General features: G+C 42.4%; 6 protein-coding genes across 7 annotated transcripts; 4 read left to right on the forward strand and 2 right to left on the reverse strand.

Annotated features, from left to right (window-relative positions):
* The first annotated feature begins 2,832 nt into the window (after positions 1 to 2,832).
* Positions 2,833 to 21,706, forward strand: LOC100558427 (hydroperoxide isomerase ALOXE3). Of its 2 annotated transcripts, none has more exons than XM_062984513.1 (14): positions 2,833 to 3,204; positions 6,413 to 6,617; positions 8,060 to 8,141; positions 8,497 to 8,619; positions 8,819 to 8,922; positions 10,438 to 10,610; positions 11,854 to 11,997; positions 13,681 to 13,884; positions 15,668 to 15,754; positions 17,269 to 17,438; positions 18,260 to 18,381; positions 18,842 to 18,942; positions 20,321 to 20,491; positions 21,379 to 21,706. In XM_062984513.1, the coding sequence occupies exons 1-14, from the start codon at positions 3,199 to 3,201 to the stop codon at positions 21,577 to 21,579; spliced, it is 1,893 nt and encodes a 630-aa protein (XP_062840583.1). In that variant the 5' UTR covers positions 2,833 to 3,198; the 3' UTR covers positions 21,580 to 21,706. The 2 variants fall into 2 exon arrangements, with proteins under 2 accessions (XP_062840583.1, XP_062840582.1); XM_062984512.1 differs by lacking the exon at positions 2,833 to 3,204 and adding an exon at positions 3,215 to 4,547.
* Positions 21,707 to 26,141: 4,435 nt separating this feature from the next.
* LOC134300000 (arachidonate 12-lipoxygenase, 12R-type-like) lies at positions 26,142 to 33,008 on the forward strand. The gene is made up of 2 exons (XM_062984515.1): positions 26,142 to 27,826; positions 32,728 to 33,008. Exons 1-2 carry the CDS (start codon positions 27,677 to 27,679, stop codon positions 32,998 to 33,000), a joined length of 423 nt encoding a protein of 140 aa, XP_062840585.1. The 5' UTR covers positions 26,142 to 27,676; the 3' UTR covers positions 33,001 to 33,008.
* Positions 33,009 to 35,290: 2,282 nt separating this feature from the next.
* Positions 35,291 to 50,959, forward strand: LOC100558230 (hydroperoxide isomerase ALOXE3). The gene is made up of 11 exons (XM_016996991.2): positions 35,291 to 35,797; positions 36,661 to 36,764; positions 37,431 to 37,603; positions 39,609 to 39,752; positions 42,181 to 42,384; positions 42,877 to 42,963; positions 44,547 to 44,716; positions 45,178 to 45,299; positions 47,040 to 47,140; positions 47,594 to 47,764; positions 49,904 to 50,959. Exons 1-11 carry the CDS (start codon positions 35,724 to 35,726, stop codon positions 50,102 to 50,104), a joined length of 1,551 nt encoding a protein of 516 aa, XP_016852480.2. The 5' UTR covers positions 35,291 to 35,723; the 3' UTR covers positions 50,105 to 50,959.
* Positions 50,960 to 53,469: 2,510 nt separating this feature from the next.
* Positions 53,470 to 72,708, forward strand: LOC100558037 (hydroperoxide isomerase ALOXE3). Its single transcript, XM_008119581.3, has 14 exons — positions 53,470 to 54,192; positions 57,798 to 58,002; positions 59,625 to 59,706; positions 60,302 to 60,424; positions 61,944 to 62,047; positions 63,671 to 63,843; positions 64,372 to 64,515; positions 64,735 to 64,938; positions 66,086 to 66,172; positions 66,965 to 67,134; positions 67,810 to 67,931; positions 69,297 to 69,397; positions 70,012 to 70,182; positions 71,131 to 72,708. Exons 1-14 carry the CDS (start codon positions 54,043 to 54,045, stop codon positions 71,323 to 71,325), a joined length of 2,031 nt encoding a protein of 676 aa, XP_008117788.2. The 5' UTR covers positions 53,470 to 54,042; the 3' UTR covers positions 71,326 to 72,708.
* Positions 72,709 to 75,012: 2,304 nt separating this feature from the next.
* On the reverse strand, positions 75,013 to 94,187 carry LOC100557840 (hydroperoxide isomerase ALOXE3). The gene is made up of 14 exons (XM_062984572.1): positions 93,201 to 94,187; positions 87,901 to 88,105; positions 86,140 to 86,221; positions 85,762 to 85,884; positions 85,326 to 85,429; positions 84,688 to 84,860; positions 83,282 to 83,425; positions 81,804 to 82,007; positions 81,396 to 81,482; positions 80,516 to 80,685; positions 79,735 to 79,856; positions 78,628 to 78,728; positions 77,191 to 77,361; positions 75,013 to 76,163 (listed from the first exon to the last, which is right to left on the reverse strand). The coding sequence occupies exons 1-14, from the start codon at positions 93,348 to 93,350 to the stop codon at positions 75,969 to 75,971; spliced, it is 2,031 nt and encodes a 676-aa protein (XP_062840642.1). The 5' UTR covers positions 93,351 to 94,187; the 3' UTR covers positions 75,013 to 75,968.
* A 6,910-nt stretch (positions 94,188 to 101,097) lies between these two features.
* LOC107983412 (hydroperoxide isomerase ALOXE3-like) lies at positions 101,098 to 117,264 on the reverse strand. The gene is made up of 14 exons (XM_062957435.1): positions 117,044 to 117,264; positions 114,548 to 114,752; positions 112,379 to 112,463; positions 111,685 to 111,807; positions 110,836 to 110,939; positions 109,626 to 109,798; positions 109,145 to 109,288; positions 107,776 to 107,979; positions 105,314 to 105,400; positions 104,881 to 105,050; positions 103,983 to 104,104; positions 103,438 to 103,538; positions 102,394 to 102,564; positions 101,098 to 101,925 (listed from the first exon to the last, which is right to left on the reverse strand). Exons 1-14 carry the CDS (start codon positions 117,191 to 117,193, stop codon positions 101,746 to 101,748), a joined length of 2,019 nt encoding a protein of 672 aa, XP_062813505.1. The 5' UTR covers positions 117,194 to 117,264; the 3' UTR covers positions 101,098 to 101,745.
* Positions 117,265 to 123,234: the final 5,970 nt, after the last annotated feature.

A 123,234-nucleotide genomic window follows, 5' to 3' on the forward strand; every position in this document is an offset into this window, starting at 1 on the left:
TGGCTGTACTTCCGCATTCCTTTCCTCGTGTTTTGCTGGCAGTTTTATGGTGTTGTAAATTAGCCTCCCGCATAAAGCGTCCCTAAATTTCCCTAATTGACAGGTGCAACTGTCTTTGGGGGCTGCATAGGTCAACAGCAAGCCAGGGCTATTAATGGTCAGAGGCTTAACCCGACCCGGGCTTTGAACTCATGACCTCTCGGTCAGTAGTGATTTATAGCAGCTGGTTACTAGCCAGCTGCGCCACAGCCCGGCGCAGTGTCCAGAAAGGAGCACAAAATTGGCCGAAGGCATGAATCCCTCTGAGGGGTGGCTGCAGGAACCGGGGATGTTTAGCTTGGAAAAGATATGGTCAAAGCAGTGCTTCCAAGCCACAAGAAGGCTACAGTTATTACATCTTTGGCATTCCTTATCCATCATTCTCAAACCCTCCAAAATTGCCTATGTGGATGGCTGAAAGAATGAGTCTTTTGCTTCCCGTTGGCTCAATGTACACACACTTTATTACGTATTCAAAGATATTTAAAAAGCATTTACTCTCTGGCTATATTTATAATATGTATAAGAGGTGGAAAAATGAGAAAACAAACTTGATCGTTGTCAGAAACAGGAACAAGCTACTATAGCATAGTTATTGTCAGAACTGGCAGGCATCATAAACATCAAATACTTATAGGTTGTACAATTCAAATACTTCACCTACTATTTCCCCATTTGTCAAAACACAGTACACGCTATACTTACTGTATTTTTCCTTCATTGGCCAGATAACTAAAGTCTTGCCCTCTTCCCGCTTTCTCAACTTTCACATGAAAAAACCTTGAGCTAGTATCTTCTTCTCAAAACAAAAGCTGTCACTCAACCAAACAAGAGATGCTTCCATTCCTAGCTGATGAGACTTTGCTGTGCCATCCCCCAACCAAGCATTTCATTTTCTAACAAGCAGTTTTCCCATATTATTCTAATTCCATATTATATATATGAACATTAAACCACATACAAAGAGTGTCTATGATAATACAGTAAAATACCAAAGCATGTTTGACATAGCCACAGTGACCAATGTGGTTAGACATAGCACAAGCATATGGCAGAACAATAGAGAGCACGGCAGGCCCTAAGGATAGGATTATGGCAACCATTACATGACTTATGTGCACACAGGTGCATGCTCAGCAGGTAATATAATAATTCCTTACACCTCTTGACACTGTTATTGGCACAACTATTGAAAATATCCCCCAAAATTGCAAAAAGCAATCCTTAGACTTTGCCACTTTAATATACTTTATTTATATTTATATTATTTATTTATTTACAGTATTTATATTCCACCCTTCTCACCCCGAAGGGGACTCAGGGCAGATCACATTACACATATAAGGCAAACATTCAATGCCTTAACATAGAACAAAGACAGAGACAAACGCAGCTCCGAGCTGGCCTCGAACTCATGACCTCTTGGTCAGAGTGATTTGTTGCAGCTGGCTGCAGCTGACTGCTCACCAGCCTGCACCACAGCCCGGAGCTCTATCTTCCCGAGGGGACTCAGAGCAGATTACAGGGTACATATATGGCAAACGTTCAATGTCGTTATATAATTGACAACAAAGACAGACAATACTTAAACAGAGGCAAGGCTTCCCTCTTTTCTCATCTTCGGCATCTGGAAGCTGTGCTCGACTCAGCCATGGGGAGGTGCTGTTGCTTCATTTTTCCATGTCGGGGATCCTGTTGTCCATGGACGCCTTCCTGATCTAATTGCCGCCATGTTTTCAGGCTGCCTTTTACCTCCCCACCAAAGTGGTACTTATTTATCTACTCACATGGCTGTTTTCGAACTGCTAGGTAAGCAGAAGCTTACTACTTATATAAGTGTTGGAACCAAGTCAAAGAAGTAAAAATGCAATCAGAAAACATTCATGTTAAACTGGAGGAATACCATATTTCTTCGATTCTAAGACAGAATCAATTGCAATACGCATACTAATTTCAGTATCACCTCCACATGCACACACACACACACACACACACACACACACACACACACTCACTCAAACTATATATATATATAGCACCTGCAATACTAAGATGTACCCCACATTTAGAGATGTTTACACGGGGGAAGTGCATCTTAGAATAAAAAAAAATAGGGTAATACACTTTTGTCTAAGATCTGAAGGAACTCAAAGATGTTGGGGTCGATTTGCCTTCAGGTAAAAAAGATTAGATAGAATGACTAAACTGGAGAAAGAAGGGGAAATAGTGGGTGAGCCAAAAGGGGCAGGTATAATTTTTGTATAATTAATCTGCATCTTTCAATGAGGCATATGCATTTCAAGCCATTGCAGAACATATACGTTATATTGTTGAAAAACCTATAAAAGAGTATCGCTCAGAGCTATTTGGGGCCTGAGATTTGCCTGAAATGCCTTGGCCGTAATTGTGCAGTAAACAATAAATATAATCATAAAAGTATAGCATGCATGACTCTCTTAGAGAATCAGATGCAAGAGCACTGGATATCGTAGTCCAATCGCACACATACACATCTTTTGGAAGGTGATATTTTCGCCCCAAAATTCCTCCCCTTTGCCTTGGGACCTAGAGAAGAAGGTCCAGGCGCTGAGACTGAGGACTAGACCCTGATATCAGGGTCAGGAAACCCATCTTGGTCTATATGACAAAACTGAAAGGCAAACTTGGCTGACTTGGAGAACCTAAATCCCATATTGTGAACATTTTGACCAAACAGTTGCCTAGAGATGGTTTCCAAGACCTCCGCATCAAGATGGGACATTGTTTAAATGCATGACAGATTGAGGAGGGCTGTTGGGTTTTCTAGCAATCATGCATGCATTTCAATGTGGGATGGTTTCTGTTAGTCTGTTTGTTCCTTAGTAATCTGAAACCCAAGGCTGCATTCCAAGTTTTATGGCACCTCTCTGGGATTTGCAAGTGGGCAAGGGGAACTTCCTTTGGGACATGCCTTAAGTCACGGAGACATTAGGGTTTGGGGTATAAAAGGGAAGAATTTATTTGTTCTCCCTCACATGCGGGACAACACGTTTTCACCACTCTTCTACCTTCACGATGCTGGAGATAGGCCATGCATGATCCCAGGATACTATATTTCTCTGTATCTTGAACTATATTCTTTGGAACTAAGATGTTTTACCTGTATGACCAACCTCATACATGCTTGTGAGTAAACATACTTTTACTATTTTACTTTTGATGCTTATTTTATGCACATGACTCTTTAAAGGGAAAGGGAGGCTGCTTATTTGTCTTTTCTTTTAAATCTGCTCAAATAAACCCCTAGTCTTCTCTCTTTTTGGCTATTCTGCTCCAATATCTAACCATATTGGCATATAACTCTAACAGTTCCATCCAACACTAGAACGGGTGGCCTTTCTCAGTGAGCTGAAGGGACACAAGGGGCCTGATTTAATTTGATTCAATCTGATTCATAAATAGCAATGGTATTCAGAATAGTTTGATTAAATAAATAGTCTTCTTAATAGTTAGAAGATGTCAGTAAGAAATGTTTGCCACAAACACCACCAAAATGGCCAGCAATAAAACAAGCCCATCGCCTTCCTGGGGATGCAAAGGACATCAATTGACATGCAGGCAGGGCAATAAAACCTTAGGAACAGTCCTAGATGTGAGGGTCAGAGATGGTGTTTTGTTTCTGTTTGATTTTGACAGATGGACATTTGTTGTTTGTTGTTTTGATAAATGTCAGGCGTGAGAATAAGGATATTTGTGAATTGTACTTGGAAGAATATTATAAATACCCCATGTGAAATCTCGGTCGGTGTGCCACTTCTTTTCACGATGGTCACCCGCAGCTCTGTTTGCAAATAAATCTGCGTATTTCTATCTCCTCTGCTTCCAAGTTCCTTCACTGGAAAACCGGCACAAGGGGGTTCTGCAAGGTTTGCCTTCTTTAAAAAGGGGTTTTGCATCCGAGCCTCAACAGAGCCAGATTTTGCTTCTGCTTTTCTTCTGTGCATGTTTACAACAATAACTTAATCACAGAAAGGTGCTTCTTGTTAAATTTAGACTGATGACATTTCTATCTTGCAGAACCAGAATATTCTAATCTGTTGGGTGGGGTGAAATAATCCATGGCAAAACAGAGGACAAAGATCTTTCTCCAAACCTTTGTGCTTCTAGTACCCAGCAAACAACCTGGTTCTTGGCCCGTCTCTCTTTCCAGGGGAGGTGCCACGGTGGTAGAAAGGGTGGGATCCCAGGCTGATGGAAGTGGTATGCTATAAATCTCATTGTCCAGACAAAGGGGTTCCAGTGGAGCTGCAGGACAGACTGAGATTTCAGCTCTCTGTTGAAGGCTCAATCTCAAGGCATAGTAACTGAGCCCCAGTGACATGGATGTCAAGTACAACGTCCGGGTGACAACGGGGAATTTCGTCCAATCAGGGACACGCGACTTCATTCTCATCACTTTGGTGGGCACCGAGGGAGAGAGCCCCAAAACTGCCCTGGACAACTGGGGAGTGGACTTCTATACTGGTGCGGTAAGTGGTGGAAAGATGGTCAGGGAGGAGAGCAGGCCATTGGGTCACAGGGCATGATGTCCTTTTCTTTGTCTCTGGGCCTCATCAGGCTGCCCTTTGCAAAGCAGGGAAAGGTGGGGAAGCATAAGGAACCTTCTGGCTGTGTCCCCATCCTTGGGGTCCGTGCCATCCACTCTCGTGACGCTTCTCCGCTTTCCTCCTCTGCCTTTTTTAAAATGAGCAATATAATAATAACAACTACTTTATTTTTATATCCTGCCTCCATCTCCCCGAAGGGACTCAAGGCGGCTTACATGGGGATGAACCCAACATCAACATAGGTTAAAACACAATCCATGAATTAAAACAATGTGACAAAATAAAAATAAAACAACATAAAACACATGAAATGCTTTAAAAACCTAGACATAAAATATATGTGCAGAGCAACTTGTGCAGAACTCTGGATAGGGCTCATGAATAGTATAAAGGCGATCAGGAAAGGGCGAAGGGACGGTCTTATTAAAACACTATGAATAATAATAATAATAATAATAATAATAATAATAATAATAATAATCTTTATTTTTATATCCCACCCCATCTCCCCGAAGGGACTCGGGGCGGCTCACAACGCCCAAAACAACAACACAGCATACTTGACAAAAAGGAAGCAGAATTGAACTTTTTACGGATTTAACTTCCAACAATGTTGTTACTGCAAGTTCATTTTATGAAATTCTATTTTTATTTGTAGTCAATGTTTTAGTAGTCAATGTTTTGTAGTCAATGTTTTCAATACATTGCAACATTTTGGTGCTAAATTCGTAAAATAAGTAATTACTACGTAATATTACCCTGTATTGAACTGCTTTTTCTGTTGATTTGTTGTAAAGCATGATGTTTTGGTGCTTAATTTGTAAAATCATAATGTAATTTGATGTTTAATAGGCTTTTCCTTAATCCCTCCTTATTATTCAACATTTTCACTTATCCAATCTTCTGCCAGCCCGTTTATGTTGGATAAGTGAGGCTCTACTATACTTGTAAGATTCATGACCCAGTGAAAAACCTCTCAACCACCTTCCCATCCATGGAGCTTCTAATTCAGGTTTTCCAAAGTGAAGACTGGAGGGGTTTCTGTCCCTTTAGTGGTTATGTAAAAGTGGAAATCAGCTGCTCAAATTATTTCTTCTAGATGATCACTAGCTGTGCCCGGCCACGCGTTGCTGTGGCAAAGTGGTGGTGGTATTGGTTAAAATTTGTTGTGGAATTTTTATTTGATGTTATTTGTTTTTTTAATTAATTTTATTGTAACTTATCTTTTTATTTATTATATTTTATTATTTTGTTGTATTATTTTTAGCTATTTTGTTATTATAGTATTTTATTGTATTAATTTTTTAGTGTTTTTAATTTTTTTAGTGTTTTTTATTATTTTTATTGTATTATTTGTATTTATTTTATTTTTTTATTCTTTATTAACACAGGGCTGAGTGGGTTGCTAGGAGATCAAGTGGGCGGAGCTTAGCCTTCTAACTGGCAGCAATTAGATAAAAACAATTATTTCTCTCCCTCTAATTAGGACTTTATTTTTCTTTTCTTTTTGTTGTCGGAACCTAGGGGCAAAGATGGTGGGTTGTGTTGCCAAATTTCTAGGTTCTGGGGCTTGTACTTTTGTTGTTTAGTGGGAGGAATGGACACCATTACTCCTTTATATATATAGATTATAGTTGGAGAAGCCACCTTCTATTTCCATTCCAACAACCTCATTTGCATGCCATGTAAACGGTTTTAGGTGGGGTTCTTCAACCAGAGCTGAAACGTGGCTTTCTATCCTCTACTCTCTCGAAGCCTCTGATAATCCTCTGACCTTTCTGTTGCAGGTGAGTGATTATGAGGTCTCTTGCAAGCACGACCTGGGAGATATTGTGCTCCTCCGTCTCCACAAAGAATGCGTCCTCAAGCTCTTTGCCACAAACTGGTATTGCACCTTTATCACCGTGACGTCCCCAAAAGGGCTGGAATACCGCTTTCCTTGTTACCAGTGGATGGAAGGGTGCCAGACTTTGGAGCTGAGGGAAGGGACAGGTAAGTCATTGTCCTAGGAGAAAAAGAGGAAAGATCTTCAAAGGTTTTCTCCCAATCAGCAGGATAACAAAGGGTTGTGTGCATTTTTTTCATAAACACATTTTTTGCAAAAAAAGATCCCAAAGTGTGAAAAATCCTTCACAAATGAGCAGAAACTATTGTCATCTTGCCCAGCAGGGAGCAAACCTTTGCATTCTTCTTACATTGCTAGAATGAAATAAATGAGATTTACATCACTATTAGGTGTTACCTTACCTCTCAATAATAATGTGTTGAGAAGGATGATGGCTTAGATGCTAGGAAACTCAGGTCTTTTGTATGGAAAACTCTGGTCACTGCAGTAAATCGAACATTGTACGCAAAGTGGTCTTCAGTTCTGATCCAGCTTCTGGATTCTTCTCATGACCTTCACCAAAATTCACCCATCTAACCCTATGACTTTATAGAGATTCAGAATGATATTGGTAGTCATGAGAATCCCTTCCACCAAGCAGGTGGTTTTTGCATCCTTCTCAGCTTTGTAGCTAAATGTTAACAGCTGTCCAATGGCATTAAAAGTGTGGCTTTGTGTTGGGTGTGCCATGCTAGATACTAGCTGATGGTGGTTCAAGAATGCCAAGGTGGCTGGAGCGGACTGGGAGGAGAAACCTTTTGGTTAGAGACCTTCCTAGACAGGTCTCATAGCCATTAGCAAGGGAGACGGGCTAAGGGCTCTCTACCGTTGACTCTTTGGGATGTGGGTTGCATCTCAGCCCAAGGGGCCTATGATCTAGCCATGAAGATCTGGTATAGTTTGGGTAGAATTGGTTGTTTGGAATACAGTTTTATCACTTGTCCCCGGTGGCGCAGTGGGATAAACCACTGAGCTGCTGAACTTGCTGACCAAAAGGTTGGCGGTTCAAATCTTGGGAGCAGGGTGAGCTTCCACTGTTAGCTCCAGCTTTTGCCAACCTAGCAGTTCGAAAACATGCAAATGTGAGTAGATCAATAGGTACCTTCTGGCGGGAAGGTAACAGTAGTCCATGCAGTCATGCCAGCCACATGACCTAGGAGGTGTCTATGGACAACGCTGGCTCTTCGGCTTAGAAATGGAGATGAGCACCAACCCTCAGAGTCGGACACAACTGGACTTGATGTCAGGGGAAAACCTTTACGTTTACCTATGAGATGCCAGAACTCAGCCTATAAAAAAGTGATGGTAGACCTCCTTTTGTATCATTTTCACCCATAAGAGGTTATTTTCCAGTAGTGATATGTCAGGTTGCTGTACTATATGAAGTTGTTTGGTTTTGGGGTTTTGGAGTTTTTTGTGTGGGATTTGGAGTCCCAAGCAATTCTATTAATTGTGTAGCATATCTTGAGTGAATGAAACAAGCAGGCTTCTATGGATATTAACAATCTTTTCACCTACTGATCAACCTTTTCCATATTTGTTCCTCCAGCTAAAACCCCTGCCATGGATACACTACCCTTACTCAAAGACTTCCGGATTAAGGAGGTTCAAAAGAGGCAGGCTGATTATGGGTAAGTGGATTCAGTCTTTGGGATGGTGAATCATGCTCCAGCTGAAAATCAGACCCAGCCATTGCTTCAGCTAAAGAATCTCATGTTTCGGGTGATTCTTGGGCTTTGTTCCAACCCAGCAGCCTACCTGATTTGGGCAGAGAAGGAGAAATGGCCACGTTATGAACTTCTTCAACCTCTGGTGTGAGCCACCCTTTGACGGGGAAAGTAAAACCTCCCAAAGCTGGCAGCAAAAAGTCTTGTCAATGTCTGAGCTTGTAAGAGTGTCTTTTGGGAATTACATCTCCCAGCATCCTCCAGCTTAGGACGGGATAGTTTAGGTCCAAACCATTTTGATTCCTCTCCCTCCATACAGGTGGAAGATATTTGCCGAAGGTGTCCCGCACTGCCTGGATGTCTCTTCTATGGCGGAGCTAGAAAGTGAGGTCAAATTTTCCTTCACCAAAGGGGCCCTTTTTGCTGAGCGTGGAGCAAGCAAGTGAGTTGTGTTGGAAAGAGGTGAGGGAGGATTTGAGGAGGGTTGTATTGCTTATTTTGATGGCAAGCTGAATATTCTAGTAAATATTTCAAGTAGTAATCATTGCTGTGGCTGGGAAATTGCTGCATGATTGGAGTAAATGTTAAGCTATACCACTCACAGCCACCCCAAAGATGTTCTCCCGTCCTACTACCTTTAGGGCGATAGAGCTCAAGCTGAGAGGTTACTCTGACAGCCAAGAATCCTGGAAGCACCTGGACGACATCAAGGATGTTTTCTGGTTCAACAAGTCGGATCTATCAGGTAAGATGGAAGCCGCGTGAAAATCCACATCTTAGAGACTCTCCTTATTTATTTATTTTGCATAATAAATATATTTAAAACTAATAAAATACAGGCCTCTGGTGGCACAGTGTGTTAAAGCGCTGAGCTGCTGAACTTGCAGACTGAAAGGTCCCAGGTTCAAACCCCGGGAGCGGAATGGGCGCCTGCTGTTAGCCCCAGCTCCTGCCAACCTAGCAGTTTGAAAACATGCCAATGTGAGTAGATCAATAGGTACCGCTCCGGCGGAAAGGTAACGGTGCTCCATGCAGTCATGCCAGCCACATGACCTTGGAGGTGTCTATGGACAACGCCAGCTCTTTGGCTTAGAAATGGAGATGAGCACCGACCCCCAGAGTCGGTCACGACTGGACTTAACATCAGGGGAAACCTTTACCCTTTACTAAAATACAGGGATCACAAGCAGCTAAATAGTTTTCGACCAAAAACAGGCAACAGCTATTGCATTGTCTGTAGCTTTAAACAGTTCTTCCTCTGTGCATGAGGCAGGGCATGGTGGGCTAGCATACAGATGCTCAGTTGTTTGTTCTGCTCCACAGTCGCAGAAGGTGGAGGATTTTTCTAGGCCGTGCCATTTTGCCAGGTTGTCTTTTGATCTGCTCACTCCACTTCTGAGTCTGTTCAGGGACTTCCAAGTTGACCATTCTTGGTTTGCCCCTGGATGAAGACCCCCATGGGGGGGGGGCATCCATTTGCTGCCCATAAGGACACTCTTGCTGTTGCTGGAGGAACATTGAGAGGAGTGGTGGTTCTCATGAATCTTTTCCTTGATTTAAGTCTACTGGGAGGAGGCTGATAGCTATACAGTGGGTGGCTTTAGTGTCCAGCCTTATTTTTCACACAATTGGCAGCAACTTCCTGTCACACATTTGGGATGAGGGGGCAATGCCAGCTAGCTTATAGAGCCTACCAACAGGTGTAGGTTTAAGACATTCTGTGATTATTCTACATGTCTCATTCAGCGTTATATCCATCTGCTTCGCGTGGGGAGATTTATTTCAGATGGGGCAGGCATACTCAGCAGTTGAATAAGACAAGGCCAGGGCTTATGTTCTTATTAATTTTGGGTCTGCACCCCAAGTGCAACAACAACAACAATCAGGATGTTATTTTGTGCAGCTACTTTGTGCTTGATGTTTGCACAGTGTTCCCTAAATATTAGTGTTTGATCTAAGGCGACACCGAGATATATAGGGTGGGCACAGTGTTCAAGCTCTTGGCCTTCCCAGGTAACTTTCAGTTTCCTGTTGGCTTCATGATTGCATAGATGGAAAGCACACATTTGTGTCTTAGCAGGATTAGAGATTGTCCTGATATGGGGCCTCTGTTGACCCATCTTTTCAGCTGCTTCATCCCACTTTCTTTGCTTCAAACTGAGTTCAATGTGAAAAGGTAATTTGTAATCCAATTTTTGTAAATTCTTGTAAGTTCCAGTACATGGATCTTGCCCGATTGAATTTTTGTTCTCCATTCTAGAATACATCACAGAGCACTGGAAAGAAGATGCTTTGTTTGCGTACCAGTTCCTGAATGGATTGAATCCAAGAATGATCCAGAGATGCACCAAGATCCCTCCGAAATTTCCTGTGACCAATGAGATGGTGGCCAAGTTCCTTGGAGATGATACTACGCTGGAGAAAGAGTTGGAGGTATGAAAAGAAGCAGGCATTAGGTGAACTGAGGGTGTGAAAACAAATCATATTACAAGGGAAGTCACTTTTTAGGCTATACTAGCTGTACTTCACCCAGGAAGGCTTGGAAGGTTGCTATTTCCACTATACAAAATCCCAGAATACTTGTATCTACACAAACACAAGATGGTCTATGCACAAAGAAAATATGTCCAAATAACATATAGTATTATTAAAGTACAAAGCACAATTTGGCAGTACCAGACAAAATGAACAGGAGCAACAGCTCTAACACAAAAGTTATCCAAGTCTGATATTGGTTCCAATGTATGTAGGCTTCAGGGATACAAAGTCAATGAAAATATCTTCCAAACAAAGTAAACAGACGGTTGGTCATGTTGCTGTATACTGGAATGAAGAAAATAAAGATGGATCACTGCTCTCAAGAAAGTCTTTGTAAGCAAAGACCAAATAAAGTCCCAAGTCTACAGGGGTTCCCGGGTATTTTTGTACCCTGTTTCGAGGAGAAAATCCCCTTCTTCAGGAGTTGGTATACTCAGCAACAATGAACTATTATATAGTGCCTAATTGATTGCAAGGAGTGACTCTGCTTGTGGTGATTTCAACTGCGAGTCAAGTACCTGAAACCAGGGTAAAAAAATACCCGGGAACCCCTGTAGATTTGGGACTTTATTTGGACTTTACTTATGAAGACTTTCTTGAGAGCTGTGCTCCATCTTTATTTTCTTCATTCCAGTATACAGGAACATGACCAACTGTACTTTGTTTGGAAGATATTTTCATTGACTTTGTATCCCTGAAGCCTATATACATTGGAACCAATATCAGACTTGGATAACTTTTGTGTTAGAGCTGTTGCTCCTTTTCATTTTGTCTGGTACTGCCATATTGAGCTTTGTACGGGGAACTTTAATTATACCATATGCTATTTGGACATATTTTCTTTGTGCATAGGTTGCTATTTCCAACATAGGAAACATTGGGAGGTATGCCATTCTGGTTGGGGGATTCGAGGGGTGTTAGTCCAAGCAAGTAAAACTCAAAATCCTGGAAATCCCTTAATAGGCTTTTCCATCATTCCTCATAACCTCTGACTGAATCATCCTCTAGTCTTCGGCCTCTGGTGAAACCACAACACCCAGCAGGTAATTGAACCAAAAACCCAATAATGTGGACCCCAGCTATCAACCCCTTGGCTTCCCTGTTTCTTCAGAGTTTGTGTCTTTCTTCTTCACCGCAGAAGGGCAACATCTTCATTGTGGACTACAAGCTCCTGGAGGATGTCCCGGCTGGATTGAATAATGAACGCCAGCAGTACATTGCTGTCCCCTTGTGCTTGCTGCACCTCTCCAAACAGAAGCATCTCATGCCCTTGGCCATTCAGGTAACACATTTTCAGAGTGGGAAGTCCTGAGAACCAGGGCGTGTTGGGAATTAGTGTTTCCAGGATGTTACAACACTTTTTCGGGAAAAGTGTGAAAACTGAAACTGCTAAGACTTTGACACTGTTTAGCAAAGTAGCAAACAAAGTGTGCCTAACCACTTCATCACATTGGTTAAATTCCACTGTGTAAAACACTTCAAATGTGGTAACCCACCAACTCCAAAACTCAAGGTCTATGTTCCAGTATTTTCTGTTGGTCATGGGAGTTCTGTGTGCCATGTTTGATTCAATTCCATCGTTGGTGGAGTTCAAAATGCTCTAGGATTGTAGGTGAACTATAAATCTCAGCAACTACAACTCCCAAATGACAAAATCAACCCCCCCCCCCACCCCTCCAGTATTCAAATTTGGGCATATTAGGTATTTGTGCCAGATTTGGTCCAGTGAACAATTATTATTATTATTATTATTATTATTATTATTATTATTATTATTATTAATTTATTTACAGCATTTATATTCCGCCCTTCTCACCCCGAAGGGGACTCAGGGCGGATCAAATTACACATATAGGCAAACATTCAATGCCTTTTAACATAGAACAAAGACAAGACAAACATGGCTCCGAGCGGGCCTCGAACTCATGACCTCCTGGTCAGAGTGATTCATTGCAGTGATTCATTGCAGCTGCTCTCCACCCTGCGCCGCAGCCCGAGCCAAAACAAAAATACAAATACATCCAAACAAAAATACAAATACATCCTGCATACAAGATATTATATTCATAACTATAGAAAAATTACAGTTATGAAGCAGCAATGAAAATAATTTTATGGCTTGGGGTCACCACAGTGTATTAAGGAGTCGCAGCATTAGGAAGGTTGAGGACCACTGTCCTAGAGACTAGAAGAAGGATTAATGGATTCGAATTTTAAGAAAAGAGATTCCACCTAAACATTAGAAATATTTTTTGGATGATAAGAGGAGTTTAGCAGTGGAATATGTGGCCTGACAGTCCACTGAAGTCTGGGTTGTTGTGTGTTTTCCAGGCTGTATGGCCATGTTCCAGACGTATTCTCTTCCAGATGTATTCACCCACATCTATGGCAGGCATCTTCAGAGATTGTGAGGTATACCTCTGAAGATGCCTGCCATAGATGTGGGCGAAGCGTCAGGAGAGAATATGTTTGGAACATGGCCATACAGCCCGGAAAACACACAACAACCCAGTGATCCAGGCCATGAAAGCCTTTGATAACCCCTGATGGCGTAATGGACTAAAGCCTCGTGACTTGAAGGTTGGGTTGCTGACCTGAAACCTGCCAGGTTCGAATCCCACCCGGGGAGAGCGTGGATGAGCTCCCTCTATCAGCTCCAGCTCAATGCGGGAACATGAGAGAAGCCTCCCACAAGGATGGTAAAAACATCAAAACATCCGGGCGTCCCCTGGGCAACGTCCTTGCAGACGGCCAATTCTCTCACTCCAGAAGCGACTCAAGTTGCTCCTGACACGGAAAAAAAACCCACTGAAGTCTTCTTCTGTGAAGATTTTGAAGCGGAGGTTGTACTCTGGTTTAATCTTTGCTTATTCCAGACTTCACCTTTTCTCTCCTTCTGTCCTATTTCATCCTTCCAAAAATCCTTGCTCCCATGTCATACTGTCTTCTCCTTATACTTATCTAGCTCAGCCAGACCCCAGGCCCGGAGTCTCCCATTTTCCTGCCGAGTGACGCTGAATGGGATTGGATCCTGGCCAAAACCTGGGTGCGCAATGCTGACTTCCACGTCCATCAGGCTGTCTCGCATCTGCTCCGGACTCACCTGTTGGCCGAGGTGTTTGCTCTGGCCACCATCCGCCAGCTGCCCATGTGCCACCCGCTCTACAAGGTGAAAGCCTTTCATCTTTTAACACTAGACTCACAGTGACACTGCCCTCCCATAATCTCAAAGAGGGGCAGGCATGGGGAGGGAGCAGGGTGGCTCTCCAAAGATTTAAACACAGACAAGTTGTTTACATTTTTAGTGACAGCAGCTAGGATGGTGTTTGCCAAACTCTGGAAACAAGATTTAATCCCTACCAAGATGCAATGGATTGATAAAATCATGGAAATAAAGGACATGGATAAATTGACATATCTGATGAAGCAGAGCAATGGAAAGGGAATTAAAAAAACAGACTGGACTATAGTTATCTAAAGATGGATGAAATATAAATTAATAATACAGTAGAGTCTCACTTATCCAAGCCTCGCTTATCCAAGCCTCTGGATAATCCAAGCCATTTTTGTAGTCAATGTTTTCAATATATCGTGATATTTTGGTGCTAAATTCGTAAATACAGGGGCCGGGCTGTAGCGCAGCTGGCTAGTAACCAGCTGCTATAAATCACTATTGACCGAGAGGTCATGAATTCAAAGCCCGGGTTGGGTTAAGCCTCCGACCATTAATAGCCCCGGCTTGCTGTTGACCTATGCAGCCCCGAAAGACAGTTGCACCTGTCAATTAGGGAAATTTAGGGACGCTTTATGCGGGAGGCTAATTTACAACACCATAAAACTGCCAGCAAAACACGAGGAAAGGAATGAGGAAGTACAGCCACGAGTGGACGGTGAAGCAACAGCTCCCCCTGTGGCCGAAATCGTGAAGCTGGAAAAATGTTAAAAATGCCTCTGAGTCTGTCTATGTTGTTTGTCTGTTGGCATTGAATGTTTGCCATATATGTGTTCATTGTAATCCGCCCTGAGTCCCCTTCAGGGAGAGAAGGGCGGAATATAAATACTGTAAATAAATAAATAAATAATAAATTACAACATAACATTACTGCATATTGAACTACTTTTTCTGTCAAATTTGTTGTATAACATGAAGTGTTGGTGCTTAATTTGTAAAATCATAACCTAATTTGATGTTTAATAGGCTTTTCCTTAATCTCTCCTTATTATCCAAGATATTCGCTTATCCAAGCTTCTGCAGGCCCGTTTAGCTTGGATAAGTGAGACTCTACTGTACTATGAAGGACGGATCCTATATAGATAGAGGAAAATGTAATTCATTTGCAGAAGTTTATGATACACGAAGATTAGATAGTTATGGGGTAAAGGAAGAGGAACAGAAGTCAACAATTATTTTTCTTTTTTTCTATTATTATTATTATGATTTCCTTTTTCTCTTTTTGGTGGGTGGTAGGTGGGGGGGGGAATTTTGGCTATTGTACTCTACTTTCTTTTTCTTCACTTTCCTTTAAAAATTTGTTCTCACTCTTTCTCTGTAAAGTCTTGAAAATCATAATAAAAATTAATAAAAACAAAACAAAACACTAGACTCACAGTGGAAACTGCCCTCCCATAATCTCAAAGAGGGGCAGGCATGGGGAGGGAGCAGGGTGGTTCTCCAAAGATTTCCAATCAGGCTGCCAATCTAGCCGCCTTTTGCTCTCTTATGTCCATGAAAGTGTGTGATTGGCAACTCCAGATGCATCACTCAGCATTTCAGAAAACTTGAATCAAAAATATAAGGTTCTAGTTCATAATGTTATGATATAAGTCTCAGGCTTTATGGTTCTGTGAGTTTTTCTTCTGCAGATTTTGGCTTAACTTCATAAAAGACTAAGGATTAAAACAGGACCAAGGGATTTAAAGGTGACTTTAATTCTCCCCATTTGTTTCTGCAGCTCCTGATTCCTCACACACGCTACACCTTCCATATCAATACTGTGGGACGGGAGAACCTCATTTCAAAAGGGGGGATCTTCGATGAGGTAAGTAGATTTTCACCTCCTCCGAGTCCATCCATACTTCCAAATGTAAGCACCGCACACCAACCATCTCAGATTGAACATTATATCTGTCAAGTCCAAACTCCATCTCTGTCAAATCCAAATCTTATCTCTGTTTTGTAATTTTGTGAAGGACTAAACAGAGAACTCTAGCCTGCTTCCCTGAAATTCAGAATTCCCAAGAAGTAAGAGATGGTCAGATTCATCTGCTTATTTATTTATTTACAGCATTTATATTCCGACCTTCTCACCCCGGGGGGGACTCAGGGCAGATGACAGAATGCATATACAGCAAACATTCAATGCCGTTATACAGACAGGACAGACAACAAATATATAGGCATTTTCCCATCTTCGGCATCCTGGAGGTTATGCTCGATTGTGGCCACAGGGGGTGCTGTTGCTCCATCCTCCATGCCAAAGAGCTCTGATCACAGACTTCCTCCTTTCTTTTGATCTCCAGCATTTTCTGGTATTTCCTTTTTATGGTGCCATAAAATATCTCCTTGCTTGACTGTGTTGGGAATCACCCTGGACTACTCAAGTCTAGATGTAGTCAGATAGATGATAGAGTTAGATTGAGGGAATCCTTTCCCTGTTTCCAAAACATGCCTAGATAGGCTTTACTATGTTTCACTCTATCCTGTTTACGTTACATCCCTTACTTTGAAGTTAGTAGAAATGTGAATCTCTAGGGACACTAACTTCTCATTGGTCAGAATGTCTTTTATGGCCCCAATAAACTGGACCATGAGGTTGGAACCATTTTGGTTCATTCTTCTCCTTTGTTCTTCTACCTAACAAGCAGCATCTTGCTGTCTTTCCTGGCAAGATGTAACTATTTAGATGTTTGTTATTTTTCTTTTCTCATTTTTCCTTAGAAATCAGTCTAGAGTAGACTAGACAGCTCCCAAGCCTTTCTATCTATAATGGAATTCTTTTTACCGAAATAAATTATTTTTGAACTTTTACTGAGACTCTGCAATCCATTGCCATCCTAAGCTGAAAGGCTTCTCTTTGCTCACCGCGTGTAAGTAACTGCTGCATTTGAAAGTTTTCCTTTTTTTGCTACTCTGCTACATTTTGGTGGAATCTCCCCCAGAGAGGGTTAAATTGAGTCTAACCGCTCAGAGATTACCACAACAGACTGGTACCTAATTTATTTACTCACAGCTGTTTTCAAGCTGCTAGGTGAGCAGTGAGCTGGGCTGAAAGTCGGGCGCTCACCCCAACCCAAGCTTCGAACTGCCAACTTTTCAATTAATAAGATTTATTGTCGCTGGTGATTAACCAGCTGTATTTAGTTCTAAGAACTCAGATCACCAAGAAGTTGCTATTGGTAGTGCTGGCTATGGGATTTCAATTTGATATTTTAAATAACAAAAATATCCAGGAGATTTTGCCAGCCAGCAGTGAAAGAGTAACGAATGCTGTCTCTGAAAAAAAGCAAAAGGTTGACTACAGGTCTGAATGTTCCTATTCCTTTCCCATTATAGCAAACTGCTCTTGGTTTCGAGGGCTTGGTGAAAGTGTTACAAAAAGGAACTAAGGCCTTGACTTTGACTTCGCTGTGTCTTCCGGAAGACCTGGAGGCTCGTGGGGTGTCCTCTTTGCCCCATTACTACTACAAGGAGGATGGCATGAAGCTCTGGGCAGTTGTGGAGAGGTCAGGCGGGGGCAACTGCGACGCCGGTTATACTATTTAATTGTATCAATTTGTGTTGGACTTGATGGGTCTTGGAGGGACTTGTGGTCATCTGACTGATGCCAGACAAGTTTGGGAATGTTCAACTACAACTCACAGTATCTCACAGACAGCCACACTGGGTAGCTTAGCTTGCTTAGGCTTGGTCATGTTGTAATTACAAAATGAATTATCCCAACCTATTTTTGAACCACATATTAGCCCAGGGAATAAATATTAGATTGTTTGCCTTGTGGGTGATGGCTGGGCTATATTGGGACTTTCAATCAAAAGTCTGAGCCCCAGTGGCACAATGGGTTAAACTCTTGCGCTGGCAGGACTGCTGACCGAAAGGTCGATGGTTCAAATCTGGAGAACGTGGTGAGCTCCTGTCTGTCAGCTCCAGCTTCCCATGCGGGGACATGAGAGAAGCCTCCCAAAAGATGATAAAACATCTGGCTGTCCCATGAGCAAATGGTCAATTCTCTCACACCAGAAGTGACTTGTGGTTTCTCAAGTTGCTCCTGACATGAAAAAAGTTGAACTTCTCCAAGCTATTCACATGTACCCAGGAATTGCAGGATAGGTTGTTTGCTTTAGCCACAATGGCTGGAGGATACTGGGAGCTGTAATCCAAAAAAGAAAACTCTCTCCAGCTCTGGTTCTGACCCACATGTTGGTCCCAGGAGCATAGATATGGTCTGGATCAAATGCAATTTCTTGGCATCCTAGATGGGTGAGAGACCAATGGGTGCTGGTGGATTCCATCCTGACTGTCCTCTTCTTTGGTTTTCTTCTCTTAGATTCGTCTTTGGCATCATCGACTTGTATTATCCAAATGATCACTCTGTGCAGGAAGATTGTGAGCTGCAGAAGTGGATGGAGGAGGTCTTTGAGAAAGGCTTTATGGGCCAAGCGTCTCCTGGTAAGGCTGCCTCTCCTTATCTGGTTGCCAGCTTCCTATAGCAATGAACATGGGCTAAGCATCTGCAGTTGGTTATATATAGAAACCCATTGTTTTTTGTTGTTATATCCCACACTGATGTCATTCATTGAAATCTAAACCCTGTAGGATAGATAGGATAGGTTCACTGGGGAAGACATACAAATAGGGATCAGGGCCATGGAGGAAAGGATGCACAATTGCCGATGACTCTTGGAAGCCCGGAAAGTGGAGAGACATTAAGAGAACCTTCACTGTGCAAAACTGATCTTTATGAGTTGAAGACTAGCTTGATAAATGCAATGGCTACTTAATGTCTAGAGATTTATGACAAACCAAAGTGTGTGCTCAAGTCCTGCATTTGCAATCTTGTAATCCTTTACAGAGGACTCATAGCTTGATTTTTTTTCTTTGAATTTGTACCTTCCCTTCCTTTTTCCAGGCATCTCTTCCTCGTTCTCATCTGTGCAAGAGCTGAAAAAGTTCCTGACGATGGTGGTTTATACCTGCTCAGCCCAGCATTCAGCAGTTAACAGTGGGCAGGTAGGAGGAAGGACACATAATGACCATCATATGTTTAACCTGTATTGGATTAACCACCATGGTGTTCCCCCAAAATAAAATGGGAGTAGAAAGAGGATGCCAACAATTTTCTGAACACCATCATTAGGCAACTTTGCCAAACTCTGAGTCTATCTGATACAGACCCATCAATTCCGTGATTGGGTTGCTGTGAGTTTTCCAGGCTGTATGGCTATGTTCCAGAGGCATTCTCTCCTGACATTTTTCCCACATCTATGGCAGGCATCCTCAGAGGTTGTGAGGTCTGTTGGAAACTAGGCAAGTGGGGTTTATATATCTGTCGAAAGTCCAGGTTGGGAGAAAGAACTCTTGTCTGTTTGAGGCAAATGTGAATGTTGCAATCGATCACCTTGATTGGCATTGACCGGCTTTTGCAGCTTCAAAGCCTGGCTGCTTCCTGTCTTCTGGCTAGCAGTATTTTTTTAAACCCTCTAAAATCAGGAAAGTAAATAAAGAACAACACTCAGAAAACAGGAATTCCAGACAAGAAGCAATCAGAACCATCTAACCCCTCCCAACAAAGGATTCCCCCAGGCAGGAAGCAGCCAGGCTTTGAAGCTGCAAGGCTATTCAATGGTAATCAAGGCGACCAATTGCAATATTCACACTTGCCTCAAACAGACAAGAGTTCTTTTACTGTTATTGTATTAATTGTATATGCTGTTGTTGTATTGTTTTATCTGTTGATTGAGCTTGGTCTCCATCTGAACCGCTCTGAGTCCCCTCGGGGAGATGGAAGCGGGTTATAAATAAAGTTTTTTTAATTATTATTATTCTCCCACCCTGGACATTCCACAGAAATAAACCCCACTTTTCTAGTTTGCAACAGACCTCACACCTCTTAAAATGCCTCTCATAGGTGTGGGCGAAGCATCAGGAGAGAATGCTTCTGGAACATGGCCATACAGCCTGGAAAACTCACAACCACCCAGTGATTCTGGCCATAAAAGCCTTCAACAACATATTCCCTCATTATTTCTACTCTTCTTTTTTTCCTCAAGGCTGAAGTGGCTTACAAATTAGTACTGATGAAAATATAATTTTGAAAATTTAGCATTAAAATAGAACTGTATTGTTTAAAATATTAAAACAATGTGAAACGTAGCTTTGAAACAGAGAAAAGACAGTAAACATCAGTTCCATTATAACCAGTTCCATTATAACTTCACAACAAAAAGGGGGTCAGAAGAAGAAAGACTAAAAAAATCTTCCTCTGCTGGGGAAGGACCACATGGAAGGGGTGGTATTCTAGCCTCCCTGGGGGAGGAGTTCTAGTTCCTTGGGACAACCACCACCCAGTAACTGTAGGTCATGTTCTTATTATTTGGATTTTGGATAGTTTGATTTTGGTGCCTGGATGCCCAACTTTCCATCATCAATGAGAAAACCCCCGCCATCCACCAAGGGCACAGCAAGCCTGGAGGACTTCAAAGACACCATCCCTGAGATCAACACCACAAGCACCATTCTCAGCACCCTATGGCTGCTCAGCGCCCCAACAGGAGACATGGTAAGTGACTGGAGATGGGTGTCCAAGGCTCCTTGAGGAGAGACTAAAAGATGCAAAAGCCAACTTTCCAATGACACATACTGCTGTGCCATTGCAGATACAGTCTCCAGATCTCCAGGCTTGTCCCGGACAATGCATCTACATCAGGCTTGGGCCAACTTTGGCCCTCCAGGTGTTTTGGACTTCAACTCCCACAATTCCTAACAGCCTACCGGCTGTTAGGAATTGTGGGAGTTGAAGTCCAAAACACCTGGAGGGCCAAAGTTGGCCCATGCCTGATCTACACTGTTGAGTTAATGCTGCTCGACTACCATGGTTCAATATTATGGAATCATAAGAGCTGAAGTTTGGTGAGACACCAGCATTCTTTGGTAGAGATGGCTAAAAACTTTGTAAATCAACAGACCTAAGGATTCCATTGCATTGATCCATGGCAATTAAAGTAATGTCAAGCTGCATCAAGTTGGCAGTGTAGATGCACCCTGAGTCCAGGGACCTTCTTATCTGGTCCTCAGAGCAAGGTAGGGAAGAAATTCAGGGTGAGAACACAGTCTTGCGTGTATGTAGTCTTCATTTGTCAGACTTCATTTGTCAGACTTGGTGTTTTTATTGGAATGGTATAGTCTCCACAAATGTAATTCATGATTGGTGTGACATGCTTCACGACTAGTGAAAGGCTACCACAGTTGGGTCTGTGGAATCACATTGAATCTCACATTTGCCTCTGAAATCTTGTGAGCCTGGGGTTGTCCTGCCTTAGTGACCCTAGTTGTAGCCATTGGTGACCACCATCAAAAGTTGACCATACACTCATGTTGGAGGGCCTAGAAATTCCAATGTGTCTTTCTCCTCATTTTCCTTCTATTCTCTATTCTTTTGTATGCCAGATCCCCCTGGGCAATTATCCAGAGCAGCATTTCACAGAAGAGTCGCCCAGAAGACTCATTGCTGCCTTCCAAAAGGAACTGAAGGAGCTTTCTGAGGAAATTGAGCAGAGGAACAAGTCCATGGTCAACATGGAGGGACCATTCCCTTTCGGCTACAAGTATCTCTACCCCCCAGAGATTGAGAACAGTGTCTCCATCTAAGCCATAGGAGAGAAAGAGTCTCTAAAAACTGTTTCTACAGTCTAGCTGTTTCTGTATTTTCTTTGCATGGTTTTCTGCATATGTTTAATAGGCATGATGTGCCTCAATAAAGTAAATATCACAATCAGGTGATGGGCTTAGGGGCTTCTGAAACCCTTCAAAATCCTCTATGTGGTTGGCTGAGAGAAGGACGCTTTTTCTTTCTGATGGTTCAATATAGGCAAAGTTGTTAAATATATTGTGTATTAAGTTACTTTCTAGCTATATAGGATGTATACAAAGCAGTGCAATAGGAGGAGGAATGAGAAAACAGTCCGATGGTTGTCAAAAACCAGCTGGAGCCTCCGGTGGCCTAGGGGATAAAAGCCTTGTGACTTGAAGGTTGGGTTGCTGACCTGAAGGCTGGCAGGTTCGAATCCCACCCGGGGAGAGAGCAGATGAGTTCCCTCTATCAGCTCCAGCTCCATGCGGGGACATGAGAGAAGCTTCCCACAAGGATGGTAAAACATCAAAAAACATCTGGGCGTCCCCTGGGCAACGTCCTTGCAGATGGCCAATTCTCTCACTCCAGAAGCAACTCCGGTTGCTCCTGACACGAAAAAAATAAATAAAAAAATAACCAGCTCTCTCCATTTCAGAAAATAAGCAAAGCTTTATTTCAAAAGACAGGAACCAGCCACCAAATTCATTATTGTAAGAACTGGCAGCCACCATAAGCATCATATATGTATTTATATGCTTGTACAATAGGCTCTTTCCCCATTTGTCGAAACACAATATGCGGTTCATTTTCACAGACTTTTCTTTCTATGACCAGATAACCAAAACACTCTTTTTCCACTCTCACACCTTTGGCATTTCTAGTTCATGAGAATTGGCTGTGCCATCTTCCACCAAGTAATTGTTTTCTCTAAAAAGCAGTTTCCCCATATTATTCCAATTCCATATATAATAATAATAATAATAATAATAATAATAATAATAATAATAATAATAATAATAATAATATTTTTATACCCCACCCCATCTCCCCAAGGGGACTCGGGGCGGCTTACATGGGGCCAAGCCCAGACATCAAGCAATATAAAATAATAATATAATAATAAAACTTTATTTATACCCCGCCACCATCTCCCCAACGGGTACTCGGGGCGGCTTACATGGGGCCATGCCCAAAACAATACAATGTAAACAGCATATAAAAGAACAGCACATCACAATACAATAAGCAATACAATAAATAATATCCATTACAAAATAAAACAAGGAGACAATGAAAACAAGGGCAGACCACATGAACATTAAGTTAAAACTCGGGGTGAGAAAGACATACAAATAAAAACCACAGCGAACAGGGTCATAAGGAAGTGGGGTATTCTGGAGGATAGATATTAGATACCATTAGATATTAAAACTCAACAATAAAAACAAATCATAAACAAATAAAATCACATCTACTAATAAACAAAGTATCAAAGTATATAAAGTGTATATAGACGGCATGGACAAACTTCGGCTGATGGGAATTGTGAGAGCTGAAGCTCAAAACACCCGGAGGACCAAAGTTTGCCCAGGCCTGATATATAGCTATTGCTGACTATATACGGCAATGCAGTAAAACATGTTTGACACAGCCAGAATGGTTAAACCTAGCAAAAGCACATAGCAGAAAAATAAAGAGCATGGCAAGACCTAAGGACAGTATCCTGACAATTTTTCTGCACCTCATGTATGCACATATGCACACCCAGCAAGCAAAGTAAAAGCTCCTTGCACCACTTGAAACTACTACTGACACACAAGCAGCAGTGTAGACACGTCAGATTGGTTTTAAGTGACCAAAAAGCCTCAAGGAAGCAGGTTTCAAGAGAAGGAACTCCTTCGCACCATGAACAGAGGTTGCAGTGATCAGAAGCAAGACTTTTGTCACATTTCCATGTTGCAGCGTCATTGGCTTTTGAGGAGGAAGTGTAATGGAAACGTCAGCCACCCACACACCCCAATCCTGATCCTTCTTTTTCCAGCACAGTAGGTTTTGGTTCTCCATGTTCACACATTCTGCACCCATGGAATCTACCTTCCACAGTTTGAACATTTTCCCCTGAATTCCCAAAAGCAAACCTAGATTTGTATGCGTATATAAATGTTGAACAGAGAGAAGTAAAAACTTAATAAGAAAGGGTTCATGATGAATTTGAGAAATGGGTTTTTGGCTACAACCTGAGAACTTGGGATCAAAGGCAAGGAAGGATTAGGCAGAGTGCGTAATAGGAGGGAGGAGGCCAGGAAAATAATGGGCAAGCTAAATGGGGAAGGCACATTTTAAAATACCGTACTTAAAAAAAAAAAACCATACGTATTTCACCTGTAAACCAACTACCATGCCTCACAGCCTCTGAGGATGCCTGCCATAGATGTGGGCGAAATGTCAGGAGAGAATGCTTCTGGAACATGGCCACACAGCCCTGAAGACATACAACAACCCTGCAGAGACCTTGATTGCACATAAATATTGTATTGTTTAAACATTTATAAAGGCTTGTAGCCTGGAGGGATTAGCAACCTGAAATTTCCCTTAAATGCCTTGGGTCTTTGTTGTTGAAAAATCCACCCCACTCCCAAAATATAAACTCAACACAAGTGCCAAAGTCAAATATGAATATATACACACACACACACACACACACACACACACACACACACATATACATACATACACACATATATATACACACACATGGAGCCCCCAGTGGCACAGCGTGTTAAAGCGCTGAGCTGGTGAACTTGCGGACCGAAAGGTTGAAGGTTCGAATCCGGGGAGTGGAGTGAGCACCCGCTGTTAGCCCCAGCAAATGTGAGTAGATCAATAGGTACCGCTCCAGCAGGAAGGTAACAGTGCTCCATGCAGTCACGCCGGCCACATGGCCTTGGAGGTGTCTATGGACAACGCTAGCTCCTTAGCTTAGAAATGGAGATGAACACCAACCCCCAGAGTCAGAAACAACTGGGCTTAATGTCAGGGGATAACCTTTACATATCTATCTATCTATCTATCTATCTATCTATCTATCTATCTATCTATCTACAGATATACCTATATATATGAGGTTTCGCAATATTGAAGCAGCTCTTTTTCACTGGTTCACACTTTGCAGTAGACTTCATTTCCAGCAGTCTGGCCGGAAACTAGACATTCCAGAAGGGATTAGTCAACCTTTTACCAGCAGAAGTGAAGAGGAAATGCATGCCCAAAAAATCCAGAACAAATCCTTTCCCCAAATCTCCTAACAAAAGGTGTTTCAGAATTATGAATCACTGTTTTTTCTCAAAACATCATTTATAATATTCACATGGCTATAACTCAGGTATGGGCAACCTGGAGGGCCCAAGTTGGCTCATGCTTGCTTTGCCTTTTGGGATCCATACATACCGTGTTTCCCCCAAAATAAGACCTATCACAATTTTTCAGCCTTTCTGAGGATGCTGGAAATATAAGCCCTATTTCAAAAATAAGCCCTAGATATAGTTCATTTAAAAAGTCAATTTGGAAAAATAAGACTGTCTCTGAAAACAAATCCTAGCACATCTTTTGGAGCAAAAATTAATATAAGACTCTGTCTCATTTTGGAGAAAACAGGATATATGTTGTGTGTTAAAAATAACTAAGTTGCATTGGAGCAGAGAAGTGCATCTATCTAGATCAGTGGTTCCCTACCTGTGGTCAGTGGTCCCAAAGAATTAAAATATGGTCTGCAGCCTCACAGTTACTACACTGTTGTAACGAGAGCAACTGGTCTCATGAAACCCTCTTATAGTGACGAGGCAACGGGGATGTTGGGAGGGGAGAGGAGAGATTGACTACCCACGGAAGGCATGACAACAAGCCTCCTGACTGCTGATTCTCCTCCTCTTCCCTCCCCTGAGCGGAGCCATTCCATGTGGCGCCTGGAAGCAGGGATGCCTTGGTGTCTTCATTTTGGGGCTGTTATTGTGGTTATTTGGGGTGCTGATTCAGAAAATTGCATTGTAACCACATCAGCTCTAAATTTTTAAATATGATTTTCTGTGGGCAAGCAGACAACGACAACTGGATGGCATAAGTACTGTATCAGAAACTAGAGCTGATGTGGTCTATCCAATTCAATTTTCTGAATCAGCACCCCAAGTAATCAAACCGAATCTAAAGTTGACCAAAAACTGCTTCATAATCCTTTTGGTACTAATGTTGGAGAGTGGTCCCTGGTCAAAGGGATCCCTGGTCAAAGTCGGGTGTGAGCGCCCGACCTTCAGCCCAGCTCACTGCCCACCTAGTAGATCAAAAACATCTCTGAGTAGATAAATAGGTACCACTTAGGTGGGGTGGTTATTTTAATGACACCGTTAGGAAAATACCAGAAAAATGCTGGCAATCAAAAAAAAGGAGGAAGTTTATGAACAGAGCTCTTCAACATGGAGGATGGAGCGACAGCGCCCTCCAGTGGCCTGAATCAAGCACAACCTCCAGGACACCAAAGATAAGAAATGCCTATATGCCTCTATCTGTACTGTTGTCTGTATATAACGGCATTGAATGTTTGCCATATATGTGTTCTGTGATCCGCCCTGAGTCCCCTTCGGGGTGAGAAGGGTGGAATATACTGTAAATAAATAAATAAATTAGCAAGAAGCACACGCACAAACTTTGGAAGACAATGTTTCACACTGAGATTCCTTTTCTTAGGGTTTTCCTTGTGGAGACAAAAAGCAGAGTATAAATATAATAATATTTTTGTCTCAGTGACTAGAGAAGAGGATCAAATAGTTGAGGACCAGGCTTTGGTGACAGCAAGCTCCAGCTTGGTCTGTGTAACAAAACTGCAAGGCACATTGGGGCAACGCGGAGAAACTAAATCTCAATCATGGCACCGCTCCACCTCGTTTAAACTATTTGCCTTTCCCATTGAGCCGGATTTTGTTTCTGCTTCTATTCTGACGGTATGTCACGCTAACAGGATTCCTTGAACATCATTGTGGCGGAAAACACACAATGGAGACCTGACCCACTCCTTTCCAAGAAATTGAATGAGGCGTATTGCCAGGGCCAGAGGCATGATGCGGAGTTCCCCATGTTGAACTTTTCCACCCACCAAACAGGAACACTTAAGTCAGCTCTATGTCCTGGATTACGGCCCAAACTCTGGCATTTCAGGTATGAAAACCAGGTCTTGTGTGGACAAGCAACACCAGAGTGTGGTTCACATGGCAAAAACAGCTCACAAAAAAAGAGAGACAATTTATGAAAGTGGGTTGTTGTGAGTTTTCCGGGCTGTCTGGCCTTGTTCCAGAAGCATTCTCTCCTGATGTTTCACCCACATAGGTGGCAGGCATCCTCAGAGGTTGTGAGGTGTGTTGTGGAGGCAAGTGGAGTTTATATATCTGTGGAATATCCAGGGTGGGAGAAAGAACTCTTGTTTGTTTGAGGCAAGTGAGAATGTTGCAATTGGCCACCTTGATTAGCACTGAATAGCTTTGCAACTTCAAAACCTGCCTGGGGGCATCCTTTGTTGGGAGGTGTTAGCTGGCCCTGATTGTTTCTTGTCTGGAATTCCCCTGTCTTCTGAGTATTGTTCTTTATTTACTATCTAAAATCAGGGCAGTAACTGGCTGTTAGGAATTGTGGGAGCTGGAGTCCAAAACACCTTGCGGGCCAAAGTTTGAGCATGCGTGTTTTAGCCTGTTCCCTGCACTGGCCCCAGGATAAACTAATAAGGCTCCGGCCCAGTTTATATTAATGTTATTCCTTTTCTGCAGATTTTTCTAATCTGGGGCGTAGAGTGCAGTCATCCATGGCAAAACCCATCTCTGTTCTTCTGGTATCTGCCACCTGGTCCTTGGCCAGTATTCATCTTGATTTCCAGCGGAAACTCAGACTTCATTTGTCAAAAGACCCGTTTATTTGTCTTTTTTATGGGAGCGGCCACCGCAGGAGAAAGGGTAGGGCAGCAAGGCTGGTGGAAGCTGGCACGCTGTAAATATCACCCTCCGCGGCCAGTACTGCTACAGGATAAACTGAGTTTCCCAGCTCAATGTCAAGGCATAGGAACTGAGCTCCAGCAATATGTCTCTTAAGTACAACGTCCGGGTGGCAACAGGCAACTTTGTCTGCTCGGCCACCCTCGACTCCATTTCCATCACTTTGGTGGGCACCGAGGGAGAGAGCCCCAAAACTGTCTTGGACAACTGGGGTGTGGACTTCTATGTCGGAGCGGTGAGTGTGAATAAGATGACTGTCAATACAGCTTGTTTTTAATGCTAATGTGTATTAATGCTCAGTATTGATTGGAAGAATTCATTTATTGAATTTTGCCAGGTGTTGTAAGCCGCCTCGAGTCCCCTCGGGTGAGAAAGGCGGGGTAAAAATGTTGTAAATAAATAAATAAATAAATAAATAAATTCAGATTGAAGAGAACTCACAGCGCACTGGGATGGCACTGGGTTAAGACCAGGAATGGATAAACTTTTGCCCTACAAGACTTCAACTCCCACAATTCCTAACAGCCAGAACTTCTGTGACTTACTTTGTTCAAAACCATGTCTTTTTCATATATTTTAGCTTTAAAAACACGTAATGTTTTATGGTTTGAACTCTCTGCAAACCTACTTTACATGGATCATTATGAAAGCTCATTTTGCATTTCTTGATTTTGCATTTCTGTTTGATAAAAAAAAGAGAGCGAGACTGGACAATCCATGGGTTCCTCTTCTCAGACACTTATAAAAAGTACAGAGGGGAGAATGCTGTTTTCTCAGTCTGTCAGAGCACTTAGGAAATCACAGAGACTGATGAGCAACGGAACTTAAAGAACTTAAGATAGGACATTCTTTTGTGAAGCTTAGTACAAAAAGTTAGAAAAAAAGTAAACAGAAAAGGTCTTTATTCCATACTATAATATAATAATAATTTTATTTATATTCCGCTCTATCTCCCCGAGGGGGCTCAGAGTGGATTACAGGTACATATATGGCAAACATTCAGTGCCGTTATACAATTGATAGAGACAGACAGTACACAAACAGAGGCAAGGCTTCCCTCTTTTCATCTCCTGAATCCGGTTGTGTTCAACTCAGCCATGGGGAGGTGCTGTTGTTTCATTTTCCACACCGAGGAGCCTGTTGTTCATGGGCACCTTTCCTGGATGGATTTTTGCTGGCATGTTTTTTAGGATGTCTTTTACCTCCCCGCCAAAACAGTACCTATTTATCTACTTACATTGTTGTTTTTGAACTGCTTGGTGAGCAGAAGCTGGGCTGACGGCTGGAGCTCACCCCGACCCGGGCTTGAACTGCCAACTTTCCAGTCGGCAGTGTCTTCTATAGCTGGCGGTTTAACCCACTGTGCTTAATTTTATGTTAATTCTTTGTTATCTGGATCAATAATGATGAATATATATATACATAATAATGGTGTAATGCTGTTTTTCATAGCCAATCAAGAGAGCTTTTATGTAAATAAACAAGGTTATGCATTCCTGTTCATGTCGCTATATTTCGGGAGGGATGGGGGGTTGCACCTTAGGAAACTTTTTTCAGGATTTCCCTCCCCCCCCCCCCCTTCTGCAGGATGCTAAAATTAAAGGATAATTGATTTCCTATATTTGGAGTACGTAGATCAGATTGGGGTGCAGTGTATGGGAGACTAGGATAGTTGAAGCATAGATCTATGGCTAAGCTACATTGGCACCAAGCTGGCAAATACCTGTATATCTGTATTTTAAGTGAACTATCTTATATGTTGTGTTTGTACTGTCTGTTCTTGATAAGGCCAACCAGATAATCAATAAATTGTTGTTGTTGTTGTTGTTGTTGTTGTTGTTGTTGTTGTTGTTGTTGTTGTTATTGTTGTTGTTATATTTGGAGGGGGTTTTTAAATTCAAAAATTTGCTGCAACAATCCCCTGAGAAATAGAGTTTCAGAGCCATCCAAGGTCCTGGTGTAATTCTTTGCTAAGTTGGTTCTTGAAGGAAGCAGTGAGTGATTATAACAATTTTCTTCCTTGCTGGAGAAAGCATTTGAAAACTGTGCAGTTTTCCAAAACAGCACTGTATTTTCACTTTGCATGTATTTTTGTAAGTCCTTGAGAGCAAAGAGGACTGATAGGAAGGGAATCAACTCATTTGAAATCTGGTGGTGAAGGAAAGTTCTGCTGATGCTGTAGAGCAGGGGTCCTCAAACTTTTTAAGTGGAGGGCCGGTTCATGGTCCCTCAAGCTGTTGAGGGGCCGAATTATCATTTGAAAAAAAATAGGAACAAATTCCTATGCACACTGCACGTATCTTATTTGTAGTGCAAAAAAAACAACAAAAAAAACAACAACAACCATTTATTTATTTATTTACTATGTTTATATCCCACCCTTTCTCACCCTGAAGGGGACTCAGAGCAGCTTACAAGTTGTATGTACATACAATATATTATATTATTGGCATAGCACAATATTAACATTATATATTACTATATTGTCCTATACCACTACTGTAATATTATTAGTAATATTACATTTAATATATAATGTATAATTAATATTATTATATTGTATAATTATTAGTATTATATTATATTACATTATAATATTAGTATCAATATTATATGTATACACAATATATTCAATTATTACCATAGCACAATATTATTAAATGAAAGAACAATACAATAAAAACAATTTTAACCAACATAAACCTAAAACATAAAATAAAAACAATTTTAACCAACATAAACCTATCAGGATTTCAATAGGAAGTGTGGTCCTGCTTCTGGCCAATGAAATAGTCAAGTAGGATTGTTGGTATTGTGTGCCTTCAAGTCATTTCAGACTTTGGGCGAGGTGAAGTCTAAAACTGAGGGTGGGGGCCAGGTAAATGACCTTGGAGGGCCGCATCCGGCCCCCGGGCCTTAGTTTGGGGACCCCTGCTGTAGAGTCTACAGTGCTAAACACACAAATAAATGGGTCTTAGAGAAAATGGAACTTGAATTCTTGCTGGAAACCAAGATGAATACTATCGTACTTTTGCTATATCATGAGAAGACACAGTTAACTAGAAAAGGCAATAAGGCATGGAAAGGTGGAGGGTAGCAGTAAAAGAGGAATACCATCTTACAGGTGGATTTACTCAGTCAAAGAAGCCATAGCCTTGGGTTTGCAAGATCTGAGAAGGATTGTGATCTGAAGGTCTCTCATTCATGAATGCTAGCTAGCTGGTCTCAAGTGAGATTGGGAGCTTACCTGTCTATGAATCTCTGTGATTTCCAACCCCACTCTACACTATGTTGGGTCTGGAATTGATTCACTGGTGTTGGTTCGTATCCATGGTTTCATGCAAGTTCAGTTTGGCCAAGAACATGTGCCACACAGATAGAGGAGTACTATTGCACTAAATTCTTGAAGCCTGGTGATGTCTGTCTGTCTGTCTGTCTGTCTGTCTGTCTGTCTGTCTGGCTGGCTGGCTGCCTGCCTGCCTGCCTGCCTGCCTGCCTATCTATCTATCTATCTATCTATCTATCTATCTATCTATCTATCTATCTATCTATCTATCTGTCATCTATCTATCTATCTATCTATCTATCAACCTACCTACCTATCTATCTATCATCTATCTATCTATCATCTATCTATCATCTACCTACCTACTTATCTATCTATCTATCTATCTATCTATCTATCTATCTATCATCTATCTATCTATCTATCATCTGTCTATCTATCATCTATCTATCTATCTATCTATCATCTATCATCTATCTATCTATCATTTGTCTATCTATCATCTATCTATCTATCTATCTATCTATCTATCTATCTATCTATCTATCATCTATCTATCTATCCATCTATCTATCTATCATCTATCAATCTATCATCTATCTATCTATCATCTATATATCATCTATCTATCTATCTATCTATCTATCTATCTATCTATCTATCTATCATCTATCTATCTATCTATCATCTATCTATCCATCTATCTATCTATCATCTATCTATCTATCAATCTATCATCTATCTATCTATCATCTATCTATCCATCTATCTATCATCTATCTATCTATCATCTATCTATCTATCTATCTATCATCTATCTATCATCTATCTATCATCTATCTATCTATCTATCTATCTATCTATCTATCTATCATCTATCTATCTATCTATCTATCTATCTATCTATCATCTATCTATCTATCATCTATCTATCATCTATCTATCTATCATCTATCTATCTATCTATCTATCTATCTATCTATCATCTATCTATCTATCTATCTATCTATCATCTATCTATCTATCTATCTATCTATCTATCTATCTATCTATCTTTACTTATGGAGAGAAGCAATGTAGCTTTTCTAGAAGGGCATATCCAGGAACTTGGAGCATCCATTATGAAGGTCCCATTATTGTCCCTGTAAGGTTGGTGGAGAATAGAGAAGAACCTCTCAGCCTGTTCTCCATCTATGGAGCTCCCAATTTAGGTTGCCAGAGTGAAACTTGGAGAGGGCTTCTATCCCTTTAGTAGTTGTGTAGAAGTCGAAATTTCAGCAGGCATTGCTTGGCAGCTATCCGCTAATATACAACCCCTGCTGCAATTTCTTCTTCTACAGTTGGGGCCTCTCGTGGCACAGTGTGTTAAAGTGCTGAGCTGCTGAACTTGCGGACCAAAAGGGCCCAGTTTCAAATCCCGAGAGCAGAATGAGCACCCGCTGTTAGCCCCAGCTCCTGCTAACCTAGCAGTTCGAAAACATGCAAATGTGAGTAGATGAATAGATACCGCTCCGGCGGGAAGGTAACGGCGCTCCATGCAGTCATGCTGGCCACATGACCTTGGAGGTGTCTATGGACAATGCTGGCTCTTCGGCTTAGAAATGGGAATGAGCACCAAACCCCTAGAGTCGGTCACGACTGGACTTAACGTCAGTGGAAATCTTTACCTTTACCTACAGTTGGAGAAGCCTTCAACTATTTCCATTCCAGCTGCCCCACTCCCTATCTTCATGCAACGTGTACTTTTGTAGGCAATGTTTTTTGAGCCAGAGCTGGAACGTGGCTCAACATCTTGTGTTGTCTTGTTACCTGGGGTCACCTTGGGTGATTTGCTTACTTTTCTGTTGCAGGTGAGTGATTACAAAGTCTGCTGCCAGCGCGACCTGGGAGAAATCGTGCTCCTGCGTCTCCACAAGCAGATCAAGCTCTCCCTCATCCCCACTAGCTGGTACTGCAGTTTCATCACGGTGACGTCCCCCAAAGGGGTGGCCTACCATTTCCCCTGCTACCAGTGGATGGAAGGGCGAGGGTCTTTGGAGCTGCGGGAGGGGACGGGTGAGTCGTTCTCTGGGGAGAGAAAGAGGAACATCTTCCAAAGGTGTCCTCCCTACTCAGCAGGATGACTATTGTTCATGCACTCTTAAACACGTTTCTGGCAAAAAAAATTAAAGATCCCAAAGTGCAAAAAATCATTTGCAAATCAGCATAAGGTCTGTCATCCTGTCCAGCGGGAGGAAAACCTTTGACATTTGAAATAATAAGTAAGATTTAGATTGTTACTGGATATTATCTTTCCCCTTTGTCAGGAAGGATGTTGGGATAAAAGATGTTAGGATATTTAGCCCTTGCTTGTGGTGTTTGCCAAAAACATCAGTGTAAAACATTGGACATTGGACCTAGGAACGTCTTCAGGACCATTTCAACTTCATGACAAGAAAGCAGAAGCTGGATCGGTCCTGAAGCCTATTCATCTCTGACCTCAAGGAGATTCATAGAGTCATATAGTTGGAAGAGACCTCATGGGCCATCCAGTCCAAACCCCTGCCAAGAAGCAGGAAATTGCATTCAAAACACCCCCGACAGATGACCATCTAACCTCTGCTTGAAAGCCTCCAAAGAAAGAGTCTTTTCAGGGGAATATTGGTATTCATCTGCCCTGGGACAACCGTCAAATAGGCAAGTGGCTTTTAGCATCCTTCCCAGCTTCATAGCCAAATGTCAATGGATATCAGTGGCATTAGAAGGGTGGTGCTGAGAATGCCATGCTAGATACTTCATGGTGGTCCAAGAATGCCAAAGTGATCAGGAACTTGAACTACTCAGTAAATTGACCAAATACCAAAACTGCTTAGAGTTGTTTCCTGGGAAGAGAAGCTTTCTGATAGTAACCTGAGTGTGCTATTCGGATGCTTGCAGGATGGGTCTCACCTGGGCAGTTCAGTGTCCTCTGTACAGCTCCATCCTTTATAATCTTAGGGCTCTACCTTCCAGTTTATGGGGATTGGGCTGAGCCTCAGCCAAGGAGGACCCATTATTCAGCCAAGAAGATCTGGATCATCGGTCCTGGTATAATCAGAGTAGAATTTGTTGTTGCGGGTTCAGTCCTACCACTTGCTGCAAAGAGATGCCACAGCCCATCCCGTCAATGCTTTTTGTGCTGTAGACCATCCTCTGCATTGATTTATCTCCCATAAAGGTTATCTTCCAGTTGTGGCATGTGTCAGGTTTTGGTCCAATATGAAATTGTTTATAGAAAAGCTGAACTTCCAAGTGACTCAACCATGAAGTTTTAGTTGAATGAAACAAAGTGGCTCCAACATCATTTTCTGTGTTTCTTCTTCCAGCGAAAACCCCTGCCATGGATACTCTACCTTTACTCAGAGAGTTCCGGATTAAGGAGGTTGAGAAAAGGCAGTGTGATTATAGGTAAGTCAATCTAAACCAATGAGATGGAACATCGTGAACCAGCTAAAAATCAGATTCAGATTTTTTTAAAAAAAAAAACCCACCTTGTTTCTGTGTTGTCGGAGGCTTTCATGGCTGGGATCACAGGTTTGTTGTATGTTTTCCGGGCTGCATGGCCATGTTCCAGAAGTATTCTCTCCTGACGTTTCACCCACATCTATGGCAGGCATCCTCAGAGGGTGTGAGGTATATTCGAGTCAATAAATTTTCCCAGTTTTTGTGGTAAAATTAGGTGCCTCGGCTTATATTCGGGTCGGCTTATACTCGTGTATATACGGTATTTATCGTGTCAGAAGCCAACCGAGGGTACAAGTTGTAATGTATTTGCAAACACAAAGAGAGTTTTAAAAACTTGGCATTATATTAAATGTCCTTTGACCAATACAGTGTTCCCTCACTACTTCACAGTTCACTTTTTGCGGATTTGCTGTTTTGCGGTTTTTCAATAAACTCTAAAAGACTATTATAAATCATTAAAAATTACAATTTACAGTCTAAGGAAGGGAGGAAGGAGAAGCCAAAGGGGGAGAGAAAAAGCTCAAGTGGCAACGGGAGGAGAAAGAGGCAATTTATCGACACACAATTGGTTGATAAAGACTTAAAATAGTGTATAACTACTAAAATAATGTATAAATATTAAAATAAATATAGTATCCCTACTTCGCAGATTTTCACTTATTGCGGGTGGTCCTGGAACCTAACCCCAGCGATAAGTGAGGGAACATTATAGTTGGCCACTTGGAGTGCCTCTGGTATTGCTATAAGAAGGTCCTCTTTTGTGCATGTGGCAGGGCTCAGACTGCATTGTAATAGGTGGTCTGTGGTTTGCTCTTCTCCACACTTGCATGGCGTGGACTCCACTTTGTAGCCCCATTCCTTAAGGTTGGCTCTGGATCTCATGGTGCCAGAGCACAGTCTGCTCAGTGCCTTCTAAGTCGCCCAGCCTTCTGTGAGCCCAGGAGGGAGTCTTTCATCCGGTGTCAGCCACTTATTGAAATTCCGGGTTTTAGCCTGCCACTTTTGGATTCTCGCTTGCTGAGGTGTTCCTGCGAGAATCTCTGTAGATGAATGAGGATGAATTAATGAGTATGTGTAATGTGAATGCTGAGTAAAAATGCAATTCCCCTTTCTTTGTTTATTAGCTAATGTAACTGTACATTGTGAATTCTATGTAGTTACATAGAATCTGTCTGTATGTCCAATGTTGTTCTTTCTGTAAAAGTGTAAAAGTTTTGATACCTTTTCTCTTTCTGGAAAATTGCAATAAAAATAACCTATGTTTTAAAGTTATTGAAAAGTTATAACAACTGTGGTTCCTCTCCCTCCATACAGGTGGAAGATATGGAACACGGGCATCCCCGAGTGCCTGAACGTCTCATCCATGAAGGAGCTAGAAAGTGAAAGTACATTCTCCTTCGTCAAAGGTGCCCTATTTGTGAAACGCGCTGTAGGCAAGTGAGTTGTGTGCAAAGAAGGTGAAAGATTGTTCTTGTTGTGACTCAGCTGGAACCTCAGATTGACTCTGATGGGGATTATGGGATTCAGGTTCAAAATCAGGTTCAGAATGTCCCTGTTGTAGAAGATGAGGAACAGAGAGTTTTTCCCACAGCAGGGAATGATGTTGATGATACTGAAACTAGCCAGGTGCAAATTGACTCAGAAAAGGAGGATAGTTCTCAGTCTGACAGCAAGCAGGCTGATGCTAACGAGCTGACTGACCTTGATGAAACAGAATCTTTAGATCGAGCTGGCCGTTTGGAATTCAGGGTTCGAAGGAGTGTGAGAATAGCAAATAAGAAGGAGGTCAGAGGCCAAAGAAATGCTTTCATGCTTTGCAAAGGGTATTAAAGCAGTGTGTCTGGAGACAAATCTTTGTCAAAGCAACTTTCGTTTAACCAAGAAGCAAGCTCTCATTTCCTGGATTATCTTGCAGCCTTTGTGTTCATGTTATTGGGACTTTGTTTTATTCCTTGTGATTTCTTGGATTATAGTTTAAGGCTTTGTTTTGTAATGATCTTTTGGAACTTCACTTTTGCTTTTAAAGAACTTTTTATCTTCTATTTTCTAATAAACTACAAAAGACTTCAGCCTGTGTGCAATCCGGTGTATTTAGCAAGGTGAAGCTAACCTGAGGTGCGACAGTTCTGAGGAGACTTGTATTGGATACTTTTACTTGACAAGCAGAATGTTCTATTAAATACATCAAGTACTAATCATTCCATCGGCCAGGAAATTGTTGTATGAAGGGAGTAAATGTTGAAATAAGTCCTGTCACTCACAGCCTCTCCAAAAATGCTCTCCTTTCTTCCCACCTTTAGGACGATAGAGCTCAAGCTGAGAGGTTACTCTGACAGCAAACGATCCTGGGGGAACCTGGAGGACATCAAGAAGGTTTTCTGGTTCAACAAGTCGGATACATCCAGTAAGCCCTGCTCAAATCCACTTCTTGGAGACTGTCCTGATATGCGTCCTATCTTTCCAGCTGCTTTAAAAAGTCCCAGTTCCTCTCTTTTCCTCCCATTTCCCCCCTTTGTCCTCAGCTTACTTCATTTGTTTCAAAGCAAGTTCTATGTGCCAAGGTAATGTCGGCGGGGATGATGGGTAGCAGAGTGAAATCCAAAAAATTCACCATCCCGGTCTTCCTCCTTTTCTCCAGACTGTTTCCCCGTGTGGAAAAACAGCACTGGACAAACTCACTCCAGCAGATGAGGGTTCAGTTGGTAGTCCAACGGCAAACAACTTTATTTACAAGATCTATTTACAGATAGAGCAAATTCAGTCCTTTCCCCTCCATGAGTCCTTTCCGAAAGACTCATGCACACACACGCTGCTCATTACTCATCGCTGTTCTACGCTCTACACAGGAAACTCCTCTGCATTCCACAGGAACTAGATAGTAAGTCCCGGTCAAAACACACTTGGCCCCATTGGTCCTGTGATACATCAATCATAGCAGACTCTCATTAACTCCATAATTGCTGAATCCAGATTGATTTTAACATTTCACAATACACCTGACAGGTAATTTGTACTCTTGATATTTTTGTAAACGGATTTTCCACAGTTGAATTCTTGTTTGCTATTCTAGAATACGTCACAGAACACTGGAAAGAAGATGCCTTCTTTGGGTACCAATTCCTGAATGGATTGAATCCAAAAATGATCCGGAAATGCACCAGAATCCCTCCGAATTTCCCTGTGACCCAGGAGATGGTGGCTAAGTCCCTTGGAGACAACACCACGCTGGAGAAAGAGCTGAAGGTAGGAAAGTGAATCAGGCAAAAAAAGTAATTCATACTCCATTAATTCATAGAATCATAGAATAGTAGAGTTGGGAGGGACCTCCTGGGCCATCCAGTCCAGCCCCCTGTCAAGAAGCAGGAAATCACATTCTTAGCACCCCCAACAGATGGCCATCCAGCCTCTGTTTCAAAGCCTTCAAAGAAGGAGCCTCCACCACACGCCGGGGCAGAGAGTTCCACTGCTGAACAGTTCTTCTTTCACAGTGAGGAGTTCTTCCCAACATTCAGGTGGAATCTCCTTTCTTTCCTGTAGTTTGAAGCCATTGTTCTGTGTCCTAGTCTCCAAGGCAGCAGAAACCAAGCTTGCTCACTCCTCACTATGACTTCCCCTCATACATGGCCTTCATCATGTCTCCTCTCAAGCTAAACATGCCCAGCTCTTTAAGCCGCTCCTCATAGGGCTTGTTCTCCAGATCCTTGATCATTTTAGTCTCCCTCCTCTGAACACATTCCTACTTGTCAACATAGGAGCCCCCAGATGGCGTAGTGGACTAAGTGACTTGAAGGTTGGGTTGCTGACCTGAAAGCTGCCAGGTTCGAATCCCACCTGGGGAGAGTGCGGTTGAGCTCCCTCTATCAGCTCCAGCTCCATGCGGGGACATGAGAGAAGCCTCCCACAAGGATGGTAAAAACATCAAAAACATCCGGGCGTCCCCTGGGCAACGTCCTTGCAGACGGCCAATTCTCTCACTCCAGAAGCAACTCAAGTTGCTCCTGACACGAAAAAACAAAACAAAAAACTTGTCAACATCTCCCTTCAATTGCGGTGCCCAGAATGGGACACAGTGTGATTCCAGGTGTGGTCTGACCAAGGCAGAATATGGGGGAGCATGACTTCCCTGGATCTAGACGCTATTCCCCTATTGACGCAGGCCAAAATCCCATTGGCTCTTTTAGCTGTCGCATCACATTGTTGGCACATGTTTAACTTGTTGTCCACAAGGACTCCAAGATCTTTTTCACATGTACTGCTGTCGAGCCAGGCATCCCCATTCTGTATCATTACATTTCTTTTTTTCTGCCGAAGAAAAGTATCTTGCATTTGTATCTTGCCCTTCCCAGTAGGTTTTGGCAAAACCAAACTGTTAAAAACCCCTTTCCTCTTCATTAACTCAGTGCTGGGAAGTGTTGGAGGGTGTGCTTGCTATTTGGGAATTTTAGGGATGTTAGTCCAAGAATGTTGTGACTCAGCCTTTGCCTTTGTGTGACTCTGATGTGCCTTTGTGTGATTCTGATGAGGATTCTGGGCTGTATGTGCATAATGAGGATTCTGGGCTATATGTGCATAATGATAGGATTCAGCAGATTCAGGATGAATTTGAAGATGTCTCTGATGCTGTGGGAAATGGAGAGCAGGGAGTTGTTCCCATGGGAAGAAATGAGGAGGTTATTTCTGATGACGGATTTCAGGTGTAAGAAGCAGAAAGGGAGGGTAGCTCTTTGTCTTTGCCTGATAACATTAATGAGCTCAGTGGCCTTGTCTCTCGATCAGGTGAGACTGGAATTTAGAGGGCTGCGTAGAAGTCTTCCAATGGCTAATAAACAGGAGGTCAAAAGGCAAAGGAATGCCTTTATGTCATGCTTTTAAAACAGTCTGCGGATAGTTTGCTTTACTGGATTATCATGTGGTTATATTCTGGTTGCTGGGACTTGTGGCTTCTATGAAAAGGGCCTTGTTTCATGCTCTATGTTTCTATGGACTTATTGCTTACAGCCTTGTTTTGTACCTATCTTTTGGAACTGAACTTTTACCTTTTATGAACTATCTTTTGCCTATTTTCTAAATAAACTACAAAAGACTATGTTGTGTGTGTGGCTAGGTGTCTTTAGCAAGGTGAAGCTAATCTGAGGTGCGACAAAGAAAATCCATAAATCTCTTCAGATAACTGAAGCGGCTACTGGTGTTGGCAAACCCTTGGCTTCCCTCTTTGTTCAGAGTTTGCCTCTTACCTTCTCCTCCACAGAAGGGCAACATCTTCATTGTGGACTACCAGCTCCTGGAGGATGTCCCGGCTGGGCTGATCAATGGGCGCCACCAGTACATTGCGGCCCCTTTGTGCCTGTTATACCTCTCCCCACGGAATCATCTCATGCCCTTGGCCATCCAGGTATTACGTTTCCTGGGTTGGGAATTAGCTTTCATTTAGCAAAGTAGTTGTTCAATTTCTCTATGTTGCTTTCCTGAGTTTCTCTGTTGCCTCCAAAACCAAACCAGGTTGGCAGTAGTAGGTTATGAACTTGAAAGCTTACGAACAGCTTTGCATTTTCATAAGCGTGGAGAACCTTCTTCCTCACTAACTCATGAAAAGATTAGGTAAAGTCTTAACTCACCACCTTTCAATGGACAAGTGATATATAATATAATACTAATATAATACTAATACAGCAGAGTCTCGCTTATCCAACCTTTGCTTATCCAACATTCTGTATTATCCAACACAGTCTGCCTTTTAGTAGTCAGTGTTTTTGTAGTCAGTGTTTTCAATACATTGCAAAGTTTTGGTGCTACATTCATAAATACAGTAATGTTACCATGTATCGAACTGCTTTCTCTGTCATTTGGTTGTAAAACATGATTTTTTGGTGCTTAATTTCTAAAATCATAATGTAATTTGACATTTAATAGACTTTTCCTTAATCCCTCCTTATTATCCAACATTTTCAGTTATCTAACATTCTGCCAGCCCATTTCTGTTGGATAAGTGAGACTCTACTGTAATATAATATATTTATATGCATATAATATTGATAATAATATTATAATGTAATACAATATAATAATAATACACTCTTATAATTGTATATTTATATTACATGTAATATTACTAATAATATTGCAATATAGTGGTATAGCACAATATAGTAATATATAATGTTTGTATTGTGCTATGCTAATAATATAATATATTGTATGTACATATAACTTGTAAGCTACCATAAGTTCCCTTCGGGGTGAGAAGGGTGGGAAATAAATGTCACCAATAAATAAGTAAATAAGGATTAGAGGAGGAGCAAAGAGAGGCATCAGAAGAGGAGATTACAGGTACATCTATACAGCAGAATTAATGCAGTTTGACACCACTTTAACTGCCAGGGCTCAATGCTATGGACTTGTGAGATTTGTAGTTTGGTGAGGCACCAGGCCTCTTTGACGAAGCAGGTTGAGGACCTTATAAAACTTCAACTCTCATGATTCTGCAGCTGTCATGCCCTGTTCGGATGAGTAAGGAGGAAGAGCTGCTGGATGTGCCATTGGATGACATGGAAGCAAGCAACGCTCAGCAGCCTGTCATGCTCAGCCCAGGCTGTTAGGAATTGTGGGAGTTGAAGTCCAAAACATCTGAAAGGCCCAAGTTTGCCTTTCCCTTGTGTAGACTCATATAATGCAGACTGAAACACATTGAACTGGACCATATGAGTCTAGGTAAAGGTTTTCCCCTGACGTTAAGTCCACTCGTGACCGACTCTGGGGGTTGGTGCTCATCTCCACTTCTAAGCCGAAGAGCCGGCGTTGTCCGTAGACACCTCCAAGGTCATGTGGCCAGCATGACTGCATGGAGTGCTGTTACCTTCCCACTGGAGCGGTACCTATTGATCTACTCACATTTGCATGTTTTCGAACTACTAGGTTGGCAGAAGCTGGGGCTAACAGTGGATACTCACTCCGCTCCCCGGATTAGAACCGCTGACCTTTTGGTCAGCAAGTTCAGCAGCTCAGTGCTTAAACACGCTGCGCCTGGACACGATTGGACTTAATGTCAGGGGAAAGCCTTTACCTAATTCTACAGTGTTGACCTTTTTAGCTTAAAACAATAAAAATAAGAACATTTAAAAACAAATTTACAGCGTAGACATATCCTTTGTATGACCAAAGGCCTCAAGGAAATGGCCAAGGACACGTGGTCTACTTCCAAAGTTGTTATTTGGGCTCGGGCTGTGGCGCAGGCTGGAGAGCAGCTGCAATGAATCACTGCAATGAATCACTCTGACCAGGAGGTCATGAGTTCGAGGCCCGCTCGGAGCCTATGTTTGTCTTGTCTTTGTTCTATGTTAAAAGATATTGAATGTTTGCCTATATGTGTAATGTGATCCGCCCTGAGTCCCCTTCGGGGTGAGAAGGGTGGAATATAAATGCTGTAAATAAATAAATAATAAATAAATATTATTGTTGTTGTTATTATATTTATATTTGTAGTCAGTTTTATCTCTGTGATTGAGATGCAAAGTGATTGTTTTTGATCATTCATTTCAAAGGATAATAAGAGGAAATGTTGGAGTTTAGATAAGAGAAATAAAGAAAAGGATTTGACACATAAGAACTTTCCAATAGGATGTCCTTAAGTCTGCATGTTTGGGGTCACTGCAGTGAGCATGGAAACCTTCTGATACATGGCTACTGATTTAGGCTGAATGGGGGGATTCTGGGACTTTCCAGACTGGTTTGATCTTGGCTTATGCCAAACTCTTGCCTCCTTCTGTCCTGCTTGAGACTTCCAGGAGTCCTATTTGGTGTTGTCTTCTCTTCCCTTTATGCAGCTCAGCCAGATCCCGGGGCCACTGTCACCCATCTTCCTTCCCAGTGACGCTGAATGGGATTGGATCCTGGCCAAAACCTGGGTGCGCAATGCTGACTTCCATGCCCATCAGGCTGTTGCGCATCTGCTCCAGACACACCTGTTGGCTGAGGTGTTCGCTATGGCCGCCATCCGCCAGTTGCCCATGTGTCACCCGCTCTACAAGGTGAATGCTTTAACGCTTTTAACAGTATAATCATGCTAAAGCCGCCCTCGGAGATGGTGTGGCCTTCTATAACCCACTGTCGTCCAACCTGAAAACTAGCCACTCGATCAGGCATGGGCAAACTTTGGCCCTCTAGGTGTTTTGGACTCCAACTCCCACAATTCCTAACAGCCGAAGGCTGTTAGGAATTGTGGGAGTTGGAGTCCAAAACACCTAGAGGGCCAGAGTTTGCCCATGCCTGCACTAAATGGTTTGAGAACAAAAAGAAAAATTTGGAAAAGTTCATTTTGAAGAATGACTTTGGAATACTCCAGTTACCACGTTGAGGTTCTCATTCTTAAGGTCATGATATAGGTCCAAGGATTCAAGATTTTGTTTATGTTTTTGTTTGTTTTTTGCTCCAGATTTTGGTCTCACTTGGTCAAAGTCTGGGATTAAAATGGAACCATAGGATTTAAAAGCCATCTTATTTCTCACCCTTTCCTCCTGCAGCTCCTGATTCCTCACATGCGCTACACCTTCCACATCAACACTTTGGCCCGGGAGAGTCTCATCTCAAAAGGAGGGATCTTTGACCTGGTGAATGGATTTTCATTTGTATTGGGTACATCCACACATCTTAATGTTAGCACTTTCATATAATGGCAACATCTTCTGGAATCCTGAGGTTTATAGTGTTGTGGAGTATGAAGAATTCAGGGCTTTAATTCAAAGGAGTGTGGAGTATTGGGATGATGGATTATGACCTTTTAGGATCACAACGCAATGGGGATTAGATTATGACCTGTTCGGATCACAACCTAATAGGTAGCAGACTTTCAGAAGTATTCCTTTAGTTTATTTGGTAATGAATTATCACTGTTGGATGTAGATATTTTGTTTCTATTCCATGCTTTCAGCAGACAAAGATTCAAGCAGACTTCTTTTAAAGTATCATAACAACAACAACAACAACAACAACAACAACTTTATTCTTGTACCCCGCCTCCATCTCCCCGAAGGGACTCGGGGTAGCTTAAATAAGAAAACAACCAACCAAAACATAAGTTAACATACAATCCATGAATTAAAACATATAAAAAACAACATAGCATAAAATGAAATAACATAGTAAGCTAAAAACCAAGGCAACGTGTTTGTTTACAACTTCATGTATTTAAAGATACAGGCACACATCTTGTCAAGTTAAACTTCAAAACATTTCCATTTGTATCTTTAATTTCTAATCTTTAACAGTTTCTTCAAAACTATATTGCTTTGTACAGCTCTCTTTGATAACAGTCTACTTTCAAAGAAACACAAGCCTCAACAGTTTTCTAAGTTCCTACACTGGCATCTGACCTCAAACAGACTCAAGCCTCAACAGTTTTCTAACAGATTTCTGTACTCAACCTGACTCAAGGCTCAACTGACATTTCTGTCATCCTTCTAAAACTGAACATTCTAAGTTGTCACTGAATCAGTCACATGGTCTGCAGCCCCTCCCACTGCTTTAAGTATATAGAGGTGAGAAAACTGTAAAAAAAAAAAAGAAGACATACAACTCAGGAAATAAACCGGCATATTATAAAACAGACAAACATTAAATAGAGGAGGCTTGTTGCTATCTCCAACATAGAGGCTTCTAAGTACATACTTAAATTACATCTTCCAAGATTCTGTGTCAAATCTAGTCTCATCTCTAGAAAATCCAACCCTGGATAGGGCTGGGTATCTTTCTCATACCCAGCCCTTTCTCCATCAAATCCAGCTCTGTCAAATCCAACTCTTTTCTCTGTCAAATCCAGCACTATCTCTCAATTTTGGCCTTATCTCTTTCAAATCCAAACAGTATCTTCATCAAATCCACCCTATCACTGTCAAACCCAACTTTATATTAGTTTTATAGTCTTAGTGATGGACAAAACAGTTCTTTGTTAGAGAACCCTTGTGTACTTCCCTGAAGAAAGAGACTGTCAAGGTCATCTGTTTAGTTCTGGAAATGCAGATCTCCAAAAGGCAGCCAAGGATAGTGCTGTTGGGAGAATTCAATTCGCTAATTAATTAAAGAAACATGAAGAAGATGTTGCAACCCAGTAGTGAAAGAAGCACTAATGCTGCACCTGAAAAAAATGCAAAATGTTGTCTGCAGCTCTGAATTTTCCTTTTTCTTCCTATTGTAGTACACTGCTGTTGGTTACGAGGGCTTGGTGGAAGTGTTGCAAAGAGGAACCCGAGCCTTGACTTTGACATCGCTCTGCCTTCCCGACGATCTGGAGGCTCGCGGGGTGTCCTCGTTGCCCCATTACTACTACAAGGAGGATGGCCTGAAGCTCTGGGCAGCCGTGGAGAGGTCAGCCAGGGAAAATTGTGGTGGCTGATACATTATTTATTTGTATCCAGTTGTTGATGGGCCTTGGGAAGTATTGTGGTCATCTTATTGCTGCCAGGTTATTGTGAAATCTTTCCGAGCTTGGGAAAGTTCCTTAATTTTCAACTACTACGCATATCATCCCAGGGACCTGTAGTCAAAAACGGAACTTTACCAAATCATCCACATGTGCACACAGGAATTGCCAGTTATGTTGTTTTGCTTTAGCCACAGTGGCTGGGAGAGTCTGGGAATTGTAGTCCAAGAAAGGGAACTTTCTCCAGCTCCAGTTCTGACCCACATGCTGGCCCCAGGAGCATAGATATGGACTAAATACAAAGTGTGGACTAAATACAATTTCCTGGCATCTTGGATTGGTAAGAGACCAAGGGATGCTGGTGAACTCCATCCTGATTGTTCTCTCATCTCTTTTCTTTCTTTAGCTTTGTCTCAGGCATCATTGATTTGTACTATCCAAATGATTGCTCTGTGCAGGAAGATTGTGAGCTGCAGAAGTGGATGGAGGAGGTCTTTGAGAAAGGTTTTCTGGCTCAAGAGTCTTCTGGTAAGGCTGCCTCTCCTTATCTGGCTGCCAGCTTCCTATAGTAATGAACATAGGCTAAATATCTGCAACTGATTTTATAAGCAACCTTGTTGCTGCTGCTGTTATATTCATATTTTCCCATTTCCCAAAACTGGGACTCATGGTGCTCAACTTGGGGAATGTGAAACAGTGGATCGGGAGGGAAAATGCAACACAGAAGAGGTAAAATGTCAGTAGAGGAATATCTGGCTAATCTAAGTGAATTCAAGCCCCCAGGGCCAGATGAAGTATATCCAAAAGAAATAAAAGAACTGGCAAAAGTAACCCCAGAACCACTGGTTACCATGTTTGAGAATTCTTGGAAAACAGGAGAAATTCTAGCAGACTGGAAGAAGGCAAACATTGTCCCCATCTTTAAAGGATGTATGTGGAGGTGGGGAGGAATTGAATAGGACTCAAACAATGACCCCATGATATTTCCCCAAAGCAATGCTACTATTAGATAGATTGGAAATTGGCTCACTGGTTGAATCCAAAGGTGTTTCAGTCCAATGACTCATCTTCTTCATCCTGGAGAGAAGCGACCACATGGGGGTCCTGTCCTGGGCTCAGTGTTATTTGACATCTATATCTTTCACTTGGACAATGGAGTAGAAGGCACACTTATCACATTTGCAGATGACACCAAATTGTGGGTGGGGGTTAGCTAATATCCCAGATGTCACAAAGCCCAGACCCCATTTTCAAATAATTAGCAAGTGGCCCAAGTCCAAACCACAGAATCCTGCTGAGAGGCAACAACAGCAGGGAAGAATATCAAGGAAGCCATTCCAAGATCCAAAGCTGATTCTATCACAGGCTGTTAGGAATAGTGGGAGTTGAAGTCCAAAACACCTGGAGGGCTGAAGTTTGCTCATGCCTGGTCTAGAGTCAAGGGATAATCCAAACTCCAAAATGCCAGAGTCCAAGAGATAGTCTAGAGATCACCAACAGCCTGAGGTCACAGCTCCAAATGCCGACGTTGCTGCCAGCAACAAGGTACCACATTTGAGCACATTTCAGTCTAGTTTCTCAGGTGTTGGCTACTGATAGCTCATTTCTTTACTAACCTGGATGACCTATGAAATTGAGCCTTCTCCCTCTGCAAGTCTAGAAGAGCCAGAACACTTAACCCTTCCTCCACCTGCTCAGTTGAACTTGTTTGTACTTGCTCTGCAGGCTGAGAAGTAGCTTCCTCCATAGGCTCTTCTTCCAAGCTCAGCTGAGGAAGCTGCAGGACACTGCTTGACCCCGGCTCAAACGCTGGCCCTTCAAACAGCACCTTCTCACCCTCACTATCAGAACTTTCAATGACAGCAGAGGACAAGATCAGAACCCAAAATGACTTCAACGGATTAGATAGCTGAACCAAACTAATAAAATGAACTTCAATAGGGAGAAAAGCACAGCACTACACTTTGGCAATAAAAATGAAAAAAATGTGAAAGAGATCTGGAAATCTTGATAAAATAAAAACTGAGGATAAATCAACAGTGTCATGTGGCAGCTCAAAAGGCCAATGCAATTCTAGGCTACATCAATAGGAATAGAATGTCTAGATTGAGTGATGCCATAGTTCCACTTTCTTTTGCTGTGGTCAGGCATCATCTGGAAGAATACGATATCCAGTTCTGCACATGGATATAAGACAAGCCAAAGTGTCCTTGTGATCCTTTATAGGGGACTCGATTTCTGTTGTGAATGTGTATCTTCCTTTTCCAGGCATCTCTTCCTCATTCACTTCTGTGCGAGAGCTGAAAAAATTCCTGACTATGGTGATATATACCGGTTCAGTCCAGCATTCAGCGGTTAACAGTGGACAGGTAAGAGGAACGAATTGTTCCAAAGAACCCGTAATGCACATCACATGCTTAACCTGCACTGGATTAACCATAATGGCATTCCCCCAAAGAAAATAGGAGTTGGGGTACAAAAGAAGATGAAAACACTTTTCTGGAAACCATCTCTAGACCCAAGACAAGTGTTTCGCTATTGGAGTGCAGTTCCCAAAATCCCCCAGCTGCCCTGTCTAGCGATTCCAATAATTGGGGGGTTTGGGGATCTATAGTCCAAAAATGGAACATTTTCAGGCTCTGCTGCAGACATGAGCATCACCCAAATTGCACCATCGATTTCCCAGGGTCTGCTCAATGGCTGGGGAAGGACCACAAGGACAGGATGGTGTACTAGTCTCCCTGGGGCAGGAGTTCTAGCTCCTTGGGGCAACCACCACCATGAAACTGTATGTCATGTTCTTAATATTTGGTTTTTTATAGTTTGATTTTGGTGCCTGGATGCCCAACTTTCCATCATCCATGAGGAAACCTCCGCCATCCACCAAGGGCACAACGAACGCGGAGAACTACAAAGACACCATCCCTGAGATCAACATCACCTGCAGCATTCTCAGCACCCTATGGCTGCTCAGCGCCCCAACGGGAGATGCGGTGAGTAACCACAGAATGGCCAAGGCTACTTGAAGAGAAGACATGGGTCTATGAGGCATGAGAGTCCACTCCTCCATCACATAAGGGCCAATGCTTATTTATGGACGAGGGAGATCCTAAGCATTGCAGGTAGAATTCCCAGATTGCATGGCTTGTCCCTGATGGTGCATCTCTACTGTAACAGAGATCTCCTGGGATTCCATAGCATTGACCCATTGTGGTTCTAATAATAATAATAATAATAATAATAATAATAATAATAATAATAATAATAATATACCTATGCCTCAAGTATCACCTCCCTGCAGTTAAGAACTGGTGGGATCACAAACCTGCAAAGGTTGTGGAAAATGAACACGCAAAGATACTGTGGGACTTCCGAATCCAGACTGACAAAGTTCTGGAACACAACACACCAGACATCACAGTTGTGGAAAAGAACAAGGTTTGGATCATTGATGTTGCCATCCCAGGTGACAGTCGCATTGAAGAAAAACAACAGGAAAAACTCAGCCGCTATCAGGACCTCAAGATTGAACTTCAAAGACTCTGGCAGAAACCAGTGCAGGTGGTCCCAGTGGTGATGGGCACACTGGGTGCCGTGCCAAAAGATCTCAGCCGGCATTTGGAGACAATAGACATTGACAAAATTACGATCTGCCAACTGCAAAAGGCCACCTTACTGGGATCTGCACGCATCATCCGAAAATACATCACACAGTCCTAGACACTTGGGAAGTGTTCGACTTGTGATTTTGTGAAACGAAATCCAGCATATCTATCTTGTTTGCTGTGTCATACAATGTCGTTGTGTCAATAATAATAATATAGACATTGACAAAATTACGATCTGCCAGCTGCAAAAGGCCACCCTACTGGGATCTGCACGCATCATCCGAAAATACATCACACAGTCCTAGACACTTGGGAAGTGTTTGACTTGGGATTTTGTGATATGAAATCCAGCATGTCTATCCTGTTTGCTGTGTCATAATAAAATAATAATAATAATAATAATAATAATAATAATAATAATAATAATTTTGTGATTTTGTGATTTTGTGATATGAAATCCAGCATATCTATCTTGTTTGCTGTGTCATAATAAAACAATAATAATAATAATATTTTGGTGCAAAAGGCCACCCTACTGGGATCTGCGCGCATCATCCGAAAATACATCACACAGTCCTAGACACTTGGGAAGTGTTCGACTTGTGATTTTGTGATACGAAATCCAGCATATCTATCTTGTTTGTTGTGTCATACAATGTTGTTGTGTCAAGAATAATAATAATAATAATAATAATAATAATAATAATAATAATAATAATAACAACTTTATTCTTATACCCCACCCCATCTCCCCAAAGGGACTCGGGGTGGCTTACATGGGGCCTTGCCCAGACACAACAATATAAAAGCAAGCAAACAATAAAGCAAATTACATATGGTGTCAAGATGCATTAATTCAACAGTATAGATGCACCTTGAGTCTCACTTCCTGGCCATTGGTTCCTCTGGTGAAAGTTGACCATAGTGTTGTACTGAAGGACTTGGGGATCCCTAGAGGAGTGTTTTCCAAGGTTAGAAGAATAGCATTTTTAACTTGTGCACCCCCAACCCAGTGAACACAGAGGGATTGACTGTAATTCCTTTTTTAAAAGGTTACTTTGCAAAATCGCGGGGCCAGCTGTGTGGTTATAGATTGTCTACATTTCACCCTTTTTTACGCAAAGCACTGGCCATCCGCGAGAAGATGGAAGCAGAGACCTGTGATATTAATGCCAATAAAAAAATCCAAATTTAAAATTTACTGTGGACAAGCCACTAGTTTTACTTACCCTTAAACCTTACCTTAAGGGAATAATTAATTTTAATTTTAATATTTTTTATTCTGTATTTGCACAACTACCTAGGAGTGGGTTGGTAGGTAAGTAGGCTGGGATGCTTTGTATCTATACATGGTTTTACATGGTTTTACTGTATGTATGGGTAAGTGTGTACGTTTTGTATGTTTCACATGTTTTGATATGGTCAAAATTGACTAATCAATAAAGAGTTGTTGTTGGTGTCTACATTTCTCCAGTGTGTTGTCTCCCTCTCTTCTCTTATTTTTTAAATTCTTTCCCAAACCAGGTGCGGTTGGGCAATTACCCGGAGGAGCATTTCACAGAAGAGGCGCCCAAAAAACTCATTGCTGCCTTCCAAGAAGAACTGAAGAGGATTTCCAGGGAAATTGAACAGAGGAACAAGTCCCTGCCCAACATGGGGGGACCTGTCCATCTTGGCTACAAGTATCTGAACCCCCCAGAGATCGAGAACAGCGTCTCTATCTAAATAGCAGAGGGGAAACCGCCTCTGACAAATGTTTCTCCAGTCTGTCTGTTTCTGTAAGATAAGTTCAGTAAGATAATTAACAGAAAGCACAAGCATATGACAAGTCCTGACACTCATTCCTCACCTCATGCACACATAGTCAGACATCCAGCAAGCAGAGTCCCAACTCTTTGCACCACTTCACACTACTATTGATCTTCAGTGGCCAAATAGTATGGCACAAGCAAGATCCTCATTACATTTCCATGTTGCAGCCTCATTGGCTTTTGAGGAGGAGCTGTAGAGGAAACATCACTCACCCACATCCCAAACCACAACAATATTATCTTCATCACATTACGTTTGGGGATGGGCAGGCTTGGAGACACAACATATACAATCGCCTTCCATTTCCATGGAGTCTGCATCCATGAATTTCACCTCCATAACCTCATAATATTGCCCCAAATTCCAAAAAAGCAAGTCTTGATTCGGCCCTTTATATAAGTGTTGGGACCAAGCCAAAGAAGTAGAAACATATTTAGAAAGGGTTCATATCAATTGTCTAAGATCTAAGGAAATTACCTACCCTTAGGAAAGAATTAGCTAGAGTGACAAATGGGAGAAGGAAGGGAAAATAATGGGCAAGAGAAATGTGGAGAGCACCTTTTGTATAACCAAGGCATGTCTTTCAATAATGCGTATGTATTTCACCTGTAATCCAGTTATAGAACTTGTTCACGCATGTTATCTGTATTGCTTAAAAAACTATAAAAGCTTATAGCCTGGAGGTATTTGGGGCCTGAGCTATGCCTTGAATGCCTTGAGCCTTGATCTCACTGTAAACAATAAATATAATTTGTCATTTGTAAAAGATTAACTGGCATGAGTTTCATAGAGAATCAGTTATAATAGCACTGGATAACATATTTCAGTAGCACACATACTACTTCTTTGTGGGTGATCCCTCATTGTCCGATGGCCTTCCAAGTGTAGTGTCTTGGTGGTGGGTACGTAAATGACTTTAGAGCCCTGTTCTTGACCCGCATGTTCTTCCACAGTAAGAGCATCTGTTTCCAGGTGGAAGGCAGTCCCGATCAGGGTTGGCTTTACGTGCTTTCTTCTTCTTGGAACGTTTCCCCTTTTTCACCCTCCATTCGTGCCTCTTCAAATTCCACAGCACTGCTGGTCACAGCTGACCTCCAGTTAAAGTGCTTAAGGGCCAGGACTTCCCAGTTCTGGGTGTCTATGCCACAGTTTTTAAAGTTGGCTTTAAGCCCATTTTTAAATCTCTTTTCCTGTCCACCAACATTTTGTTTTCCATTATTGAGTTGGAAGTAGAGTAACTGCTTTGGGAGATGGTGATCTTTGGGCATTCGGACAACAGAGTTTATTTATTTCGTGTTGAAAGTATTGCATAACAAACGAGTCCAAAAGTGATAAAATAAAGGAATCACAAACAGCTAAATAGTTCTAGACCAAAAGCGGGCAACAGCAACCGCATTGTCCGTAGCGTTAAACAACTCCTCCTCCATACATGAGGCAGGGCATTGTGGACAAGCATACATATGCGGAGTTGTTTGTTCTGCTCCACAGTCACACAAGGTGGAGGATTCCTCCAGGTAGTGCCACCTTGCCAGGTTGTCTTTAGATCTGCCCACTCTACTTCTGAGTCTGTTCAGGGACTTCCACGTTGCCCATTCTTGGTTTTCCCAGGGAGGCAGACCCTCATGGGAGGCCATCCAGTTGGAATTGCCTGGTTTAGCTGCCCAGAGGGACACTCTTGCTGTTGCTGGAGGAACATCAAGAGGAGTGGTCGTTCTCATGAAGCTTTTCCTTGATTTGAATCTGGTGGGAGGGGGCTGATAGTCATGCAACTCTGACAACAGAGTTGATGCCATAGGAGCATAGCTTCAATGCTGGTAGACTTTGCTTCTTCCAGAACACTGACATTTGTCCACCTATCTTCGCAAGAAATTTGCAGGATTTTTCAGAGGCAACGCTGATGGAATCATTCCAGGAGTTGAGCGTGACGTCTGTAGACAGTCCATGTTTCACATGCGTATAACAGGGTTGGGGGGACAATAGCTTTATAAACAAGCACCTTGGTCTCTCTATTGATGTCTCAATCCTCAAACACTCTCTGCTTCATTTGGAAAAATGCTGCACTCGCAGAGCTCAGATTGTGCTTATTTCAGTGTCAATGTTGACTTTTGTGGAGAGGTGGCTGCCAAGGTAGTGGAAATTGTCAACGTTTTCTAATGTTACACCATTAAGCTGTATTCCTGGTATGACAAAGGGATTGGCTGGTGCCTGCTGGAAGAACACTTTGGTTTTCTCGATGTTCAATGAGACGCCGAGCTTCTCGTATGCTTCTGCAAAGGTGTTTAGAGTGGCTTGTAGGTCTTCTTCTGAATGCGCCACAGACTACCTTATCATCGGCATATTGGAGTTCTATAACAGATGTTGTAGTGACCTTGGTTTTGGCTTTCAGTCTGCTGAGGTTAAATAGCTTGCCATCTGTCCGACAGATGATTTCCACTCTGGTGGGAAGCTTCCCATCAACAAGATAAAGTATCATAGCGATGACGGTGGAAAATAAGGTTGGGGCAATAACACATCCCTGTTTGACACCTGATTCCACCTTAAATTGGTCACTTCGAGCCATTGCTGTCCAAAACTGTTGCCATACTGTCATCATGCCATACATACACTTTGGAAGGCAATATCCTTGCCCCGGGATTCCTCCACTTTGCCTTGAGAATTGGAAAAAAAGGGTCCAGGCTCTGAGACTGAGGGCTAGACCCTAATATTGCGGAACCCAACCTCGGTCTATGTGACGTTGTGACAACTTGGAGAAACTAATCGCCCACATTGGTGCTGTTCCATGCCAAACCTGAACCCGTTTGCCTGTCACAATGAGCTGGGTTTTGCTTCTGGAGGTGTGCCATGGTAATCAGATGCATTGGACATTACTGTGGTGGAAAATATTCATTGAAGACGTGCTCTCAGAAGCGGCGATCCTTTCCAAATAACTGATTGAGGCATATTGCCAGGCCTAGAGGCATGGCATGTTGAACTTTTCCCCTGGACAAAGAGGAACACCTATGGTTGCACATGTTTCTCTATGGGAAATGCCCCTGTTGCTTCCTTTATTGTTTCAGAGGGACCCTATAATTAACCAATGTTGGCTTCCAAGAAACCCTAGCTTGAAGCAATTCTGCACCGCTACAAGCCAGCATAAATCTTATGAAAAGCTGTATTACGAGAAAATTGACATGACGCAACTGTGTCGGTTCTCTCTTGCTTGCTGATTCATCCTTCTCGGCTGACAGGTCCCTTGTGCCTTGGTAGTTTCACAACCTGAATTAATGCTCAGACTCCAGCATTTCAGACACGAACGCCAGGTTTTGTGGGGACAAACATCATGACAGTGAGGTCAAGGTGGACAAATGGGTCCATGAAGATCAGCTAAGAGGCTGTGGGAGTTTGCTTTTGCATGATCATGTTGGAAAAGGCCATATTCATTTCAGATGTGACACTTTGAGTCCAGTTTCCATCAGCTGAAATATGGTTGAGGACAGGGAAGAAATTGGGAAGAGAAGATGGAAACCGTGACGTTTTGAATACAGTGGAAAAGTGGGACCTCGGAGAATTAATCAAGATGCCTAAAGCAGGAAAGTTGGAAGGCAGGCAAGATTCTTCAGGATGCTTGCAATGCTCTTCCTCCAAAGGTTCACCTTTGTGCTTCTGGAACCAAGGAAATGGCATGGTTTGTGGTCTGTCACTCTTTCCTTGGGAGGGGCCACTGTGGGAGAAGGGGAGGGGCCCTAAGGCTACTGGAGGCTGGCACACTATAAATCCCATCCTCTGGGGAGAAGCCCTATTGTGGAGCTGTAGGACAGACTGAGCATTCCAGTTCCTTCTTGGGTGCTCAACGTTATCTTAGTCCTAGCAGTATGACTGTTACATACAACGTCCAGGTGACAACGGGGAACTTCCTCCAGTCAGGCACCATCGACTCCATTTCCATCACCTTGGTGGGCACCAAGGGTGAGAGCCCCAAAACTGCCCTGGACAACTGGGGCCTGGACTTCTATCCTGGAGCGGTGAGTAGGAGGGAAGGCGGGCCATTGGGTCACAGAGCAACCTGGTCCTTGTTGAGCATTACAGCCTATCACATCTGTTACTCTATTATCTGTCCATTCTATCTGTCAGTTTCCTGCATGACTGAGAGCTCAAATGAAATGCTGGAAAAATTAGGTTCTAGTTCAGGCATGGGCAAACTTCAGCCCTCCAGGTATTTTGGACTCCAAGTCTAGACATGACCATGATTGATATTATTATGGGTCTCCCCATTTGCCTTTCAATGTCAAAATGTGATGATAAGAAGTTTGGTGTTATTATGTCTGCCTCCTTGCTTAAGGATGATTTCTAATTAATACACATTTAGTTAATTAATGTACGTATTTACTTAATGAATACATATTTACATTTTTGTGTGCTTTACAATGAGTTTGATGTAAAAACTGTAAGGTAAGGAACTTCTGATACAGCCTTATACAAAGTTAACTTGAGACCTCTTAGTGCAGTGGTTCTCAACCTGTGGGTCCCCAGATGTTTTGGCCTTCAACTCCCAGAAATCATAACAGCTGGTAAACTGGCTGGGATATCTGGGAGTTGTAGGCCAAAATACCTGGGGACCTAGATGTTGAGAACTACTGTCTTAGTGTTACATCTTTGGATTCCAATCCGCTCCATTTCCCTTCAGTTTGAAACATCTGGTATTGTTGTGGATGTATAATATTATGCCAGAAGAAAGTGAGAGGCAAATGATACCACTAGGCTGCTATAAACAATAAAGAGTTTGGGTTGCTGTGTGTTTTTTGGGCTGTATGACCATGTTCCAGAAGCATTCTCTCCTGACGTTTCACCCACACCTGTGGCAGACATCATCAGAGGTTGTGAGTTCTGTTGGAAACTAGGCAAGTGGGGTTTGTATATCTGTGGAATTATGTCCAGGGTGGGAGAAAGAACTCTTGTCTGTTTGAAGCAAGGGGTGAATGTTGCAACTGGCCACCTTGATTAGCACTGAATCAAGGATGTGGCCAAAGATGTGGGTGAAACTTCAGGAGAGAATGTTTCTGGAACATGGCCATACAGCCCGAAAAACTCACAGCAACCCAGGGATTCCGGCTATGAAAGCCTTCAAGAGCACAAAAAATAGTTTTTTTTTATCCCAACACAATATTTAAAATTAATTTTCTACACCACCTGCTTGGTTATGCAGGCATAACTAAATAGAGTCTCCAATCTAGATCCTCCATCCCAACCTAATGTACCAAGCAGCATCCCATGACAGATGGACCTCTGTTCAGGGTTCCATTCCTTTGTTGTGAATGAACAAAGTCTGCTGATCGGAATCAGGATCTGTTTCTCATCTGCACTTCTAAGGAGCCACCCAAAGTTCTGCATCTAGAAATCTAATCCCTTTTTTTTAAAAAAAAAAATAGTTCTCAAAGGAAGCTGTGAGTAATTTTCTCCTGGCTGTGAAAAATCATTTGAAAATAATGCAATTTCTCCAAAGATTATTTGAGGTTTGGACATTAGTCTGTGAAAAATTTTCAGATTGCATCTTTGCACAAAAACAGTGTTTTCTGTGCAGATTTTTTTTTCTGTGCAGAAAATTATTTTATGTGCAGAAATATATTTCTCTACCATTTCCTGCATAGAAAAGACTGTTTTCTGAGTAAAAGACTACATGAAATTTTTGCATAGAATGGGTCCCAAACTGAAAATTATTCACAGTTCAGGTGTCTTCTTTTCTGGGTTTCTTGATGCTTCAGAAACAGGTTTTTCAATGATTTGGGGGAATGAGGGAATAATTTTTTAAAAATCATTTCAACCATAACTGAACCTTATTTCCAGAAATCATTTATTGCTTGAGATTCCCCAACTGTTAGTCTAACCATGTTTTGGGTCAGGTTTCTTTCAGACTGTGGCTCCCATACATAACCCAACAGTTGTTTTGTTTGGGGCTGATGGGAGGCGCAATCCAAACAAACCTATGGCTAGAATACTGTTAATACAACCTTACCCAGGAGTGTTCTGCGAGTATCCATTGCCAATGATCTGAGTTGTAATGCTTCAAAAATCCTTCAACTGGGTGATGCCTGGCTGAAAAGATAGCTTTTTGGAGGGTTGGGTGGGGAGGTCATGGCCAATCAGACAGCTATGACAATACGAGCTCTCAACTGCTTTTTATTCCTTCCTGTCGGTTCCTCTGGTGTTTTCCCCTCCTCCAACTACATCCGTTTCCTCCATCACTCTTTCTGGGATTCTTGACAATATTCGCCAGCCATTTCCTTCCCAAAAGCCACACAAATGGGTTTGGTTTGTGTAACTAAGAATGTTCATTGTTTTGCTATTGCTAAAACTGTGGTTCCTGGTACCAGGTTGCATGAAGAATACCTCAGGTTGTGAAACATCCTCCTTCCTGCATTAACTGCACATTATCTGTTACTGTTTCTGTTGCAAATGGGATTTCTCTCGGCATGATTGTGTGCTGATGGTACTTGTTCAAGAACTTTCAGCACTTCCCAAGTTAGTGCAGGATTGATAAGAATCTTTAAAACATGAAACCAGTTGCATGCTTTTGTGTTGATTTTCACATATAATAGCCTTATTTTAGGATGTTCTTGGCAAGATTCCTTCAGAAGAGGTTGGCCACTGCCTTCTCCTAAGATTGAAGCCCATTGGGTGACTACTCTCTCTTCCAGGCCCCTTCTAAACTGCCATACAATCCAGATTATTAAAGACATTGTTGACTTTGAACTGGATTATATGAGTCTACACTGCCATATAATCCAGTCTAAAGCAGATAATCTGGATTTTATTTGGCAGTGTGGAATGGGCCTGAGAGAGAGAGTGACTTACCCATGGTCACCCAATGGACTGAGCATGAGTTTGAACTCTGGTTTCCTAGAAATTTAACCCAACCCTTGAAACCATCAGATCAAGCTAGTGATGTGGTGATAGTAGGGGCATTGATCAGTAAACACCTTTGCAGATGCATACAAGAAGCTCAGCCTCTCAATGAACATTGAGAAAACCAAAGTGCTCTTCCAGCAGGCACCAGCCAATCTCTCTGCAATGCCAGAAATACAACTTAATGGTGTAATGTTAGAAAATGTTGACCATTTCTGCTACCTTGGCAGCCACCTCTCCACAAATGTCAACATTGACACAAAAATACAATGCCTGAGCTCTGCAAGCGCAGCATTTTTCTGAATGAAGCAGGGAGTGTTTGAGGATTGGGATGTCCGTAGGGAGACCAAGGTACTTGTTTATAAAGTTATTGTCCTTCCAACCCTGTTATATCCCAGCGAAATGTGGACTGTCTACAGACGTCATACCCAACTCCTGGAACGGTTCTACCAGCATTGCCTCCAAAAAATCCTGCAACTTTCTTGGAAAGACAGGCGGACAAATGTCAGCGTGCTGGAAGAAGCAAAGACAACCAGCATTGAAGCAATGTTCCTACGACATCAACTTGGCTGAACTGTCACGTTGTCTGAATGCCCGATCACCGTCTCCCAAAGCAGTTACTATACTCCCAACTCAAGAATGGAAAAGTTTGCCCATGCCTGCTTTAGTGACTTCCACGCTCTGCTCTACGGATGCCTCCATTAATCCTCTGACTTTTCTGTTCCAGGTGAGTGATTACAAAGTTTCCTGCGACCACAACCTGGGAGAGATTGTGCTCCTCCGTCTTCACAAAGAATGCACAGTCCACCTCGTCCCCACAAACTGGTACTGCAATTTTATCACCGTCACATCCCCGAAAGGGGTGGTCTACAGTTTTCCTTGCTACCGGTGGATGGAAGGGTGCCAGACTTTGGAGCTGAGGGAGGGAACTGGTAAGTAATTGTCCTGTTTTGTCTTTCAAGAACAGCCTTAAAACACTGTGGTAAGTCAATGAAAACTGCTTTACTTCAGCAAAGCCTAAAGTACAGCACACGCTGTAGAATAATACAAAAGGAAGCAAGGAAGTCTTAGGGTAAACACAGTTCTTAGTGTCTGTTAAATTCCCAAATCAAATAGCAGTTTTACTTCAGACAAAGAAACAGCAGTTTCCCAGATGCAGACTTGAAGCAGGCACAAGGTGAGCGAAGAGTCAGTTTGTTACCAGCAAGAGCTGGCTGCACCTGCTTCTGCTTTATAGCCCTGAGTCCCCTCACAGCTGCTAGGGAGGTTCCTAACTACTCAGCTGCACTTCTGACAGCTATTCTAGCTGAGCGATGTCTCTGCTCTGTTTCTTTTCACTTCTCCTGAAATGTGGGTACTTGCAAAATCTCCTCCTCAGATTCCAACTCACCCTGATTCATGAACACTTTCTTGCTTCCCTTCCTCTTCTGAAGAAGAGGAATCCCAATTCTCCTGGGGAGAAAAGATGGGAGTTCTTTAAAAGTTGTCTCCCCACTTGGCAGGATGACAAGAGGCTGTGCGCATTTGCTTTTGCATAAACATATTTTTTGCATAAAGGATCCCAAACAAGCATAAATACTTGTCATCCTGCTAAGCAGGGAGAAAACTTTGTAAATTATTCTTGCAGCGTTAGAACAAAATCAGTGATACTCCTGGATGTTGTCTTGCTTTTCAGTATTAATAATTGTTGGGGAGGATGATTGGATAGGTGCTAGGCCTTGCTTATGGGCTTGCTGGAAGCATCCACTGAACAAAGTATGACGTTGGGCCGGGCTGTGGTAAGTTGGTTAGTAGCCAGCTGCAATAAATCACTACTGACCGAGAGGTCATGAGTTCAAAGCCAGCCTGGGTCGGATTGAATGCCTGACTGTTAAATAGCCTAGCTCGTTGTTGACCTAAGCAACCCGAAAGACAGTTGCATCTGTTGAATAGGAAATTTAGGTACCGCTTTATGCAGAGAGGCTAATGAAACTAATTTACAACAGCATAAAAACGTCCACCAGGATGCGGAAGAATGAGGAAGTACTCCATCAAGGACTCAGTGTCACAATGGATGATGAAGCAGCAGCTCCCCCTGTGGCCGGAATTGAACATACTCTCATGAAGTCGGAAGCTGGAATATGTTAAATTGCCTCTGTGTCACTGTCTCTGTCTGTATGTTGTATGTCTAATGGCATGTATAAATATATAAATACTGTAAACAAACAAATAAATAAATAAATATGAACTAGAGAGGCCTTCAGTTGTGATTCAGCTACTGGCTTCTACTCATGACCCTCACCAAAAATCACCTGTCCATCCCTGACCTCAAAGAGATTCAGAGGGATCTTTATATTCAATTAATCTCCATCTTATTTCATAAAAGGTGTGATGCTTTTGTGCACTTTCTGCATCAATTTATCACCCTGAAACAAATTATCTTCTAAACTCAGGTGTATGTCAGCTTTTGGTGCCACGTTTTGGGTGCAAGGGCTCAGATTCCATATAATATTAGCTCTTATCAATCGTGGAGCTTATCTCCTAATAAATGTTTTGTGTGTGTTTGTTCCACCAGCAAAAACACCTGCCATGGATACTCTACCTTTACTCAAAGAGTTCCGGATAAAGGAGGTTCAGAAGAGGCAGTCTCATTACGAGTAAGTGAGGCTATCAGATGGTGCATTGTGTGCCAGCTAAAAAGCATATCCAGGTGTTGCATCAGATAAAGAACTTCATGTTTCTGTTGATTTCTAATTTCCATTCCAACCTAGGAACCAACTTACCAATCTCTATGCATGTCTTAGTATCTGATGAGCCATTGCTTCTTTGTCCCCAAATGTTAGGTGTGATCCCATATTCACAGCAACCTTCAGCGAGTAGAAATACGAAAAACCTGTCAGTTTTATGGTCCTGTGTCTTTAAATCCCAGTAGTATTCTTGCCCTATCTAAGTTCTACACATGGCTGCAAAACATTGTCCCATTTTTCTGCACAAAAATGTGTTCCATGTTTCAGCTCATGTTTTTCCTAACAAATGTAATTTTAAGCAATTTTTGCTCTCTAGACTTGTAGAAGGCTTGCAGAAACCTTTGGGTGCTTTGAAGGTCCCTAATAATGATATGGCTAATTTGTCGACTCCCTGAAATAGAAGTAAAAGAGGGATCGCAGAATTGTTTGGTGGAGTGTGGTCTACATTAGCCCAGAAGAAGACATTCCAGATCTAGACGATTTTGATTCCTTTCCCTCCGTACAGGTGGAAGATCTTCGCCAAGGGTGTCCCCTTCTGTCTGGACGCTTCATCCATGGAGGAGCTAGAAAGCGATGTTAAATTTTCTGTCACCAAAGCCGTCCTTTTTGCTGAACGCTCTAAAAGCAAGTGAGTTTCATGGGAAGGAGACGAGGGAGTATTTGAGGAAGATTATTCTATTTACTTTATTGTAGTAACTATTTTAACTATAAGGATTCATCACATCAATCTGGAAATTGCTGCATAGTAGGAGTTATAACTGTGGTCCCTTCTATACAGCTGAATAAAATCCCATATTTTTTGCTTTGAACCGGAATATATGGCAGTGTAGACTCAGATAACCCAGTTCAAAGCAGATATTGTGGGATTTTCTGCCTTAATATTCTGGGTTATATGAGTATGTGGAAGAGCTGTGTGTGTCTCTCTAGAAATGGCAACATATTTTAGGACTTCCACTTCCACTGGGGTCACAAACTCAGGACCGCTATGAAAATAGATAAAAACCCCTACAAAAATGAGGGGAAATTAAATTTTTAAAAACCATGCTATTTATCTTTTGATCAAACACTTTTCTAGGAATCCATGGCAATTCCATGATCAATCTTCACTGGAAATACTTCTCTAGGTATCTTTAGGGCCTCCAGGGAAATTCTATGGTTAGCTTCTAGAAATTGAACATAAAACCACAATGGAGTACCTAGGGATTCCTAGAGTAGTGTTCTCTCTGGTGGAAAGGTATTCTGTCTAAGGATCTCTAGGTCTTCCAGAATGACTGCAGTCGCCTTGGAGGACCTAAATATTCCTAGAGAGAACATATTTAATTCACAAATAATCATAATCTCAAAAGTTAATTCTGGAAATGTGGAAGGCTGGCAAGACTAACCGTAGTTTGAGGTTTGGACTAGGGGTTTTGAAGACCAGGCATCTAATCCTTGTTCTACCACGAGACTTCACTGGGCTGGTCACACCTTTTTAGCCTCAGAGGAAAGCAAGGGCAAATCTTGTCTGAATAAGACTTGCTGAGAAATTCCTGATCACCTTGAATTCACCATAAGTTGAAAACAGCATGAAGCATACAACAACAAAACATCAATTCCTGCTATTTATAGACCTTATGGCGATACCTACTCTAGATAAGGTGCTATTTCAACATCTGCCCTGCTGATGGCAGAAGATTAAGTCTGGTTGGCGTGAAGAATTTCTTGAATTTAGCAACGTTCAGCATGAACAGACACACCAGCTGGTGTAATTAGCATGTTATCTTTGATGCTGGGTACCTGGCGATTTCGCACAGGTTGGCATTTGAACTTGATATGCCTCTTTCATTACAGCTTTAGCTTTTCTTTGGTGTTTAGAAATATATTTCCAGCAAAGTTACCAAGGTAATGCAAATGCAACAAATAGAAAAATTCTTGATATGGAGAATGGTCTCACTCTGTAATGCTAGAAACTTCAGTGAGATTGTAATTTTGTGAGATATTTACCCTTCTCTGAGAAGCAGGAGTGAACTTATCATGTGGCCTGGGAGGAGCTCTATCCCTAGGCCTCCAGCCAATGGAGTTGGGAATAAGTAGGGAGTGCCCCATGCACCCCACTCACAGTCATCTCTGACCATCTCAACAATGTTATCCTTTTCTGCAATCCTTAGGAAGATAGAGCTCAAGCTGAGAGGCTATTCCGATAGCCAAGAATCCTGGAAGGACCTGGAGGACATCAAGAAGGTTTTCTGGTTCAACAAGTCAGATATATCAGGTAAGATGAAATCCAGTTTTTGGGATTTTTACTTTTTGTAATGACAACTGGCAGAATATCTCAGCAGGCAACTTTAGCTGCCACTGAAAAGGTCTTATGTCCCATTTTCCCACCAGATGGTTTTGATTAAAAGAAGAGACTTACTGGAAGCAACATCTTCTTGGTCTCAATTTTAACACCTAGAGCAAAATCAGATACCTGGGAGAGTCTCTCTCAAATCTTAGTCTACAGCCTCATTTTGATTTAATGACAGGAAGCAACCCATTGCAAATGGGACTCAAAATTATTTGGTGCAATTCCACTAAAGTAAACAATTCTGGGTTCCTTCTTCAGTTCTAGAAAGGTTGACGTAGAATTTGGTCCCCAATCACTGAGACCTAAATCTTTTGTGTGTTGTCGAAGGCTTTCATGGCCAGGATCACAGGGTTGTTGTATGTCTTTCGGGCTGTGTGGCCATGTTCCAGAAGCATTCTCTCCTGACATTTTGCCCACATCTATGGCAGGCATCCTCAGAGGTTGTGAGGTATGGAGAAAACTAAGCAAAGAGGTTAATATATATCTGTGGAAAGTCTAGGGTGAGAGAGGTCAGTGTGAATGTTGTGTAGTTAATCACTTTAATTAGCATTGAAAAGCTTATCTGCTGTCTTCTTCCTGCCTCTGGGGCATCCTTTGTGTAGATAGTTTGTAGGTTGTGCTTCTTCATCAGCTTCCCTATGCGGTCAGTAGTTCCCTTGATGTATGGTAAGAACACCTTTGCTCTGGGTGGATCTATCTACAGACCCACGAAGAAAATCCAACAAATGCTACGGTCAGCGAAGGACAAGAGGGATCCTCTCTCTTCTGCAGGAGTCTACCGGATACCATGCAGCTGTGGACAAGTCTACATAGGGACCACCAAACGCAGCGCCCAAACAAGAGTCAAAGAACATGAAAGGCACTGCAGACTAATTCAACCAGAGAAATCAGCCATAGCAGAGCATTTGATGAACCAGCCTGGACACAGAATACTATTTGAGAACACCAAAATGCTGGACCATTCTAACAACTATCATGTCAGACTACACAGAGAAGCCATTGAAATCCACAAGCATGTGGACAACTTCAACAGAAAGGAAGAAACCATGAAAATGAACAAAATCTGACTACCAGTATTAAAAAAACTCAAAAATCAGAACAGTAAATAAAAAGCAATACTCTGAAAACAGAGGATTTCCAGACATGAATCAACCTAAGGCAGTTAACGACTCTAAACAAAGGATGCCCCAGAGGCAGGAAGAAGACAGCAGATAAGCTTTTCAATGCTAATTAAAGTGATTAACTACACAACATTCACACTGACCTCTCTCACCCTAGACTTTCCACAGATATATATTAACCTCTTTGCTTAGTTTTCTCCATACCTCACAACCTCTGAGGATGCCTGCCATAGATGTGGGCGAAACGTCAGGAGAGAATGCTTCTGGAACATGGCCACACAGCCCGAAAGACATACAACAACCCTAAATCTTTTGTTAGTCTCCAGACATTGAATTCTCAGGTGTTATTCACAAGTTGAGTCACAATTCAGTGGATCTATTTTAGCTGGGATTAGACCTACTCAATCCTTGACCTCCCCCATTATAGAATACGTCACTGAGCACTGGAAAGAAGATGCCTTCTTTGGGTACCAGTTCCTGAATGGAGTGAACCCAAAAATGATCCGGAGATGCACTGAGATCCCTCCGAATTTCCCTGTGACCCAGGAGATGGTGGCCAAGTCCCTTGGAGATGATACTACGCTGGAGAAAGAGCTGGAGGTATGAAGGGAAGCAGGCATTAGGTGGTCTGGAAGACTGTCATTCCTAAGAGCAACTCAGTATGTGAGGAAGTTATAATGTACACTCTTGAATCCACCTAGTCTCCATGCCATAGTCTCCAACTGTGCCAGCTTGGTAAGGACTGCCCCATTAACCTTCTGGACTCTCTTGTCTACTTCCACCTTTTATCTTTGTTCTTCGGTTCCTTCAGTTGTTGCAAACTGAGTTCAAGGTGTGAATTTAGTTTGCACTCCATTAACTGATTGGAAGTGAGCTCTCCTAGTTTGTCCTTTAATAATATTTGCCATCTTGACCACACTTTGACTTTCCTTGGTCACACACATTGCAAATCTCATCTGGAAAGTATCAGAGAATGGCCATGCTATTTGAGGATTTTAGGGGGTGTTAGTCCAAAAAAGTTCTAGAAATCTCTTCAGATAAGGAAAGATGGCCACTGGTGTTAGCAATTGCTACTAAACTCTTGACTTCCTCCTTTGTTCAGAGTTTCTGTCTTTCTTCTTCACACAGAAAGGCAACATCTTCATTGTTGACTACCAGATCTTGGATGGGGTCCCGGCTGGACTCAATAATGGACGCCAGCAGTACATCGCTGCCCCGTTGTGCCTGTTGCACCTCTCTGCGCAAAATCATCTCATGCCCTTGGCCATTCAGGTACTACATTTTCCAGGTGGGGAATCCTAGAAACATAGAGTCCCTACATCTGCAGTCCTACCATTTAACATCCCTCAGATATTATGGCAATTTTTTATGCTGAGTAGCAGATTCTGATTTTATCTTCCAGACTTCACATCCTGTCTCCGTCTGTCCTGTTTTAGCATAACAAGAATCCTAGGTCCCATGTAATACCACCTTCTCCTTCTACTTGTGTAGCTCAGCCAGACCCCAGGTCCAGAGTCGCCCATCTTCCTGCCAAGTGACTCCGAATGGGATTGGATCCTGGCCAAAACCTGGGTGCGCAATGCTGACTTCTACGCCCATCAAGGTCTCACACATCTGCTCCAGACGCACCTGCTGGCTGAAGTCTTCACCATGGCCACCATCCGCCAGTTGCCCATGTGTCATCCGCTTTACAAGGTAAAGCTGACTACTCAGTCTTTTAATGCTAACATCTACATCCTGGTCACTTCCGAGTCAAGACCGGTCATGAGTGGGGAATGTTGGAAGTGCTCAACTTTGACCAAGTGGGAATTTGAACCCTGGTTTCCCAGAGTCCTAGTCCAACTCTCAGGTCACTGTGGTGCAGACTCATTAGTAGCCAGCTGCAATAAATCACTCTGACCAAGAGGTCATGAGTTCGAGGCCAGCCCGTGTGGGAGTGAGCACCCGACAATTAAAATAAAAAATAGCCCTGCTCATTGTTGACCTAAGCAACCCGAAAGATAGTTGCATCTATCAAGTGAGCCCCTGGTGGCGTAGTGGGTTAAAGCCTTGTGAGAGAGAGCGCGGGGAGAGCGCGGATGAGCTCCCTCTATCAGCTCCAGCTCCATGCGGTGGCATGAGAGCAGCTTCCCACAAGGATGGTGAAAACATCAAAACATCCAGGTGTCCTCTGGGCAACGTCCTTGCAGATAGCCAATTCTCTCACACCAAAAGTGACTCAAGTTGCTCCTGACATGAAAAAAAAATCTATCAAGTAGGAAATTTAGGTACCATTTATGTGGGGAGGCTAATTTAACTAATTTGCAACACCATAAAAATCACTCAGCAGCATTTGAGGAAGTATCCAAGGACTCAGCGTCACAGTGGATAATGAAGCAGCTGCTCCCCCTGTGGCTGGAATCAAGCTGAAAGCTGGAGAAGGTTAAATTGCCTTGGTGTCTCTGTCTTTGTCTCTGTCTCTATGTTCATATGGCATTGAATGTTTGCCATGTATATGTACATTGTGAGTCGCCCTGAGTCCCCTTCGGGGTGAGAAAGAAGGGTGGAATAGAAATACTGTAAATAAAATAAATAAATAAATAAATAAATAAATAAATAAATAAATAAATAAATAAATAAATAAATACAGTATGCTAACTCTGAAATCATTCAAAATAGACATCAATAAATATAAAGACTGGAACTAATTCCCCATGGATACAGAGGGCCCATTGTACAGAAATCCTACATTTTGTAAGACTTTCTATAGGGATTTTGTGGCAGATTTTGGTCAAACCAGACAGAGGCCTCCAGTAGATGGAACCATGGGAATTACATTGTTTCTTGCTTTCTGCTTCCACAGCTCCTGATTCCTCACACGCGTTATACCCTTCACATCAATGCATTGGCCCGGGAACGTCTCATTTCTAAGGGGGGTGTCTTCGATAAGGTAATTTTTTCTAGATTTTCTCCTTCATCAAGTCCATCCAAGCTTTAAAATCCATGGTGCAATCCTGTGGAATCTTGCTGTGACAGATCCCTTTCCAGGAGATCCCCATAGGTCCAACCCTTGAAATTCAGTAACTTCTTCCCTACATAATCCTTCCTGGATTGGGAATGTATGCCCTTGGTGAGCTCTCATGTATGGACCTGTGCCTGTGTTGCTGTGGTAGATTAGAGGTGGTTATTGTGAGCAGCCTCCGCCAAACTTAATATGCACTGAAATAGTAATAAACAAGTGGACACAAACAAGTGGAAGTTTGCTGAGACACTTGAATTCTCAATCAATCCCAGTTCCTTAAGTCCACAATCTCTTCTCCTATCCTTCTAAACATACTTCTGCAAAATCCAAATCTACTGTCTGTCAAATCCAACTCTGTCTCTGTCAAATCCAAACCTTATCTCTCTAAAATCCATCCCTATCTTTATCAGATCCAACATTTACCTGCCTTTTGTAATTTGGAGAAGGACAAAACAGTTCTTTGCTAGAGAACCCAAGTGTGCTTCCCTAAAATACAGGATTCCTGAGACGAAACAGACTGTCAAGTTCATGTGTGTAGTTCTGATCTGAGATCTCCAAGGAGTTGCTATTGATTGTGCTGGGTTTTAATTCATAAAGAGATTTTGCAAACCCGTAGTTGAAGATGAAAGAATGCTGCATTTGAAAAAATGCAAACTTTTGTCTGCAAAGAGCAACACTAGACATGTTTTGATGCTTTCTTGCTCCACCACCCCTTTCTAGGCAACTGGTGTCAGTTATGAGGGATTGGTGAAAGTGCTGCAAAAAGGAACCAGAGCCTTGACCTTCTCTTCGCTCTGCCTTCCGGAAGACCTGGAGGCTCGTGGGGTGTCCTCATTACCCCATTACTTCTACAAAGAAGATGGCCTGAAGATCTGGGCAGCCGTGGAGAGGTCAGCTGGGTACAGTTGTGGTGGCTGTCATACTATTTGTTTGTATCTTGGTTTCTTCCACAATTGGGACTCATTGCTTCTAAGTGTGTTGCACCTCATGGGTCTTGGAGCCACATCTGTTCATTTTCCAGGATCTGACTTTGAATGGTGGTGAAATCTTGTAGAAATGGGAAAGTGCCTTCATTTGGGGCTGCAACTGCCAATATGTCATGAACAACCACATTGGACAACTTAGGTTGTTTGGTCTTGTCTGTATTGACTGGGGATATTAGGAGTTGTAATTGAAAAAGGAACTTTTCTAGGTTATGGTTCTGATGATGCTGACGTTAGCCCAGGAAATGAAAATTAGATTGTTTGGCCTTGAAGTTGCTGGCTGGGGACACTGGGACTTGTAAACAGAAAAGGAATTCTAAGCTATCCACATATCTACCCAGTTTAAGTGGTTTTGTTTTACCTATGTTTGTTGGGGGATGCTGGGAGCTGTAGTCCAAAATGGAGAACCATCTCAAGGTCTGGCTCTGGTCCCCATATTGGTCTCAGAGGCATAGATGTGGTTTACTCATTTAAAAGCATAGACCAAATGCAACTGCCTAGCACCCCAACCATGTGCAAGACCAAAGAATGCTGGTGGACTCCATCCTGACTGTCTTTCTCTTTTGTCTCCTCTTCTTTTAGCTTTGTCTCTGGAATAATCCATTTGTATTATCCAAACGATCACTCTGTGCAGGAAGATTCTGAGCTGCAGAAGTGGATGGAGGAGGTCTTTGAGAAAGCCTTCCTGTCCCAAAAGGCTTCTGGTAGGGCTACCAACTTCCAATAGCAATGAGACGAACATAGGCTAAGCATCTTGATTAATAAACAAGCCTGCCTGTTGCTTGTGTTGTTGTTATGCTTATATTCTACTGTCTCCAAATATAGTGATTTAAGCTGACATACAGTTTTATGAAAATGAATGACTTAAAAACATACAAAAATTCCAAATATCTATATGGAATTAAACTATAGTATTCACATTATCAAAACAACTGAATCCTTTATTTAAAGAGTCACAAAACTCACCAGGAATATTAATATTGTTCATTTAAGTCTAAGCCCTGTGGAAATGGGATCTGTATGGGAATTGTCATTGGCAATGATGTGGAAGTGGGGATGATGGGCCATGGGGGAATGGATATACAATTGCTGATTGACACTTGGAAGCCCAGAAGGTGGAGAGGCATTAAGAGAACCTTTATTGTGCAAAACTGGTCTTTATGAATTGAGGACTAGACACTTTAAAAAAAGGTAATTAATATAATATGGAATGGGATATGTATCAAATATGACTAATGCAATGGATATTGATCGTCTATATCAGGGGTCCCCAAACTAAGGTCCGGGGACCGGATGCGGCCCTCCAAGGTCATTTACCTGGCCCCCGCCCTCATTTATAATATAATATTTTATATCAGTTTTAATAATATAATATATTGTATATACAAAAGATATTGATAATAATATTGTCATTTTATACAATATAATACTAATAATAATACCATATAATAATATTAATTATATTACATATATTATTACAGTATAGTGGTATAGTTCAATATAGTAATATATAATGCTAATATTGTGCTATGCTAAAAATATAATATATTGTATGTACATACAGCTGCTCTGAGTTCCCTTCAGGGTGAAAAGGGTGGGATATAAATGTAGTAAATAAATGTAGTAAATGAATAAATAAATAATTTTGGACTTAGGCTCGCCCAAAGTCTGAAATGACTTGAAGGCACACAACAACAACAACAATCCTAATTAACTTGACTATCTCATTGGCCAGAAGCAGGACCACACTTCCCATTGAAATCCTGATAGGTTTATGTTGGTTACAATTGTTTTCATTGTTGTTGTTGTTGTTTTGCACTACAAATAAGACATGTGCAGTGTGCATAGGAATTTGTTCGTTTTTCCCCCCAAATGATAATTTGGCCCCTCAACAGTCTGAAGGATTGTGGATCAGCCCTCTGCTTTAAAAGTTTGAGGACCCCTGGTCTATAGACATGAGACAAACCAAGGTGTGTACTTAGGTCCTGCATTGACAACCTTGTGATCCTTTATAGATATCTCACCGCTTGATGTCTACCACAATTTTCAACTTTTTCTTCCTTTTCCAGGCATCCCTTCTTCCTTCTCTTCCGTGGAAGAGCTGAAAAAGTTCCTGACGATGGTGGTTTATACCTGTTCGGCTCAGCATGCAGCCGTCAATAGTGGGCAGGTAGGAGGAAGGGCATCCTTGTTCACGTTGTTTGCTAAAACAGTGCCTGGGCTGTTTTCCAGAAACTTGTGAGCATCCTGGGAGATGGAATATGGAGAAGGTGCTGACAAGTTTCTAGAAACCATTCCCACATCTCAGTTTGAAGCCGAGAATCACGGTGAGCTCTCAACTGTCAGCTTTACACCCACTTGCCTCTCACTAGTAACAGAAACTCTGAAGATACCGGTCACAGCTGCAGGCAAAACGTCAGGAGAGAATGCTACTGGAACATGGCCCTACATCTCAAAAAACTCACAGCAACCCAGTAATTCCAGCAATGAAAGCCTTCGACCAACTTATATTTGTCACAGACTTGGCCCATTTTGTTTATGTTTATGTTTCCTAAGTTTGGGGGTGACAAATTAAAATGGGTCCAATCTGGTTTTAGAAAGTCAGTCTTCAAAGATAATTATGTTATTTAAAAAAACTTAAAACAATGTCAAACATAGCTTTAAAAAAGGATAAAAGACCAGCAAAAAAGTTCTTTTTGAACCAATATAGTAACGGCTAAAAAAACCCCTCCAAAACTCTATGTCGTGTTCTTAATATTTGGATTTTTCTTTTCTACAACCCAGTTTCATTTTGGCGCCTGGATGCCCAACTTCCCGCCTTCGATGAGGAAACCGCCTCCAACCACCAAAGGCACAGCGAACTTGCAGAACTATAAAGACACCATCCCAGAGATCAACACCACAGCCGTCATATTGAGTGCCATTTGGCTTCTCAGCGCCCCTCAGGGAGACGTGGTAAGTGCCCAAAGATGATCAACGGCTAGGAAAAGTTCCTTTTTGAAAGGATGGCTCACTTTTTTATACAACAAAGCCCACCTCCAGACAGCATGAAAGGAAAGTTCAAACTTATGGGGGGCAAGTAGGCATTAGAAGACCGTGGATAATTTCCCCATAACCATGGATTGCACATTACAGATATTTCTAATTAGTTTAAAGCATGTTTTTCCTTGTATATCAGCATTGCATTTTATCAGGAGGGCTGATCTCTTCAATGCAGGAAGGCCAGGACTGGCATGAATTGGAGAAGTCCTCTTAAGGGCTCATTTTTGGACCTATAGACAGAGGAAAAAAGGTGAATTGACCCAAAGCCCTTGAACTCTGCTCTATTGAGGTGGCTTGAGAGTAACAAGTTAGAGAAGTAGTTCTCAACCTGTGGGTCCCCAGATGCTTTGGCCTTCAACTCCCAGAAATCCTAACATCTGGCAAACTGGTTGGGATTTCTGGGAATTGTAGACCAAAATACCTGGGGACCCACAAATTGAGAACCACTGAGTTAGATAAACGTAATTTTTTAGCTTGTCCTACGTTGTTCCCGGTGGCAAAGTGTGTAAAAGCACTGAGCTGCTGAACTTGCAGACTAAAAGATCTCAGGTTCAAATCCCGGGAGTGGAATGAGCGCCCACTGTTAGCTCCAGCTCCTGCCAACCTAGCAATGTGAGTAGATCAATAGGTACTGCTCCGGTGGGAAAGTAACGGCGCTCCATGCAGTCATGCCGGCCACATGACCTTGGAGGTGTCTACGGACAATGCTGGCTCTTTGGCTTAGAAATGGAGATGAGCACCAACCCCAGAGTCAGACTTGACTGGACTTAATGTCAGGGGAAACCATTACCTTTACCTTTTTAAATGTTGTTTTAGCTTGTCCAATTTGTCTATTTTGTTCTCCATTCTTTTCGAAATTAGATCCCGCTGGGCAAGTACCCGGATGAGCATTTCACAGAAGAAGAACCCAAAAGGCTCATTCTTGCTTTCCAAGAAGAACTAGGGAAGATTTCCAAGAAAATTGAGGAGAGGAACAAGTCTGTGGCCAACATGGAGGTCCCTCTCGCCTACAAGTATCTGTATCCCCCAGAGATCGAGAACAGCGTCTCCATCTAAGCCGGAGGGGGAAATCTCCTCCAATAGCTGCGTATCCAGTCTCTTGGTTTCTGCATCTTATTTATGTGATTTTTTTGCATACATTTAATGGACATGATTTGCCAAGAAAAGGTAGATATCAGAATCAGACTGTGGGATGAGGAAATCCCTTAGCAGCAGGTGTCACCAAGGATTTGACTCTATATACAGTGTGACTTCTGTATCCACTGGAGATACTTTCCTGGAATTAATGTGAATATGCAAACACATGAGTACTAGTGAACCCTATTGAAATGAAGGACTTCTGCCCCCAAAATACCACAGGATTGTCCCGGAAAACCTTGAGAATGCCTAGAGATGGCATATTTTTCCAGAAGTGGGTAAATGTAACCATATAGGTTCCATGGATATGAGTATTGTATCATAATTGACATAGGATGTCTGTTATGTAGAATCACAGCCTCTGAGGATGCCTGCCATAGATGTGGGCGAAATGACAGGAGAGAATGCTTCTGGATCATGGCTATACAGTTCGAAAAACTCACAGCAACCCAGTGATTCCAGCCATGAAAGTCTTCAACAACACAATATTCAAAATAGTTGGACAAGTGAAAACTGGTTTTCTTTTAATGTCCAGGAACCCCAACAAGGAGATAACTGGGGCTCATGGGTTTTTATTGCACATTGAATCTTTGGACTAAATTACACCAGGTTAGCAAGGCTACAGGGCTATTTTTGGTCCTATCAGCAATGCACTTTACGGAGATTTTAAAAAATATGCATTAGGATAATCAAAAAATCATAAAGCTTGTATTGTCCCAAGATTAACCTACATCAACATGGTTTCTAACATTTCACAAGTAAAAACCAGGATACTATCAAAGCAGTGCTTCCAGGCAACCAAAGGACTAAGGTTATTCCTGAGGAAATGTGCAAAAAAGTATTATTTTAAGCAAACAAAGCTTGGAAATTAGGTACTAAATTGAGGGAATGCAGCACTTCACCTTTTCCTCTCCTCCTTCCTAAGTTATTTAAGGAACACCAACTTCTGTACTTTTCACAGAAGCTGTGGATGATGGGGAAAGTGGAAGGAACTGAGAAACTGGGATATCCTAAAAGCCCTTGAAAAATTGGGACAAACAGAGGAGAGTTGGGAGGGGAGATTTTCGTTCTTTTCTTCACTATAGGAATCAAGCAGACAATATGTCCGGATCTTAGCTGAAGATTTGCAATGTGAGTGGATCAAGTCTAATACACAAATCATCTGATGAAGTGGGTGTGAGGAAAATAAAACTTTCTGAGTCTTTTAATGTGTCATCTTGTTGTCAGCCCATGGTAACCCTCTGCCCCCAAAAGATTTATAGCTTACTAAGAGACCACAAATAAATATATGATAAATATTAATGTGTATTCATTAACTTTCTGTACTGACAGCCAAGTCCTTGATTGTCAAAGATCAGCACCTTTGCCTTCTGAGCTCCATATCTTTATTTCTCATGGAACTGGATGTTTAAACAAAATCTCATCAGCATATCTGTGACATTGTTTCCTCATGGACTGTGCCCATGGGGTCTCTCTGCACCTGATTGGCTCCCTGCACAAACCAATCCCTGGCTGCCTTTTCACATGACCAGGGAATCCTCACCTGCAGGCGGTGATGTCAAAGGAATCCCCAGCCAATCCTGACTCAGATCCTGGCTGATCCTTTTCTTAGCCAATCAGGGGAGGGAGTGGGGTTTGCATGGTTGTCAGAATCGCATAAGATGTCCTGCAATTTTTTTTGTATGTTTCTTCTTGTACCCTTTGAAGCAAATTGCTTGTATTTGCATCCCTTTTGGCTTGTCTTCAACCTAATGAATTCGTTTCTCTGTTCCGGCCTCTCTGGTTAGCTTATGCTTGCCAGGCACAGACTCTCTAACGACGGTCCCAGCTAAATCACTATAGTCTGAGCCTATTATTTTTACCCACAGTGTATTCTGTTCTGTTACTCTATGTGGCATGTGGGTGGGGGAGTTCTTTGAGAGAGAACTTGCAATAGCAAAACCACTCACACTTTGAACTGGGGCGTGCATGGTTTCAGGTATCTATGTTGGAAGGAGGTTCTCCCACTTTGTTTCCTTTCTCTTCCCTTCCTTTTATTTCTTCCCTCTCTTCATTTGTCCCTTCTTTCTTCCCTTCCTTTCTCTTCCCTTCATTTTCTTTCTTCCCTCTCTTCATTTGTCCCTTCTTTCTTCCCTTCCTTTCTCTTCCCTTCTATCTCCTTTTTCCTCCCCTCTTCTCATACCTTTACCTCTTTCCTTTCTCTTATTTATTTATCTATTTATTTACAGCATTTATATTTTGCCCTTCTTACCCGAAGGGGACTCAGGGCAGATCACAGAACATATAGACAGCAAACATGCAATGCCGTTAGACATACAGGACAGACAATAGAGGTATGTCAGCATTTTCCAACTTCGGCATCCTGGAGATTGTGCTCAATTCCGGCCACACGGGGGTGCAGTTGCTCCATCGTCTATGATGATGAGCCCTTGATCCCAGACTTTCCCTCCTGTTCTTTGATCAATGGCATTTTCTGGCATTTCCTTTTATACTTAGGCGGACAGTGAGCTGGGCTGAAGGTTGTTAGGGTATAATGAAGACCAACACCAAAGATGTATGTGTTAAAGAAAAAAAGGTCACTAACCAATTAAGTTTGGACCACATCTGGTGGGGTGTGGCTGTGTGTGTGTATTAGGATAGACATTAGCTTCTGCTCCTGCTTTTGGTCCTCTCTCCTTTGGAAGAAGAGGCAGAAGAAGCCATGCTCTTTGTGTCTTGTAATGCTCTTTGTGTCTTGAAATGCTTACAAAGACTATATAAGTTTGTTACACTGTAAGATTTATGTTTTGATGTAACACTGCAAGTTTATGTTTGGACTCTGTTGTAAAAAGTAAAGTTTACTGTTTTTCCTTTTGCAACCGTGCAAAGCTATTGTGTCTTTGTTGGACTAGACTGAATTCCGCTTGAAGCGCAACAAAGTTCGGATGCTCACCCCGACTCAGGCTAGACCTGCCAGTTTTGGTAAAGATCTATTGCTGCTGATGATTAACCAGCTGTGCCAAAGCCTGGCCCTTTTTTCCATCCCTCCTTGTTACTCAGTTACTCAATAGAGAGAAGAGGTAGAGTCTTGTCCTTCCTAACTTAAATGCCCAAATTCAGAGTTTCTCTTCATTAAGTAGTGCTTTTATGTGTTCTTCTTCATTAAAAGATAACTCTCAGACCAGTGTTTTGAATTTAGGATTTCCCCGCACAGATTATAGAATACTTGTGTCTGCATATATGTAAAAAAGGTAAAGGTTTCCCCTGACGTTAGGTCCAGTCATGTCTGACTCTGGGGGTTGGTGCTCATCTCCATTTCTAAGCCAAAGAGCCGGCATTGTCTGTAGACACCTCCAAGGTCATGTGGCCACCTATTGATCTACTCGCATTGGCATGTTTTTGAACTGCTAGGTCGGCAGAAGCTGGAGCTAACAGCAGGCACTCACTCTGCTCCCGGGCTTTGAACCTGGGACCTTTCGGTCTGTAAGGTCAGCAGCTCAGTGCTTTAACACACTTCACCACCAGGGCTCCCAATCTGCGTATATGTACATAATGAAATATCTCAGAGACTGCACCCAAGTCTGAACACAAAATTCATTTATGCCATATGTACAGATAGCCAGAAGATGATTTTATATATAATATTTTTAATTAGTTTGTGCAGAAAGCAAAGTTTGTGGAAATCGAACCACCAGAAAGCCAAAGTGTCACTCTCTCACTCCCCCATCTGGACCATTTTGGAATTTGGAGGACTTCAGATTTCAGAATTCAAGAAAAGGCATCTGTACAAAGGTTTGTCTCTTTGTTGCCTGACAGCATTGTTTTCACCTGGTACGCATCCCAGTTGTCATCTGTGAAGTGTTGGCTGGCATGTCAATATTGGAAGAATAGAATCTTATTTATTTATTTATTACATCACTTCTACCCCGCCCTTCTCACCCATCAGGGGACTCAGGGCGTTTGCTTCCTCAAATGCAGATTATTGAAATACTCATAAAGTGCATTGTGGCAATGCATTGATGATGGGAGTAAGCTCAGTCTTGCTATACTGGTGTAATTTAATCAGAGAATCCTATGCACAAATAACTCCCCAAAGCCCCATCTATCCAATTTTCTCCTTGCCAAGGTTTCTGGACAATTAGGTTGTTCAATTATTCTTTACTATTCTTTCCATCATCCACAACAGAGATATTAGACCAATTGCAATACAATGCTCATATTCATGGAACCGAGACCCATAGTTTCCATTGATCCACTTCTGACAATGGCTTCTCTAGGCATTTCGTAGTCACTGCAGTGCAATGCTATGGTATTTTGGGGCAGGAAATCTTCAATAGGGTCTGCTGTTATATGGGGGTTCATGTACCCACACAAACATGGGAACGTGTGCCCCATGGATATAAGGATTGCGGTGTACAATCAAATCTTGGGTGATAGGCACTCTTAAGGCAATACTTCACCCACAGCCTGATTGTGATATCTACCTTCTCCAGGCAAGTCATGCCCATTAAAGGTATGCAAAAAGTCATGTTAGAGAAAATAGATTGGATAAGCAGTTATTAGCGGAGATTCCCCTCTCCGGCTTAAATTGAGACACTGTTTTCGATCTTTGGGGGGTACAGATACTCGTAGGTGAGAGGGACCCCTGTGTTGCCCAGGGACTCGTTCCTCTTGTCAATTTCCTTGGAAATCTTCTTTAGTTCTTCTTGGAAGGCAAGAATGAGCTTTTTGGGAGCTTCTTCTGTGAAATGCTGATCAGGGTAATTGCCCAGCGGGATCTAAGATGGAAAAGAATGGAGAACAAAACAGAACATTTGGACAAGGTAGAACAGCACAGCTAGACCTCAGACTCGAAAAGCAACCTCAAAAAAATGGCAATTCAAAAGCACTTTGTTGCTGTTATTCATTGCACTGTTAAGCCTGGAAACCTTAACTCTGTGTGTGTGTGTGTGTGTGTGTGTGTGTGTGTGTATAATGACATTATTTTTAAGTTGTTACTTGAGCTGTGAGGAGAGGCAAGTAAAAATTATTATTATTATTATTATTATTATTATTATTATTATTATTATTATTATTATTATCAGCAGCATCAAGTTCAAACTACGTCAAGAGGACAAATTCAGGAGATTGTGTCAATTCATCTCTTTTCCTTTGTGCATAGGTCCAAAAAGCGGACTCTTAACTTGACTTTTCCAACTCAAACAGTCTTGGCTTAAACAGTAGACCAGTTCACAGTCCCTCACGGTTCCTATGCACACTGCACATATCTTATTTGTAGTGCAAAAAAAAATAATGAAAAAACAATCCAACAGTTAAAAAGAAGAACAATTTTAACCAACATAAACTTGCCAGTATTTCAATGGGAACTGTGAACCTGCTTTTGGCTGATGTGATAGTCAAGTTCGTTGTTGTTGTTGTTGTTGTTATTGTTGTTGTTGTGTGCTTTCAAGTCATTTCAGACGTAATCTAAAGTTTAAGGCGGGGCCGAGTAAATGACCTTGGAGGGCCGCATCCGGCCTGCAAGTCTTAGTTTGGCATATACCAACACCGCACCGCATCCCACCCCTGATAAAATGCAACACTAATCTGCATGAAAACACCTTTTAAATCCCAAACATCTACCAAGTATGATCCAAGCTTGTGGGGGAGGGGGGGGGTGGCACAATCTTCTACTGCATATTTTCATCCAGAAAGTTCAACCCTTCCTTTTATTTTGGATAGGGGTGGGTGGGGGTTCTGTCGTGCAAGAAAAGTGAGCTATGATTTCAAAAAGTAATCTGCCTTGGAGACTCTCAGAGCACTCACCAGGTCTCCCGGAGGGGCGCTGAGTAGCCACAGGACACTCAGAATGATGCAGGTGGTATTGATCTCCGGGATGGTGTCTTTGTAGTTCTCCAAGTTCGCTGTGCCTTTGGTGGTTGGAGGGGGTTTTCTCATTGAGGATGGGAAGTTGGGCATCCAGGCACCCAAATCAAACTGTGATTTAAAAAATATTAAGAATATGACATATAGTTACAGATTGGTGGAAACTGCTGGGCGAGTGAGCTTATTAACAAAAGATCCTCTCCATAGATGTATAGCAGAGTAACTTATTAGCAGCAGCGTGACCCAGCACCAGTAGAGAAAAGTGATTAAAAAAATAACAAAAACACACAGGCTAAGGTTATCTCTTCCTTAGGAGGTTTTTCTTTGAAGCAAAATAATATGGTTGCACTATTTACAAAAACAAGGTTTCCATGACACAAATAAAGTTGCAGGATTGTTGTATGTTTTCCGGGCTGTATGGCCATGTTCCAGAAGTATTCTCTCCTGACGTTTCGCCCACATCTATGGCAGGCATCCTCAGAGGTTGTGAGGTATGGAGGATGCCTGCCATAGATGTGGGCGAAACGTCAGGAGAGAATACTTCTGGAACATGGCCACACAGCCTGAAAGACATACAACAACCCTGTGATCCCGGCCATGAAAGCCTTCGACAACACACAAATAAAGTTCTTTATACTTCCTTCTTTGCTTCCACACTGGGCTTCTTTCTCATGCAGATAAACAGCTTCACTCTCACAGAGCCTCCTCTCATATCAATCTTACACAGGAGCTTCACACCGTAGCTTTACTCACAGCAGCCTTCACACTGAAGCTTCACCATGAGGTCTTCAACCTGGGGCTTCTCTCACTAAGGCCTCCTCATACTCCTCAGGACAACACTAGCCTTGGCCCACTGACTCCAACAGCCTTCGGCCTACTCACTCTCCTCAGAGCGATGCTAGTTTATTTAACCCTTTCAGTGCTTGACTCATATTTTTGTAATTAAAAATACTTAGTTACTTATTTCTGACAAGGACTTGACACTGAGTCTATTCAATATTTGATCAAGGCTCTGGAATGAAGTGAGTCTGCATCGGAACTAAAGTCCATTAAAAGTTTAGGCAAGTTATGTTTTGAACAACATCTCCCAGAATCCCACATGGATAGAGGTTTTCTGGGAAGTACAGTCCCCAAAACATTTTTCAAGTTTTGCCTCCTTCTGTTTCAATGTGGGCATTTTAGGAGCTGCATTCCAAAAATGGAAACATTTGTCTCAGTTTAGAGGTGAGTTTCAGAAAATTGTTAGCATCCCCTCTGTACTCCAGTTCACACGGTCCTTTGGAGGAATGTCATCATGGCTAAAATTCTTTAAAATTCAATGCAGGTTTGGTGTATGATGTGAGTTAACAGGCCTTTGGAACAAGGATGTCTTCCTACCTGCCCACTGTTGACCGCTGAATGCTGGGCCGAACAGGTATAAAGCACCATAGTCAGGAACTTTTTCAGCTCTTGCACAGATGAGAGCAAGGAAGAGATGCCTGGAAGAAGGAAGAAAAGGTGAAAATTCACAACAGAAGTCAAGACATGAGGTTTTTTTTTTATAAAGGCTATTTACAGCATTTATATTCTGCCCTTCTCACTCTGAAAGGGACTCAGGGCAGATCACAGAACATATATACAGTAAATATTCAATGCCATTAAACTCAGACAGGACAAACAACAGATAGAGGTATATAGACATTTCCCATATTCGGCATCCTGGAGGTTGTGCTCGATTCCAGCCACAGGGGGTGCTGTTGCTCTAATCTCCATATCAAAGAGCCCTATTCACAGACTTCCTCCTTTTTTTGATCACTAGCATTTTTCTGATATTTATCATGCCATTAAAATACCGCCCCACTTAAGCAGTACCTATTTATCTACTCACAGCTGTTTTCAATCTGCTAAGTGGGCAGTGAGCTGGGCTGAAGGTTGAGTGCTCACCCCGACCCAGGCTTTGAACTGCCAACCTTTCAATTGGTAAGATTTATTGCAGCTGGTGGTTAATGTCTAGACTTTCAGTATCCATTGCATTCATCTAGCTTTAAAAGAAGTATCGAGTCCTCAATTCCATAAAGACCAGCTCTACACTATGGAGGATCTACTAATGCCTCTCCACCTTCTGGGCTTCCAGGGTCACCATCTGTCATCCAATCATGGCCCCTTATCCCCGTTCCCACATTCTCAATGACTCTGTGCTCATCTATCCCATCCCTACAGGGTTTAGACTTCAATGAACAACATCAATGTGGGGGATAAATGTAACGTCAGCAACACTAGGTTCCTTAAATAACCCCAGTGTTCCTTATACAGGCAATCCCTGTATATATCTATATCTATATATACAGAGTTACATTTTTAAAATGTTCTGATTTACATAGAAATTCAACTTAAGAACAAACCTACAGAACCTATCTTCTTCATAATTTAGGAAATGCCTGCATAACCAATTGCAGGTGCTTAGCCTATGGTCTTCTCACTGCAATAGGAAGTTGGCAGTCTTACCAGAAGACTTTTGAGACATAAAGCCTTTCTTAAAGATCTCCTCCATCCATTTCTGTAGCTCCCAATCTTCCTTTACAGAGCTGTCATTTTGATAATAGAAGTCAATCATGCCAGAGATGAAGCTAAGAGAAGAAGAGACAAAGAAGAGGCCAGTCAGGATGGAGTCCACCAGCAGCCCTAGCTCTCTCGCTGATCCAGAAGTGTGTTTGGTCCACACTTTCAAATTAGCAAACCACGTTTATGTTCCTCAGGCCAATATGGGAATCAGAACCAGGGATGAAGAAATGTATCTTTTTTTACTATAAGTCCCTGTATCACTCTGTCGGCATTCTCAAGTAAAAGCAACCTAACCTTCATTCCCTGGTTAATATGTAGGTCAGGGGGGGGGGGGGGGGAAAGCTTGGAAAAGTTCCATTTTGGATTACAACTCCCAATATTGCCCAATATAGCCAAGACAAACCAATCCAGGATGGCTAGAGTAGCTGGACATGAGATGTTGGGAGTTGTAATCCAAAATGAAGGAACCTTCCCAAGCTCTGCAGTATTTCACCACCACTCAACGTCAGGCCCAGTGAGTCAACCAGTTACCTCTCAAGACTCTGTTCGGCCGTCTGTGGGAAGCTGTAATAGTTAAAAATTAAGGAACCTTCCCAAGCTCTGTAACATTTCAGAGATGCCTGATGTCAATGAGATGACCACAAGCCCATCCAAGACCCACCAGGTCCAACACAAATGGATACAAATAACAGTATAATAGCCACCACAATTGCCCCTGACTGACCTCTTCACGGTTGCCCAGATCTTCAGGCCGTCATCCTTGTAGTAGTAATGGGGCAATGAGGAGACCCCACGAGCCTCCAGGTCTTCTGGAAGGCAGAGCGAAGTCAAGGTCAAGGCTTGGGTTCCTCTCTGCAACACTTCCACCAATCCCTTGAAACCAACACCGGTATGCTGTAATAGGAAGGAGTTGGAAAATTCAGAACTGCAGACAACCTTTTGCATTTTTTTCAGATGCAGCATTCGTTTCTCTTTCACTATTGGCTTCAACATCTTCTTGATATATTTTTAATTAATTAGCAAAATGAACTCTCCCAGCCAACAGGGCAGGGTATTTTTAGAACAAATCAGATGAACTTGACAGTAGTCTTGTGCATTTGAATGGAATTGCTACCCATTTCTGTTTGTCCCATTCATATGGCCTTGTTTCCGTCCACTGCTTCTGAAAACAGGCACCTATACAAATGATTTTCAGACTTTGGCATCAAAGCACCAGGGCCTGTAGGCCCTGCAAGCTGGGCTTATGAGCGTCGAGTGCTTGGCTATAGGTCCTGCCTGCTAAACCTACGGTTGTTGAGCGCCCAACACTTGGCTGTAGGCCCTGCGAGCAGGAGTCTACAGCCAAGTGTCGAAAATCAGCTGACCAAACTGCTACCATGTTTGACAGAGAAAGGGCTGGGTTTGGTTTGACAGAGAAAGGGCTGGGTTTGACAGGGAGAAGAACTGGACAGTACAACGGGAGGACGGTCAGAGGGATAGGAGAATCAATTGAGGATTTAGGGAACTGTGATTGATGGAGATGTCAAACATGAATATATTCATTGCATGCTGAGATTTAGAAGTGTGAACAGACCCAATGGAGATGGAAATCCAGAACCACCTACCTTATCAAAGACACCCCCCTGCGAAACGAGATTCTCCCGTGCCACAGTGTTGATGTGGAGGGTGTAGCGCGTGTGAGGAATCAGGAGCTATGGAAGCAAAAAGTGAGAAACAAAATGACCTTTACATCCCATGGCTTTGTCTAGTCCATGCTTTTGTCTGGTTTGATCAAAATCTGCATCAAAAACCCTACAGAAGCTTACAGTCTGAGTCTTATAAAATGAAAGGATTTTGCAAAAAATTGCACAGTGAATATCAATATCCATGGGGAATTGGTTCTAGTCTTGAGATTTATTATTGCTTATTTTTAATAAGTTTAGAGCTGGCATAGTGTAGTGACTTGTGAGTCGGACTAGGACTCTGGAGACCAGGGTTAAAATTCCTATTTACATGACTATTTTGCATCTCACCTTATAGAGCGGATGGCATGTGGGCAGCTGGCGGATGGTGGCCATGGTGAACACCTCAGCCAACAGGTGCGTCCGGAGCAGATGCGTGATGGCTTGGTGAACATGGAAGTCGGCATTGCGCACCCAGGTTTTGGCCAGGATCCAATCCCATTCGGAGTCACTCGGCAAAAAGATAGGCGATTGCGGACCTGGGATCTGGCTGAGCTACACAAAGGGAGGAGAAGATATTATGACATGAGACCCCTGCAAGACTCATATAGACCAGGGGGAAGCAAAGGGCAAAGTTTGGAATAAGTCAAAATTAAACCAGAGACTGGAAAGTCCCCATATAGCAGAGTGACCTTGCGATCAGAAGGATTCCTTGCTCACCAGAGAGACTTCAAATAGTGCAATCATAAGAACATCCTGTGGGGAAATTCTTGCATTCTTTCTCCTTGTTCCTCTTGTTGTCAGAGCAACAGGGTTTCTTGCATGTCGAATCTTTTTGCTTATTTCTCTCATATAAACCCTTACATTTACTCTTAATGATCTTTGAAATGCATGGTCGCAAATGCCCTCCTTGAAGCCTTTGGTTATTTAAAGGCCCCTTCTACTCTGCCAAATAAAATCCAAAATATCTGCTTTGAACTGGATTATATGGCAGTGTAGACTCATATAATCCATCTCAAAGCAGATAATGTGGATTTTCTGTTTTGATAATCTGGATTATATGACAGTATAGAAGGGACCAAAGTGTTGTAGTCTGGTAAGGGTTAGAGGATTTTTCTGAATATTCAGAGAATGAGGGGGATGATGGGTTCCAAAATGAGGCGTCTGTGAGTGTTCAGGGGGAATTGCAGGAAGATCAGGCTGACCAGGCTGATGTTTAGAATTCTTCAGATCGTTCCCAGGGAACCAAGGAAACTGAAAGTCCTAGTTCCCTTGAGAAAAGGCCTTGGGAAGACGAGAATGTTTCAAGGGAGTGTAGATTAGACTTGAGAATGCAGGGCATGAAAAGCAGGCAAACTAGGTTTTCCCTGCAGGTTCGTGATAAGATCTTGAAGTCCAGGTGCGTTAGGCATGATCTCAAGGGAGTCTGGATGGGCTCAAATTAAGTGGTTTGTCGTCAAGCATTTCAGAGGAGACAACGTTGCTAATGGTCTCCTGTTCGTGTTTCCAAGTTCCTGGTGAAGAATGAAGACTTGATCTAATCTTTTTTATTATTTAGTTAGGATCTAGAATCCTCATGTAAGTGCAAAGCCATTGCTAAACATTCAAGTTCATAAACTATAACTCCTATTTTTGTTTTGGAGTCAACAACAAAACTCATGAAAGCAACATAGAGAAACTGAGGCATGCTTTGTCTACTACTTTGCTAAAGGAAGGCCAATTCTGAACAGTTTTAGGTTTTGTACTTTTCCCAGAAAAGGGCTGGCACCCTGGGAAACACTAATTCCCAACATGCCCTAGTTCCAATGACCACATGGAAAATATAGTACCTGAATGGCCAAGGGCATGAGAAGCTTCTGTTTGGAGAGGTGCAGCAGGCACAAAGGGGCAGCGACGTACTGCTGGCGTTCATTATTCACGCCAGCCGGGACCCCATCCAAGAGCTTGTAGTCTGCAATGAAGATGTTGCCCTTCTGTGGTGGAAAAGACAGACACAAACTGTGAACAATGAAGGAAGCTACGGATTTGATTGCAGTTCCCAACACCAGTGGTTACTTTCCCATATCCAAAGATTCCCTAGAATCCTCCAACCAGCATGGCACATCCTCCAACATTTCCCAGGTATAATCTGAAATGTGTGTCGTCAAGCAACGTTGAAGTGTCTTCAATATGGCAAATACGAGGGCTATCCAGAAAGTAGGCTACGTTTTGGATTTTAAAAAGGACAAAGTATAGGAGAAATCATTTACCATATGCAGCTGAAAGACACATCCCAAAACTACAATCTCATGTAATCCCCATTTAAATTTAGCCACGTTTCTTATAGATAAATGAGTTTGAAAAGTTCTGCCCCAGTAAATTTGCTGCCTCTCTCCTCCGTTTCCAACAATGGAGGCGTGGCTGGCAGTGCAGCGTTTTGGCTATGATGCAGGAAGGGAGAAGGGGGAAGAGCCGAGGACACAGGCGGGGAATTTACTGATGCAGTACTTTTCAAACACATTTATCTATAAGAAACGTGGCTAAATTTAAATGGGGATTACATGAGATTGTAGTTTTGGGATGTGTCTTTCAGCTGCATATGGTAAATGATTTCTCCTATACTTTTTAAAATCCAAAACGTAGCCTACTTTCTGGATAGCCCTCGTTTTATGGAAGAGCAAACTAGGGCTCCTTCTACACTGCCATGTAAAATCCAGATTATCTACTTTGAGGTGGATTATATGGTAGCGTAGGCTGATATAATCCAGTTTGAAGCAGATAATGTGGATTTTTTGCTTTGATAATCTGGATGATATGGCAGTGCAGAAGAGGCCTAGGAGAAGATGCAGCAGTTAGCTTTGGCCTGAGCCTCTGCCCACTCCTCTCCTATTTCCCTCTTTCAAGGAGTTAGCAGAGTACAACTATTTTTCCATTTGAACTCAGTATACAGCAATGGAAGGAACCAGAGGAGAGACCATCCCTGCCAAAAATAGAGAGTTGGAGACCATGGGCCCTTCAATATGACTGTATAACCCAGAATATCAAGTCAGATAATTCACAATATCTGCTTTGAGCTGGATTATCTGAGTCCACACTGTCATATAATCCAGTTCGATGTGGATTTTATACAGCTGTGTGGAAGGGGCTTGTGATATGGGCACTGGGTAAAATATGAAGAACATTGCTTTCTGGCATTCTGGATTGTGTTTATAATAGGCTCCCAGAGCCGCCAACGCCTGCTTCCTTTCCTACGTACCTCCAGCTCTTTCTCCAGCGTGGTGCCCTCTCCAAGGGACTTGGCCACCATCTCATTCGTCACAGGGAAATTTGATGGGATCTTGGTGCATCTCTGGATCATTCTTGGGTTCAGTCCATTGAGGAACTGCCACCCAAATAATGCATCATCTTTCCAGTGCTCTGTGACATAGACTAGAATGGGAAACAAGAGCATTGAGCCATGGCAGTTCAAGTGGCATCAAACTGCATTGATTCTACAATACACATGGACTCTGTGTCTTAGCGATTCAGGTCTAAATTCTATATCATATTTTCGGGGATCAAAGGGGGCACAGTCTACCCTGGTGTAAATCAAACCCAGGAATTTTGCATCCCATTTGCAATGGGTTGCTTCTTGTCATTACATCAAAACTAAATCGTTGTCTAGGCTTTGAGAGCATTTCCCAGCTATCCCATTTGACTTAGGAAGCTAAAACTGGAACTTATGAGACGTTGCTTCTATTGAGTATTTTCTTTCTCACAAGACCTTCTAATGGGAAAACAGGAGGCAGGACCTTCTCAGAGGCTGCTAAAATCACTGGCTGAGGAGTTCTGTCAGGTGTCACCCAAAAAAACAAAGTTTCCAAAGCCTGGATCTTAGCAGGGCTTTTGTCTTACCTGATAGATCTGACTTGTTGAACCAGAAAACCTTCTTGATGTCCTCCAAGTTCTCCCAGGATTTTTGGCTGTCAGAATAACCTTTCAGCTTGAGCTCTATCTTCCTAAAGGTGGTAGAAAAGGACAACCTTGCTGGGATGGCCAGGAATGGCTGTGAGTGTTTGGGAGGATGGCGCAGTGGCCACTTGCTCCCAACTCCTCCTCTTACCAAGCTGTGATTTCTAAAGTCAAGATTGTGCCCAAGTGCTTCTTCCCAGAAGGGTCATTGTTTAGTGCCCAGAAACAAGGAGTGGAAATAACAGCCCTTTGTATGTGCTTGTGTGGTGTCAGTGCTACCATCTTGTGATGGTGTTAAAATATTTACTAGAAAGTCAATAATGAAAAATGATCTCTTCACTCCCCAAATGACCCTTCCCTTCATTCCCACACAACTCACTTGCTTGTCGAGCGTGTAGCAAAAAGGGCTGCTTTGACGGTGGAAAATTTGACGTCCTTTTCTAGCTCCACAATGGATGAGACGTCCAGACAGTGGGGGACACCCTCAGCAAATATCTTCCACCTGTATGGAGAGAGAGGAATCGAAATGGTTCAGATCTGGAATGACTCCTTCTGTATTGGGGGATTCTGGGAGTTGCAGTCCCCGAGTGGCACTGCTCCAAGCTCAGATGTTAAAAAGACTCATTGATGCCAACATCAGGAGGCAGAGAGGAACAGGGCAAACAGGTGTGCAGAGGTTGCAATTTAGGTGGTAATTCTCATGAAGGTTTTGAAAATGGGGTCTTCTTATCATGTACCATCTCATCGGTTCACTTACCCATAATTAGACTGCCTCTTCCGAACCTCACCAATCCGGAAGTCTTTGAGTAAGGGGAGAGTATCCATGGCAGGGGTTTTTGCTGGAAGAACACAGAAAATGTTGCTTATATAGCCTTACGAATCTCTTTGTTTCATTCGGAACAATCTTCACAATCAATCCAAGATAGAATTGTTTGGACTTCTAGTCTTTCTGCCCAATACTTCACTAGATTGCAAAACTGACATACATCACTCCTTTAAAAAGATAATCTTTTAAGGATGACAAATCAATACAGCAGGTGTACTATCGTGTTTCCCCGAAAATAAGACAGAGTCTTATATTATTTTTTGCTCCCAAAGATGTGCTAGGTCTTATTTTCAGGGGATGTCTTATTTTTCCATGAAGAAGAATTCACATTTATTGTTGAACAAAAAAATGAACATTTATTATATACTGTACAGTAGTTGTCATCACAAACCAACATAACCAAACCAGACAAACTATGACTCCTGACAATAATTTCTTGTTACTACTGTATAAATATAAATAATATAACATTACTATATTATTACCATTATTTCCATGTACAACTGGTATGGGCATTTACCGATCCTGCAAGTTCTGGTGTTTTGTTTGGCAGGCACCGGGCATGCTTCCAAACAAAAACTTTGCTAGGTCTTACTTTTCGGGGAGGCCTTATATTTAGCAATTGAGCAAAACCTCTGCTAGGTCTTATTTTTTGGGGATGTCTTATTTTCGGGGAAACGGGGTAAACAAAAAAAATCACATTTCTTTATAGAATAGGCTCCAGCATCTCCTTGCAAAAAGTAGTAGAACTGGACCCCAAACAACAAATTCTGCCTAGACCAGTGGTTCTCAACCTGTGGGTCCCCAGATGTTTTAGCCTTCAACTCCAAGAAATCCTAACATCTGGTAAACTGGCTGGGATTTCTGGGAGTTGAAGGTCAAAACACCTGGGGACAACAGGTTGAGAACCTCTGACCTAGACTGTACTCCAGATATTCATGAATGGATGAGGTACAGCCCACTCTGCATAGACTGGAAGGTAGAATCCTGAGAGTATAAAGGACGAAGCCAAATGAAGGACATTGAACTAATCAGGACTGACCCAACTCCTATACTAGTAAAAACTAGGAGAACAGTACAAACAGACTGCTACCAGGAGGCTTTCTTTGGCCAGTCTGTTCCCATCTACTTTGTCATTCTTGGACCACCATAAGCTGTCCAGCATGGCATACTCAAAGCCCTTTGAACGCCAGTGCATAGGCATTAACATTTGGCAATGAAACTGGGAAGGATCCTTGAAGCCATCTGTCTGGTGAAAGGAGGTCCCAGAGAACATGAATCTCTTTGAGGGCACAGGGTTGGAAAGGTGATTTTTTTGGTGAAGGTCATGAGAGGAACTTGGAAGCTGGATCAGACCTGAAACCTCTTTAGGACCAATGTCCTATGTCCTGCAGTGACCAGCCAGATGTTTCCAGCAAGCACAGAAGCAACGCCTGGGTATCCTAGCACCTACCCAGTTGGACCTCCCAATGGTTATTATTGAGAGGCAAGAAAATATCTAGTAGTGAAGTAAACCTAACTTAAGTTTTTTTTTCTCTCCACTAGGCAGGATGGCAAGACTTCAGGTACTTTTGTTAACGATCTTTCACATTTCGAGATGTGTTTTTGTGTGTGCAAAATATATTTACACAAAAACAAATTTTGTGCAGTAGGGAGAAAACCTCCATTTTCTCACCCAGGAGACCGACTTACCAGTTCCCTCCCGCAGCTCCAAAGTCTGGTACCCTTCCATCCACTGGTAACACGGGAAATGGTAGGCCGCTCCTTTGGGAGACGTCACAGTGATAAAATTGCAGTACCAGTTCGTGGTGAAGAGTTCAATGGCACCTTCTTTGTGAAGACGGAGGAGCACAATTTCTCCCAGGTCATGTTCGCAGGAGACTTCATAGTCACTCACCTGTAACAGAAAAGTCAGAGGATCATCCGGGTAGTTACAGAGCCAAGGCTGGAAAGTCATGTATCAGCTGTGGTTGACAAACATCGCCAACAAATGGATGTATTATGTGCAAATTGGGAGTAGGATTACTAAACTGGAAACAGAAGATAGAGCCGTTCATTTTAATGGTTATTTAAGTGGTAGAAAGATTTTCAGAAAGTGTTAGCTGGTAGTATGAGAAGCAACACCTCCTGAATTTTGCTCTTCTGCACAACTATTAAAGGGATGGAAGTCCTCTCTATTTTTCATTCCAGCAACCCTGTGATGTACATATGACAGAGCCTTCTCTGAATCTAGCTTGGATTGTGTCCTGTTTTGTCTTTCAAGAACAGTCTTAAAACACTGTGGTAAATAAATGAAAACTGCTTTACTTCAGCAAAACATAAAGTACAGCACCCTCAGTGGAATAATGCAAAATGAAGCAAGAAAGTCTTAGGGTAAACACAGTTCTTAGTCTCTGATAAATTCCCAAATCAAATAGCAGTCTTACTTCAGACAAGAAAAATAGGAATATATCCTTAGGAGCAGTTTCCCAGATGCAGACTTGAAGCAGGCACAAGGGGAGCAAAGGGTCGGTTTGTTACCAGCAAGAGCTGGCTACACCTGCTTCTGCTTTATAGCCCTGAGTCCCCTCACAGCTACTAGGGCACTTCCTAATTACTCGGCTGCATTTCTGGCAGCTATTCTAGCTGAATGACGTCTCTGCTCTGTTTCCTTTCGCCTCTCCTGAAAAGTATTTGCAAAATCTCCTCCTCAGATTCCAACTACCCCCTGATTCATGAACACTTTCCTGTTCCCGTTCCACTTCTGAAGAAGAGGAATCCCTAACAGATTGGCAATTTGAGTGTTGAATTGACCCTCCAAGAAACCAGTGTCTGAATCTCCACCTAGGCAAGTCCTAACCTCTCAGTCTTAGGAAAAAGCAATTGCAAACCTCAACCTGAATACATCTTGCCAAGGAAGTCCTAAGATAGGATTGTCATAAGCCTCAATCAACATGAAGGCCATGTTTATCCACTATGCACCGGAGGGCTGGAAGGTCATGAACATGAGACATAACCAAACAAATAAATACGTTGATACTAGTTGCAACAGAAACCACAGTGAGGAGTGTGCTGTTGAGGCAGGGAGTTGGTATGTTTCACAACTTCAGTTATTCTTCCTACAACCTGGTGCTTTCAGCCAAGGCTTTAGTAACAGCAGAGCAAAATCTTAGTTGCACAAACATAACCAAGCCCACTTTTATGGCTTTTGGGAAGAAACTGAATACTCACCAGAAGCCTCATAAAAGATGAGGGGAAAGAGTTGGGGAAACAGACGGGAAGGACAAAACACCCCCTGAGATCCCGCATTGTCAGGCGTTACTATATTGACACTATGTTTGGCCATGGCACCACCCAAAAGATGATCTTCCCACCCAGACATTAGCTCAGTTGAAGGATTTTTGAGGAGCTGCAAATCAGGGTGTTGGAAATGAATTGTGCATTCGTGAATCACTATCAGAACTCCAGCCATGAGTTTGTTTGGACTGCAGGTCCCATCAGATGCAGCAAACATAACTGCTGGACAGGATTATAGGAACCACAGTTCAAAACCTTTTGACCCAAAACTTGGTAGGGCCAACAGTCAGGGCACCTGGTATGACAAGGGTGGTGTAGGACCACAACTTAGAATGGGTTTTATGGCCACCATTCCTTGTTGAATATGGGAATTGTAGTCCCAAAACATCTAGAAGGGGAAGGCCAGTGAAAGAGGTCTAGGCTGGGAGCAAATCTCTAAAATGAAGAGGCACCAACTCAACCAAGACACAAGGCTCCATATCAGTTGGATGGGGAATCTTCTCCAGGTAGTAGCTTGCACTTCAAGTAATGATCCCAAAGAGAACATGTTAGGGATGGAACAAATATTTGAACATACCCCTCTTCCCACAAAAAAAAATTTAAAAATTGTTTTAGAAGTGTCAAGAAACCCTGAACTGTGACAGTTTGGGACCTACTCTATGCAAAATTCAAATGTGACTGTTTTACTCCGAAAGCAGCATTTCTGGACAGAAAATGTTGGAAATAGCAACTGATAAGCAATGTATCAATGTATCTGTATGCTTAATACTTGAAGTTTGTAAGTAAATCAACTATGTTATTTTTAACGAAGTCTACTGTATTTTTCTCTCTTGAGAGCATGATTTAAAACCAAATATATTTTATGGGAGAGTGGATATTTTTGTGCAACTGAAATAACACTTCTGAAGATCTGCTAAAATATTTTGTGCATTAGCATAATCTTTCTTCCTAACAGTTCAAAGAGATAACCAGGTATATCAGTCTCACAACTGCTTTGCATGAATACTAGTGGACATTATTTACCATGAAAGAAAAGATTCACTCAAACGAGTTTTTAGCTCTTCTGAGATTTTGTACCGATCTTACTTTACAAAAAGGTTATGACTTTCCTAATGGTGTGCATGCCAATTTTCACTGAATAAATTACAAATCATCTTTGAAAAACCGCCTTTTCAAAGGCTTTCTCACAGTTAGGAGAAAATTGCGAAAATTACTCCTCCAAGAACGAATTTAACAAAGATTCAGCGCCTTGGATGGCTCTTTTGGAGTGCAGATAAGGACGAGGATGCAACAAGGGATTGAAATGAGATCCTGGTTCTGATCGACACACCAAGGATTCATACCAGGCATGGGCCAACTTTTTCCCTCCAGGTATTTTGGACTTCAACTCCCACCATTCCTAAAAGCCTCAGGTCCAAAACACCTGGAGGGACAAAGTTGGCCCATGCCAGGTATGAGTCCTTGGTGTGTCGATAAGAACTAGGATCTCATCCCTATCCCTTGTTGCAGCCTCATCCTTATCAGCACTCCAAAAGGAAAGGGCCTGAGGCTGTTAGGAATGGTGGGAGTTGAAGTCCAAAACACCTGCAGGGACAAAGTTGGCCCATGCCTGATTCAGACTGTGCTGATCAGAACCAGGATCCCACCTCAATTCCTTGCTCATTGATAAGACGGTGGAAACGTCATCCTATCTGAACCCTGATTTCCAGCTAAATAAACCTCGGTCTCTCATGAGACATTCCCTGGTAAAGTATTGGTGAGTTTTCATAGCTAAACTCGCAATGTAGGACACAGCCCTATGTTTTTAATATGTGTTGGCATGATAAAATCTTTATTGTTTAATGTTTATGTCCTTGTGATGTCGCCTGCCTCTCATATCTTCCTGGTGTAAATATACAGTCACAATGCCTGCGCTATCAGACATTTCAAAATGAAAGAGAAATGGAGTGGATCCAACTCTCTAAAGCTAAGGTGCGGAGACGTATCAATTTAATTTTGGTGCGACGTTGCATCAAAGGTGCCTTACTATACAGAAGAACTTTTGATACAACAATTACGTAAAACTCAACACATACAGCACGTAACTATGAGTAAATATTAATTGGAAATCATCCTTATGCAAGTCAGTTATACAACAAGAGAGGGGAAAATATGTCGGGGGGGGGGTAGAAGTATGCATACCAAACTGTTTACCATCGTGCTTTAACAAGGAAAGGAAGATTGGGAAAACCATAATGATGTCAATTTCAGACATGTCTGGAATAATCATTCTAAATGCTAAGAACATTTCTTTAAGGAGGAATAACTGTTAGGCTGTCTAGAAGACCAGACTTTGTTTTACCTGGTCAGAAAAACAATATATTGCAACTGTATACATACTTTCCAGGGAGTAAGATCCATTGTGGAGGTAATTCTGAATGGCAAATGATGCCAAGGATTAATATGATGGTGGTAGCTGTTGTTACTGTTGTTGTTTTTATGTGGTTCTGAGTCGATTCCAACCACAGGGTGGAAAAGTTAGTTCTTTGTAATTAAAATATCCAGCCAAATATTTGGGGATTCTGGGAGTTGTAACCCAAACGCTAACCTTTTCAAGGTCTGTTTCCAGCATTGCACTGGAGCATTGCTGGGAAATGTCTTATAATAGTAGTAGTAGTAGTAGTAGTAATAATAATAATAATAATAATAATAATAATAATAATAATAATAATAATAAAATACATTTTCCCTAAATCACTGTCAATTCCTCCCAAATATCTCCTGTATTCTCTGTTCATAATGGGGCTTCTGTGTGGGAAGTTTGGCCCAATTATATCACTGGTGGGGTACAAGGGGTTCTTTGATTGTAGGTGAACTATAAATCCCAGCAAAAACAACAACTCCCAAATGTCAAGGTCTATTTTCCCCAAACTCCACCAGTGTTCAAATTTGGGCATATTGAGTACTTGTGCCAAGTTTGGTCCAGATTCATCATTGTTTGAGTCCATAGTGCTCTCTGAATGTTGGAGAATTACAACTCCCAAAATCAAGGTCAATGGCTACCAAACCCTTCCAGTATTTTCTATTGGTCATGGGAATTCTGTGTGCCAAGTTTGGTCAATTCCATCGTTGGTGTTCAAAATGCTCTTTGATTGTAGATGAACTATAAATCCCAGCAACTACAACTCCCAAATGACAAAATCACACACACACACACACACACCCAAACCACCAGTATTTAAATTTGGGTGTATCGGGTGTTTGTGCCAAATTCAGTTCAGTGAATGAAAATACATCGTGCATCTCAGACATTTACATTATGATTAATAACTGGAGCAAAATAACAGTTACAAAGTAGCAACGAAAATAATTTTATGGTTGGGGGGTCACCAGAACATGAGTAACTGGATTCAGGGGTTACGGCATTAGGAAGGCTGAGAACCACTGTCCTCGGTCATGTGGCCAGCATGACTGTATGGAGCACAGTTTACTTTCCCACCAAGGCGGTACCTATTGTTCTACTCACATTTGCATGTTTTCGAACTGCTAGGTTGGCAGAAGCTGGGGCTAACAGCGGGAGCTCACCCCATCCTGCGGATTAGAACTGCCATCCTTCCAGTTCAGCAGTTCAATCTGTTGTGCCATATGATGGATAGATGATAGATAAATAAGGATATAGTGCTCTAGGAGTACTACGTAGCCCTCTGATGCAAGTGTCCCATATTTCCCACACTCACCGATCCAGTAAAGAAATCCACGCCCCAGTTGTCCAGGGTGGTTTTGGGGCTCTCTCCCTCGGTGCCCACCAAAGTGATGGAAATGGAGTCACGCGTCCCCGAGCGGATGAAGTTCCCTGTTGTCACCCGGACCTTGTACGTGACGGCCATATGGCTGGGGATAAGTTACGGCAACCAAGAAGAAGATGGAAAACCCGGTGTGTCCTGCAGCTCTGGCACAAGCCTTCTTCTCCCTGGAGCGAAGAAGTGTGCCAGTCTTCATCTGCCGTGGGGCCCCACCCTTTCTCCTGCAATGGCCCCTCCCCGAGGAAGAGATACGGGCCAGGAACTCCTTGGGTACCGGGAGCACAAAGTGGACCTTTGGACCTTCGGAGAAAGAGCTTTGCCAGTATCAGGAGGTGTCCTTGGATGATTCCACTCTGCACCCCAAACTAGAAGATTCTCGTTCTGCAGGAAAGAATAGAAAATGGTCGAGAAGTGCTTTTGATAGTGCTTATTTTATTATTACAAGCCCCCACAGCATTTGTTAGGGAGGATGTGGTATGTCAGGAGAAAGCCATGAGACAAAGCAGTCAGCCAAGACAAGAAAGAAATGCAAGAAAGGAGAAAAGGGAGCTGAAGAAGAAGAGAACAGAGCGGATCAAGGAGAACACACAGAGAAAACTACTGAAGGTCGTGATGGAGCATGAAGAATGCTGCATGCATACCCTCCAGCTCTTGTAATCCGAGAATCACAATTACTCATCCTCTGTTGTCCCACTTTTGCCACTGCTTTTGAAACATCCTGGTTTCTGATTCTTCGCCCAGCATTTTCCCTTATTCCTCAATCATATTTCGAGTGATGAAAACTGTGTTCAACATGCAAAAGTAGTTGGCACCCAATTCACTCCTTGCAGAGTATCGGGAGCAGAATCTTGTTCTTTTGAGAAGGGTCAGGCAAAACTCCTGCACACTCTTGCTTGTTCTTCCTCACGGACCTCATTTGCCATCTGGACCTTACTCTAAAGTTGTTGGTCCCACAAAGACCAATTTTCATGCCCAAAATGCTGTAGCCTGGCATTCATTCAGGGTGTGGCTCTGCCAAGACAGAAGGGATCTTTCAGGGCAGGGAGGGTGGATTGCAAGCATGATGTTGCATAATGCTTATTCCTTTATTAGCAGAGTCGAGTTAGCTTGTGGTGGTGCAGAGTTGCTTCAAGCTAAGACTTCTTGGAAGCTGGCACTGGGTAGCTGTGGGGCCCATTTGCAATATAAAGAAAGGGAGAGAAGCATTTCTCATAGAGAACTCCACGCAGCCATCACTGTTTCTGCTTGGCTGGCTGAAATGTTCAACACAGAGGATTCTATGTTGTGCCTCTGACTCTAAGAACACGCATCAAACAGTTATTTGGAAAGTGGTGCCTTTTCAAGGAATATGTCTCCAATGTGTAATGTTCAAGGGATTCAGTCGGCATGAGACACTTTGAGAACAAAAGCAGAAGCAATATCTGTATCATTGTGGCATGCAAACCATTCATGGAATCATGGAGTTGGAAGAGACAACAGGGCCCAACCAGATCAAGCATGAATACCAATCAAAACACCTGGCAGATAGCCATCCAGCCTCTACTGCATCAAAATTATATTGTCCACATTTATTTATTATTTATTTATTTACAGTATTTATATTCCGCCCTTCTCACCCCGAAGGGAACTCAGGGCGGATTACAATGAACACATATATGGCAAACATTCAATGCCAACAGACAAACAACATACATTAGACAAACTCAGAGGCATTTTTAACATTTTTCCAGCTTCACGATTCCAGCCACAGGGGGAGCTGTTGCTTCACCGTCCAGTAGTGGCTGTACTTCCTCATTCCTTTCCTCGTGTTTTGCTGGCAGTTTTATGGTGTTGTAAATTAGCCTCCCGCATAAAGTGTCCCTAAATTTCCCTAATTGACAGGTGCAACTGTCTTTCGGGGCTGCATAGGTCAACAGCAAGCCAGGGCTATTAATAGTCGGAGGCTTAACCCGACCCGGGCTTCAAACTCATGACCTCTCGGTCAGTAGTGATTTATAGCAGCTGGTTACTAGCCAGCTGCGCCACAGCCCAGCCACATCAGTATTTCTCAACCTGTGAGTCTCCAGATGTTTTGGTCTTCAACTCCCAGCTGATAAACTGGATGGATTTCTGGGAGTTGTAGGCCAAAACACCTGGGGACCCACAGGTTGAGAAACCACTGGTCTAGATCAAGGGAAGTCATGGTGCCTCTCCATTTGGCTTTGGTTAGACCTCACCTGAATTCCTGGTCCCAATTCTGGGCACTACAGTTTAGAAGAGATATTGACAAGTTGGAAAGTGTCCAGAGGAGCGCAACTAAAATGATCCAAGGTCTGGAGACCATGAATCTCTATGAGAAGCGTCTTAAAGAGATGGATCTGTTTAACCTGCAAAAAAGAAGGTTGAGAAGAGACATGAGAGCCATGTGAAAGGATGTCATAAGCCAGAGCGAACAGACTTGTTTTCTGCTGCCCTGGAAACTAGGACTCAGAGCAATGGGTTCAAATGACAGGAAAGGAGATTCCACCTGAACATTAGGAAGAACTTCCTGATGAGCTATTCAGCAGTGGAACTCTCTGCCTCTCTGTACTGGACACGCCTTCCTTGGAGGCTTTTAAACAGAGGCTGATTATCCATCTGTCCGGGGTATTGAGATTGTGCTTTTCCTGCATGGCAGATTGAGGTTGAACTAGATGGCCTATGTGGCCTCTTCTTCAATGCCACTTTTTGCTCTTGTTGTGTGCCTTCAAGTTGGGTTTCCACAAGTTGTATGATACTTTGAGTCCTGAACTGGAAGAAAGGATAGATGTTATGCAAAAAGAGGAGAAATTGGGTTGCTGTGAGTTTTCAGGCTGTATGGCCATGTTCCAGAAGCATTCTCTCCTGACGTTTTGCCCACATCTATGAAAGGCATCTTCAGAGGATATGGGCAATGTGGGCAATATGTCAGGAGAGAATGCTTCTGGAGCATGGCCATGCAACCCAGAAAATTCACAGCAACTCAGTGATTCTGACCAGGAAAGCCTTCGAGAAAATGTTTGTGTGCCTATATGGATAACTGGAGAGCATCCAGGAGGCAATGTCTTGAACTCCTTGAACTCCTTCAAGGACTCAAAAAATTCCAAAACAGAGACCAAAGTCAGAAGAGTCAACTTGGGGTTTTGCTTGTATTAAACAACTACAGGAAATCCTGCAACCTTTTAAAAAGCTGGATTCCATGAAAAAGAAATATATCCCCTTTGTGGCCATAAAAATGGCAGTTGTGGAGAGAGAAGCAGCTTGCGCCATGTTAGACCCAAGAGAATCCTTTTAAAAAAATAGACCATCTGGAAGTAATTTTAGATCACTTCTGGTTGTGAAAAAGACTAACATAGTCCAGAGAAGCCTAGAAAGATGATAATATTCTGATTTGCATGGCTTTCTTCACTTTGTTCATGTCTTGTTCTTTCTCTTCTTTGTAACTTTGAAACAATATACTGCTGAAGCAAGTATGCACTATCAAAAATAGCATGGACTGGTCTGAACTGGGACATGATGTTCTAAACCCAATGACACACAGAGTCCCCATGGCTGCTTTTTAGTACATTGAGGTTCATCTTTTTCCAACACCAACTCCCAAACACAAAAAAATGTTCTGGCCCAAAGGCCTTATAAAGGGCATAGGGGGCAATTTCATCATGTTGGGCCATCTCAGACCCAGGGAGGGCCTTTTCAAACAAAACAAGAAGTGACTTCAGAATTGGGTTGCTGTATGTCTTTCGGGCTGTGTGGCCATGTTCCAGAAGTATTATCTCCTGACGTTTCGCCCACATCTATGGCAGGCATCCTCGGAGGTTGTGAGATATGGAATTACTTCAGAATTACTTCCTGTTGCAGAATGGGCTGTTGTGGTCTAGAAATGGCACAAGAAGATGTGAAATTGCACCCAGTGACTCCGAGAGGTCATTCACGGGCATTTGGAGACTAGTCTCTCTCTCTCTCTCTCTCTCTCTCTCTCTCTCTCTCTCTCTCTATCTATCTATCTATCTATCTATCTATCTTTCCATCCATCCATCCATCCATCCATCTATCTGGGACATAGAGAAAGAGTGAGGGAGGAAGAGAGAGGGCATCTAAACATACATGCAAACATATGCATAGAGGTCATCTGATTGCATTTGTACATACAGTAGAGTCTCACTTATCCAAGCTTCGCTTATCCAAGCCATTTTTGTAGTCAATGTTTCCAATATATCGTGATATTTTGGTGCTAAATTCGTAAATACAGTAATTACAACATAACATTACTGCGTATTGAACTACTTTTTCTCTCAAATTTGTTGTATAACATGAAGTTTTGGTGCTTAATTTGTAAAATCATAACCTAATTTGATGTTTAATGGGCTTTTCCTTAATCCCTCCTTATTATCCAAGTTATTCACTTATCCAAGCTTCTGCTGGCCCATTTAGCTTGGATAAGGAGACTCTACTGTATATATATACAGTACATACAAAGATTTGGAAGATATATACATAGATCGCATTTGAAGGCATTTGGAGATAAGGGATGCACACACACACACACACACACACACACACACCATACCTACATATAGGTCTCCCAAATGTATTTGGAAATTATATATGTACTTTTTTATTGTGTCAGGAACAACTTGAGAATATACTGCAAGTTTCTTCTGGTGTGAGAGAATTGGCTGTCCAGGGGACGCCTGGATGTGTTAGCTGAGAAGCTTCTCGCGTGTCCCTGCAAGCTAGAGCTGACAGACGGGAGCTCACCCTGTCTCCCAGATTCAAACCAGCAATCTTCAGTTCAGCAACCCAACCTTCAGGTCAGCAGTTCAGCTGGCACAAGGGTTTAACCCATTGCGCCATCATACTATGAATATATGTTTGTGTGTCATTTGAATGCATTTAAAGACAACATATAGAGAGGGGGGATATGTGTGTCAGCCATCCATGGTTTGAAAATATTCCAAAAAAATATTTCCAAAAGGCAAACCTTAATTTTGCCATTTTGTGTAAGAGATAGATTTTACTAAACCATAGTGTATCATGAGTCCTAGGCATCCATGGATTTTGGTATTCAGTGTAGATGCCTCCTTGCATCCAATATGAACCCCTGCAGTACATTAGAGGAAGAAATTGCCAACAGAAGCCCCTTCCTCCCAATTCAATAGTGGAAACTTTCTTCTTTGAAAGTTTTTAATTCAAGTTTAGATGGTCATCTTTCCAGACTGCTTTTGCTGTACACAGTGGTTTGGAAATAGATGGCCTTTGTGGTCCCTTCCAATTTGATCATTCTATTCATTTCTGATATTAGATATTGCACATGCATCAAGAAATATTCAGTATACATTTGTTTAATATGCATTCTAAATCTAGATCAAGAGGGGGGTCATTGAGCCAAATACAACTGAATATAAGTACAGCAATGCTTTCAATGCACTTAAACTAAACCAATTTGAAAAGTCAATAAAGTATCTCCAAAGTTCATGCCTGGCAGCTGCTAATTTTCAAAGCTGGAGGCAATTTTTTTAATTATACCTATAATTTATATATATGCAAAGAGGTGTTTAGTGAATGTACTAAATGTATAAGGATAAACTCTGGTACTACAGTTCCACTTCAACTGCCATGGCAACATCTTAACCTTGGATTTGCAGCTTAGGAAGAATAATACAATCCTCCAGATGTTATATTGGACTGCAAGTCCCAGCATCCCCATATAAAAGTACAGTTGAAAGATGATGGGTGTTGTAGTCCAAAATATAGCGGGAAGGCTCCCGAGCAAAACACCACAAGGGGGAGCCACACGACCAAATGTGGTTCTGTAATTCTGCACAGGTTTTTATCTTGCAGATAATCTGCCCTAAAGATAAAAGACATCCTTTTAGTCAGGTTCTTTTTTTTGCAAGAGCACGCCTGTAGTCTTGCGCCATCACCAGTCCTTTGTGTAAGCCTATAGTACAGTGACACATGCAAAAACTACAGATGTGAATTGAGGGATTCATTAGGATGACTTGGAACTGATAGTTTGATTTTTCTGCCTAAGAGGCAAGCATAGTGTGCCTTATTGAGGGACAGAAACAAAAACTCTGGCATCCTGCTGACGGGTAAATTCTCCAATGGAAGGGATTGTGCATTTTTGTCCAATGCAGGGTAACCACAACCTTTTTAAATTAGGAAAAATAGCATAGCATTGAGTACAATGGCACATGGATTGACATGCAGAATGTCACAGTTTGCAAAGGTACTGTGCTGTGTGTGTTAACTGAAAATGAAGTGCATGGAGCCGATTGGCTGAGCCTTCAAAGATCTGGGGATTGGTTTTGATACTGTTTCTGTTCTGCTGCTGAAGAACCAGTTTGGACAAGTTTTCAGTGCTGACTGAATACTGTTGGTGAAGAGAGCTGTGTACTTAGAGAGGCCTTGCTATTTTGAGGCCTGTTTGCTGCTGAGAAAAGAGGGAGAAGAACCAGGACTGCATTCTTCTCTGAAGCAGATTTGTGGACTGAGAAAGGACCATTTATGACTGTGGACTTCTCTAAGTGAGCAGAGGGACCATTGTAAATACAGTAGAGTCTCACTTATCCAACACTCGCTTATCCAACATTCTGGATTATCCAACACATTTTTGTAGTCAATTTTTTCAATATATCATGATATTTTGATGCTAAATTCGTAAATACAGTAATTACAACATAACCTTACTGCGTATTGAACTACTTTTTCTATCAAATTTGTTGTATAACATGATGTTTTGGTGCTTAATTTGTAAAATCATAACCTAATTTGATGTTTAATAGGCTTTTCCTTCATCTCTCCTTATTATCCAACATATTCGCTTATCCAACGTTCTGCCGGCCCATTTACGTTGGATAAGTGAGACTCTACTAAAGTACTGTTTTTGATCTCTTGGAATCAGTAAAGTTCCTGTATTTTTGTTCTGCAAACCCGAGTGGCGTGTTATTATTCTGCGGTTGACTCTGGATCGCAGGCACATGTAAGAGCTTCCATTTATCATCATCAATCCATAACACAGGAGCACATGAGCACTGACTTGCACAATGTCCCAATGTTTCACAACGGCTATGTACCTCTGTGATGTCAAAATTATGCTTTGTCTCCTTAAGATCTTGGCTTCTAAGGGGAATCAGGCATTATTTGCCTTGGGAAGGGTGAGTCTTATCTCTAGACAGAGTGAGGCAACCGCCTCAGGCAGCAAGTGGTGAGGGTCAACACCCAGCTATGGCTTTCTACTGAAAGATAGAGTTGTAGGTATTCGGCAAACATGTAAACTGGTCTCAGCATTCAGGTGGCATCTTTGCTCTTATTTCAAACTGCAGAGAATTATAATAGTTGCCATAGGCTACAAAGGGAGTTCATGGAAGGTGGTAAGATTTAGAGTTAAACCAGACTATAAAGCAGGCATGGGCAAACCTTGGCCCTCCAGGTGTTGTGGACTACAACTCCCACAATTCCTAACAGCCGGTAGGCTGTTAGGAATTGTGGGAGTTGTAGTCCACAACACCTGGAGGGCCCAAGTTTGCCCATGCCTGCTATTTAGGGACTGTGTCCTTTCGTTTCTGATACTCCCAATACAATTTCGCCATAGATGTTTTTTTTGGCAATCAGATTTATAGGCTGAACTTGTGTTTAGCTGACACAATCATCAACTACAGAGCTAAACAAATACAGAGCAAATGGCAAAGCATATGCTATGACAAACAGAAATCTTCCATCATTTGAAGGAACATTTCTTCTTCAAAAATGCTCTTAGCCATTCATGTTTGAAGCCATTGGGGTTTGGGTCCAGGATCCCCATGAGTGCCACAATCAGTAGATAGTCAAGTCCCACGACAAACAATGGTGTAATAATTTGGCAAACAATTCAAACAAGCACTGGATCTGTGAAACAGCAAGGTATGCCAATACATTGGCTTTGTGCTTGGCAAGCAGTAAAATCAAGATCTTCTTTTGAGAATTTTTCTGCTAAAATATTTTTCAAGCCATGGTAGTTGAATCTGTGGATGCAGAACTGTAGATACAAAGAGCCGACTGCACAAAACATTTGTCCTACTGTATTCTATGAATGTTAAGAAATTTAGATTGCAATATTTACATATAAGATGCTAGTTAGCTTCCATCTTTATATCCTACATTTGCATAATTTCCGTTCTGTAAACAGACAACTCTGGTATCCCAAAGTAATCAAAGTAACCAAGCCAATGATCTAGCCTTCTTAGTTCTCAAGATGTGGCTTCCTCTTTTCTGCTGAATGCTATATGTTTTCATCAGTTGGTTTTGCAAATTATATCCAAGCCAAGGTCTAATAGGTAGCAAAGCACAAGGAACAAATTGATGTCTGGAAGAATGCTTTTCAGTGTTTGTGAGGCTGTAATGATCCATAATGATGTCCTGCCTTTGATTCTGACACTTGAGGGACCCCGTTTCAAAGACCACCTTTGCAGAAGAAACAGAGAGAAGCCAGGATCAAGCTTTAGATGGAGGTGCTGTTCTCTATTTCTTTGGGGCAGAGATAGTGGTAAGGCAGCGGAAGGCCCTTGTTCCTCTCCTCAATTTCCTCAGAGATCTGAGCCAGGCGTCTCTGGAAAGCCACGATGACTTCTTTTGCTCCTTCCTCGGTGAAATGCTCATCCGGGTAGCAACCCAGGGCCCTCTGCAAGGAGAGATGGGGAGATGGTGGTGAAAGGTCAGCCATAAAGGGAAACTAGAAGAGGTACTGAGGGCCAGACAATGCTACTGGAAGGTGGATTGGGAATTGATTGACTGGCTGAACCCAAAGGCTCTTTCCAATGGCTCCTCTTCATCCTGGAGACAAGTGCCACAGGGTTGTGTCCTGGACCATTGCTATTCCACTTGGATGATGGGATAGAAGGCATACCTATCTTATTTGCAGATAGCTAATATCCCAGAGGACAAGATAAGGATCCAAAATGACCTTAACATATGAGAGAGTCAGGCCAAAAAAACCCAAAATGTATTTCAACAGGGAAAAAGGGTATGGTACTACACTTTGGAGATAAAAATGAAATGCACAGAATGGAGGATACTTGGCATAGAAACAGTCTATGGGAAAGGGATTTGGGGCTCTTGGTAGAGTCAGCTCCAGCCCCCTTTTCCTTACCCTGTCCCCCGGTTCCCGGCTGAGAAGCCAAAGGATCAGCAAAGTGCTGCAGGTTGTGCTGACGTCCGGCAAGGTGTCCAAGATGTCCCCGAAAGTCACGCTGCCCTTGGATTTTGGGGGTGGCTTCCTCATGGAGGAAGGGTAGTTGGGCATCCAGGCCCCGAAATCAAACTGGAGAAAAGCAGAGATGGGAGAGAACCTTAGACAGAGCAGGAAATGCCCTCCGAAGGCTGTTTTCTGGATTTCGAACTCAGACTAAGGCAGGAGGCTTCCTTTTGGAATCAGTTAGCTGCACTTTGGATGTCCCATGAACCTGAGTCTTTCTATATGCAAATCATTGTTTTTCCTCCAACCCTTTCTATCTACTACTATCCAAGATATTTCAGATAATAGTTTCTAGTCTTTTATTTTGGGTTCTTTTTGTCACTTTGACTCCTTGAAGTCCTTGGGCATTATGAACACAAAAGTCAAGGATTGTGTGAACTGGAGTCCAACGAGATCCCAAAACTGTGTATTCATTCTGGGTTCCAATCCAAACTTTAAAGATGTTGTCTAGGATGCTCAGCCTCACCAATAAACAGAGGATCAGCACCTTGAGTAGTTCTGTTACAATTCAGAACAAAACCCGGAGTGGATTTGCTGCCTCACTGACATGGGATCAGCAGCTAGGATGACCACTAAGTTTGTGGATAGACAGAAGAGTAAATAATCCCAAATCCTTCTAAATGCATCCACCTGAATCGCAGAGGGGATGGAACAATTACTCATTTCTTCTTTATTTTTAAAACAGAGATTGTTGTGCTTTTTATTTGGACAGAAATTCAACAGACAAAGCTTTCCTTTACCTATGTATTTCTGTATGTGGTTGATGTATGATGGTCATGAAGTTCTGTAATCCTCCAATTGCAAAGACCAGTCTTACATTTTACAAACAGCAATGCTTTGGGACTCCAGCTCCCAGAATCTTGGCCATGCTGGCAAAGGGATTCTGGGAGCTGTAGTACAAAAGAAAAAAAGAGACATGATTCTCATTTTGGAACAAACCTGGCCATTGTTGACGCTGGCATGGCGGACGGAACTGGTGAATATCACCATGGTTAGGTATTTGGTTAGCTCATTGATGGTTTCCAGATGTGAAGGGAAACCTAAAAAGAGGAGAACAGGAGGGAAGTTAAAGAAAGAATTACTCCACTCCAGATTCATCCCAAATTCTGGAGATGCCACAAAGTCAAGGGAGGAAGCTTAGCTAAGTAAGCATAGGGTGCATCTACACTGCAGCATTAATACAGTTTATAACTACCATGGCTCAATACAATGGAATGGGAGTTGTAGTTTAGTAAAACCCCAGCACTCCTTAGCAGAGAAAGCTATGGGATCTTCCAGGATTCCATAGGATTGAGCCATCCCAGTTAAAGTGATGTCAAACTGCATCAATTCAGCATTGTAGAGGCACCCATAGACACTTCCTTGGAGGCTTTGTGAGTTGCAACAGCTTGACAGAAGTCCCTCAAGCTTTGCAAATCCATGCAAATGGATCCTATGAGTTTTTCATAAAGGATTGCAGAAAAGCGGGGGGATGTGGACGTTACCAGAAGACTCTTGCCCAAAGAAACACTTCTCAAATATCTCAGCCACCCAGGCCTGGACCTCGGAGTCTTCCTTCACGGAGCGGTCGCTTTTGTAGTAGAGAGACACGATGCCAGACACGAAGCTGCAAGGATGCAGGCAAAAAGGAAGGGATGATTGGTTAGGCACCAATGGGTTGAGAGGGAGCAGATATCTCAGGGTGCTACTTCGAAAATTAAAGATATATATGAACATACTTCTGTGTGTTCTTCAGAGCATCTAATGCAGCAGCAACAACAACAACAACAACAACAACAACAACCACCACCACCACCACCACCACCACCATAAATTTAATGCGTTACCTGCCTTTCTAAAGTCTCAAGTTCAGCTACAATATAATTAAATTATATGTTAAAATAGCTATTTTATTCGTGTCTGGAGGACCTAGAGGATTCCTGGAGATGACACTTCTCTAGGAATCTGTGGGTCCTCCAGAGCAATTCTGTGGCCAATGTCTCTCAGACTGCCGGCAGAGGACATGAGATTCCTAGAAAGATATCTCCCAAGTTAAAATAATACTATTTTAACTTGTGTTTTTCCACTTTCACGGGGTCCTGTATCCTTAGCCTCTACTGCAGTTTCTCTCTTGATACTTGTCAATAACTGCTTATGGAAGTGGGCTTCTATCTCCTCCTTCTTCATGGAAGTCAGTAGGTCTTTGTGACCCATCTTCAGCATAGAAGGAGTTGGTGTAGGTTTGGCTGCTTCTCAGATCTTCACTGATTTGGAAAGGTGGCTTAAGGACCCACCTGTAGCTCTCCTGTCTTTCCAGAATCCATTGCAGGAAGGCGTAGACCTTAATTCTCACCATGGTTGCCCACCATCACCCACCTGGTCCTTCAGCCTGGACCATCATACCTCTCAATGGCTTCCCAGAGCTTCAAAGCATCATCTCTGTAGTAATAGTTTGGGAGCGATTCGACCCCTCTCTCTCTGATGTCATCGGGGAGGCATAGGCTGGTATAGGTCAATGTTGAAAGACCCTTGGCCAGTAGGTGAGAGACACCATGGAAACCTGTACCTGTGGCCTGGAAAGAGAATGGGTACATATGATAATTGAATGGGATGAATTCAACATATGGTGCTTCTAAACCAGGCATGGGCAAACGTCGGCCCTCCAGGTGTTTTGGACTTCAACTCCCACAATTCCTAACAGCCTACCGGCTGTTAGGAATTATGGGAGTTGAAGTCCAAAACACCCGGAGGGCTGACGTTTGCCCATGCCTGGTCTAGAAGCACCATATGTTGAATTCATCCCATTCAATTAACTTACACAAAATGGCACGCTTACCTGCTCAATGAGTCCTCCTGCAGAAAAAAGGTTCACCCGGCCTAGGACATTGATGTGTAAGGTATATCGAGAGTGAGGAATTAATAGCTGTATGGACACAGGGGATAGAAAACAAAAGAGATGAGGCCAAATAAGGTTCAAAAATAGGAGAACACAGCTGTGACAACAGGAGAGTCCAGAGCCACCCTAAATCTTTGTCCAGAAATCCCAAATATCTTGCAGACATGTAACCAAATCATTTCTGTATTTTGATCTTTGTACCATACTGGCAGCGCATGGGGAGCAGACCCACAAGTAATAAGAACCTCAGCCCTGGCCTTGTCTTTCTCAACTGCAGAGTATGCCTGTCCTGTCTGGCACAAGTCTGCCCATGCAAAGCAGGTGGACATAGCACTGAATGAAACATGCAGAATCATCACGGGATGCCTTAAACCTACACCTGTTGATAAACTCTACAAGTTAGCTGGCATTGCCCCTCCTGACGTGCGACGGGAAGTTGCTGCTAACGGTGAGAGAAAAAAGGTTGAACATTGTGAAAGCCACCCACTGCATGACTATCAGCCTCCTCCCACCAGACTCAAATCAAGGAAGGGCTTCATGAGAACTACCACTCCTCTTGATGTTCCTCCAGCAACAGCAAGGGTGTCTCTCTGGGCAGCTAAACCAGGCAACTCTAACTGGATGGCCCCCCAAGAGGGTCTTCCTCCAGGGGCAAACCAGGAATGGGCAACTTGGAAGTCCCTAAACAGACTCAGAAGCGGAGTGGGCAGATCAAAAGACAACTTGGCAAGGTGGCACTACCTGGAGGAATCCTCCACCTTGTGTGACTGTGGAGCTGAACAAACAACTCAGCATATGTATGCTTGCCCACAATGCCCTGCCTCATGTACGGAGGAGGAGTTGTTTAAAGCTACAGACAATGCAGTTGCTGTTGCCCGCTTTTGGTCCAAAACTATTTAGTTGCCTGTGATTTCTTTTCTTTTCTATTTTATTTCCATTATTTGAAATGTATTTGCTGTACCAATGCTTTTGAAACGAAATATATATAATCTTTGTACCATGTGTTTTGGTGTATGTATTTCACAATCGTGGGCTTTGATATATGTATTTTATGTTAATGTGTTTTGACTGGCATGGCCGCTCGACTGGTCTGACCCACTTGCTACCCACCTTCGATGGTGCTGCCCTATCTCCTTCGCCTACCGTTAAGAGCCTGGGTGTCGTTTTAGATTCGCAGCTGACAATGGAAGCTCAGGTCGCTGCTGCCAGCAAACAGGCCTTTTTCCACCTAAAACAAGCGAGGCAACTGGCACCCTATCTATCTGATGAGGCTCTGGCAACAGTCATCCATGCCACGGTCACGTCTAGGCTGGACTATTGCAACGCCCTGTATGTTGGCCTTCCGATGTCCATGACCCAAAAGCTCCGTGTTGTTCAGAATGCGGCAGCCAGGCTACTCACAAGAACACCCATGAAATGCCACATCACACCAGTGCTGCAGCATCTGCATTGGCTTCCAACTGATTACCGTGGTCTATATAAGTTGCTAGTTCTGACCTTTAAAATTCTTTACGGCCAGGGCCCATCGTACCTTAGGGACCGTCTCTCCTTCTCCCATCATCGGAGGTCACAACGACCATCCTAACAAGACTTACTTTACGTACCGGGTCCTAGAGAAGTGCACTTGGAAAGGACCAGGCGCAGAGCTTTTTCTATTTCTGCCCCTGCCTTATGGAATGCCTTGCCGCCCTATATGAGAGCCATGCGTGAGTTAGGGCCTTTTACCCTAGCACTTAAGACCTGGCTCTTTACTAGAGCTTTTAATCTATGTTAATTTTATCAATATTTGTACGTATGTATTTTTATCCTTTACAATTTTATCTTGTAAATCGCCTAGAGCATCGTGGCTGGAGGGCGATTAATAAGTAATTAAATGATGATGATGATGATGATGATGATGATGATGATGATGACGATGACTGTGTTGGACACCACCTTGAGCCATGAGGAGAGATGGGTAATCAATCAATCAATCAATCAAGAGAAATCAATTATCTGACCCTAATCCTAACCCAGGGACTTATTTTTGGAACTGCTACAGCATCACTACTACCTTAAGATGGGTTTGATGACATCCTAGAGTGCATTTACACTGTAGAAATAATGTAGTTTGACAACACTTGAACTGTCGTGGCTCAATGTGATGGAATCCTAGGAGTTATAGTTTGGTGAGACATCAGCACTCTTGGTTAAAGAACTTGTAAAACAGCCAACTCCCAGGATTCCATCACATTCACATTGAGCCTTAGCAGCTCAAATCATGTCAAGCTGTATTCTTTCTATAGTGTAGATGCCTCCCCAGATTCTGTCTGTCCTGTGCATCTTCGAAATTCCTGAATTTGGCCGATTTGTTTCTTTTCGAATCCTTCTTCTGATAGGACTGCCAAATCCCACTCACGTACCTTGTAGATTGGGTGGCACATAGGTAAATTGTGCAAGGTGGCTAGAATGAAGACTTCCACCACCAGGTGAGTAGAGAGCAAGTGGACGAGGATTTCGTGGATGTAAAAAGTGCTGTTTCGCACCCAGAACTTTGCCAATGCCCAGTCCCACTCTGAATCCATGGGCAAGAAAATTGGGCTCTCCGGTCCGGATTGCTGCGTCAGCTGGAAATAATGAATACCGTATATACTCGAGTATAAGACGATCCGAATATAAGCCGAGGCACCTAATTTTACCACACAAAAAAAAACTGGGAAAACATTGACTCCAGTATAAGCCAAGGATGGTAAATTTCAGAAATAAAAATAGATACCAATAAAATTACATTAATTGAGGCATCAGTAGATTAAATGTTTTTGAATATTTACATAAAGCTCAAATTTAAGATAAGACTGTCCAACTCTGATCATATCATTATTCTCATCTTCTTCAATGTAAATGTGCTTATGTATCCTTTTAATAATAATAGAGTAAAATAATACAAATAATAATAATAATAAATACAGGAAAACAATACATGTAATAATAAATAGAGTAAAATAATAAATGCAATAATAATAATGATCAGAGTGAAATTAAAAATGTATTAATATTAATAATAAAAATATAAAATAAATGTAATAGTAGCAACAATAATAGAGTACAATAATAAATGTAATAATAATAGAGTAAAATAATAAATGTAATAATACCAATAATAATAGAGAAAAATAATAAATGTGCCATATATTCTCAAGTATAAGCTGACCCAAATATAAGCCAACCAGGACCCTTGCCTGAGTATAAGCCAAGGGGGGCTTTTTCAGTCTTAAAAAAAGGGCTGAAGAACTAGGCTTATACGAGTATATACAGTAATACAGATTTACCTTCAAGAGAAAACTAGATTATAAAGATGTCATTTTTAGTAAATCAATAGATACATTTTGAAATGATAGGGCTGCATCTACACTGTCAAATTAATTCAGTTTAACACCACTTTAACAGCCATGGCTCTGGAATCCTGGGGCTTGTAGTTTGTTGTGGCTCGAGTCCTCTTTGGCAGAGAAGGTTAAAGACCTTCTAAGGCTTCATCAACACTGCCATATAATCCAGTTTCAGAATGCAGATTAACTGCATTGAAGTGGATTACGTGGCAGTGTAGACTCATATAATCCAGTACGGTTCAATCTGCATTATATGAGTCCACACTGACTATTACAATGAAGTTCAAACTGGAATATATGGCAGTGTAGATGGGACATAAGATGACATCTCCAATAATTCCATAGCATTGTGCAATGACAGTCAAAGTGATGTCAAACTGCATTAATTCCACAGTGTAGTCATTACCTGGATGGCGATGGGGATCATCTCACCCAGGCGAGTGAAATGCAGGAGGCAAAGAGGGGCAGAGATGCACTGGAGGGATCCGTTGAGTTTTGTTGCCGGGACGCCTTCCAAAATCCAACAGTCTATGAGGAATATGGTACCCTTCTGTCAAAAACGTATTGCAAGAGATGGATGTGTTAATATGGCTTGATAGTGTGCACTCTATTGTCAGTTGCAACCAGAAGAGACCTTTTGCATTAATGGGATGGGTGCAGACAATCCTATGGTGCATCTACACCAGGCATGGGCCAACTTTGGCCCTCCGGGTGTTTTGGACTTCAACTCCCACAATTCCTAACAGCCTACCGGCTGTTAGGAATTGTGGGAGTTGAAGTCCAAAACACCCGGAGGGCCAAAGTTGGCCCATGCCTGGTGTAGATGCACCTTCATTGCAGCCATGAGGGATGGATGTGTGCATTATGGGGTCCACCTCAATCCTCACCTTGAGCTCTTGGTCCAGCGTGGTGTGCTTCCCCAAGGATGTGGCCACCATCTCTTGCGTGACGGGGAATTTGGCTGGGATTTCCACACACTTCCGGATGATAATGGGGTTCACCCCATTGAGATACTGGTAGCCAAAGAAAGCATCTTCCTGCCAGTGCCGGATGACATATTCTAGGGATGGAGAGAGAGCTTTTTAAGACATCAGTACAGACAATGACTTCCCCTTGTTTGCTCAGATTCTGCAACCCTGGGTGCATCTACACTGTAGAATGAATGCAGTTCAGCACCACTTTCCCTGCCATGACTTAATGGGAGTTTTAGTTCAATCTTGGGCAGAGAAAGCTAAAGACCCAATCAAACCGCAACTCCTTCCCCTCCATTGCTTTGACTAATGGTAATTCAATATATGTTAAACTGCGGTTGGATCTACACTGCCTTATAATGCATTTTGAAACTGCATTATATGGCCAGTGCAGACCCATATGATGCAGTTTAAGTGCATTGAACGATCAGCCTGTATTAATTATACACTGAGTGGGATTAAACCCATTCTGTACTGGGTTTTATGAATTAGTCTTCTGTTTTAATATTGTATGCTTCATGTCGATTTTATTGATTGTTTTACTGATAATTGAGGTTTTATTGGTATAATTGTTTTATTGTTTTATCATTGATATTTGATTGTTTTATCAGACTAGGCCCCATGTAAGCTGCCCCGAGTCCCTTCGGGGAGATGGGGCGGGGTATAAAAATAAAGTAGTTGTTATTATTATTATTATTATTATTATTATTATTATTATTATTATTAATAATAATAATAATTGGATAAATTGCACTGTTGAGGCTAAAGTTTTGTCAAAGACTTTCATGGCCAGAATCACAGGGTTGCTGGGAGTTTTCCGGGCTGTATGGCTATGTTCCGGTAGCATTCTCTCCTGATGTTTTGCCCACATTTATGGCAAACATCCTCAGAGGTTGTGAGGTCTGTTGGAAACTAGGCAAGTGGGGTTTGCATACCTGTGAATTAATGTTCAGGGTGGGAGAAAGAGCTCTTGTCTGTTTGAGGCAAGTTTGAATGTTGCAATTGGCCAGCTTAATTAGCATTGAAAAGCCCTGCAGTTTCAAAGCCTGGCTGCTCCCTGCCTGGGGGAATCCTTTGTTGGGAGGTCTAGATTAATAAGTCTGGTTTATCTGTGGAGGATACTGACCTGTGACGGGGGATCGATAAAACCAAAAGGCCATCCGCATGTCATCCAGTTTTTTCCAAGAATTTTTGCAATCTAGCAGGCCTTTCATTTTCAATTCCACTTCACTGGTGTCACAAAAGAAAAAAAAAAATAATACAATATATGTAATGAATGTGTTTTTCAAGAACTGGCAAAAATTCAGCAGGTATGTGGGTAAATGGTTTTTAAAAGATGCTAACATAGTATAACTTCAGTGTATTCACACTGTTTTTATCAGCATTATTTTATATTCATCATTAGCTGCATTGAGAAAGGTGGGATAAAAACAAAGTGAATGTATAAAATAAAACAGGTAAAACTCTCCTCTACCATAAAGGGAGAAAACTCTATCTGTTGGATATCTCATTGATGGTGAGAAGTGTGAAAATATTGCAGGATCATCACTTACTCCAATCTGAATTGCAGTCCTGCTAACCTTATTAAATAATCTCTCTTTTTATATTTTTAAAGACTTTGGATGCATCTACACTGTGGGGCTAATGCAGTTTGACACCACTTTAACTGACATGGCACAATGTAGTTTTACGAGGCCTTTGCCTCAACAACAACAACAACAACAACAACAACAAAAAACAACTCCCAGGATTCCATAGGATTGAGCCTTGACTATTAAAGTGATGCCAAACTGTATTAGTTCTGCAGTGTAGATATTACAGTGGAAAAAAGTCATAAACCTTTTGTCAAAGAGTTTGAAATATTTGACTCTTTCCAATGAGTACAACCACCCCAAGGCCTTGCAAAAGTTACTTTTGGGGACTATGCTTTCCATACTCTTCCAAGTCAGGCTACCAGTGCAAAAGTAAGACTTACGCTGTCACCATCTGCACTTGGAAAACATTTTCCTTAATTCTGGAATAGCGATCGTTTGGGTGCAAGTGGTCCACCGTGTCGGCATCGAGGCACATGGGCCATCCAGGCTGGTATTCTTTATATCTGTGCCAAGAAAACAGACATAAAAGAGGTATGAGTACTGGCTGCATGAGTATAATCCGTCTTCCACATTCATGGATTTAGCTTTATTGGATTTGATTATCCATGAGTTTGATCAACTTATATAATGGACATCATTTTGCTACATAATTGTGTATATATAATGGGACCTGGGCATCTATAGATTTGAGTACCATGGGTAAGTTGTGGAACCAAACCTCGGCAGATACCAAAAATTCACCTTATATTTATTGTCCAGAAGATCCAAGTATGAAACTTACATATGGCCAAGCATCCTGGGATTAAATGAGACCATTTCCCAGCAACCTTTAGAGTTGCATTGGAAGACTTAGGATGTGTTTACACTTTGGAATGGATGCAGTTTCACACCACTTTAACTGCCATGGCTTGATGTTATAGCATCCCGGGAGCTGTAGTTGTAGCTCTAGGCTTCTTTGCCAAAGAGTGCTAGTGTCTCACCAAGCTGCAGCTCCTAGGCAGACCATAGCAGCTAAAGTGGTGTCAAACCACATTCATTCCACAATGTAGATGCATTCAGAGTCAATCATTTCACCTGTAGGAGTCCCGCTTTGCCTGCAGCTCCTTCTGCCGGTGTTGCAACAGTGATGGGTTTCCAGCATCCATGGCAATCGTTCTGGCTGCAAGGAAGAGAGAGGGAAGGGTGAGAATGATTTGATGCAATGGTGCCACTTGGATTTCATTCCTGGTCATGATGCAGGAATCTGTTGGAATCAACCCTTACTCAGTGTATGTGCTTGTCACTTTGACAGCAAGGATGAGAAATATCATGAGGGACAGCAAATACCCCTGGAAACCAGCATAATGTAGAGGATGGAGGCTTTCAAGGAGAGGCTGGATGGACATCTCTCAGGAGTGCTTTAGCTGGGTCAGTCTTAAACGTCAGGGGGTTGGTCTAGATGGTCCTTGGGGTTACTTCCATCTCCATGATTCTGGAGTTTCCAGAAGATAGGAGTTTCCCAATCCAAGTAGGATTGAGCACTGAACTTTCTTATTTCTTGGATTGGAGTGATGGGACATGCAGTCCAAACATAATTGGAGAACATTATTCTCATTCCTGCTTTCCAGTAAAATAATAATAATAATAATAATAATAATAATAATAATAATAATAATTTGATACACAGCAAACAAGATCACTATGCTGGCTGTTGTATTGGATCACACGTTGGACACTTCCCAAGTGTCTAGGACTGTGTGATGTATCAGCGAATAATGCGTGCAGATCTGTGTAGAGTGGCCTTTTGCAGCTGACTGGTGGTGATGTTGTTAGCACAGATTGTTTTCAAGTGCAGGCCAAGGTCTTTAGCACTGCACCCAGTGTGCCAGTCACCACTGGGACCACCTTTACTGGCTTGTGCCAGGGTCTTTGCAGTTCGATCTTAAAATCCTCATATCATGTCAGCTTTTCCAATTGCTTCTTGTCAATTCTGCTATCATTTGAGATTGCAACATCGACAATCCATACTTGTGACACAAGTATTTGTGACACAGGTTCCAATGGATCATCTAAGCAACAGTATTCTGCCTCTGTTTGTACTTCGTCTGCACGATCTTCTTGCAGCAGCTGAGGATGTGGTTCATTGTTTCACCTGCTTCCTTGCAGAGTCTACACTTGGGATCTGTCATCAACTTTTCAATTCTGGCTTTGAAGGCATTTGTTCTAATTGCTTGTATTTGGGCTGCAAGAATCAGGCCCTCAGTCTCCTTTTTCCAAAGTTGTTGTTGTTGTTGTTGTTGTTATTGTTGTTGTTTTATCTCTCCCAATAAGGATAACATTCCCAAGTCCTAGTGTAGTGATGGCAAGCAAACCTGATCCCCAACAGAGCTCTTCAGCACCTTGGCTAGAGTTTTTAATGTTCAGACCAAGACCCTATTTACACCAACCATTTGATGCAGTTTCAACCCAGTATGTAAGAAAATAGTGCAGATGATTACATTGGAAAACCTGGAACCAGATCTGAGGATGGTGATTACGCAAACTAGAGAGCACACTGATGCACATTAAGGGTTTGCTTTCATGTCTTGGTGACAGTATATTGTCTGGCCAGTGCAGCTAGCTTCAAACTGGATTAAACAGTCAGTGCAGATAGGGCCTAAAGCCTAGAGTGGATTTGCCACTAGCTTCCAATGTTCTAGTTGGAGTCTGGATCTACACTGGCATGTAACTACATTAAACTGGATTATGTGTATTCACAGACTCACGGCAACCCTGTGTCCACACTTGCATCTAATCCAGTTCAGTGTAGTTAAATAAATTGTTATATGGCAGTGTAGATCCAGTTCAAGGATGGATTGAAAGGCATATGGTTCTAATATCTATCCTATAATATAAAAGGTAACGGTAAAGGTTTTCCTCTGACATTAAGTCCAGTCGTGTCCGACTCTGGGAGTTGGTGCTCATCTCCATTTCTAAGCCGAAGAGCCGGCATTGTCCGTAGACACCTCCAAGGTCATGTGGCCGGCATAACTGCATGGAGTGCCATTACCTTCCCACTGGAGTGGTACCTATTGATCTACTCACATTGGCATACGTCCTTATTTTTATTTTGTGCCTGTTGAGAGGTATGCTATTACAACCCAGACAGAGCAAACAGCATCTCTGCTTAGACAAGCAGCGGTGGCAGAACGGTTGTAGGAGTGAGTCATTGCAATAGAAGGTTTTCAAGGGTTTTTTTTTTTTTGGATGCATCAGATGTCTCACCTGCCCCTTCTCTGAGCTCCAGGGTTTGGTATCCCACAATCCACTGATAGCAAGGGAAATGGTACTTCTGCCCATTGGGTGCCATGACTTCCACGAAGCTGCAGTTCCAGCTCGTCTGGGGAAAAGCCCCGTAGCGTTCCTTGTGGAGCCGGATCAGGAGGATGGGACCCACGTCTTGCTGGCTCTCAACCTTGTATTCATCCACCTGGAAAGCAGAAAGGGAAAGCAATAAAACCTATGTATGTTGTTTGGTTGCTGTGTCCACAAAGGCTTCTATATGGGTATAAAACTTGGGCCCTCCAGGTGTTTTGGACTTCAACTCCCACCATTCCTAACAGCCTCAGGCCCCTTCCTTTTGCCCCTCAGCCGCTTAAGCGGCTGAGGGGCAAAAGGAAAGGGCCTGAGGCTGTTAGGAATGGTGGGAGTTGAAGTCCAAAACACCTGGAAGAAAGGCCCACTTTGCCCATGCCAGCACTAAACTATAACCACCATGATTGAACAAACCATTATGATGTATAAGGGATAATGCAACAACTCAAATAACTAGCTGATCTATCATCACCGTTCCTGACATGTGATTGATGAACACTAGGGGAAAATAATATCCTTTCATTTCATACCGAGGCTGATATTACGGGACCCACCCACTGTGGACAGATACAGATCTTGATTTATTCCCTTTTATTATCCTGTAGCCTTTTCTGCATTTCGTCAAAGACTCAGGAAACGTATTAGGATGACAATAGACTTGCGTGGGAGGGAAGAAATCAAACCCAACATCATCAGACAACCCACAAGAAGGCAGTCATTCTTACTGCCAACGCTCCACCCATTCTTAGACTCAAGCTGTTTGTTTTAAAATCAATACAGTTGAACTATTTCCTTCTAAATGACCACAGGTATATTTTAGTCTGGGTTGCTGTGAATTTTTTGGGCCATATGACCATGTTCCAGAAGCATTCTCTCCTGACGTTTCACCCACATCTGTGGCAGGCATCCTCAGAGGTGTGAGGTGACCTCACACCTCTGAGGATGCCTGCCACAGATGTGGGTGAAACATCAGGAGAGAATGCTTCTGGAACATGGTCATACGGCCCGATAAACTCACAACCAGCCAGTGATTCTGGCCATGAAAGCCTTCGACAACACATATTTCAGTCTCTTTGAATAGTTTCAATATATGCATTTCATCATCATCATCATTATCATCATCCTCTGTTATCTCCTGATTGAGCGGCACATGCCTTTAATGTGTTTACGGTATTTCTTACATATTGCTGCAGTTGGACTGAGGCCCCATCTACACTGCCATATAAAATCCAGATTATCTGCTCTGAACTGAACTGTATGGCAGTGTAGACTCATATAATCTAGTTCAAAGTAGATAACCTGGATTACCGGTATTTCCTTTGATAACTTAAATTATGGAGCCACGGTGGCACAATTGGTTAAACCCTTATTCCAGCAGAACTGCTGACCAAAGGGTTGGCAGTTCGAATCCAAGGAGCAGGGTGAGCTCCCTTCTGTCAGCTCCAGCTCCCCATGCGGGGACATGAGAGAATCCTGCCATAGGATGGTAAACATCCAGGCGTCCCCTGGGCAACGTCTTTGCAGACAGCCAATTCTCTCATACCAAAAGTGACTTGCAGTTTCTCAAGTTACTTTTGACATGAAAAAAAAATCTGGATTATATGGTAATATAGATCCAGCCTGAAAGGCCATAAGTAAGTACCAGAATGGGAGGGAGGGAGGGAGGAAGGAAGGAAGGAAGATAATTTCCCCACATCATTGCAAGTGTTATCGACCGCAGTCGATAACACAAGGAGCAAAATCAAGAGATGAGGTGGAATTCCATCCCATTATGGGTGCATCTGCACTGTAGGATTAATGCAGTTTAACTCTCCTTTATCTGCCATGGCTCAGTGCTATGGAATCTGGGAGTTATAGCTTTACAGCTTCTTGGGCAGAGAAGGTGAAGAGTGCTAGTACCAAACTACAACTCCTAGGATTATGTAGAGGTCGCAAATTATACTGTAGATACATCCTAAATCAGACCCAATTAGCAAAAAAGCTGATTTCTTTGTTGCTGATTCTGAAGAAGAGACTGGAAAGGGACTATTTTGTGACTACAATATAAAACATTATTAGAAAGTAACTATGAGGCTGCATCTACACCAGGAATGGACAAACTTCAGCCCTCCAGGTGTTTTGGACTTCAACTCCCACAATTCCTAACAGTCGGTAGGCTGTTAGGAATTGTGGGAGTTGAAGTCCAAAACACCTGGAGGGCTGAGGTTTGTCCATGCCTGATCTATACTGTAGAATTGATGTGGTTTGATCCCATGTGAATTGCCATGGCTCAATGCTTTGGGGGTTATCATTTGGCAGAGGTGGCTTAAAAGCCTTGAAAAGCTTGCATCTCAGAATTCCCACCTAGCATGGCCGCTGGGGGATTCTGGGATTTCTAGTCCAAGCAATGATGAGCAAAATCCTTACCTCTCCGGGAGAAAAATCTCGACCGCATTTGTCCAGAGGGAACTTGCCGCTTTCTCCTTGGGATCCCACCAACGTGATGGAAATGGAGTCCATGGTTCCTCCACAAAGATAGTTGCCGGTGGCCACCCGGACTTTGTAGGTGACGGCCATGGCAAACTTGGAAGGAAAGTAGCCCAGTGGAGGGTATTGCCTGCTTTCCTTGGCCTGCTCCTGGGAATCTGGCTACAGAAAGGGGACAAGCCGAGCCTGTTCACCTGCTTCTCTGCCCAGGAGGGTTGAGGCGGGCAGGAGAAGCCAGGCTGTCCCTGGGACGCTTTGCAAAGGCCTCCTCCCAACTCCTACACAAAGGGATGGAGAGACAGGTGGAAAGCCATCCAGGGAGATAGGGATGCTTTGCAAGTGTGTTTCCCAGGTGGGTTGGAAGCTCAAGCGTTGGAGACCGATTCCTGGAAGAAGTAATGCAGTTTGATACTGTGCTTTGACTGTCATGGATCTTTGCTATGGAATCCTGGTTGTTGTAGTTTGGGCAGAGAAGGTGAAAGTCCTTGTCAAACTACAGCTCCCATGAATGCATAGCTTTGAGCCATGGCGACTAAAGTGGTGGCACCCATTGTTGGGATGCTAAAACACTTCCATCATTAAGAGCTGGAATAAATTATTATTTGGACTACAGATCCCATCTGTTTCAACCATCCCAATGGGACAGAGACAGTCAAGGCAGGGAGTACGTTGTATATATATACAGTAGAGTCTCACTTATCCAACATACTGGTAAACAGGCCGGCAGAACGTTGGATAAGCAAATATGTTGGATAATAAAGCGGGATTAAGGAAATGCCTATTAAACATCAAATTACATTATGATTTTACAAATTAAGCACCAAAACATCATGTTTTACAACAAATTGACAAAAAAGCAGTTCAATACATGGTAAAGTCATATAGTAATTACTGTATTTATGAATTTAGCACCAAAACATCACAATGTATTGAAAACATTGAGTACAAAAACATTGACTACTAAAAGGCAGACTGCGTTGGATAATCCAGAATGCTGGATAAGTGAATGTTGGATAAGTGAGACTCTACTCTGTGTGTGTGTGGGGGGGGGGGGGTGTATTCCCAAATAATATAGACACAATTTCTGGCTTTTCGGCTGAATCTACACTGTAGAATTGCTACCTTTTGACACTACTTTCACTGTGATGGATCAATGCTATGGAATCCTGGAAGTTATAGTTTAGAGAGGCACCAGAACTCTTTGTAAAACTACAGGTCCCAGGATTCTATTGCACTGAGCCATAGCAGTGAAAGTGGTGTCAAACGGCACTAATTCTACAGTGTAGATGCGCTCCAGGTGAACTCTGGCAGCTCCATTGTTAGGAAGTCAAAACATCTCCATCATCAAGAGTTCAGATATATTATTGTTGGGATTAATTATCCCTAATCATATAAGCCCAACGGTTGGCTCTTGGCCAATCTGGGTGAGCCCTTAGTTTATGGGAACTATAAACTAAAAGACGCTGCCATATTTGTAGCCACACCTTTTTCATTTCTGACACTACCCCAAGGGCATCTCCAAAACTGAATGTATTTGGTGTTCAAATGAAGTTTCCAGACCTGTTTTGCAGTAACACGGGCCACATTTCCTGCAGGTCAGGAGGATGAGAGGAGGCCAACTTAGGGTGCATCTACATTGTTGAATGGTTGCAATTTGACATCTCTTTAACCAGATTTTCCATAATTTGGTTCTGACATTATTCAGACTGGAGACTGCAGTGAATAAATCTATGCTAGCTAATTGCCATGAATCATGGGAGACATAGTTTTACAGTGTATTTTGCTTTCTCTGCCAAAGAGTGCTGGGGCCTCATCAAACCCCTAGAAGCAAACTAGTATTCTGGACCTAAAGAATCACATTCCAGAGTTTGGGGAAACTTTTCTACTCTAGCAGTGTTAGCAAAATAAAACGGTGACTACATCTTTACTCCATCACTAAATAAACTCAAGACCGTACAAAGAAATCAGAAAGCTTCGAAAGGTAGGATTTGAACACTCTGTTTAACACAAATGTAAAGCTGGATTAAGTTTGAAGGAAGGAGGTGTGGAAATTAGAGGACGGAATATCAGTTATTTCATATATACTAGCTGTGCCCGGCCATGTGTTGCTGTGGCGAAGTATGGTGGTATGGGAAATAAAGTATTGAGGAATTGATGGTAGTTAAGGAAAAGGGTAAAGGTTTTACCTTACATTAAGTCCATTATAAATGGGTTACATAGCTATGTGGAAGGGCCTTGAGTCTACACTGCCATATAATCCAGTTAAAATCAGATAATCTGTATTTTATAGGCAGTGTGGAAGAGGCCTAAGTGAGGCCTAACTCTGCCTGTCCCCTGGGCTGAGTGGGTTGCTAGGAGACCAAGTGGGCGGAGCTTAGCCTTCTAACTGGCAGCAATTGGATAAAAACAATTCTTCTTCTCCCTCTAATTAGGACTTTATTTTTGTTTTATTTTTGTTGTATGAACGTAGAGGCATGGATGACGGGTTGTGCTGCCAAGTTTAGTGTTTCTGGGATGTGTAGTTTTGTTGTTTTGTCCTAGGCCGAAATTTCATTACCCTTTTATATATATAGATAGATGACATCATCCTGTTTGTAGACAATAGCAAAGCCTTGGAACTCATCCAAGAAGTAAGTGCAAATAGGTTTACTGATGAAGCTTAAGAAAACAAAAATACCGAAGATTTATATAACTTTGATGTTGATGGAGAAGCCTTTGAAATAGTTCCAGGAAATTTGAGATGAAGAGAAAGAAGAATCTATATCACACTATGGGTGCTTCTACACTGTAGAATAGTGGTTCCCAACCTGTGGTCCATGGACCATCAGTGGTCCCCAAGAACTAAAATGTAGTCAGTGGCATCACAGTTACTACACCGTTGCAATGAGAGTGAGTGGTCTTGCGAAACCCTCTTATAGTGCTGAGGCAATGGGGATGTTGGGAAGGGAGGGGCTGACCAGCCAAGAAAGGCACAACAACAAGCCTCCTGACTGCTGCTTCTCCTCCTCCCTCCCCATGTGGCGCCTGGAAGCGGGGGGCGCATTAGTGTCTTTGTTTTTACGCCTGTTCCTGAGGTTATTTGAGGTGCTGATTCAGAAAATTGCATTGGATAGACCACATCAGCTCTAGATTATTAAATATGGTTTTCTGTGGGTGAGCAGATGGCAACTACAGGATGGCATATGTGCTGTATCGGAAACTAGAGCTGATGTGGTCTATCCAATGCAATTTTCTGAATTAGCACCTCAACCAAACTGAATCTAAAGTTGACCAAAAACTGATTCGTAACCCTTTTGGTACTAATGTTGGAGAGTGGTCTCAGATCAAAGGGGTCCCTGGTCAAAAAAAGGTTGGGAACTACTGCTGTAGAGTAAATGCAGTTTCCACACCACTTTAACAGCCATGACTCAATGATATAGAATCATGGCAGATGTAGTTTTACAAGGTCTTTTGCCTGCAACTCCCAGGATCTCATAGCACTGAGCCATAGCAGTTAAAGTAGTGTCAAACTGCCTTAGTCCTAGTAAAGGTAAAGGTCAGGGTTTTCTCCTGACGTTAAGTCCAGTCGTGTCTGACTCTGGGGGTTGGTGCTCATCTCCATTTCTAAGCTGAAGAGCCGGCATTGTCCGTAGACACCTCCAAGGTCATGTGGCCACTGGCTTGACTGCATGGAACGCCGTTACCTTCCTGCCGGAGCAGTACTCACATTTGCATGTTTTTCGAACTGTGAGATTGATAGAAGCTGGGGCTAACAGTGGGAGCTCACCCCACTCCCTGGATTCAAAATGCCGACCTTTCAGTCAGCAAGTTCAGCAGCTCAGCGCTTTAACCAACTGTGCCACCGGGAGCTCCAGCTACACAGTGTATATTTTGCTAAATAGTGAAGCAAACTTTTCCATTTGCAAAGCAAAGTTTGAACCATGAAGACATGTTAGTTTTACAAAGAAAAAAAATACTATTCTTGGCAGAGATGAAAGCTGCTTAAATTGACTTGTTAATATGCGGATTTTTGCTACTGTTGGCATTTAGGGCCATTTGTTGCAGATATGACTACCGGTATATTGTTTTGACAAATGTTCCTATGTTTGAACTATGTTAAACTGTGATCACAGTTTTGCATCATCTATTAACCATAGTTCTTATTTGGTTGAAAATATAAAAAACAAAAGAATAATACTGGGGATGGGCAGTATTGTATGGCCGGAAGACACTTCATGATCTTTGTGCCCATAAACTGAGGCAAATGGTAATTTGATTCACTGTTAAATCTGATTATAGGAAGCTGGTGGAGAAAAACAAGTTCCAATCTGTCAACGTCACGAGGTTAATTCAGCTGAGAGTTGCAGCTACAATGGCTCCCTTCACCCCAATCTCACGATAATCTTCATTGGTACGTCAAACACTGGGCGGCTCTTTCCATGCAAGACCAATTTTGCAGGAGCATCTAATCTGAGTTGGCAAGAAGCTCAGCCTTGGTGCCAGGAAGGCCTCTATGCCAGCTCTTCCTGCATGGCAACTATTTACTGGAGGAAATCTATTCTGTTTGCCCTACCAGCGTCTATGCAAGGATATACGTTGAAATGCAATAGGAAACCTTGCATGCTGGGACCATTGTCTTGCCATGGCTCCTATGGGTACAGAGAGGGAATGCCAAGGAGATGCCATCAATAACCAGGCAAGCAGCACTCAACCTGAGCCCTCATATGTTAGTAGCCGTCTCCCCCTTTCCCTGGACCTACAATCATAGAATCATAGAATAGTTGGAAGAGACCTCATGGGCCATCCAGTCCAACCCCTTTCTGCCAAGAAGCAGGAAATTGCATTCAAAGCACCCCCGACAGATGGCCATCCAGCCTCTGCTTAAAAGCCTCCAAAGAAGGAGCCTCCACCACAGTCCAGGGCAGAGAGTTCCACTGCTGAACAGCTCTCACAGTGAGGAAGTTCTTCCTGGTGTGCAGGTGGAATCTCCTTTCCTGTAGTTTGAAGCCATTGTTCCTCTCCAAGGGCAGCTGCAACGATGTCAATAAAAACATTTTCAAGAATTTATTTTCAAGGCAGAGATCCCACTCTCAGATTCTTGTTTTTGCTATACAAAGACCATTCATGGCACAGAACCTATTCTGTGCACAGAAAATCATTTTTTGATCAACTGTTTTAGGAAAATCACTTGAGGAATCACTACAAAACATTGACAGCTGTGTTGATATTTATCAAGAAAACGTGTTCTATTTGTTGTCAAAGGCTTTCATGGCCGGAATCACTGGGTTGCTGTGAGTTTCCCAGGCTGTATGGCCATGTTCCAAAAGCATTCTCTCCTGATGTTTCACTCACATCTATGGCAGGGTTGTGGGGTCTGTTGGAAACTAGGCAAGTGCGGTTTATATATCTGTGGAAGGTCCAGAGTGGGTTGATTAGCACTAAAAATCCTTGCAGCTTCAAAAATCAGGTCCAGCAAACACCTCCTAACAAAGGATTCTCCCCAGGCAGGAAGCAGACAGATTTTGAAACTGCAAGGCTTTTCAATGCTAATCAAGGTAGCCAATTGCAACAGTCACACCTGCCTCCAACAGACAAGAATTTGTTCTCCCACCCTGGACATTATTCCACAGATATATAAATCTCATTTGATATATAAGCTCTAGGCTTGTCCGATCGATGGAAAAAATGTTTCAATTCTCGTTTCTAAAGTAGGGGGTGCCGGCACTTCGATATAGAAATTATTTACAAATTTTTCACCCAAAATTTTTGGATATTTCCGAAAATTCGTAATGATTCTTAATGTTTCTAAAATGGCGGACGCGCATGCGCAATCACCAAAAAAAAAAGGAAACCGGGGGGGGGGGACTTTTACAGGGCTCTCCCGCCCTCATTTCTTGAGCTATCCTCATCAAATTTGGTACAGTGGGAGATCACATTCAACACTCTTTGCTCAACAAATTGCAGAACGTTTCCTGTCTCCTATGATTTTTGGCGAATTTTCATAACTTTTTATAATACACTATTTTTCAATATTTGAAGAAACCTGTTCCTGGTTTGAAAGTCTTATTTCCTGTTCAATTGGGTTCTTCTTATCACTGTAAAAGTCCCTCTTCTACTTCTGTAGACTTTGGATTAGAAACGCAGCACACGCC

This window comes from Anolis carolinensis, chromosome 6 (assembly GCF_035594765.1).
Source record: "Anolis carolinensis isolate JA03-04 chromosome 6, rAnoCar3.1.pri, whole genome shotgun sequence".
NCBI lineage: Eukaryota > Metazoa > Chordata > Lepidosauria > Squamata > Dactyloidae > Anolis > Anolis carolinensis.

Coding starts and splice junctions, on each gene's coding strand:
- LOC100557840 (XM_062984572.1), bottom strand. CDS start 93,350: ATGGCCGTCACGTACAAGGTCCGGGTGACAACAGGGAACTTCATCCGC. Junction 82,008..83,281: donor TCATGCCCTTGGCCATTCAG/GTACTATATTTT, acceptor CCCTTTGTGTAG/CTCAGCCAGATCCCAGGTCC. Junction 78,729..79,734: donor TATGTCTCAAAAGTCTTCTG/GTAAGACTGCCA, acceptor TCCTTCTTCCAG/GCATCTCTTCCTTGCTCTCA.
- LOC134300000 (XM_062984515.1), top strand. CDS start 27,677: ATGTCTCTTAAGTACAACGTCCGGGTGGCAACAGGCAACTTTGTCTGC. Junction 27,827..32,727: donor TGGACTTCTATGTCGGAGCG/GTGAGTGTGAAT, acceptor TTTCTGTTGCAG/GTGAGTGATTACAAAGTCTG.
- LOC100558230 (XM_016996991.2), top strand. CDS start 35,724: ATGAAGGAGCTAGAAAGTGAAAGTACATTCTCCTTCGTCAAAGGTGCC. Junction 37,604..39,608: donor CGCTGGAGAAAGAGCTGAAG/GTAGGAAAGTGA, acceptor TCTCCTCCACAG/AAGGGCAACATCTTCATTGT. Junction 45,300..47,039: donor TCTGGCTCAAGAGTCTTCTG/GTAAGGCTGCCT, acceptor TTCCTTTTCCAG/GCATCTCTTCCTCATTCACT.
- LOC100558037 (XM_008119581.3), top strand. CDS start 54,043: ATGACTGTTACATACAACGTCCAGGTGACAACGGGGAACTTCCTCCAG. Junction 64,516..64,734: donor TCATGCCCTTGGCCATTCAG/GTACTACATTTT, acceptor CTACTTGTGTAG/CTCAGCCAGACCCCAGGTCC. Junction 64,939..66,085: donor TGTGTCATCCGCTTTACAAG/GTAAAGCTGACT, acceptor CTGCTTCCACAG/CTCCTGATTCCTCACACGCG.
- LOC100558427 (XM_062984512.1), top strand. CDS start 4,398: ATGGATGTCAAGTACAACGTCCGGGTGACAACGGGGAATTTCGTCCAA. Junction 8,923..10,437: donor CAACAAGTCGGATCTATCAG/GTAAGATGGAAG, acceptor TCTCCATTCTAG/AATACATCACAGAGCACTGG. Junction 11,998..13,680: donor TCATGCCCTTGGCCATTCAG/GTAACACATTTT, acceptor ATACTTATCTAG/CTCAGCCAGACCCCAGGCCC.
- LOC107983412 (XM_062957435.1), bottom strand. CDS start 117,193: ATGGCCGTCACCTACAAAGTCCGGGTGGCCACCGGCAACTATCTTTGT. Junction 112,464..114,547: donor GGAGCTCAGAGAAGGGGCAG/GTGAGACATCTG, acceptor TCTTCCTTGCAG/CCAGAACGATTGCCATGGAT. Junction 110,940..111,684: donor CAAGTGCAGATGGTGACAGC/GTAAGTCTTACT, acceptor TTGTGACACCAG/TGAAGTGGAATTGAAAATGA.